Source organism: Cupressus sempervirens, chromosome 1 (genome assembly GCF_028749045.1).
Source record: "Cupressus sempervirens isolate cs-2001-9-10 chromosome 1, ASM2874904v1, whole genome shotgun sequence".
Taxonomy (NCBI): Eukaryota; Viridiplantae; Streptophyta; class Pinopsida; order Cupressales; family Cupressaceae; genus Cupressus; species Cupressus sempervirens.
In genome coordinates, this window is record NC_143118.1 from 19,648,720 (window position 1) to 19,780,000 (window position 131,281).

General features: G+C 34.8%; 1 protein-coding gene across 2 annotated transcripts; it reads right to left on the reverse strand.

The window, feature by feature from the left end:
- Positions 1–36,740: 36,740 nt before the first annotated feature.
- On the reverse strand, positions 36,741–101,100 carry LOC149575949 (uncharacterized). 2 transcript variants are annotated; one of them, XM_089816077.1, is made up of 14 exons: positions 100,933–101,100; positions 99,938–100,027; positions 74,744–75,158; positions 69,524–69,770; positions 50,914–51,026; positions 49,419–49,498; positions 48,784–48,925; positions 48,485–48,565; positions 46,052–46,156; positions 42,713–42,895; positions 42,113–42,205; positions 37,556–37,695; positions 37,384–37,450; positions 36,741–37,224 (listed from the first exon to the last, which is right to left on the reverse strand). In XM_089816077.1, the coding sequence occupies exons 3-14, from the start codon at positions 75,134–75,136 to the stop codon at positions 37,105–37,107; spliced, it is 1,764 nt and encodes a 587-aa protein (XP_089672203.1). In that variant the 5' UTR covers positions 75,137–75,158; positions 99,938–100,027; positions 100,933–101,100; the 3' UTR covers positions 36,741–37,104. The 2 variants fall into 2 exon arrangements, with proteins under 2 accessions (XP_089672203.1, XP_089672202.1); XM_089816076.1 differs by lacking the exon at positions 99,938–100,027.
- Between the last annotated feature and the right edge of the window lie 30,181 nt (positions 101,101–131,281).

A 131,281-nucleotide genomic window follows, 5' to 3' on the forward strand; every position in this document is an offset into this window, starting at 1 on the left:
GAAAGTTTTACTGATATTTCTATCACAATTTGATGTTCAAGATAGGGGGAAAGTGCCTGCAACAACAAAGGCACCTACCCCTTCTGATGATGATATCACAAAGGTGCCTAATTTATCATATATTATGAAGAAAAAACTAAAAAAAAAATCAATTTATAAATTATGAGCATTATTGAAGATCCAAATCCAATGGAGGTGTTAAAGAGTCAACAGGAATTGATGGCCATAGCACGTCATTTTGAAGTAAGTAGTAATGAAACTTTAATTATAAAAAAAGTTCAATAAAGGTTGATTTTATGTTGTGAACTAAAATATGTATGTGTTCTTGTTACAAGATTTTTTTTAACTCAAGTGCTTGGTTCAAGACATCGCGGTGAGGTCGGTACTAACGGAGCTCCACCTGCCTCAGGTAAAATAATCCTTAAGTTGTCAAGTTACAAGGAATTTTTTCTTTGATCAAACATTCAAAAACTTCTTAAATTAACTCTTACTTTTATTAAATCAAAATGTCTTTGCTAACAATGTATTGTTCACTAGGTCATCAAGAGCAAGAGACTCCTAGGAGGTCGACAGAGGTCCATCAGAGATTGATGACTACAATGTCGGCAACAAAGGCCATGCAAACATCGACGCCTTCACGATCTATGCTTGGTAAATCCTTGTTTTTCTATATCTGGTTTTGTGTTAATCATGATTTGATAATTTGTACTTTAATCATTGCATCTAGTATCGGATACATTATTGATGTCTGTGATGCTAGATATAGATTATAGTACATGTATTGGTGATAATTAACCATCATTTTTTGGATCTACCTGTGTTTCTAGCACGGGAGCTATGCAGACATCATTGTTGATTGATGACAATGAATTGATGCCTTTGAAATGTCCTAAGCTACCAAGTACTTTTAAATTATTATTTTTTATATTGTAATATGCATTTACCTATTCATAAAAATTTTTGGATTGGTGATCCCATGACACTTTTTGTAGGAAATAATTGCTTTTATAAGATGCTTAATGACCATGCACTAAAGATATTCGAGTCCACCATACATATAATATACACAAATTTTCTTTTAGTATATTCAAGGTACACAACTTTAGTTATTTTTCTATCTAACAATTTTGTGTTTTTCTTAAAAGGTGGAACTTGCAACAAAAAAATTAAAAGATCAGTTCATTAAAGATTTAGAGCATGAGTTTGGTAATATTTTTAAGGAGAAGAAAATTTTGGAAAAAGCTACAAAACATATGAACACTATGAGGCACTCCTATAGAAGGAGTCTCATCCACAATCCAAAGTACGAGCATCCTCCCTTTATTTCAATGAGGGATTGGAATGACTTCATTTTGGATGCAAAGGAAAAAATGGATGTTAAAAGAGGAGTTACACCTGCAAATGAGAGAAGAAGGTATGAAATAGTATTAACTACTAGTAAAATGTAATAATGCACTGATTAGGCATCTTTATATCTATATCATCTAACATATTTCAAAATTTTCATAGCTTGCAGGATACTTCAAAGGCAACAAAGGCCAGGTTGCAAAAGATCGGGCAACACAAACTTGGCTCTAGTGGATATTTGAAAGTTAAAGCATGAATTGTAAGTAGGAGTAAATAAATTACTAAAAAAAATTATTTATAGAATGGAAATAATTTTTTTAATCAAAAAATGCAAGGCTCTAAATCTAATTTAGAGGCCACGAGAGAACACCAAAAAATTACCTTCAAGGAAGACTATCAAGTCGTGGCTAAATAACTATGCCAAGCTTCCACTAGCCCAACCCAAGAGCCCCCTGCATCATGTGAATAGGTAAATATGCAAAAAATAAAAAATATTGGAAATTGAATACTTAAGCAACAATATATTTGATAATAATGTGTGCATGACTTTGCAATGCAGCCTCCTAATTGTAACACAAATCCTACACTGCATGATGAAGCCCCTAATGGTGTTCATTTTCTATTTAAAAATAATTACGTAATTATTAATACAATTTAACATCTTTAATTGAACTTGGTGTAACCTTTTTTGTGTATTTTTAGAGGATACAGAATCTCATGTTGAACGAGTGTTAGAGGATGTTTAGACTAATCACCATGTGGCACATTCAGGTAAAGGAAATCTATGTTTTGTTTATTTAAATAAATTTTTTGATTGATAGTTCTTTTACTTAATTAAATACATGTAATTTACTAATATAAATGGTTTGAATTTAACTCATGATGGAGTTGTTTTTGCAGCAGACTCCTCTTTGGCGTAATGGCCACCTGTTCCTGATCAGATGAGGAGGAGACATGTTGGCATTAGAATCAGTAGAGGAGGGGAATGACGAGGACATTGTTATTCCTCTTACGAGATTCTTTGAAAAAAGAACATTAAGAAGCCCAAAAGGAAATGATGTTAAATGAATTTTATGTGTTAATGAATTATTCATGAATGTTGTGTGTTAATGAATGTTATCATGTGAGTATAATGATTGAATGTTATATTTCAGAAATGGTTGAATGAATGAATGTTATTAGATGTTAATGGGGAATTTAGAGTGATGTTGGGGGGCAAGGGGGGGGTGTGGGAGGTGCCAAATGAGCTTCCACCTTCACGTGGTTGACCTTGTTAAGTAGAGAATATTAAACTATTCTCAAAATCAAGTGAAGCTCAAACTAAACTAAATAGAAATTAAATTTCTAAGGTCAACTATCCATGGAAAATATCTAGCACCAAAATTTGTAACACATAAGAAATGGCTTACTTGTCAAAAATGGGCTAGGTGATAGTTACTCTAACAAAAAGAATAGCTAGTCACAACATTTTTTGGAATATGGTTGATGTCTACTTTGGGTATCTCAAGACTTTCTCTATCCTCCCCCAAGTGCTAAATGTAGTATTCTAATAATTGAAGGCCATGAGTTTGAAGAATATGAGGTACAATTCTATTTATGATGCATAGTTTTAATCTCTTCTATTAAATCTATGGTAGTAAATTATGCTTATTCATCTGCTTCAAGATAGTCTTGGCATGACAATTATCTGTTTTGAAGTAATTTTTATGAATAACAATGATTTTTAATTCTTTTTGTTTCTCCATTCTTGTAGATTGTTATTGAAGTCTCACTGTAGTTGGTCCTTATTCTTTCCCTCAAAAAGTAACATTTATAGATTACAAATAATAATGGTTTTTTTTTTTTTCTCTATACATCTATATCTCAACATTCCTAAAACATGAGATCCTTGTAACATGCAAGTTAGTAGGGGTAGTGCCTTGTATATCTAGTTTGAACTAGTTACATATCCAAATGTTGCATCTTACTGATTCTCCTACGGCTTAAATAATTAAATCTAGATCTAAAAGAATGTTCCTTTTGATGATATGAAGATTTTTTTTTTAGATAAGTTTTGAAAGTGTCATTTCAATTTTTATACAGGATCCCCTAGTATTTGGAAAAAAAGACTTATTTCACTACTAACTAGTCTAAGTAAGCCATCTCTTTAATCTTTAATTTTTTATATTCCTAATTAAATTAAAGATATGTATTCAAATTTATATTTTTCTCAATTATCTAATTTATAACTATGATTAATATGCTTCACATTAAGGAAATGGTACAAGAATTTAAGTGATAGTTTCATCCAAGATTAGGCAACAAATTGATTTTAGGTTTCAAACAAAGATCCAAACCACCATTGTTTCATTAGCACAAAACAGTAAGTTATCTCTTCTATGTTTGGATTGCAGTTTTTTACAATGGTTTTTTTTTGTAATTAGTAGCATTTTTTTTCAAACAAATGATACATGTTCTGTCAAATCTGTCAAAAACCATCATTCTCTTATTACTTAGGTTTTCTTAGATAAAACTTCAAGGTAACTAGCAAATCTAGTATGATGTAACTCACAAAATATAGTGCACAAAAATATAACTCACATAATATGCACTCCTCATAATAAATGGTAAGTGTGAATGCACATTATCAATAATAATTGGAAGCTTCAGGAAGGAATGAGAATTTTCTAATGTTGGTTGGATATTTCCTCGTAACTATCATTACTAAGCCATGGAGTTATAGAAATGAGGTATTATTAGTGTCTAGAGGAGGTTCCACTTGGCATAGAAGCAATATTATTTCTTTAAAAGCATAAGGAGATCACCATCCTCTATTGGAAATTCTAGGAACTGAAGATCATAGAAAACCCAAAAAGTGCCTTGAGCTACTAATTCAAATGTGCTTGTTTTTTATATAACCATTTCTAATTATATTGTTATGGATCCATTTTCATGGGACCCTTTAATCATTAATTTTTTGTATACTTTGAATAGTATAAAAAACTAAATGTATAGATATCTGGACTATCACTCCATGACAATGACTTCTAATTCAATAGTTATTTAAGCTGTCGAGAGTGACTTATTAATGGTAATATCTTCACCTTATTGGTTCTCGTTGGAATTCTTAAGTTGTTTATTGATTTTGATTCTCTAAATATCAAGTGTCATTGTTGAACACTGGACCAACAATTTCCTTTAGTGGGCATTGTTTCTTACTTTATCGATGTAAGAATGATTGAATGGAGATTGGGATAGATGCAAGGAATATAGTTATGTATTCTCATCATTATTTTTTATACCAGCATTTTGAATTTTCTAGTTGATAAGCTACTACTTGGCAAGGGACCCCTTATCATGATGTGAAATTTGTAGTACCTAAGCCTAGACATGCCATGTTCTCTACAAGGTTCTTTTGTTCCTAGATATTCCTAAAAATCATTACAAGGAAACTAATAGAAAAATTTTAATTTTTAAATAATGAAGGCTTCTATAATAACTTAGAAGAAGGAAGCCCTAACCACTTCTTGTCAATATAGAAGTTAGAAAGAAGTGCCAAGAAATCTATTTAACTCTAGCACATCTGACTATAATATCAATAATAGTGATGAATTCAGATCTATGGCAAAAAATCATCAACAAGAGTCTCACAAAATTAATCCCTAGATTATTCTTATTACTAGAAAACCTATGACATTTGATAGTGGTACAACATGATTCCATTGGGAAATGGCTCAAAACTTCAAAATACAAAGTTACTCTAGGTAAAGAAAAGTGATTAGCTCCTGGGACAAAAAAAACAAAGGCGTTCATTGCCAATAATGAGTATACAAATAATCTCTAGAGCATAAGCTATGAACTAGGAAAAATGGTAGAGAAAAGGTTGAAATACATAAATTCAAATCATCATTCTCTTTAGCCCCTAGAAAATAAAATACATAATATTAATTACAAAGTATGTAATAGAAAAAAACAAAAGGGGAAAAGCATTTTCTCAACCCCAAAATAGAGTAGCACCCATTATGAAGTAGAAGGATGAATGTTTAATTAAATTCAGTAATAGATTCAAGAAACTCTTGAAACTTCATAGGAAAGAGGGAGGAATATTTCACATAAATGAACCCAGTTGACTAAAATAGATCACAATGCCCAAAAATGGGTAGGCTTTCACAGCCCACCCAAAATACCATGGAATCTTCCAACAACTACAATATATCAATTAATGGCATGTCTTATTAATCAGAATAAGTAGAATACTTATTGGAAGCAAAACTTTCCGACTAGTTGTGATTATATATATATATATATATATATATATATATATATATATGGATAGCTTATTCCTCCACAAAATATTAAATATTAGCTACTTTTGTTCATTCATTGCAAATATTAGAGCCACAAATCAAGAGAGCTTGAGTGAGTCCAACAATGCTCTTGGTTTGAATGTGTTGGTGCTCATGAGATTAATGAAGTCAGAGAAGTTTGTTTGCTTGTAAAGTGGGGGGTGATGTTCATGCAATGGAAATGATTACAGGTAGAAGCAGGTGCAAAAGTAGAGTTGCCATTTTGGTTGGCTCGGGATCTATGCCTCAGACATGTAGTTGCTATCAACATCCCAACCTTCTTCAACCAAAGGTGTTGTGTCCTTTCAATAATTGTGATTCAAAAATTATATTCATAAAATTCACACTGCTATTTTGCAAATGCATTATTGTTAACTTGAACTTCTAGATTCAAACTAGGTAGTTGATTTTCTTGTTGTTTTTTACTTTATCATCAATTTTTTTATAATTAATGTTCCGCATTAATGATTTTAGGTTCTACAAAATTATTTCCTTATAATACACTTGGAGATATAGGGTGTGTCTAAAATGAACATTACCAAAACCTTTTGGTAATCTGTAAAACCTATTAAGTTAGACCAAATTCAAATTTGCGAAAATCTAATTTTGTTGTTTTCCTTTAGGCACTAAAAATCGGTTTTACTTATTTCAAGGTTTGCATCTTAATTTACTTTTTTTAGAATATATACGAGTATAAATTGTGAATATTTATACCTCACAAATTTTGGGATTTTCCTAATGATTTTCTAAAGGACTTTGAAATCTTAAGATTAGGTCTATAATATTTAAGATGCTAGAAAATTCTATTTAGTTATCTCCAACCCATGCCATTAGCTGAGAGATAATGCTAACGAGCAAACTATAAATACTGACACATGATGGCAACCTCTTTATAACAGACAATTTATGATATGATTGATCATTGTACCAATAATAAAAATTATTTACAATGGTCAATTATGCACAAAGAATAAGAATAGTTATATTGTTAGTTATATTGTTTCTAAGATAAGAATAGTGCAGATGAAATATAGTTTCTACTTTTCAATATTGTTTGTTGTAATAGGGACTCTCATTATATCAATAACAAACAATTAATACGTACCCTTTTGGGCCAGCATGATAAGATTGACTGAATTGAGGATAGGATATTATGTCACGCAAATGGGTATCCAAGTGTCACAACAGCCATTTTTTGGTTTGGGGAAAGCAGTTTCATCAATGAGCTATGGAGCAGAGCCAATGTTCATCAAGCTTCTCTAGACTCATATAATATCTTGCTTGATAGAATTGCTCAACACAACAATCCACGAATGGCAACACTCAAGAAATATACATGATAGAGATTCTATGGGTAATATCATTAAGAAATTAACTTGCAATCACCCATGCAAGTCTAGATTCTAGACTCAATGTATCTAAGCTAAGAAATCACGTGCACACTTATACATTTTATTTTTTTAAAATAGAACTAGACATCGCAATTTTGACACAAAGGAGCATAGAATTCCAATGAGGATGCTATATATGTGATGTGAGTTTTGACTAGTATTTGTCATAATTTTGACGCAAAGGAGCATAGCATTTCGACGAGGATGTTATACATGTGACATGAGTTTCGACCAGTATTCGTCATAATTTTGATGCACAAACACATAGCATTTCAAAAGTGATGTTATACGTGTGACACACTTGTCGACTAGTTTTCATCACAATTTCAACAACCATTGGTAGCATAGGTCGAAAGTATAGTACACAATGCTTGCGGGTTGAGGTAGATATCCCAACAATACTTCCATTGATATATCTACCATAGTAACATCACAATTTTGACACACATTTAGTGTGTCATAAAATTGAGAAAAAAAATTGACAACGGTGTTCGTCATTTTGTCCACATAGTGGTGTCAAAATTTTGATGAATCCTCATTGAAAATTAGGTCTAAATTTATAAGCATAGATTGAAAGAACTGATATATAAAGATTTAAAGTCAACAACATACTTGACAAGAGAATAAGAGTTTCAAAGGACATTTTCTCCAAGACATTGAAATCCATAGAATACCACATTGCAACCATTATTAGACTTCCAAATTATTAATTTAATATTGTGACATAGTATTGTGATCTACGAAATCATACATATAATTATATCTTGTTACTTATGTTGTTGAATTATGCCTGAGGAGAGTTATCAATTTAAAAGTGGGATCTAAGTTTTGAATAATAATATTTATGTTATTGTCCATTTTGTAGAAATTCATCTTATATTACTGTACCACATCATATATTCCCTTAATGGAGGAATGACATTGGAAATTTTTAGAGGGTACATCCTTATACTTTACTAAAAAATAGGAACTTAGAGATATCCTTTCAAAAAGGAAAATATGTTTAAAAAATAGAAAATATAAACTAATATGGGGAGGGAATAATACAAGGGGTCTATCATTCATTCAATTAAAGTGATTTCACTTACAAAATTAGCTTTGTCCTTGGGAAAAATGTCTAATAATGAGGAAGAATTGAGTGCTTTGATTGAAGGACTAAAACTTGAAATAGAGTTAGGAATAAGAATTTAGAAATAGAAAGAGACTCTTAGATCATTATTAATACATTAAGGGTGAGATATCTTTTAAACTATAAGTTAAATTCTAAATTAGAATTGGTTGTAAATATTTTAGTCAAAAAAATAGAATGGTACTAAATGTTTACACATATTTAGAGAAGGTAATAAGTTAGCTAACTCCTTAGAAAAATTGTACCCATTCCCAAGATATATTGTTCAATAATTGCATAAAATAATTAAACTATGAAAGTTTTGTCTACTTTTTAACAAATCAATTTATATTAGAGGCACATTTAAACATTGGTATGTGTCACAACATGATTGGTACTTAGTGATTGTAGGAAAATCATAATATTCTATTATGACTTTTAGTGGTTTAATTCTATAAAATACTCGAAGCGTGTTGTAAGGACAAAAGGACTTATTTATTTTAATGTTCATTTTCAAAAATAGATGCTTTCATTAGAACGAAAAAAGGGAAATGTGAGATGGCATTTTTGACAGAAATTAGGGAAAGAATGTTCAAGAAAATGATGTACGGTAGACATAGTTTGATAGTTTGGGTCATACTAAGGATTATTGGAAAGGAAATCTCACAACTGGAGGATAGGCCAAAAATAAATATAGAGGTCATTTGTGTTTGCATTGACCATCCTCCATATTAATAATGAAAATTAAATTGCTCAAGATTTGTCTATGGCAAGAAAATTGTTTATGATTTGTAGATTTCTATTAATGAGGCAAAATTAAGTGCTTTAATTGAAGGACTAAAACTTGAAATGGAGGTAGGCATCAAAAATTTAGAAACAGAAGGAGACTCTCATATCATTATTAATGCATTAAGGCTGAAGACTCTTTTAAACTAGAAACTATAATCTAAATTAGAATTGACTTTACTTTTAGTCAAAAAGATAATGGTACTAAATTTTTACACATATTTAGAGAAGGTAATAAGTTAGTTGCCTCCACCAATCAAAAAAGAAAAGTTTTTTGCCTCCTTAGGAAATATTGGGGAAAATTGTACCCATACCCAAGACATGTAGAGTATTATCATGTCCAATTGAGATATTTAGTCTATGATTCATGGTGAAGGATATTTAGGAAAAAGTTGGGATGTGAACCAAGAACATGTTGTCATGTGAGTGTTTCCTGTGAGTGTTGATATTTAATTGTTGCTTAGCAAAGTTAGGCATTAGAGTATGTGGAGAAAAGTGGCTCTGAGGGTTGAGTGACCATAGAAGGTCTTTTGAATGCATGAAGTAGGAGAAATTAAGGGAACCCTAATTGTGTTCATGTTGTGGGAAGTTGATTAGTATTTTGAGAAATCCTATTTGATGTGAGAGGACTTTGGATTATCCCACTCAACTTTGCACCATTATAGACAAAATTCAAAAAACTTTAATGTTCAATAAGTACTTAAAGTAGTCCACTTCAATCCTAAACAAATAACTTAAGTATTTATAAGGGAGGGTCATTTATATAAAGAAACTTTAGTCATTTACTACCAGAGAAAATATGGAAGTTTATTTCCTCAAATTCTCAACAAATACTATGTTTTTCTTCTAAATTCGTTCGATGTAACCAACTTCATATTATAGATATTAAGTAACATTTCTTCATGATTTTCATTAAGAATAAAGTACAATGCAAAGATCTTTGAATGCAGCTACTGTGCTAATAGTTATAAAATTGTTAATAATATACTGTTACAAATTGGCTCCCCTTATGATGAAATAGTTCTAATTAAAAAATTGGATTGAGGTCCTAAAATAGTTTTTGTCACTTGTAATGCTCGCTCCTTCTATTATAACATTTGAGCACAATCTTGTAATTATCTTTGAATATGATTCCTTAAGAAAAGGAGGCATGGCATATATGAAATAATATTCTCCATGGTTTGAGCCAATTACATTTCATAATAAGATTCCAATTTTGGAAATTACTTTAACATACATTGAAGCCACATGGAAAGATTCATGACTTTTTGCACTCTAGAAATTGTTCAGTGAAGTTATCCTGACAACTATGGGACATTCGATGTGCATGGAGAATTGGTGTTGTAGGGAGGGACATGGCTTATGAAATCATCAAGATGACACATAGAAATTCTAGAAATATTTTGGGAAAAAGGGGTTGGGGCCGACTAGAAATAGTAAGATTGGAAGGAGTTGAAGCCTATAAAAATTGTAACCTTGGTGGCAAACTTATCTATGGTAGATGACATCTACAACTTTGGCGACTCATGGGGGAATTTTGCCTTTGAAGGTTGAACCCAAACTTATGGTTCCATAGACCACCAAACTTTTTGTATAAATACAAAGAGAAATGGTGTACGATTTGCATTAGATGCCAAAAGGATGGCTTGATCTCCTAACTTTTACAATATATTGGTTTTCTACAAAGTGTGTGCTTTTCCTCTTTATGACCTCCTAATTTCTTATATAAAAAATTATTTTAATCATTATATTCTCACTATTATTTGGTCAAAGCTTATCAAAGTGTGATCTATCACTATTAGCATAAGTTTCATCGGTATTTCGATCAAGGACCAGAAAATATCTTTACCATCGAGTATCACATTTTGATTTTAGGATTGAATATATAATTTGTCTCTTATTGTGCTCTTGTCAACTAAGTCTTTGTAGTGATCTTTTTCACTTGATAAGGAAGAAAAGGAAAAAGAAAAAAAAAATTAGGGTTTTATGCATGTGTTCTATTTTAGCATTGGGTAATCTTGCAACTTATAACCTACTTTTGCATTCACTTACTTTCTACCATTACTAAAAAAAGAAAGCAATGATGACATTAGGCATGGGGTCAATAAATTACCAAAGAAATTGGCAACACACTTGTAGCTCGATCCCTCCTCCCACTCGCAAGTGATTCAGTCATAGTGAAAAATGAGTTTCACTTTTCTGTTTATTTTTGTTTATAATCCATGTTGGTCAAAATTTCAACAACAAAAATACTAAAAATGTCAAACTTTTGACCAAATCAAAATCTTAGCAAAAAAAAGTGAAAATCAAATGGAAAAATGACATAACGTCAAAAATTAACACCAAATCTACTAGTGTTGGTTGATACACCAACATTATTTTATTTGTAGTATGACTGCAAAAATACTTATTGAAAAAAAATAGTCAAGGTTAAAAAACCTACTTCCTAATTTGAAGTGGAGCTATTTTTAGAAAATACATTTTTTGGATTCAGTAACTTATGGAAAAAAATGTTGAACTTTGTATATTATTCTTGAGCTAGGGAATAGATTTTGGTGTGGTTAAACTCTTTGGGTTTTCAACCTTAGGGACTCTAAGTATTCCTTGAATGAGTGTTGTGTGATCATTACATTAATTGGTTTTAAACTTTAAATGGATGCATTTTTCTTATGGGTTTAAAATTCATTTGATTAAAATAAGCAACAAAAGAAGGGTGATATCCTTCAACAAGGTTTAGAATAGACCATTAACAACACACTACTCGAATAGCTAGTAACTCACATCATGGGTGGTTAGACAACTCACCCACAATGTGGGGAGGAGAATAAGAGATTAATGGATTATTTTCCTATTCCATCGGACCACCATCTAGAAGATATGATCACTACAAAACTGCCCACAAGGGGGAGAAAGTGGTGAAAACCACTTTGAGAGTATATTAGCACTAGAGGTTGAGTGTTGACAAGGTTGTGCATTGTCAACTACAAGTAAAGTAGACTAGGAGCAACAAACCGGCCTCTACAAATAGAGGGTTTCACACCAAAAGCAAGGGATGAATAGGATCTAAGGAGGCATAATCTATAGTAGGAGCATCATCTTAAATAGAGTCATCAATAGCAATAGCATCATTATGGAGGGATTCATCAATAACTTGTGAAGAGCCATCAGCAGAAGAATCAAAAGCTCAGACAATCAGATGATCATCCTTTGCATCCTTCCCCTAAGTGGAAACACCTTTGTAATGTGAGAGGGAAAAAAATTGTGAGGCAACTAGATGAGAAGCTTTGATGACATCTAAAGGGGAGGTCCTCATAATCTAGAGGCTTAATCCATGGTCTATCCCCAACCATGAATTTCACAATGTTGTTCTTTGGGTTTTAAAATAATAAGTGATGATTGCTTGATTTGATTAATGGGTCTATTTTTTTAAATTAATTAAATAAAAATCTTAGAAAAATCCATTAATAGAGGCTTGATGTATTTTATGAATTTTGATGAAAAATAACTCTTTAATTTGAAATTGTTGAAAAGGTTACTATTTTGTAGGTAGATCTGGGTGATTGGAGAATGCAAAAGTGTGTATATAAGTGATTGCTAGGGGCTTATCACACTTACAAAGTATTTTATACTCAAAATCTTTAATAGAAAATGTGTAGTGGAGTATTTCTACTTGTTCATCTTGAATGCTATACTACCAAGGTATACTACTTCCTACTTGTGGGGAAGAAAATTTGCCACCCTCAAGGATTGATGAAATTTCTCAAGGACCAAATCGATTATTGTGCTACCTCGCTAAAGTAGTGCTTTGGTCAACTAGGGAAGTCTTTTTACTGACCAATATTTAACTTAAGTATACTCTTTTATGTGGATACCTATCATCTATAGATTTATTGGGCATTCCATCCCAAATAAACCAAAAGATTTTTTTGAATGCAAAAGAACTTTTCCTTAATTAAAAATTGGTATTCACATGACCAAAGGAAGGAAAAAATGGAATTGAAACATACTTTTTACCTTTTACTAAATAAATTATTGTAAATGGGTCTTTACTAACCAGTTACACCAATTAAGTTATCATTTTCCTTAGTCTAGAATTTTCTCTTTTAACTATAGGTATATTTTTTGTGGCAATATGGGCCAATGAAGGATGGGGATCTTATTGGAGTTGGGATCTGAAAGAATTGTGGGTATTAATAATTTGGATTCTATTTGTAATTTATGTAACCCTAGAGTATGAGCTAATACAAAAAAAAAAAAAAAAAATCATTGCTAAAGTAAAAAGACCAAGAGTCTAGTCTAATTGGTGACTATGCAAGCTCACTATGTTGGACACCAGTGTGAGTCCAAGACTAGAGCACAAATTTAAGAGGCTAGTGTGCCATGTATTGTCCTATACATTCAAGATACAAATAATCAACTAGAAAGGAATGAGACTACTATATATGCTAGCATATCTAAAAAATATAATAACAATAAATAATATAATGAAAATAACATAAGAAAAGAAGTATGCTAAACGAAGAAAGAAACATCCCAAGCTTGCTACACCATATCCTCCTTCAAACCTTCACACAAATAAGAAATGTGTTTGTTTGTTTTAGAGGCTTGTTGAATGTTGGTGTTTCCACCTCCATCGATGACCAAAATAGATAGATGTGATAAAACAATAAACGATAAATGATAATCAATAGAGAAAGAAAAAGCTCAGTAAACTATGATATGATACTCAAATAAGAGGGGATAAGCATGGAATAATATCCCTTTGAATTCAAGAAGTCCTCCAAGAACAAGCTTTCTTTTGAAGAGGTCGCAAAACAACAATGCAACAAGACCAACATGGTTGTCAAGAATGTGTACCTACAATTACAACACACTTCAACAAGGCATTGTATCAATAGATTAGTACATCAAAATATCTCAAATGAAAGAATAAACCATAAACAAAATATCTTATTTCTCTCTAACCAGAAAGAGTATGATTAAATCATCAATTGCCCTTAGAATTAAGTACTTAATCAGTGACAATACTTGCCTAATATGAGTAATTAAATGCAATTCAATAGAAATAAGTGAAAAGCTTGTGTTAATTCAGCAAATTGAAAGCAATGATGAGCTAATTACTAGTAATTTAAATGAATGCACAATTAAAATCTACAATGAACTAAAAATTCATTATAATGACAATGCAAATCTAAGAATGAGGGCCTTATTGGAAATATAACAATGCATTTAAATGAGAGATGGTAATTTGAGCTTCAAATCCATCTTACTTATAGAAATGGATTCCAAATGGATGGCTAAGATTCAAATTTGAGGGAGGGTTAGGATTCAATGTGGAGTGATCCATGTGAGGTGGTTTCATTGGTCCATGTAACCACTTCTTGTCCATTTTTTCCCTTTAAGATGATATGTCTTTTAGTGGGATTTATCAATTTCATTTTATTAATTAACTTATCCAAGAGTATTTAATCTCTTGATTTAATTAAATAGACTAGGTCATTTAATGCTTGATTTAGGAATTAATTGATTTGATTGAATAATTTGATGAATTATGTCATTAATGGAGTCAACATAATTTAAATTAATATTTGATGATTTATTCCAATAATAGAGTTGACATAATTAGGAGTGTATATCCTAATTTAGAAAAAAATAGGGCTTCGAGTCTATTGACCCATTTTAGGGTGATTACATTTTTCCTCTTTGAATCGATGTGTGAGTGGTGCATTAATTCAAAGAAATGATGATGTTGACTCAAAGAATAGTTTGATATGAAGTGATGAAACAATTCCTAACTCATAGATTGAGAATTCAGAATTGGATCAAATGAAATTCAATTGATTGAAAGGTTTTAAGCCATTGATTCTGAACTTGGTGGAATGAGAATCGATCATATTGACTCTGAACTTGATGGAACAAAGATCAATAAGAGCTTTAAAAGGATACCCTATTTAAGTCATAGTGTTAAACCTGAATATAAGAGATCATTATTTGCTTACAAATAACCATTTTAAATTATAGTGTTAGAGTTTATCAAAGTCGAAAGATATCAGAAGAATTGATGCTTGACTGAGAGAATAATCAGTTTTGATATGATGTGATGAAACTAACTAGTTGTGATATTGATTTGATATGACATACATAACTAACTTGATATGATGTGATGAAGTCAATTACCTAATAATCTCAACTCAATCAAAGAGAACTATTATGCCCCTAGGCTTGATAGATTTTATTTTGATTGAAAATCTATCAATTTAGGTATGATCATGCCCCCTTAGGAGAAAAGTTGAAATGATCCTAAATGAAATTTTGATTTTAAGAATTTTTGATATATTTGATAGATAAAGATGTGATTATGATTGATTGAATGATGGAAAGAATCGTCGAGAAGTTGTTTGGAACCATTAAAGAATGTTTTGAGTCTTTAGAATTTGTTTTGAGTTGATAAATTGTTGATTAAATATTGTTTGACAAGTTTGACCACTTGAAAAGTGGATGTTGAAAAATTTTGACTGATCTTAACAATGGTTGACCAATATTTCTTTTAGTTGACTAGATTCAGGTCATTAGATATATCCTTATGTAAGTTTTGGTAAGTTTATGTAGCTATTTGATACCATTTTGGCCAAGTTTGACCAAATTTGACTAACTTTGACCATATTTTGACAAAATATTATGTTTCCTCTTACCTATGGTAACCTTTTCCAAAGATTATGAATCATTCTGAGAGTATTTTGAGTTAAAGTTGCATTTCTAGTCCTTTATTTGCCCCTACTCAACTCCTATTTGACTTTGGTTAACTTTTGCAATTAGGGTTTGACTTTTCTTTAAAAATTCCAATCTATGATAATGTATTTTTTTTTTCATTTTTTTTTTGGTCCTAATATGTCATTCCATGGCTATCAAATCACCTCTTGTAGCCTAGAAAGTCACTACTATTGGCTAGAAACTTACCTTTGGTAGTAAAGAGTTGCTTCTGGGGGAAAAGTCACCTTTGGGCCCATATCTAGGTCATTTTGCTAGAAGGTCACCTTTGGGACCCCTAGAAGGTCAATCTTGGCTAGAGAGTCAGCTTTGGGACCCTTAGAAGGTCATTTTTGGGGCTAGAGGACACAAAAGACTTATTTTGTCTATTTTGGAATTTGTTCGGTGTCCAGTTTGTTAAGTGCCTTGGGATCTTTAATGTGAATATAATTTAAGGTCAATATACTTAGTTAGAACTTCTTATTGAGTTTCATTTTTATTTTCAAAGACACTTAGGATTTTATCCTTTCAAGGTGTTGAGTGTGGGATCATGAGCAATTAGTCCACCTCTTTCTTCCTGTCCTGATGAGTGAGGGAGTCAGTCCTGATGTATTCTTTGTTCATCTGATTACGTATTTGATTGATCTCTGATACTCTTTGATGTATCTTTAATATACTTGTATATTTTTATATCATGCATATTTTTTCTTGGGTCCGCGAATATTCTATTGATCTCTAATATACTTGTGCATGCACTAATGTATCTCTTATGATGCTTCAATATATATGACATGTCTCGAGCCTTTATCATGTATCTTGGTCATATGTGATGGTTTTGATTAGTAAATTGATTTATTACACCAGCTTCATGATACTTTTGATTTTACTAATATGCAAATGTATACACATGGATGTTTCTATTTGATTATGCTCATGTATGAATATTTTTGTATTCTCACATGCTTATATATGTATGGATGCAACACTAGATATGCACACTTATCATTTTTCTCCTTAGTGTTTATCTTATGTATGGAATGTAATGTAATGATATGAATTAAAAATATTATTGTATGAGAATGATTATGAGATTAATGACACCTTTGTATGCAAGTGATATTAGTTGAGTTAGTATTCAACCATTATGTGTAGTTTAATGTAAAATTTGATTAAGTGATCAAACTTAGATTTTTCAATGTATAATAATCACATTCTTGTTAACAAACCATTGATAAGAAGAAAGAATTGAATCTCAAATAACCCATGTGAGTATATGAATGTAGCCTAGACTTGTCACTGATTATTCAAAGCACTACATTCTTTGATCATTGGGCAGAATTTTATAACAAACATCATAGGTTACTACAAGATTCACTAATAGATTTAACAATCATGAGATACGAATACTATCTTAATCAGATGTAATGTCAAAAGTGAATCTAAGCATCAAGACATGTATGTCAAGATGACTTGTTAGTTACCTCCTCTTGATTTGACAATCTTCTTCTGTTTGTGTGTAAAATATGATTAATAACTTGCAATGAGCCTTGTTTTTGTTCATATTCTTGGGTACATGATCTCGTGTACATATTTACAAGGAATTTGATTAGTATTATCTAACAAACATGCAAGGATAATGAACCAACCTCACCAAAGTTTCCATATAAAACAAGCCGAGGTACACAGGGTTGTCTAACACATGATGGAGGCGCTTATAGTGGATACCTAGATTATACAGATTCTAGAGATCATTGGACCAATCACGACATACAAAAAACAAAGAAAATGCCATCCCCCTTTCCTAGAAACTCTAGTCCTTTAGACATCCTTAAGTCACTCAAGGTTTATGATAAGGAAAAAATCTTCAATGATGCCAAAAAAAGATGTAAAATTCAAGCACATTTCTCTAGTCATTGAGACATCATAGAGACAAGCACATAGATGTAAATAAATCCTTTTGTCAAATTTTTGGGTCATGACTTTAGTATTATTTTAAGATTTGTTTATTTGTATGTGAGTGTTTGTTTGAAAGCAGTGTTGAGAAATGCTTTTGTTTTGGGTTCAATTGTCAATGTAATCTAATTGTAGTGTTGAGAAATACTATGAATTAAAGTGTTGCAAAATACTAGTTTTGATGTCTATTATAGGAGTGTGTGTTGAGAAACACCTTTGTGTGTTTGTGGTAATATTTGTGAGATGTTATGCATGTAAGAGTGTTAAGAAACACTTGTCCTATGTTAGTAGAAAACTTCCCAAGACCAACACCTAGGCATGACAAATCATGGTGGATCAACCATAACTAACAGTTAAACTTGACATCTAGACTAGCTCGGAGAGAGTTTAACAGTGAGATACTTCATCCTAGGTTTCAAATTTAGTAGTGTTTCAATTTTTACCTAGGTTGGCAAAGACAATGAGCTAGGCTAACAATTTAGATTGACATGTGAGAATTGATTGTCTCACTATAGGGTAAAATTGATGTCAATTAGAGCCAACCTCAAAAGGATGGCCAAGGAACTTGTTTCTAGCAAGACATTATTTTCCAAATAATGAGATGCAAGTTGATACAAGATCTCACACAGCTGATAGATTTGGGGCTAGGCCTAAGATCTCCATTTTTTTAAGATTTTATATTTTTTAATTTGTTTTGATTTTTTGATATTTAGATGTTATATATATATATATATATATATATATAAAAGATATTTCAATATTTTTTAATTTCTTTACGAACATTTTTCAATATTTAGGTTTTTTAGAGATAAACTAGTTCTCAAGAAAGATCACATTGTTTTACCCCCAGTGTCTAGAAAGGTAAAGGAAGAGATGGATGATCAAGTCGATATCCCATATGGATAAGTAATCATGCATTAAGCAGGTGAATGTGATCCTCAAGGACCAACTCTTCAAGATTTCCCATGCTAGGAAAAGGGATAATAGCCATATGAAACATGTTCCAGATAAGAAATGGTGGTCAATGAGATAGATATCATACAGGGAAATGACATGATGTCATGAAACGATGAGGTCCCAAAAAATGGACATCTCACAAGGCTTCTTAGAACCATGTTTTATTTCTTTCCTTCCTTTATTTTTTATTTTTCAATGTGATCAAGACCAAGAGGTTAATGGATAGTGATAGTGATATGATAGAATAAGTAGGATGAAGCTTACTATGGAAGCTACGAGTGAATGCTTTGGGATAAGCAAGATCATGATAGGGTAGTTGCTAGATAAGGTGGCCAATGCTCACAAATAGCTCAAATTTGTCAAGATGAAAGTTAAAAGAGCACATAGATTGATGATGAAATAATTATGCATCATGTTTGTTTGCCAAGTTTTCATAATGATACTTGTCTAAGGTGCCACACAAAGTGGTTTTCACCATAGGATGAATTCATTTCTCTTTACTTTTGCTACCAAGGCACCTATTTACCAGTTTTCACCAAGGCACTTTTCCTCTCTTTCATTTTTTTGGAAGGACTTCAAGCATTTTTCTCTTTTGATAATGCTCCTCTTGAAATGATATGTTATGATGGGCCATTAACACTAAAAATTATGCTCAAAGATGTTAATAGGATGATGGAAATGAGATGAGAGACAGAAATAGAGGACTATGGAGGATAAGTTTTTATGCATTGGATGCAATAAATGGGATGGACGAACAAAAGGTAGAAGGATAATAGGTAAGCATAGGATAGTGAATAGGGTAATGAAAGGATTGCTCAAGGACAAATGGAAAAGTAAGAAAGATCAACATTGGCATACAGCTTGAAGGGTGGTGAAATGATGGAGGAAATATGAATGGAATAGCTTGAGGCTTTGATGTATGAGGTGATGGAAGATTTTTGGAAGAATGTGAAATAGAAGCCTTTGAAAGCTTGGATGCCAAATTTGATTTGTCTTGAATACTCAAGTCCTTTAGTAGAGATGTGGGAATCCATATCGATTTGATTTTTGTTTTCTTTTGGATGCTTTAAGAAGCATTTATTCAATGATGGATTTAAAAACCCATATTTTCTTTGATTTCATTCTTTGCTTAGTGGAAATTTGTAATCTCTAGAATTTTTCTTCTACTTGTATTCACATGTCTATTAGATAGGACATAGTGATCTTCATTTGTAAATAAATTCTTGTATTCCTTCTTTTCATGTTGTACATCCAAATTGTTTCCAAAAGACTTCAGATTTGCGGATGAATAAGGTTGATATGGTGGGTTTAAATAGATGGGTGAATGAAAATTGATCAAGGATGAATCTCTTTGTTTATCTTGAGGTATATAAGGTCCCAATATAGACAGAAGGTTTGAAGGGTTTACCTTTGATTTATAAGGACCAAGGATGGATTTGGAAGATGTAAATGGATAATTCATAGGGATGTCAACATTTTTTGAGTGAGCAACATGACGAAGGCTCTCATCTTTAGGATACATTTTTACGTTTATAAGCTCATGAACCATTTTGATATGAGAAACTTTAATAGGAGTAGTTGGAACTTGGAGGTGTTTATTCTTATTCCAAGGATTAGGAATAATGGAGGATTTTTGAGCTGAATATGGAGCAGTATCACAATGGGTGAGAGGATACTTTGATCTTGACAAGGATCTTTGGATAGAATAGGAAGAGTACCTTTCTCTTGATTTCCAATAAGCTCACCAAAAATCCAGTATAAGTGGTATCTTGATATTGCTTGGAATATGGAAAAGATGTAGGATATGAAGGAATATATTATTCTTGAGATGGAGAGGTGACATCCTGGAAGATATGAAAGGGGGTGAAGGGATCTTGATCTTGATCATTATTCATACTTGTTTCTTTATCTTTTAAATAGTCCTCTTGATATGGAGCCATTTCTAAGGACAACAGAGTATCTTGTATTTGCATGATAGGCATGGTAGCACATGAAGCTTCAGGATCTTTGATTTTGGAAGCATTGAAAAGCTTTGGAGTCAAATGTAGATTATCTTGGTTTTTTTTAGAGTTAGCCCTTAATAGTACACATAGTCAATATGATAAGAGTTAGGTTCTTTTTTCAATGAAGTCATGTTGGATATCTTTGAATCTCTAGGAGATGCATGATTGTTGGAAGAAGTGGGAGCTTCAAGAGAATCACTACTAGACATAGGTTCATTAATTTGATCTTTCTTGAGAGTAGTATCTTCATTAGATGGATGATTAGTAATTTCATATTTTAATTGATTTATAATAATAAGATCTTGGATATTATATTTTTTAAGTTCTATGTGATCTAAAGTTTTATGGCCATTGTTTTGATGATATCTACAATAGTATTTCAAGTATGTCATCCCACATGAGGTTATGTTGAGGCAATGTGATAAGATTGTCCTCAAGAATGTTTTCCAAAATTGTTTCATAAGTTTGTTCCAAAGGAGTAAAGACTCTCTCTAAGCATTGATTAATCCTTTGATGTTCTTCTAGATATGGAAGATTTTTAAGTGAATATGACATATTCATTTCTTCATTTTCTTGATCAAAGATAGCCTGATCATAATTTTGTGGAATATCATCTTCATCAAAGATTGGATTTTCATGCCTTGGTGTTCTCATATTTGAAGGAGGTGGAACTATGGTTGAATCATTACCAAATATAAAAGGACATATAGATCCTAAGGAGTGCTTGTCAATGAGGTTTCCTTTTCTTTCTTCATTTCTCGAATCTTAGATTCCAAATCTTGATATTGCTCTATTAGGTTAAAGATAGATTGATCGTCTATGTTTTGATTGTCTCGATGTTTATCCACAAGTTGGAAGTAGTTATAGGTCTCATTATTTGAATGTTTTGGGTTGTACTTGGTACACTTTGTGTGATAGGATTTCTTGATCCAAATAGAAAATGTCTTTCTGAAGTTTCACATTTTTTTAGAGGACACAAGCCTTGGTCCTTCTTCCTCAAAAGAATTATTTGTCTTGAAGATTTATCTTTTTTACCTTGTGAGTGACATTAAGGAGTTGTGTTTGCAAATAGATTAAGTCAATTTTGTAGTGTATCATAGTTTCAATTAGGGTTTTTTTGATGTCCAAGTGTATTTTTCTAAAAAATGATTGATAGGTGTGACACAAAGTACGTTTATGTGACACAAAAAGTTGACATGTTTCAATGTCAAGAGGATTGGTTACCTTCTTTATGAGCTGAGAACCAAAGTGTTTAGGTTGAAGATGAGACTTCACACAACTTGACAATTTTGGACAACTTAAAATAGGGTATACTTGATGCTTGACTTGATAAGACTTTCAACTTTGGATAAGTATTTAAGTGGAAGACAAGACTTCACACAACTTGACAAGTTTGGACAACTTGAAATAGGATATGCTTGGTGTTTGACTTAATAAGAGTTAGAAATTTAGATATTATGACCAAATGGACAAACATAACTCTCCAAAAAAGTTCTTAGATATGAAACTAGAATTTGGAAATGATTTGACTCAAACCAGAAGTGACTTGGAACACCTAGAAGTGACTTTGTGATATTTTGGACTAATTTGTCACTTTAGGACACTCAGGGTTTCAATTTTTGCAAGTTTGAAAGTTTGAAGATGTTAAAGGAAGTTGTTTTTAGGTCTTGCATATTTAAGGTATATTGAAAACAATCCAACCAAGGACAAAGTGTAATGCCCACCGGTATGGTGCTTTTCGGTTTGGGTTGTCAAACTCTTTTAGACCTAATTAGTGCATGTGTTGATTCAAGAGATATTTGATTTACAGTTACATGGTATTATTTCATGACGTGGATTACATATATATTAGAGGTGATTACTTAGTTGATTTTATTTCACATATTGATTAATGATTATGGTTACTTGTGCATTAATGATGTTTCAATTATTCTTAGTTAGTGAATGTGATTGCTTTTATAATGATGTCAGATGATATGTCTTTAATGATGATTATTTTATATTCATAGTGATGCATTGTTATATCTGAGCAGTTGATGATTTGACTTGTGATTTAATATGGTACCTACCTCATACTTGCATGTGTATGGTGTGCGTGTTTGTTTTATTTTTCTGTCTAATGTGGTTAAGGGAGGGAGTCATAATCACCTACTAGTTAGGATCTACACAATGTACCATTCTCTTCCATTTCATGTTTAGCTTATATATATATATGCTCATAATTTATGCAAGTTGTAGGTATCAGGCATCAACTTCTATGAATTGCTAGGATGAACATGCCCTATTGTAAAAACGCAATGGTAAGAATGGGAAGATAATGATCAAGTCCAATCCAACCATGGCTTAAATATTTGACCTACAAGGAGGACTCGTAACTGACTGCCTACCCTTTTTAAACCTGTGAGTCTTTCTATGTGTATGAGGTTTTAATTTTCACTTGGGTGGATTATCCTTATGTATTTCATGTGGTTTGACTTTGTGATTTGATTGGAAAACTTTTTATTTATGATCTTTGGATTAATAATTGATATTTGAATTATTAAATATTATTTAATTAAAAAGAAATATATATATATATTAAATAAGACGATATTTTATTTATTGGAATTATTGGAATATTTTGGCTAAATTAAAAGATTTAATTTAAAGTCCTAATTTATTAAATTAAATTTAAAGAATTAAAGAATTTAAATATTAAATATCAAAATATTATTTTATTATGAATATTTAATTAATATTGATTTAATTAGTTGTTGTAGCAAACATTGACGCTCGGCTCTGAATTCCTCTCCCAGAAGCATATATGGAATTTGAGGTCAACAGTCAGGAACTGGAAAGGATCCCAAGACGCCCTTGCATGGTTATTAGGGATAATATCAAGTTTTACAATGAATGGTCGTGTATGGAGACAAGCATAAATTTTTTGATGAGATGGAGGGGAATCATCGAAGATCAAGGAAGGGACTGGTTGATTGGTTAGTTGAGGGCATACAATGCCTATATCCAACCAAATGTGGATTTCAACAACATGGAGGAAGTGGAATTCTGTCTTCCAAACTATGACAAAACCAGTAGGAACAGATCAACATTTGAGTTTCCCCCTAGTTCAACAGTTGGCTCTTTGCATGAAGCATCAGAAATTATAATGGTACTCAAAAAGTAAGTAATCCAGTGGTTAATATGAATACTATCATATATCAAATTTTGGCTTGAATCACCCAATTTTAAAGCAAGGTGCTTCTGTAGATAAGTCGTAACTATTAGAACTTCAAGCGAATATGGCTAATACTCTGTTATCATATGTATCCCTCTTTTAAAATAGGATATAGTGGTTATTGTACAGACTAGCATATATTAATAGAATATATATTAAAAATTTACACAATTGCATGTGGAGTTGGAATTTGCTTTGCGTGTATCTATTTCAATAACAGGACAAATTTCAATACATTAAAATACTAAGTTTTGATGTGTCAATTTAGATAGTACTCCACGTAATTGAATTTTTGAAATCTGTAAATACCCAGATATTATAGATGGATTTCGGTTTGCCTTTCCCTGGATTCTAGTTTAATTCAATTGGTGAAACAATCTTCATCTAACCATGTAAGGAAATTAATCTTTAAAAGATTAAAGAACTTGGTTCACATATGTAATGTTATCTTTATTTCAAAATCTCTAACACTATAACATTAACTAAACAATTATAAAAATTTATTCAAGATAGACCTTTTAATTATTAAAAATCTAATTAAGGGAAGTACAAACTGAGCTTATTAATGACTTTCCAATCTCAGCCTGTAATTTATCCTAAATAAAAGGACCAGGTGGCTACTTATTATAATGGGTTTTTCTTTAAGATACATTTAACCCTTAACATTTGTTGATATTGATGATTGTAGACAGATGGTGATAATCCTCCCTCCAATCTAATTCCTCCTTGGAAGACATTTGTAAAAATTTGGAAATTTTGATGTAAGCACTCGGTTATGCCCCTTTAAAATTCTGTATTATATAGGACTAAGGTCTCGGGCAAGACAGGAGGTTTTCTTTCCCCGTTCTTTCCTACCTGTGCCCGTCAGAATGGGGAAACACTTGTATTTTATTCAATTATAAATAAAATGTATCAAGGCTTAGGCCGTTTACTGAGCAAAAAATATATATATTGATTTAATTAGAGTTTCATTTAAAGAATGCACTTTAATTACCTTTATTGATTAAAATAATAAATAATTACTTTTAACATGCATGCATAATAATAAAGTGGAAAAATAAAATGTTAATGTTTTGTAGCGTTAGCCAAGATAAACCTTTGAATAATTATATATGAGATATAAGTTATTCATTATATATGTATATAAGTTATTATTTTAATTATCATATTAACGAATATACACTTGTTCCTTGAAGGGACATGTCTCTTCATAATCTTATTCCCAATATAAATGCAAGAGATTGTTGCATTTGAAACATACATAAATTACAAGTAGTGTTATTTCATGTGCAATCCTCTAACTTTAACATGATATTATAGCAGGTTGATTCCTACATGTTAAGAAGACCACAATATTATCAGTCATAACAAGAACATTGTCAATATCTATTACTATACATTCTAGACATTTGATGAAATTCCATACTTCTACCACAAGGGACGATGGAAGTTTTTTATTATTATTTTTGTGCATCATATTTTCCAATATCTATAACGTATTATGGAATGCGATCACATATTCAAAGATTACTGAAGTGAGTAAATATGGAGCTAAGTATTATATGAAAAGAAGGAAATTGGCTGCTACTTTTGAGAATTTGGCAAAAGATGTTATTTTATAGACAATAAAGTATTTCAAGAATGCAGGACTAGAAAATAATTTTGAAGTAGGAATCAAATTATATGATATAGATGTCTGATCAACTACCTACCATCTAGTGATGCAACAACATGGATTTATTACAAGGCAATGAACATCACATTTATATCAATGATAGAACTCAAAAACAGGGATAACTTTAAGAAACCCCCCATGAAAAAATGTATAAAATTATGGCGAATCAAATATTAGTTCAAGAGAAAATAATTAATTTCTATTGGCGAATTTTTTTTTTTGAGTAGAAAAAAAATTAATTTTATTGGCAACTTTTTTTCAACTTTGAAAATTCTATAATATCCTAGCAAATCTTTCGTTAATGACAAAAATCATCGATAGAAGCACACATGCCTTGAAACCATGCTTTTATTATTATTACTATATGTATCCTAATTGAGCTTCAAAATTGAAGGTTAAATTTATCCCACTTATACCAGTATAGTTTCTATCCAAATTATTGAATGGTGGTATGGAGGCAACAACCCTATTGTTTATAATCTTTGGAGGATCCTAAATCAATGGCCTAAATCCTATTTCAAGCCAAACTTAAAAAAGAATACCTAGTTTTAAAGAAAGTCCCAAAAGTAAAGACACATGTTCCAAATCAAATTTGTTTTGGGCCAAAGTGAGAAAGGATAAAGAAGTTTCATGGAAATTTTTTGGAATAGAGACGCATGTGGAATCTACATACTTAACCTACAACCTAACTTAAATTTTTACCAAATATTGGCTAATATGACATTGATTAAGATAAGAACTGGAATTTGTAGGCGAATATATATAATTTACCGCATGGAAAAAAAATATTGCACTAGCAAAGTCATCACTAAAATACAAATACTTATGTATTATTATTGGCGATTATACTAGGCGTGGGATCCAATTTTTGTAAAGTGCAGACGACATGGCCTCCCCAAAAGTGCAAAAAAAAAGCCAAATTTGGGGTATATTATAAGTGAGATTAACCAATTGGTGAATATTAGCCACTAAAGTTATTCGTGCTCAAAAAATTAATATCAAACTCTCTTGCCTGAGTGAATAAATAATATCCAGAATCTTGTGATGTTTATTGGAGTATATATTTATAAGTTTTTATTCAAAACAATGACTTTGGTATCTTTAAAAAAATGAGAAAAATGAAAGAAAAATTTAATGAATGTCATCTCAACAATTGTCAAGTATCCAGAACATATTTGTATGTGTTTTAAATCTCCAGCAGTGACACGACACACAACATGCTCCTAGTTACTGTCAAAGGTGCACATAGAGCTATTGAATACCATAGTCATATAAGAAAAAATACTTAAACATGAGGCCTTGGGGTGATATGGTCACTCAATAAAATTTTGATCGAACCCCTGAACATCAATCTATATTGGATGAAGATATAGCAGCAAAGCCTCTCAACTGATCTCTTCCTCTATGTATACAATATTTAAGGCCTTATAAAATTCCAGAAAAAGGAAGCTTTTGTGACACACTTAATTAATTGTGACATTGAAATTGTTCTAGAGAAGTACATGTTGGTGATGTAAATGCAATCTTAGACCTGAATGAGAAATTATGAGGCCTAGGAGCACAATCGCAAGTAGATTTCTTCAAGAACCTTGTGGCACAATTTGAGAACATAAATTTTGATTGAGTCATCCGAGATATAACATGAAAGAATTGGGCTTGTACAAAATTATGTTGGGCAATGTTGACCTGATGGGGCTTGTCCATCTCAACATTGTGGATCGCATCCCTCAGTCGCGCAGGACACTAAACATCTGACAACCTCCATTTCAATGGACAAAAGAGCTTTTCTCAAGTGTTGGAGATATTCTTATAATTGTTTTTTTGCTTTATAGATTTTTCTATTTGTGGTTCTAAGATGACACCAAAAATATTGGGTCTTATTGTTGCTGAGTAAGATAAGTGACTTCCAACTATAAGAGTTGAATTGTTTAAAGTTGCTCAATTATCGGTATTGTGTTTGCCTAGGATTGGTTTTAAGTTTGATTATCAGTATGTGGGATGTTCATTATCTTCATTGCAAATTGGGCGTGGAAGCCTGACTAGATGACCACATGGTTGGGAGGTAGTGTCTTATTACCATTCAGGGTCCCCTCGGATTGCCAGTTGTTGGATGCTCCTGGCTATAATTGTATCATTCTTATTCCTATCTCAGAGACTTCTATACAATTGATGTATATATATGTTATCATGTATCTTACATTTTGATGTACTTGCATCAATTCTCGCATACCCTGTGACATGTGCAGTGAATTTTATTCATTAGATGTATTGTATCGGTTGTAAATATGGGTTTTCTTATGAGACAATATATTTGTTTTTTATTAAGGAAAACAGGTTTTGAAGGGAGCCTAAAACCCTTTACAAATCATAAAATTTTCAATGAAGCCCAAACCAAACAAAATAACAACCCAAAGGTGAAACAAGTCACCAACCAAGACAAAGTGACTAGGGTGGCATTGCAGATAACACAGTACTCATCAACCACACAAATAGGTTTTGAATGGGCACCTAAAACCTCATGGTAAAAAGAGGAATAAACAATAAGTCTCGTACCATATCAAACTACAAAGAACAAAAGGCCAAAAGAGCCAGGAAAACCAAAAAAGGGATAGCCGCAACTCAAGCTTTCCTTTTCGGTCCCATCTTTTGAGAATGTAATGCCATATCAAAAAGAGTGGAGGGCTTGACCTTTTTACCTTTTATTGTGGTCCATCCATCCTCCACCTTACCAACACCCTTCTACCATGCAAATTCAACAACACCACAACTAGCCCCCAAAACCCCTGCAGTAGAGGAACGGATCACAGCAAAAGAAGGGACAACAACATCCAGAGATAGGGCGGCAATATCCAGAGATGGAGCCAGAGGAGGGGCAGTAGTTGAAAAGCCAAAGATAGGATCTAAAAGAGGGTGAACAGAAGAGGTCACCACTGTAGAACCAATTGTACCATTAGAAACAGCAATCGAGTCAGCCACCAAAGTGTCTTGAGAAGAGTCACCATTCCCAGGAGAGGGGGCTTTCTGAACCATGTAGTGATCATCCGAAACCCCCTTCCACCAAGAGGGAGACTTCTTCGGTCTAGATTTTTCAGAGGAGCAATGGGTAGCAAGGTGGTCGGTCTTGTGGCATTTCTTGCATCAGAAGGGGATGCCCTCATAATCAAGAAGCTGAATCCAAGAACCAAGCAGAGAGTTCAACTTAATCATTTCAAGGAGTCCCTTGGAGACGTCGATCTCAACCAGGATGCTAGCATACATTGTCCTAAACACATTGGAAGATGCAATATCAACCACCAAGAAGTCCCTGAGGGCATCCCCCACTGCCTCCAGGACAGTATCCACCCAAAGGTGAAGGGGGAGATTGTACTTAAGATTTAAACTAACTAACATAACTTCTTAAACGTGACTCAACGTGAAGGAACCCTTGAGGAATGAAATATGTGTGTATAATTGATGTGTATGTACATATTGCTTCTGCATTATTATTGTGATATTGTTTAAACTTTTTTTTTAAAGTTTAGTAGACATTGTAGCATGTTAGGTTTATTTCTCTTAGGTTCTCGAATGGGGTGTTACACAAAGCAACTTAGAAGGATGGGGGTAATAGTTGACAAGTTTGGACATCAAAAGACAATGCATGTCCCTAGAAATAAAATGGTATAGAAGACAACCATTGCCCACATCTTATGTGCATATGTGCACCTCACACAATTATCACCCCCTAGAGGGCGCTCGTGTTTTGGTGTTTCCAAGGACTCAATAATATACATTTAATATACATTCAAAGGTTATCCTACAATAGAGGCCAGTGTCATATACCACCTTCAAGTGTCCAAGTGTATACCTATGGTGAGTATCTTCAGCAGAGATTCTTCCCCCTCCTTACACAAAGATTATGTGCCCTTTGGGAGGTGAACTGGTTGAAACTATCTAAAGGTGTCTAGTAGGCTTATGTTCGCATTAGCCCTTAGTGTTATCGCAAGTAAGATTAAGGTTTTCAACCACACCAACACCTACAAGTGTACACCATTGGCAAGCAAGGTTGGAAGCAGCACTACTTAGTACAACAAATAGGGCATCCTCAAGATATGTGATATCAAGAATTAAGAGGATGGAATTAACATGGCTTTGGAGTCTTTGGACTCTACAAAGCTTCTTTATTATAGTGAGTTGGAATCACTAACGAAAGGTGTGTGGTCACTAGGGTCGTTCCTAGGGAGATCTGTCCCTCGTTCGACATGCCCTAAAGGTGACAACGAACTGACTAGTTCGGATCCAAGAGTCTAAATTTCTAATTCTCCTAAAAGGAGAAGAGCATAATCATCTACTTCTTCACTTCCCCAAAATACATTAAGCATATTCACCACCGAGGTAGCTCCTCTCCTAACCACTCCAAAAGCTTTTAGGTTTTTTATTTTCTCTCAAGAAGAAAAGAGCATACTCCCCTCACTAATAGATAGATGAAGTGATTGTCTACCTTTCCTTGCTCCCAAAAGAGTCTCTCAAAAATAGATGTAGATTTCTAATTTACTCATGGTCATCATCTCCATGTAGTAAACAGCATACTCCCCTATCACATTTCAAGACTCAAGAAGAATTTAATTAGACAGGTGCCTAAGAAATCAACTAATGAAAACACAATGTTTCAACTTCTCCAAGGAAACCTACATGAAAAGCATTAGTACTCTCAAAGTTTCATCTCAAAAACCTTTGACATGTGTGTCTTCTACAAACGTCCTACAAGAACTAGTTAGGCTATTATCATCACACATGCAAAACACTTAGTAGGGGTTAACCAAATCAAATCAGCTCAAAGAACAGATCACAAAACAAAGCACTAATTAGGGTTAGCTCAAAATAAGTCAAACACGCATCAAAACCACAAGTGCGAGTTAGGATTAGTCAAATAAGCCTCTAAATTATCATTTCACAAAAGCATAAGATCAGGTAAATCAATTGCACTTCAAATTCATGAAACTTGAAAAAGCCCACCAAAAGTGACTTTATCTCACCCAGGGGCGACTTTATCTCAACCAAAAGGGACTTCATCTCACTCTGCTTCCCAAAAATGGCTTTCTAGTCCTAGAAATGACTTTCTGCAACTAGGGGCGACCTTTTGCAATCAACAGTGACCTTTTGCAACCAGGAGCAATCTTTAGCAACCAAGAGCAACTCTGTAGGGTATTTTACATCAAAATGAAGAATAGAAGTCATGATAAGAAGAGGAAATGGTATTTATCAATAGGGTTAGTACATCAAAATATCTCAAATAAAAGCCTAAAATCCTAAAGAAGTCATCCTATTGCTCTCTAATTAGGAAGAGTACTATTAAATCCTCAATCGCCCTCAGAATTGAGTTCCTAATCAATGACAATACATGACTAATATGAGAGATTCAACACAATTCAATAGAAATGAGTGCAAATCCCATGTTAATTCATCAAAATGAAAGCATTGATGAGCTAATTACTACTAAGTGAAATGAATGCACACTTGAAATCTAGAATGAACTAACAATTCACTATAATGACAATTCAAATCTAAGGAGGGTCTTATTGGCAGCATAACAATGCATTTAAATGAGAGAGGGTCAATTGAGCTTCAAATCCATCTTATTTATAAAAATGGAGTCCAAATGGGTGGCTAAGATTTAAAGTTGAGGGAGGGTTAGGATTCAAAGTGGAGTGACTGATGTGAGATTATCCATGTGATGTACTCTCATTGATCGATGTAACCTCTTCTTGTCCATTAGTCCCCTTTAAGATGACATGTCTTTTAGTGGGATTCATTAATTCCTTTTTATTAATTAACTTAGCCAAGTGTATTTAACCTCTTGGTTTTATTAAATAGACTAGGTCATTTAATCCTTGATTTAGAAATTAATTGATTTGATTGATCATTTGATTAAAGAATTTGATGAATTATGTCAGTCATGGAGTCAACATAATTGAAATTGATATTGGATGAATTATGCCAATAACAGGGTTGACATAATTAGAAGTGTATATCTTGATTAGGAGCAAATAGGGCTTTGAGTCTATTAGCCCATTTTAGGGTGATTACACAACCATTTGTGAAAGCTATCCGAAATGATTAAGAGAACCCAAGAGAATGATTCAAATTTTTAGGAAGTGCCCAAGAGCTTAGAGACTATCCATCAAAGGGAAGATAAAGCCAAAACATTAGTTTAAACATGGCTAACAGATTCTCAAGGTTGGTGGGGAACCTAAGGAGGTGTTACACGACCAGAATTAGCAAGTGTAGCATCTCAACTGACACCTATAGGTTTGCAAATTTGCAAGATGAGTACGTGTCACACAAACATCTCCACAAATTGCACGCATCCTCAGCCTAACAAGTCCCATGGTCAAGAATATGAACAAGGCAAGTGAGGTGATATGGAAGCTTATATGGGATTTCAATTTTTGGCCAAAGTGAAAGCATTATGTGATGAAGAATAACATGAGGTATAATTATCGACATTATATGTTTACCCCACTTTAGCGAGCATATCAGTAGTAAAAATGTGAGATAAAGTAAAGATAAGATAAGATAATTTATTAATGTCCAACAAAAGACCACAAGCGAGTCTAAGGGATTGAGGGTACAAACAGGAGCCAGAAGGCAACAAGACCACCAAACGGTGTCCGAGCACAACAAAACAACAAAAACGGAAACAAAAAGAGCCAGAAGAAAAGAAAGGGAAAAAAAAACAAGGGTGGTTATGAAATCGCAAAAATTAACAGTTCGTAGCTGTGGAAAAGTAGCTCATAACATAAGGATAACTAGTTGTGTGCAAAGAAATCTAAGTCCGATGCTGGAGAGAGGAGGTATATAATTGTTGGTGGTGCAAATGGTCTTTGCGTGGTCTCCTCGATCTGGTGAGTATTTGTGGACGGGCACCGAGGCCACTGGGTGCAAAAACTTACATTAGATGCAAAGCAAAGACTTTCATCCCCATGAAGTTGTGCTTAGGGAAAAGATGTGAGCCTTTGCAAGCTCACATCATAACATGTTAGTTGTAGTTAAACATGCTAAATGAAAAGATGATGGTAATCAAATTTAGACTGTGAGATATTAATGACTGAGTGTTACACTCGTATCCATAGCAAATTATATTATGCTACGTGGCCATACAATAGGGAGATTTTTTATTGCACCAATGTGAATAACAAAAGCTACAATCATATGATAGAGAGACTTAAGATCACATTGGTAAGAGTAGCAAAGGCTAGTAGTCCTATATAGGGTGAGAGATTTTGATAGTGCTAGTTCAGGTAGCAATGCTAGATGCTTGTACGATGGGGGAAAAGATTTGATTAGTCGATTAATCCCCACAAATGTCGACACAATACATAGTAGATTGTCCTCCGCGGAGGTAGATATAATAGATTTTTAAAAATAGAAAACACAAATTATATAGATATGATAGCCCACCTTAATGGAACATGTTATGTACAAGGGAGCAAAATGCATTCTAAGGAGACAAGATATCACAGCATGATTTTTAAACATAGAAAATGCAAATGATACAATTATGCTAGCCCACCTCGGAATGGAACATGTACACGAGGGAGCACAATGCATTCTAAGGAGACAAGATATCATGGCATGTTAACTTAGGTAGATGTTTCCATGGAATGTCACCCCAAAACAAGTGACGTGATATCCACAACATCAAAACAAAGAAAAGGTAGGTCTATTAGTATTTGTCATCAAAACTAGTAGTAGTGAAAAGATGTACAATATATGACTACATATGAGTATCTCATCACAATTTGAAGTTCTTGGATCTAGAGAAGAACATGTGAAGACAAAAATCATATAAAAATTGGGTCAACATACAAGAAGGCTCAAAAGCCCCCAACAATGCATCATTCTAGGATGTTTAAAGTTAATGTACAACAAATAGATGTATATGACATAAAACCCTTTGTTTACAAATACCAAAGGAGTAGCTTGGGTTATTCAGACAGAAACAACACTAAAAGACAACCACTGGGACACATAATGCACACTCTAATATAAGGCCAATCTTAAACGTCAACACACTACGGAAAATATTAAGCTTGGAAAAAGTAAGACATCTTTGACTATTTAACATTTTTAGCCTAGGAATGAAGCCTTAGTGAGTTATGTTTAAGTCATTTGCTAATATTCAACTGAAGGAGCAAAAATGCCTCACAAATACTCCACCAAGAGGCCCTTGTCCTCCAATCTTGATCGTATGATTGAGGTCAAGAGTGAAAAGGAGTGATGGCTAATAAAAACTAAGTGCCTTACCAACAATTAGAGCCAAGGATGAAGATGCTTCAATGTTCTCATCTAGAAGCTCCAACGAGGCAAGTGTTGGGAATGTCAAAATATCCTCAAGTGATCAAATGCATGCACCTTGAGAGATGCAAGTGATTCAACTTGAGGCAAGATAGGTGTCATATCATTGACCTCTATGAACGAGCAATGAAAAATTTAAGAGGAGACAAAGACTAAACTAAGCACAAAAATAGACAATGGATCCAACAAGGTAGACTTCACATGACAAAACTCAAGGATGGGTCCCTACTCAAACTTTCTCTTGAAGGAGATATCCTTCATTCTACCAAATAGATGGCATGAGCTAGGGAAATAAAATTGCACTAGACAACATCTCTACATGTAGCATTTTGATGGGTTTAGGGATACTAGGGTGTATGATGATGAGCGGGGTTCCCAAGATAGAGAGATGAAAACCTAAACAAGCACAGCATGAGGTCCAATAGTCACCTTGGAAGCAACAACAAAATTGGAGATGTGACTAGCTAGGTGACACATTGATGTAGAAAGAGTGGATGCAAGAGCAAACTACACATACACAGAGACTAATGACTCAATCCCTTCCTTCGCCCAACCTTATGCACCAAGACCCTAGCATGTTGACAACACTTACGTGCACAGGCAAGTTGGTTTTAAAAAAAGTGCGGACCAATATGAGAAGCCTAAGGAGGCTCGATAACGTCCTACTCAATCAAGCACTCGTTGATGTTGTAGCCAATAGAGAAGAGGGCCCCATTGATGAAGTAGATATTATCAAATGAGCAATGATAGACTCAATCATCAGTGCCGTTCCTCATCTATCCCTACAAGCAATTCGACGAACAAGGGGGCCCCCCATTTCTATTATTTTAGGGCGTCAAGTAGGGCACTCCGATAGGAATTATAGTTCATCATTCACCCTGCACCCCTCTGCATCCTTATTACTTGCCTATACATAGAATAGCGTCATCATTCCGGTGTATTTGGTTTTCTAAGTGAGCCAACTGCCCTACTTTTCTCCACCCCTACCTCCAAGAAATAGGTGACTGAATTCGTGTTTTGATCACTATACCTATAACTGTGAGAAATGCCATCAACTAATACGTATATAAAGCTATCTATCATCATAGGTGCAGGTCATTGGGTTAATAATAGTTGGGCCATAGCAATAGGTAAATAACTTGCTCTTAAAATGAATGGAGAGGATGCAGGTTCTTTGAAGCAAGTTCTTAGTTGCTTACAAAACAAAAGCGCACTCCCCAGTACGGCCCAAATGAAAGATAGGAGATCTCAATAAGGCTCAACTGCCCAAGCACAGATATTAAATGCATCTTTGAAGGCTACAAGGCAAGCACCAAAGGAGATAGATGAGTCATCAATGACCTCTTACCCTTGGCATAAACACCATGGCCAGGAATGTTTGCAAGAATAAACAACTCGAAATAAGGATGAGCCTTAGACTTTTGTAGCATCAATGCGTTTCCCTTGTCCATGCTAAGCACAATCTCAAAAACAGAAGACACCATTGGAGTTTTTGTAGGGCACAAAAGCTTCTTTTGAGAAAAATGCTTGACTTGAGCCACAAAGGAAGAGCAAACAAAAAGTGAAGCATGTTGTACAATAGGGATGGGTTGTGATGCAAGGACAAAATAATAGGGGCTACAAATTTATAAGAAAGTTCCCCAATCTTATATTTGTTCTAAGCCTAGAATATTACATCCTATTGGGGAAGACCGATCCCTACCAAAGTAGGCCAAAAATGATCTAACAAGAAGCCCCCACGAGATACCGAAGGTCAATATTCAGTATCCCCAATAATGTGCTTGGTACCCTCGTGCGAGAACTTGAGGCACTTATGAACCACTAAGAGAACTGCCCTCATAGAGACTGACCAAGTGACACCTAACTTTATCAAAAGTGGTCTGACTCGAGGGATATTGATAAAAGTGGAGAAGACCACCTTAGATCCCACAAGGACCATCAAGGTGGTAAGACCCCAAAGGGGGAGGGATAGCTCATTATGAGTTCTAACGGTCGCCTAACACTAGTCATATCTCACATGAGGTTGGCTATTGACGAAGAGTACCCCCTCTATGATAAGACCCACTTTCCCTGTAAGTCCAAACATCATGGCACATTTCCATTCATTTGTTTTGGTAATGTACAAGAGAATACTCTCTAAAATAGGGACATCCATCAGGCTAAATTATATCTCCATGTTATCCTAGGTTAGGTGGCGAGATGGGAGTGATGGTTAACATATTCACAAATGGATCATGGTAGTTTGTAGTTCAACCTGAAACATTGAGGAAATAAATTTAATGTCAAATAATAGAAGCTAGAATAAGTTAGACAATTTCTAAAGAAATGATGTTATTTGGTATATTGCCATTATTGTTGACAATTAAGCATAAATAAACTATTGTAAATTCAAATTAACTAATGAAAAAGTATGTAATGAGAATTGGAAGTAGATTCAGCAAGGTGCAAAGAAATGATGTTCTTTGGTATATTGCCATTGAGATAATGATCAAGAAACTTTGACCTAGAGTATAGATTATCTTGAGTAAATCTTCTGTTGTCTTTAATTATTGATTTATTTACTTTAATTTGGCTGCAATTTATGAAAGTTTGCTAAGGAATTTACAATCTTTCATGTTTTTCACTGGGATCTGTTGTTGTTGAGCTATCTGATATATGTAATCTGCATTGTACTTAAGTCATCACTACACCATGTGAAGAATACTCGTTGCTAATGCTCTAAACATGTAGATATTTGAAAACTAGGACTATAATAGATTAGCAGACTAACCTCAATAAAATGGATCACCTTCAACTTCAAAGCATTAAATTGGCAATCAATGTCAACAAGCAATATATTGGATTATATTAATCCATTTACTCGTCAATGTAAATTCAAGCCAAGACACTGAACCAACAAATTGGATGAGGGCGATTTAAAATTTTATTTATCTATCATTGCAAGCTTTGCTTCCTGTAGAGCATGCCACCACAGGTTTCCACTCAATATCCATGAGAAATGCCTCTGAATTTAGAATGCCAATACGATGAATGCAATAACAGCTAAAGATCAAATTGCACATGAATCAACCAGAAACAGGGCAAGTCTCAGCAAACATTAGATGGAAAAATATAAAATACAAATTTGCAAAAATATCAAGCCTGTTTGCTCTCTGTCGATAGATGATCAAAGCTTCGCTAAATTTGCATTGAATAACATCATAGATCAATATCAACCAATTCTAGTGAACAGTCAAAATTGAAATCAACTTCAGAAAACATCCATCAAGATGACATTGTGACCTCATTACAGGCCTGTAGTGCTTGGCCAGCGAAGTATCTTACATCGACATCAGGGTCTTCAGTCAGTTCAACTAAACAAGGACGAACAGTCTGCTCTACGACCTGTAAAACAAAATTATACCAAAATTCTTTCAATTCCTACAAGTTTAAGCACGACCACAGTAGCAAATCCAGGAGTATTGCAGTGCTTACAACTTTAAGCAAAATGAAGTTATAATTCCACACGTAACCATGTGAATAACAAATAAACTTTATACTTACAGACTGATCAAGAATCGGAATGATGGCCTGTAAGACCTTTGCTGCATTAAATTTCATATTTGGAACCCTGTGAAAATAATCGATTCTCAGAACCTAAGAATCCTTTGCTTTATATAGAAACTCCAAGTGCAAAAAAAATCTTTTGAATTCACAAATCCACAAGAAAACTTACCTATCCTTGGCTACATTGACAATTACAGGTAACATTCTTTGGCTTGTAATTTCGGGACCCATGACAGGGGCTAGAAGTGAAATAGTATGCAAAATTGTCATGCGATACAAGTAATGTGGGTTATTGATCATCTGCAGGACCTATTTTACAAACAATAGGGATATTATCAAACTCAGAGAGAAAAAATTATAAGAAACAAAGACTACATCACCGGACATCATATAGTTTGACCTTAAAGTCTGACAAATCACAATCTCAGATCATATTTTATCCTTAGACACTTCCATCTTAACCAACTTAACTCCAGTAAAATGCACCATATTGCCCCTATGCATTCTACCATTTATTTCTAGATATTACCACTGTCATTTCAACCTTTATTGTAGATTACAGACAATGTTTAATCATTCACCTCATAATGTGATTATTATAATTTTAATCTGGTTAAATTGTAAAAGAACAAGCTGTACATACTTTTATTCTATGTAAAACAAATAGATTACAAGGATTAGGTTATAACAATCTATCAATTGTTGGACATCAAAATAATGTATCCTTCTATTGGTTGTAAGTTTGCCAGACGATGAAATACTACTACTAAAATGTGTCTTTTCACTTTGACTCAAGTTTTAGTTTCACGGTCCAATAACAGACAACTGAATTGTTCCATATGTTACAATACCCGCGTACAATGTAACATTTGAGACAACTTCTGAAGCACTTTGGCTCGTGTGAATGCTCATAAGTCATCAGTGGCAGTAGACATCACCATCTCCATATTGCAATGTAATTTTTATTCAAGATACATACAGAAGCAAACAACCTACGAAACCTTTGACCAATCCTAAATAATATTAATATCCTACTAAAATCCCCTTGAGAAAAATTAAGCACCTCCTTTTGCTTTTGTGTTATTTTTTTGTTGTTGTTCACACCTGAGTCGAACAAATTATTTGTGAGACAAATTGTACCTCATGATTGGTGAATAGTACTAATATCCTACTAAAATCCCCTTAATGAAAAATTAAACACCTGCTTTTGTGCTATTTTTTTGATGTTCACATTTTGATGTTCACACCTATGTCAAACAAATTATTTGTGCAACAAACTGTACCTCGCGACTCAAGAAGACACACACCTAAAATACTAAAGCCTGAGGAAATAATTAAACTAGAAGTGTCTTGGACCTGTTGACCAGAGGGAACATTTGGCTTGGCTCCAGTAGACCAAGGAAGATTTCCTGAGAGATCTTACACAACAGTAAGAGAGAAGTGAAATGCTTGTCATGTGACATAGCTATACCATGGGCATAAGGATACCCCAAATGGTGTCACAGTCTCACTAAATACCCCTTATAGTTTTCCATCATTTAGACTATAGATTTCTTAAACAACAGATTTACATCATGTTTTAATAACTCTAAAGATGCAAGACCAAATTTATATCCCTGAATGTAAAACATTTATGACATCTCACTTATGTATAACCTACAAAGACCCACAAAATGTCCAACTCTTTGAAGATGGAGAGCAATTATAGGCCCTTGAGATGTGTTAGAAGTGTCAATGGTTTTATACAAACTAGTATGTCTAAATTCCAACTACAGAGAATAGAGAATGCATTCAGAATTTCAGAATACTGAAATGTGACCCCATAAGAATGATAAAATATCTGCTCTCAGATATACCATATCAACAGCAGCATATGTCTCCAATAAGTCGCTTCACACAATACTTTCCAACAACCTTTCACATCTCTGAGTTGATCACCAAGAATAGACTGTAGGCTACATTGTACACAAATTTAGCTGAGAGATGACCTTGAGAGTAAAATCTTGAATTTCTAGAAAATAATCCTTTCCTATATCTTCTACACAACTGGAACCTATTCCAATCTGCATTGTCACACTAAGCAATTAGTCCACCATAGACCGTATAGCCCACTTAATCAAACTTCGTGCATTTTAGGGCATTCCTTCAACTGGATCCTCATCAGAAAAGGAGGAAAAAGATCTTGTGCAGATCTATATGCATCATGCCCGCTAAGAGTTAACTCCATCAATATCTCATGCAAATTAAATGACTAAACAGTAGAGAATATTCCAGCAAGCCAGTTTCCATAAACAAGAGGGATGTCACTTGCTTTTCAGTTTTCATCAATTCACTCAACTAATATTCACTGTGTCACTACAAACAAAGCAACCACTGTGAACTTTTTCAACAGCTTGGACGATTATGCTTTGACCATGCTCATAGTATAACAAAATTCTTCTTAATTTCCCACTCACTTTCTCATCTTTCAAACTTGTATTTGAATCTTTGGATAGGACTAAAACTCTAGTTTGAATAGACATCATAGCAGGGTATGACTTGGTCCAATTTCAGATCTAAGCCTTACTACATTCAAATCACTTAATTCAACTCTCAATTAACGTTGAAACTATAAAAAAAATCAGCAAACTCCATAGTACTACTCTATGGCTTTCAACCAAGAATTTGCCTTATTATCTAACCAGTTTGAATTTCAATCTCACCTGATGGCAGAATTGAACTTTTCTTCAAAGATCAATTATTGCAGCATATTTGTAGATGGGCAAAGCGTGGACTGTTCTTTGTTCTACAATTTACACCCTACTTTGCTCTAGATATGCAAGGTTTTCTGTGCACACTCAATGCAATTTTTTCGACATAAATACAAATGCAAACTACTAAACTTCTATGCTGAATACAGATATATTCAAGAAATATTATCCAAAACTAGTAAAAAAGCTAAAATATGCTACTCCAAGACATCAACAAGTGATATCAGTGCACCAGAATCATCTACAACTATGATACACAGGAACACATCCCCAAAGTTTTTATCTGTCCCTCTACTGAAGACATCCTGGGGAGGGAGATGGCTTGGGAACATTTACTCAGATCTGTAACCTTTAAGAAAACTACAATGCAACATCAGTACCAGGGTACGGCAGGACGGCGGGACGAGTGGCCTCATTTTCAGGATGGCAGGGAGACGGCCAGGGGATGGTGGCAAGGGGAGGACAGGGCAGGGAGGGTGTTGTGTAGTATACATATAGAACTTGAAATGCTAGTTATGAAATGATGTTTCAGCAGAACATACTAAATTAAAATACTTGAATATACCAAAATTGCAACATGAACTAGAACCATTGAACATTCAACATGGTAACATATTACATACCTAACAGTAACATTCAAAAATCAAAATTCTTAGTTGCCGGATTTGTCCTAGACAGACCGGATCCAGATTCGGGCTTGAATCCTTGAGGATCCAGGCAGGATCCTTGATTCTGCCTGTCACGTTTTTGCGTTTTGACCAAAACTTGGTCATATCATGTCTAGTTAAACAATTCGTAAGGCTCAACCAACCTTTGGTTCTTGTTCACTCTTTCTCACACTAGAGTCACACAATCGTAAACTTGACTACCACTTTTTGGTTTTACACTTCACCATGGAGGTGCCCACGCTTCATAAATGAGGCACAATGTTTTGGTTTGCAGAAGAGAGTGCATTCCACTAAACAACCATTTTTTTCAATTAAAGCACATTTTTGACCTTCCAGGGGAAGAGCACATACTTCACCAGTAAACTGGCACTTTTTCATGGAACGTGCAGTTTTTGGCATTCTACTAAGAGAACATATGCCTCAGCACTAAGGTGCCACTTTTCCACAACTAAGATAATTTTCAACATACTTTTGCATCCACACTCCACTATCTGTCTCATTTGACGCTTTGGAAGGAATCCATCACTGGCTATAAATTGGAACTGATTAAAACTCAAAAAGACATCAACGAACATGGGAAGCTAGAATTCCTTAATGACTCAACTGCACAAGAAAACATAGGTGTTTGACAAAATATGAATATATACAAAAACAATCGCATAGATGCAACAAAATCCATTGCAGAGAATAGCTGAATGTAACTATATCATTAGCTGCTATAAACACTAGATCTTTAAATCACATGTAATGCATCCCAAAACTGTTTCTTCAGGGGTCTCTCTAATTTATCACTTTAAATCTTCATTATTTACCTGACTATGATTTATAACTTCAAGAATCTCTTGGGTAGACTCCTACATGAGGTGTCTTGTCCTGCTGGCTATATATATTTAAATGGAGAACCATGCTGCTGTCAATTGGAACTATATTTATACACTCAACCTACGACTACAACCAACCATTTGTCTCCTTAAAAGTTTAAAGCCATAGTTGTAGTACATTCAGATGAATAGAACATATGTGGAAACAAAGATCCATAGGGTCTTAGTAGCACCTTTCAGAAAAAATAGATGGAACAAGCCAACATCACACATATGGCCCATAATAATGAAAGCTCGCTTTTTAAAAAACAGACTATAATTAGCCATGGTCATTTAGACCAATATGTTTCAACACTTCGTAATTTGATCTAGATAAGTAATTCACGTGGAAATCTAGTTCTATTACATTTTAGAAATCTTGAATGGACAAAATACCTGAAGATTAGTCTAAAATATATATTAAAAAAACCTGTATATACAACAATACCTGTGGAACAATATGTTGCATAGCCCATTCATGACCAAATTCTTCAGTAAGTCGTTTCAAATTGTTTGCAGCTGCATCACGAATTGAGAAGACCTGAAAGATGGTTTTAATGTATGTAATCATTTATCATGAAGGCAAGATGGGAATTAAATAGCATTATAAAAAATATTCAAACTATCATGCAGGCGTCTGCAAACTAAATAGCATTATAACAGATATTCAAAAATATTCCAGACAAAAGAATGTTTATTATAAGTTCCATTTGTAGACATAACAAGCATTTAATATAGCAAGTTTAGTAGCACGCATATTCTGTTCCTTGAATATTGGCAGCTTTAAGTTCACTTTTGCTTGTATGTAGAGATAAAATGATGCTATGAAATCAAAGCTAATAAAAGATCTTAAGCTAAGCTGATATCATTGAATTATAGTATGGCACGTTATACAGCAATGCTGTTTACTCTGTTTTTCGTAAATGATATCTTTCAATATTTTCTAATCTTTGTAGATGTGTCTTTGGTTATTCCATTAACATTATTTCATGAAAAATGATGTCAACTAAACTTAATTCTCAAAGGACTTAGAGCTTCAGTACAAAACCTGGTCTTCCAGCCACTTCATGCAGAGTGAACCCAATTTGTCATTAAAGAAGCCAATTCCCAGCTGACTAGCCAGCAAAGGAATATATTCTATTATTGCAAGTCGAACTCTCCAGTGCCTGTCTTCTGCAAGCTCAACAATAGCTGGCAAAAGGGACTGGGATAAAAGATCAATGCCAATGACCTGCAATGCTCAAGAGAAATAACTAAAAATTACTCCTCTGTGCTAAAAAAAATTAAAACTAAAAATGTATATTTCTGATTCTGAAAAAAAAGATATTATTTATTTAATAAGCAAGAATGAATTAAAAGTCACTAAGAACCCATTTTGAGGGTTTAAAGCATCAACTTTTAGCACTTGTATAATAGCTAAATAAGGATCAGACGAAAATACACCTTCATGCACGTAGAAGCAAAAGTTAAAAACTATTTTAAAGTTTATTACAAGAAACCAGATGCAGATCTAGACTAATGATTCTCACAAGGCCACAATACTGATCCAGTAGACTTAATAAAAGAGAACATCAGAGAGAAGCAGGTTCTTAGCGAGTGAAATTCATGGTAAATTCAAGAGTTAATTGTCCAAGCATCATTGTAGAGTTGTATAAAAGATGGGAAGGAAGAAGACAAGATGGGGTATGATGATCAAGATGCCATCACTGGCAATTTTAAACATAAACCTACATATCAGAAGGAATGTCTATGGTATATGCAAAATATCTCTGCCAACTCACTGTTTAGTATTACCTAATGCAAACAGAAAATACACAAATAACAGGAAATTTGTCGTATGCTATTAGAATGATCACTAAACCATGGTAATAGCCACAATTATACCATTCACTTCACTGAACCAAAGCCAGAATCATGACTACCAGTTACAGCTGTGCACAAAATTATTCATAGCAGAGTAGGTTACAGCAAGCCTGATGCAATTGGACACCCATATTCCAGCAGGAACAAAGCTAACAACCCAATTAATTTGAATGACCATGAAAAACATCCTATGAAAGAAAAAGAAAAATGATTGAAAAAAACGACCCAAACTGAATCACAGAAGACACTGACTAAAGTTTAGTTTTGGATTGTACAACCTTCAGGATGATCAAGAAAAATCTCTAAATGTAAGACTACAGACTTTGGCAAGTGAATGAAACTTTTTTATCATCAGCTGCTTTCAGTTTTTTTCCTGTGGAAAGAAGATTGGTTGAAATTTCAAGGAGTTCTTTAGGGAAACAAATAGATAATGCTACTGTTCTGCTCATTGAAGACAATGTGTGACACTGAGACACATCACCTAAAGCCTTTTGCCGGCCCACAATGTTAAAGTTTTTACACAGAACAAACAAAGAGTGTATAAACAGTGAAAATATCCAGGCTCATGGTGGCAAATGATCTTTTTCAAAATCAAAAGTAAGGAGCTATGGATAGAGATGATATGGATCAAAACTTAGCTATTTGACTCTTTTGTTCTTGTCATTGGTACTCCTGTATAGCAGTGATTTGATGTATGGTATCCAAAGTAAAAACTCAGCCCTAATAGTTTCATTCATTCTTTTGAGTCCTCTGTTGAAAGATGGAGAAATAATTATATAAATTTGGTTGGTTGAATAATTGTTAAGGCAATGTATGCTTTCCTTGTTGATGTCAACATGTGGCACTCAGTTGCCAGAACACGTTATTTTATCTACTTACCGTACAAACAAAAGGTATGCAAATGCACTGTTTCAAATGAAGCAAAAAATGTTATTTGAATCTTGTCTTCTTGCCTTTGGATCCCCATTTGGTAATGTACATATGAATCGTATCTCAAGCCAAAAATCATCCTACAGCTTCACTCTTCTATAATGTCCTCTCTTGGAAAGATATAAAATTGAGCAAGAAACGGACATTTTAAGAGTCACTTTTTAATTCAACTCGGCGCCATTTTGTATGATAGTGGTGTTCAAAAAGACCACCCTAAAAAATCAATATGTATCAAAACAATTATTTAGTCATTTGATTTTTCAATTCTTTACATGCAGACATCCTAGTCTTCAGCAAAATGACTCTTTGAGTTAAGTTGTAGCTACTTGTAGATTTCATTTTTTCTGAGTGCACACGGGGAAGAGAGCGGAAGTGATGGTCTGAGGTCCCTTAAACATTGTTACTCAGCAACACAAAAGCACATTAGTGAACAGCGAATCCTACATAAATCAAGGTAGTCATTAGTAAATTTTAGGGAAGTGCAGACATATGAGGTACAAAGTAGTTGAAAAAATAATTATGACAGTTGCTGGTAACTGGCTTTTGTTTGCATAAATTTAAGATGATTTAAACTGCATCTTAATGATATGCAATGAACATTTATATTGTATGTTAACAATTTACCAAAACCAAATTACACACTCACTGCTAATCCAACATTAATTCTGCCTCTAGAAAAGAATTATAAAGCAGTTGAAGTAATTTTTTACTGTGGGAAATATAGAAATGGGGCAAACCCACTCTAGAACCAAAATTATCAAGCTTGCTTGCATGCACGAAAATGTAAGACATGTACCCATGATGAACATCTTTCTCAATTTGAAATCCTAATGTTCTCTTTTCTATAGATATGAGGCACTGCATCCATGAGCTGTAATGCATCACTTTCCCATCTATTTGCATCATGTTCATTCAACCTGTTCAAGACCTGTTGCCCAATAGCCTGGCAGAAAAGTCTTCATGAACCTTCCATGTTGTGATGTGGAGCCTAAACAGACTCGGAGGCTTATTCGGCGCGATTTCTCCCAAGATTATTTCTACGGGGGTTTCAGGTGCGCTCCCTGTCGTAGTACAAGGTGGGGTCGAGGGGCAATGTCCCTGTGGGGGGTTTTGGGGGTAGCACCCTTGAAGCCAAAAATGACCTTATATTGTAAAGGGCGTTGACTGCTATTTTTCTATTGGATGACATATTCTAGCCCTAATTTTGTAAGCAGCAAAAGCTTGTATAAAATGGCTTAGAATTAGGGATTTCATAATGTATGGTGATATTGTAGCTTTTTGCAGCGGTATTGAGCTATAAGGGATTGCAGATTGTAATCACTGGATAGTAATAATATTGGACTTGTTGGTGGACGTAGCCTTAAGGATTGGGTGAACCACATTCAATCTTGGTGTCTTGTGTTCTCTTCTATGCGATCTATTATTTTCTGATATTGGTTATATTTGCATGTAACTATTATTTCTGTCCATGGTTAATCCTAATATTCCAAACCTATGTAGTCACTACCTACTAAACTTTGCAAATAAGAAAAGTTCAAAAGTGTTATAGATATTTAGAATTCTAAACACATAAGCAAAGAATAACTTTAAGGACCTGATTCACTTGATCAAGCTTGCTTATTATGTTGAGTCGAACATCAGGGAATTCATCCTTCAAAAGAGCAAGGAAAATTGGAAGAAGTTGTTCAAGAGTTGCTTCCTGCATCAAAATCACAAGAGAAGATTACATGATGAATTATTCGCCATTAATCCAGACAAATAATTAAAAACCATAACTTATTTAATGCCCTTTCACATAATCAACAATAATGAATAGTCATTTGCATTATCAAGTCTTTTTCAAACCTGAACAAAAAAAAAATTGGGTATAGAAACAGAAATAAATGCGTGTGAAAACTTTTGAAATTTTAAAATAAAAAATGACACTCAAAATTATAATAATAAAAATATTTAAATAACTAATTATTTGCAAAAATGGAATTACTCACAAGTCATTCGATTATTGTCAAATGTCCATACACAGTGAAGATAACAAAAAGACAGTATTTATTAGCTTATTGTATTCATATTGATCTTAATCAAAACCATCAGAGTCTAACATTTGGTTCAATTTCATCTGAACCGCAATGAGTGGTGATGTCACTTCCACTAGCCAGGCACTGTTGAGTTGCCTCGTCCAATGATATTTTTAGGCATGTTGTACAACAAAAGTCAACACTCTAAAGAGTTCGATCCCAATCCCTCATGACCCCTTATTGTAATCAAGTTTCCTGACACAAACCTTCATGACACCTGCCACTCACAATTTCATTATGTAAGGGCTTTTGTTTGTTCATAAAAATGTTGCAAAAAATTTAACTCTTGTCTATGTTTTTTTTTGGGAAACCCTTAGATTCTACTTGGGTTCTCCTAGGTTCCATCCCAGGCACCCTGGGTTCCCATGGAAGAACCACAGGGGACCTGAGTTGTCCAAGATTGACCCTGGGCGAACCCACTGAGGAACCTGAACTGCACAAGAACCCGAACTGCACCCACACAGATACCCACAGGTTGAGGAAGCTAGAACTTGGTTTGTAGGGGCAGACCCTTCTTTCTTATCTAAACACTCATTAGGGTACAAATAAAAATTAAAAAACACCATCTGTAATAAAAACGATATTAAATCTAAAAAAACATATTCAAAGTATAACATACAGAAAATTTTATATGCGCTGGCATTATCCCTAAACTAAAATTTCCAATTAACCATTTCTTCATTTAAGTGGAAAAACAAACTGAAAACATTATAGGTGTATGTAAAAGCATTTCAAAACCACCTTTAGAAAAACTAATGAAATGGCATGGCATATATGAAACGTCATAATTACTCAAGTTCAAAGTGTTCCAATTCAGACTTGGCAAACTGGTTTTTGACTCAGAATCAGACTTGGTGCCAAAACCTCACAAAGACTTGGTTGTTATATCTCGGCAAATCAAAGGAATCCCTGAGAGTAGTGAATTTTAAGAATAAATCTATTATAGTGCTTATCAAAATAACACCAATTATCAAAGTAGTATTACTAAGTCAGAATCCAAATGCACACTGGTAATCATATTCACAGACACTAAAAAATTTATAATTAGAGCTACTAGCTTTACTCAATATATAGATTGACATTGAGAAACAAAAGTTTATATAGAATAAATTTGCTCAGAAATATGCCACTTTTCCATCCAGTGCAACAACAAAAAGAAAAATTATTTTCTTTCTTAAAACTAGAAAAGGGATTTCATTGTGATAGCCACTAGCAGGGTCCATGTTGAAATTACTGAGCAGAGTTCAGGAGTAAAGACACCACCCCAAAGGCCGATTTAAAGGCTTTGAGTCTTGGACACAAGGACCTTAACTTCAAAACTAAACCATCAATATATGCCTTTAATAAGTATTTTTGAAATCATGTCCTATGTTAAGGGATTGCATGGACAATTATTAGGTTAAGGAGTTTCAAGGCCTACAAGTAAACAGACATAATTATATCTACATATTTACAATTACCATATTTATCCATAAGCTTAATTGGGAGATCTTTAAAATTCTCTGGGTAGCGTATCCATTTCCATTCAACTCTGATCGAAACAATTTGATAAATAAATGGGCAACTGGAAATAAGATTAAAATGGGTGAGTGTTTAAAAGTGCTAGTGCTTTTTTAAGGTACTGGAAAATGTGTTTTTTCAGATGTCTTTTTAACTGACTGCCAAGCCTGCACATTTATTGATTCCAGGCTCAGAAACTCAGTAGTCAGCACAACTAATGTGATTTTTATTTTATTTTAAATTCTAAGGTTATTGTTTAAAGTTTTAAACTGACTGTCTGTCCTGCAACTTGCTGAGACCAGTCTCAGGATTCACATATTGATGCCTGTGAGTCTAATCCAAATTCTCTAAGGTCACCACAAACTCAAACTTCTGAGTCAGGGTATGTCCCCAGGCAGATCTCAGAACTGTGCTCAAGGATTAATCATGAGATTTTAGAATCTAGCGACTACCTTTCCCAATACAGGTGCCATTCCCATGATTACAGAAGCCAGTGCAGATCGGACATGTTGAGAAGAATCGGCTGCCAGGTCCTGCAATTTAAAGAGGTAAATTCAAGGTCACTAGAATGTGAATCCAATTAATTGCTATAAGCTACAGATTTATATGTTGAGAAAACTCTTCATTCATAATAATAGAATATAGACATTCAAAGGTGAAAATTGTAGAGTGTGCTAGTTCTAGATATATATATTTCGCCTAACCAAAAGTTATTTGGAATATCAAATGGTTCCATAAGTGAAAAAAATACCTTCACACAGGGAAGGATGTGCTGAATAGCATGCTGAGGATCTAAAATTCTACAAAACTTTGTCACCTTTCCTGCAGCCGCAATACGCACTTCTGCTTCATTGTCACGCAACAACCGTACATATGCAGGCACAAGATCCATCCTTACACAATTTCCAACATTACCATATTATTTTTTAAATCTCAATTGCCTGATTAAAATTGAGCAAACTCACTCATCAAAATTGAGAAGTGCTTATATTTAAAAAAATGAATTTAAGTGCACAGAGCCTCCAGCCAACTGCACAACTTTATGATTATGCTAATAAACACTAGTGGACTTGATTGTAGTAAATAAATTCAACACAGAAAACCATGACTTGGAGCAAATTAGGTCAAAAATATACACATGATTTGTGCGTGCAACTTGTTGGTAAATCCCTTTATGAAATATTTAACTTATGATTATGCTAGAATATGCATGTGCACTAGTTTGTACTAAGTAAATCCTTCTTGCCCATTAATTCAAAACAGAAAATACTCCTGACCAACAGCACATTATGCCCAACTCATGTATACAATTTGCTAGTAAATCTTAGCTGGTTGTGCAGTTACGTGTACAAATAAAGCCTATATCAGCATTGAAAAGAGAAGCACCTGGTACTCTCAGAACCAATAGCCTCACAAAGCTCATATAATTGATTTGCAACCATGTAACGAACTCGCCAGGACTTGTCCTGTTTGCAGCACAACTTTATTAGTCAGAGTTGGATAGCAATACCTGTGTGAAAGGCACTAAGAATATTTAGAAGTAAACAGCACTGCACAATCAATTAAATTCAAAAATAAAAACAAATAAAAAAGACAATTTGTAGCCAATACGCCATGGTTTGTCAGCAATGAATTGGACAAAAAACAAACTAAAGCATCTCCCCTGACAATGAGTGAGGTAGTTCACTCATCAATCTGTAAACAACACAGTAATAAATAAAGGTAAAAAAGTCGAGCGAACTGTTTTTCATAAATGCTAATTGCACACAATTATTTTGCACTTGCTTTGGACAACATGTCAAGTTTGAGTTGTCTCCCTGTTTTCCATAACATATATTTAGTAAGAACTTTATAATAATAAGATAAAAAACGCACCATTTTTCTCAGCCCTGTATTTTTCTATTGTTAATGAGCACTACCATGCACATAAAGCACACACAGACTTCAAAAACTATCATTTGAAACTGTTTAAGAAAACAAATTTATTTTCCCATGAAGTCTTAAAAGACAAATTTAGTGCATAGCACCCGAATGCTCTGATGGTTATAGGAAGAAGCCCAAGGTTTGAGCAAGGAACCTCTCACAGGATGCTAACATAAAATTGTTAATACTAAATTCACATGCTCACAGATCCTTGAAACCTAGATAACTTCATTAAACATTTATTTGCATTTATCACATAAGCATATAACAATGGTTTTTCTTGTTCCTAGATGATTTCAAACTCACTTATAACCTATCCCTTCGCATTGCTCCAAAAAACCTCCAGAAAAGTTTTCCACTTCAGAAAACCAAAATAATGAAAAATATACTGCAAACATCCTATGTTCTGCCTGAATGTAGTTTGATAAGTAGAAGTAACTCATAAAACATGGGTCAATGAATTTGACTCAAAAAACCACAGAGTTGAACCCTGATAGTAATATCAAATTTGACTTTCTGTGGAAAATATCTCCTACTTATCAGTTCATGAGCTTAAGGGGCTCTGTAATGAATGGTTCATAAGGTACAGCACTTGTTGAAGGTTTTGCAAATGTGGTTGCAAGCAGAGTGGATTTAACCATGGAGAAAACTCTGTAGTTAAGTGCGCTTAAGCTGGAGTAGTACTAGGATGGGTAACCTCCCAAGAAGTCCCAGTGCTTCTCCTCTATGAGCATAACTTAGATGCAATGAGGCTAAGTGTTCCATTCATTCATGAAACATCACTCAATGAGTTTGACTAAAAAACTACACAGTTCAATCCTGATAGAAATATCACAAGAATGTAGTTTCTTTAGACTTCTGAATTTCAAATTCACATTAACAAGAAAAAAGTATGCTTGTACATTTTCATATTACATGCGTAAAACGAATCAACAAATGATGAGATTTATTTCATTGCCTGAGAGAAAGAGAGAATGATAGGGAGAATATGCTCTGCGCAATCCTGAGGTTCCAATAGCTTTCCAAGTGCTGCACATCCCTCCACCGCTAATAGCCTTACAGAATCCTGATCTGCAAAGACAAAACAGATGTCCACATTCTAAGGTAACCGTCTCAAGACTGGAACTGCATCTAATAAACAAGAACAAATAATCATAAATTGAACAATAATCACACGGATAGTTAAAGCTTCCTGATACTTTCAGGATCTTCGATAGCATTATGCTAAAAACACTGATCAAGGAACATCAGCCAATATTCCTATCTCAGCATTGTCAGATGCCTTTTCTTTTGTAACTAATGTAAAAGCCAAGAAAATGCATGAAAATGAGTAGTGTAGATATCTTAAATACATCCATTCTAAATATGAGGAGAAATATCAACATATATAATTATATACAACATATAATTATTTATAATTTTTACATTTGAATATTAAAAAATTAAATATAATTATTAAGTATTCTATTATATTAAAATTTTATTTTTATATTTAAATTAAAAATTATTAAATATAATTATTAAGTATTATATTATATTAAAAAATTATAATTAATATTTACAAATAATATATTAATATTAATCCCCAGTTCATCTGGCTCTCAAAGTAAAAGTCAAAGTCAGATATCAGGAAAAATGTAAAATGGTCACCCCCTCAACCTAATTGTCTACAATTCAATTTCAACTAAGCATTTAGGAAATCCAAGGTGTCAAATGCTGGATGTGTTTAGAAACACTTCAATGGAAGCGATTCAAGCCGCTTCTAAAAATTGATTATTGGTACAAATAATGAAGCCAAGACACGGGCTTTGTTTCCCAATCTACATGCCAAAATCAAATACCGCATCTTAATATCTCAACCAGTTTAGATTTGATATTATTATAAATTTATAAGCACTGTAAGAAACAGGAATGAAGAGCACACGATTATACTGAGAGGAAGGGTGAATCAGTATAATAACAAATTTGCCAATTTAAAACTGTAAAGTTTTTACAAATTCTTTGGACTGAATATAGATTAAATTCTGCCTTCTCTATCTTCTTATAACTTGCTGTGAGTAACTTCAGATTATTGTCTTTAACTGGATTAGAAATGTAAATCAGAACTCTGTCTTTTACTTCTGCAATTCGAATGAAGGCAATAATGACTAAGGAGCAGACTTGTGTTGATCTTGTGTGCTCTTAAGACTTCATCCTTACCCTCTATAAGTATAGGAGTCAAGGAACATGTCCTTAGAATGGAAATATCTCTTCCAAAATTATTTGCCTAATCCTCTAGAAGTCAGCCACTTTCTAAGAATGATTAACTTTAATCACAAACATACACAATTAAGTTAAGTTTAGTCTTAAACAAACATCCTAAGGATAGGCGCTGATCTTATAAAGGATACAAAGCAAACAAGTTAGTCCTATATTTATCATGCCATCTCAAATCAGTATGCTTTAACAAGTTATAGAATTAACACTCCCTCTTAACTTGATAATCATACTGAGAGATATCATATCTAGCAACATCAATAAAGATGAACAAGCAAAATTTGATACTCTATATCTATCTAAATCTCCTTAGTATGTGATATTATAGAACACATGATACAATGTCATATTACTAAAGCCTATAGTATGACAAATCACTGACACTAGTGATAACAGTATTGCAAAGAATACAATGTACAGGATGAATATGGAGAGTATTTTAATTTCTTTATTTATCCAAGTTGTGACTCATAGATATTGGTATTTCTATATCACAACATGATCCTAAGTCTAAGACCTACCAGAATACAGGATAAACCTGGAGAATAATAACATTCTTCCTTTATCCAAACTGTGACTCATTAACATAGCAATGTCAATATCACAATATGATCTTGAACTCATCTAGATCATACAGTAGAACTCTACTGTTTAGCACATTATCTAAGAGATCGTCATCTCTCATAATGTCTTATATACAAGTGTTCATTATCTTAGAGATCGTCACCTCTTAAATAATGAATACAGTGGAGCCCATAACAATCAATAGCCTGACAAATAAAATTATTTTATTAATAATTTAAAGAAAACAAATGGATTACAATTCAACCATACCAAGTCTTTTCCTGAAGTGGTCTATCTTTACTCTAGTAGAGGCTTGGTGAATATGTCTACTGTCTGATCTGCAGTGCAAATGTATTCTAATTTTATAAAATTCCTGCCTACCATATCTCTTACATAATGGTAAGGAATTTCAATATGTTTGGCCCTGTCATGAAACACTGGATTCACCGAAAGCATGATGGAACTCTAATTATCACAATGAATAATCGTAGGATTCATGGCTTGCCCAAATAATCCCACAAGTAACTTCCTTAGCCAAACTGCTTCTCGAGAGGCCATTGTTGCTGCAATGTATTCGGCTTCTATGGAGCTTTGAGCTACTGAAGACTGCTTTCTACATATCCAAGATATCATTGTTGATCCTAAACTAAAACAGCATCTTGAAGTACTTTTCCTACCTTTAACACTTCCACCCCAATCTGAGTCAATGAATCCATGTAAATCTAAGCCAACCTTCTCGTATTTGAGTTCAAAATTAAGAGTGCCTTGTAAGTATCTCATAATGTGTTTAACTACAACTAGGTGAATCTCTTTGGCTCACACATAAACTGGCTTAAGGCATTAATAGCATAGCAAATATCAAGCCTTGTATTTGCTAAGTACATAAGGGACCCAATCATCTGTCTGTAGAGAGTAGAATCTATGGAAGGTGATTCTACAACTACTTCTTTAAGTTTATGTAGATTAGTCTCTATTGGAGAAGACATAGATTTGCAATTCCACATTCCAAATCTCTTCAAAATGTCTGATGTATACTTCCCTTGATTAAGTATGATACTGTCAAAATTCTGTCGTACTTCCAACCCTAGGAAGTAATGAAGGAGTCCCAAGTCTTTCATCTCGAGTTCTCTAATTAGATCTTTCTTGCACTGATCTATAAGATGATCATCACCTGTTATTAATAAATCATCAACATACAATATCAGAATTACCATATCATCTTTATCTCTTTTATAATATAAATTTGGATCGGCTTCATTCCTGAAGAATCCTAAGCAAATGAGATACTTATCAATTCTTTCATACCAAGCCCTTGGAGCCTGTTTAAGCCCATCAAGAGCTTTCTTGAGCCGACAAACAAAAATGTTAGGATCATGGGTTTCAAATCCTTCAGGTTGCTCCAAATATACTTCTTCTGTAATCTTTCCATTTAAGAATGTTGTTTTTACATCCATCTAATGTACTTTCCATCCCTTCAATGCGGCAATTGCTAAGACTGCTCTTACGGAGGTATATCTGGCAACAGGAGCAAAAATTTCTTCATAATCAATCCCTTCCTTCTAAGAAAATCCTTTGGCTACAAATCTAGCTTTATACTTCTTAATACTACCGTCAGCAACATGCTTTATTTTAAATATCCACTTGGAAGAAACAACAGATTTTTCTTTAGGTCTTGGAACAATTTCCCAAACATCATTCGTCATATTGGATTGGTATTCTTCTATCATAGCTTCTTTCCAAACTGTATGTTTAATAGCATCATAAGGATTGGTTGGTTCTGTTTTGGATAAATCACTCATGTTTGTTGTATAATTAGAGAATCTTTTAGGTCTTTTGCTTTCCTTGACTGTTCCGGAAGGTGCAACAAAGTCTTGAGCTGCCTCAACTGTTTTAATGGCCCAAAGTGGTCTTCTCTTTGAATTTTGAGTTTCTTCTAATTCTTTGCATTTTAAGAAGTAAATCCATGTTTTCCTAAAGAAGTCATCTATGAACAAAATATAATACCAGAATCCTCCAAGAGAAGGAACAGACATAGATCCACATATATCTGAATGAATTAATTCCAAAACATTGTTTGTTTTTCTATGCTATCATGAAATGGACTTCTGGTGTTCTTACCCAGAGCGCACCCTTTGCATATGCTTGAGTGGTCTTTATTTAGTTTAAGTAATCCAGTAACCAACTTCTCCATAGTTGATAAGTTTTTGAAATTTAGATGCCCTAATCTTCTGTGCCATATTTCATTTGTCTACGGCTTCATGAATTAATGCTTGAATAGGTCGAATAGATTCTGTATTCAATTTATACAAATATCTTTTTCTCTGACCAATCAACTTCGCTTTCTTGATTGAGGAGTTATTTGCCCAAGTTAATACTTTGTCGTCCATGAATGCAAGATTATGCCCATCATCTTCAAGCGCTATAATTGAGATTAAATTTCTTTTAATCCCTGGTACGTAGAGTACACCTTTGAGAAGAAGAGAATTTCCTGATTTTAGTTTCAAAGTGCAATTTCCAATTCCTTCAACAGAATGTGTAGAATTAGCACCAATGGTAACTTCACCATTAACCTTTTCTAATAAAGAGTCTAGTGTTTCTTTGTATCCTGTTATATGTCTAGAAGATCCACTATCAATTAACCATGCTTTACTTGAAATTTCATTTGATAGTGAACGAGTACAATACACGATTCTCAAGATCATAGGTATCTTCTTCCCTAGTAACATTTGTACAGTTTGCTGCTTGTTTAGAATTTTTAGAACAATTAGATCTGTAGTGTCCAAATTTTTCACATTTGAAACACTTAATTTTGGATAGATCTTTCTTGGGTTTTCCATTCTTTTGATTTCCTCTTTTCTTCTTGAAATGTTTCTTCTTGCCCTTATAAGAGTTTGTATTAAGAACATGAAGTTCTTCATCTTCTGTTTTTAGTTCCCCCCTTTCTTTAGTTTTCTGGATTCTTCTTGAAGACAATCGCCCTTAAGTCTGTTGAAGTCAGAAAGCTTATCTCTGGCACTTATTCCTCGTGCAAAAGTTTCTCATGAATCTAGTAATCCATCTATTGCCATTAGTGTTAGTTCTGTGTCACTAATAGTGGTTCCTATACTTGATAGTTCATCTCTAATGCCTGTAACCCTTAAGAAGTAAGAATTCATTGATTCTCCTTTCTTTATTTGAATGTGATTTAATTGCATTTTTAGTGTGAGAACCCTAGTTGAATTATTGACCTCATATGCATTTAGTAATGCATTCATCATATCAAATGATGTCTGATGTTTTGTAAGCATGGGTATGACATCATTTTTTACTCTATCCAATATGTTTTGAATTGCTTTCCTATTTCCTTTGCTCCAGATGGATTTATGAGGTTCAACTAGCAGTTGTTTGGATGCTTTATCAACAAATTGTTTTACATCATTCTCTTCAAGAATCATCATGATTCTGAATTTCTAAGCATCAAAGTGTTCTTTCCCATCAAACCTGTCCTCGAATCTGTTTGTGTATGCCATTGAAGATAGGAGATAGTTGCTAGATATATATAAAGTTTGATTACTGAATTTTGCAGAGCCTAGGTTCAACTACCAGAGCTTTGATACCATGTAAAGTTTCTGCAAATTCTTTGGACTGAATATAGATTAAATTCTGCCTTCTCTATTTTCTTATAACTTGTTGTGAGTAACTTCAGATTATTGCCTTTAACTGAATTAGAAATGTAATTCAAAATTTTGTCTTTTACTTCTGCAATTCATATGAAGGCAGTAATGACTAAGGAGCAGACTTGTATTGATCTTGTGTGCTCTTAGACTTCACCCTTACCCTCTATAAGTATAGGAGTCAAGGGACATGTCCTTAGAAAGGACATGTCTCTTCCAAAAGTATTTGACTAATCCTCTTGAAGTTGGTGACTTTCTAAGAATGATTAACTTTAATCACAAACATACACAATTAAGTTTAGTTTAGTCTTAAACAAACATCCTAAGGATAGGCGCCAATCTTATAAAGGAAACAATGCAAACAACTTAGTCCTATATTTATCATGCCATCTCAAATCGAATTGATCTATTCTCGGATCAGTATGCTTTAACAAGTTACAGAATTAACAAAAACTTCCTCCAAACAATTAACTTCAAATGCTGAAATAAACAATTATGCATATGAACACATCAACACAATTTTAACGTGGAAACCAATGCGGGAGAAAACCATGGCAAATAAATGCTTTCTTATATAAACTGTTCTTTTACAATGCTTTGTAGGCTATGACCAACTAGAGGCTATAACCCCTATAACTCTCATTCTCGCAGGCACCGACCTACTGGAAGCACCAACCCACTGCACACAAACTGCTTTTCCGCCTTGTTAATGTTGCTTCCTCAACTAATGATGGATAATTAAATCACTGCTTTTTATACTTCTCTTTATGCCTTTGCCTCAAGTCTGCATATATGTTTCTTTATGTCTGCATATTCATTTCATTAATAAATCTTGTTATCTGCCCCATTTTGAATGGGATTATTTGTACATACAAAATGCTCATCTCATCTCATACATCCACTATATATATATTTCAACGCTTTTTATTCCAACTTACTCTTACTTTTCACACATTCTTTATTCTAACTTTCATATATATCCTTTCCTTTTCTTTATTGCAGACTCTGTCTTATCTATTACTTCATCGCTTCTCAGACCTTTACCTTCTCCATGGCTATGATAAATTTATATGCTACTTAGGCAGCCTTTTGGATGGGATGTGACTTTTCAGCCAGTCGTGTCTCTTTATAACAATTTTTTTCAAAAGTATGTAATCACTGATAAACAAATATTGTTTTGATAGTTTTATTGTATTACTAAAATATTTTAGTGGACATAATCTTAATTGTAGACTTCAATATTTTGATCACTGCTTTTATAAGTATTTATTTCCTCTGCTGCATATACCATTTTTACTGAAGTGTCTTCAGGTTTTATGGAAACCTGTGCATAATCGAATGTGTAAAGATAGCGCCACAATATGTGAAAGTGTCCACAGCAATGTATCATTCTACATCCTGACACTTCGTGGTTTATTTCTGACATATGATTTCCTAGTCATTGCACCTTTAGTAAACATTTAAATGCCTCACACCAAATGTTGATAATCTTTTGAATTGGAACTTTTATGTTTGCCGACATACTAGCTGCTATTGCAGAGGTATATCTGCATAGAAATATATATCCTCAAACTCTTGTCTTTTCCTTGAAATTTTAATGATCGCTGACTACTATTTTCAACGGTGATATGGAATTCTTCAATCGCGCATTTCATATCTGACACAATATGGAGCTTTTATCTGGCCTTCTATCTTCAACACCGCTATACTTTGTTGCAGTTCATAATGTATAACTGGCTTGTACTGTTTGAATATTCTAATTACCTTCCATACTCAAATTTCTATTCTTGCGGTGATGTTATACATATTCTCATTTATTTATTTATTATTTTTATTTTCATATGATTTATGATTCGCTGCTTTGTATTAATAATGGTATCATGGCATTCTTATCGTTGTCTCTCATAGGTTAGATAAAATAACACTCCTGGCTGCTCCTCTTAATGTTTTATGTCAATATCATTGAACTTTGTTCCTCCACGGCATACCATCGATGATAATGTTTGCTTGCGCTTCCATTTCAACTATGCTCTGTACACGTTAAGTGCTGGGCATAAACTATACTTCAACTGTTGATCGCTTGACCTCACAAACTTTATATCTCTGCACTAATATATATATCAGGCTTCTATGCATCATTTTCAAACTAATAATTTGGCAGCGAATATAGATTTGGTATACCGTCATCTTGTACACACTCAACTGTAGACGCACCTCCTGCTTTCATTGGAAACACTCCATCCTTATCGGAGATACGTGTCAAGTCTTCTCCATCAGATGTTGTCCTCCTTCAATAAAACTCTGAACTTGCACATTGATGGAATGATTTTATTTGTCTTGTTATATATACAAAGGAGATGTCATATAGATTGCCGCTAGAATTAGACTAGCACCGTTTCCAATTGTTTTCTTAATTTGTTCTGACTGGGTTACTCATGATATACTCTGATTTATTTATTCATTTTGATTTGAATGTTATCGCTTCTCATTTGGCTTCATCAACAATCACCTTGTCTACATTCGGTATTATTACCCTGTTTCAATGCTGCTGCTTACTATATATGAATATCAGAATATTATTTCTGCCTTGAATATTATAATATTATTACTGCCCTTGTCATAATATGTTGATTGTATATCTCTCTGCCATGCTGATCAAACTATTTTATGTGGTCTCTATGACTTCAGTATTAAACTCCGTATTATGCTTTTCTTTGTCCCTTTGACATTGATGATGACTAGTTTAACAATCTTGTTCTTACCCGTGAAGTCCTTTGACATCAGTGACAATAATTCCATCAAGGGGATCCAATGGCTGCAGAGTGGAAAACATTTTACAATGAAGTTTTCTTATTTTGAACTCTCTAAATTCATTTTCCATCAATCATTGTTTATGTAAAGCATATGAGTTGGAGGATTACGTAGCCAACTATGCTATGAACTGTAACAATAAAAATAATCATTGATGATAATCTCTCAAGATGGGATCGCTTATCATTTGGAATAATTTAAAAAGGTGTTGGTGTGGAGCATTCTTTGCATGGTAGATGGCATAATGTATGGAAATGCGCTTTAAAAGGTGTGAGAGGAGGATTGCTTAACTTTATTGACTTCTACTGGAGTCCTCAAGCAAATGGAGCCATATTTCATTTATTTTCTAAGAAACACGAGATGGCTTTTCTGTAATGTCCCCCCATTAGTTGCCAGCATCGAAATTTCAGGGATTAGCCTAATATTGGAGCCTCGTAGGCTAATGAGGATGGTTAGAGGGTCTTCTGATGATTGATTCATATCCAACTCTCAGCGATTTATGCATTTGGCCTTCATTCGATGTCATTTGGACTCCATTTGCCATACTTACTATGTATAGTAAGGGGTAATAGAAATGGACCCTTTCTATTTTTTAGAAAGTGTATTTGGTCACATGGGGAATTATAAGGAGAGATTCTTATTTCAAACGGCATGGCAATCAGACAAGTATTTCAAGAGATATTAAAGTTCAAGTGACTTAAGTGATTTATTTAAATATTTTAAAATTATAAAGTTATAAAGTTACGTAAGTGACTAAAAGACAAATTTGGCTTTTAATCCCACATTGCCTAGTTGTTTGTGTCTTCCCTCATATCGAGGTTATAAAAGCATAGAGCTACATTGGGATGGACACAAAGAATATATGTTACTAAACAAATCCTAAAAGGTTGCTTATTGTAACTGGATACTTCCTAAGGACGAAACCCCTTAAGAAAATTTAGTGAGACTGGATGCAAACCAATAACTCACCTTAAGCTTTCAGACTGGAGTTAACAACAGCAGATACAAATCAGTAAAGAAGGTTTTTCTGAAGATTGATGACAGTAAGGTACGAACAGTTGAAGTTGATAATTCCTAAAGCCAAGCATTGGTATATGACAAGTTCAGAAGTTGGGCAGGTAGATTAGACGTCCATAATCTATCAGCATAGCAGAGGTATCTTTCTTAACATCTTTGTGACAGTATGTAAGTGGAATCTGTGCTTAGAGATGATCTATTTGTAGAGATGTAAGCATACAGTTGGCTGAGAGGAATTTCCTAAGTCGGGTCACCTCCAGCAATGCGTATTACAGTCAACATGTACACATCATAATCCGCAAGGAGCATAAGGGACGGCAGTGTGAGCAGCTGGAATATTGGTTATGGCATCTACATCTGCACTTACAAAGAGGTCACGGGTTATGGACATTCCACTAAAGCTGATACCAGTAAATCACGATGAGTGTTGGAGCATTTGGGAGTTGACAGTTCCAGAACTATAGCCATTGGAGGCATGCCGTGGACCACAGCACAGACTTCCAGCTGTCTACAACTAACCAGGTTTCAGTTATCATTCTTTGTGTTTACAAACTTGAGTAGGGGTGTGTACACTACTTCCAGTTTAATAAAAATTCTTGAGTCCATACCTGTAGTCTTCTTGCATATCTGAAATAAAGATAATCTGTTATTAATTGAAATGTGAATGCACATTCAATACAACTTAGTCTTTTCTTTGAGATCACTGTTGTTGTAATTGATTTGGAAAAGATGCATTGATATGTGGGGAATAGTTATTTACCTAAATGTGATGCAATAATCGCAACAGTAGTATCAGCAGGTTCATTATTCAGTTTGCAGACCAACTATTTGATTAAATTCCGAGGGTCAGAAATTGATTTCTTTAGTCAGATTAAGGGCCAGAATATTACAGTGGTATCAGAGCTTAATATTTACCGTACTGGGTAAAGAAATCAATGCGTACAGACAATAGATGAGAACAGCAGAACTTCCTTTATTCGCATATGCCAAAACATTACATTATGCTTATGATGATTACAATACTTCCCGAAGGGGGTATATATACTCACTGAAGGGCCTTTCGGAAGGTTCCCTAAGGAACCCGTCAAGCACAAGTCGGCTACATAACAAATAATTCATACTAACCCACCCGTCGGCTCATTTACATTATTTACCAACTACACTTAATACCAAGATTACATTCCAACTGTTTGACAAAATATCTCAAGTCAAGATTTAATTCATTTTGATCATATTAAGACCAGATCATTACATTTTCTCATCCTATAATTGAGCAGCACTTGAAAATGGTCTTCAATTTAGATTACATAGCACTTGGAAATGGTCTTCAATTCAATTAAGATGGTTATTGCGACATGACTACCTGTAAGCTACAGTGCACTGCACTTTTTCAAGGTCAAGGACTACAGGTGCAGTCTTGAGGCAGATTTTGAATTTTACTTTGGCTCATCTAACCAGCCTCCTTCCTATGATGGGTGGTGATATTCATGCATTGGTATAGCCTCCTTATTAGGCTAGAAACCTATTTTCTAGCTGTCAGAATAAGTTGAAGAATGCAGTGGCAAAAAACAAATGGTGCGTAAAGCTCCTCTTTGTTTAGATCTCTGAAATTGTTGATATATTAGTAATTGCTTACGCAAAAATACTTAATATATTTGACAGTTAAATGTCAAAATAGTTTTACAATAAAATACATAATATATTTGACAATTAAATATAATGAGAGTGGACCCGACTTCACAGTAATGGATCAAACATATTTATATTACTAGTGCATTTAAATTATATCTATTGTATTATATTCTATTTTAATTATTAATTTTACATTATACTATAATCAGCGTCACCGGGAGACCTGTCTCCAGATTCCTGGGACACGTCTTGGGTTCTGGTACTTGTCTCCTGTCTCGGAAATGTCTCTGGTGACTTATAGGTGCTTAAGGTTCGGGAAATGACACCTCCATCAATCTCCTGTTGAAAAATCAATGTCTCCCACGTTGAAAAAAGTCAAAAACGAAATTAAAAAATTAAAGATCAAAACATAACAACATATATGATAGATTTCTAATTTTTGTTTTTTTGTTTGCGTATCAGCATTTGCCATTGAACTGTCAATATTTTTAGACTTCAACATGTAACATTGTAATGACAATCTAATATGAAACATTGAAATATGTAGTGTGAGTTTTGAACTCTGACACAATGTTATATAACATTTGTGCATTTAAACTTATAATGTTATTTGACATTTGTGTATTTAAACTTATGTTATTTGCTGTGCTTTCTTTCAAAGTTTTGTGTCATGTTATTTTTTAGAAATTATTAAATTTAAATTACAAAATAAAACTCGACGTCCCCAAGTACCCCCATTTCCTTTTTTTGAAAATTTGATGTACTGGTACCGGTACCAGTCTCCAAGTACCCATGTCTCCTAGTAAAGTTGCTATAATTAAGAGATTATTTAAATACTCTAAAGTTACAAAGATAATGAATTATATTATTTTGACATGTAAGTGGTAAACAAATTTAAATTAACAGGATTTTGTGAAAATGTGCACTCTATTACAATTCACTCTTTGCTGCCACTTAGTTGCAACTCTCAGCGCAATTACATCATGCATGTACAACCAGAGATAATAGACTATGTTATGCCAGGCTCAGAATTCCACATTACAATCAACCCTTTATAAAAGGTCTTCTTCCTCCAACCACCTAGCTACCTTATAAAATAATCTAAGTTCAGCTATTTAACACACATACAAACCTATAACTTTCAAAATAATAAGGAACCTCACAGCAATTGAAAGTAAAAATAACCACAACTATTAACTAATTTATACCAAAATGGGGATTTATCTTTTAGACAGCAAAAAGTATAGTTGGTTAACTAATAACTAATTTATAGATTGCTTGTACATAATGAAGATGCAACTGATGAGTTATTGATTTATCAATTATAATCACAAGTTGTGTTCCTTGTAAGATGGCTAGAATGCTACCAAAACTTACTAGTCCACTTGTTACCAAGAAAGATTCTGGGTGACATATATATGATCTGATACAGCTTGACTTTTGAGATATGTTGGTGGTGAAACACACGTATATGGACAAGTTTCCCAGGTAAAATTGGGATGGCTGCACAACATAAATTGTCTAAAACTTAGATTCCTATCTTTTGGGAGTGGTCCCAAGTTACAACAGTTTCTGTGATAACAACAGAATAAAGAACATTTATAAATGATTTTATGAAGATGACAGATCTTCGACATGTACTTTCAACTTTAAACAAAAGTAAATTTGACCCTATGCAAGAACATATATAGGGCAGTTTCAAAGATGATTGATAGAATAGAGTATAAGAATGGACTACACTCTACAAAATGCTTTTAGAAGGCTTCTAGAAGTTACACTAAAGAGGCTCCAGAAAAGCTACAAATGAAGGTGCATTTAAAGACAAAACAAGAACAGATTAGCATTCTGGATGAACAATAAAAGGGTGGCCAACCAAAAGTGGAAAACACAAGTTCTATCAGAAAAGATGAGAAAGAGTCCATGAGGCCACCAAGCTGACTAGAGATTGTCAATAGGTGATCCAAATATCTGACAGAAAGGTTTCATTACAACAGCATATAGAGTTGAGGATGCAGTAACTCTAGAATGGACAAACTTGATCTACTCTGAATCATTAGAAAAGGAGTATTACTTGCCAGCAACCATAAAGGCACCGATAAAATTACTGATGTACCCTGTAGAAAGCCCCCAGCTAAGAGATCCTCGTTAAATGACCCAAAGAGAGCACAAAGTGTGAGAGCACAAATGTAATAAGTGCCACAGGCATTTCAAACAAAAAAAGCCAGGGTGGATTTGACAAAGAAGAATGGTCAATAGGATGGCAATGCCCTCGAGCAGAGCATGAAAAAAGTATTTTGGATGGCTGAAGCCAGGGAAGACAAAAGCAAGGTACACAAATTCATGAGGAAATTCAGGGGAGGCAAGCAAAGAGCAGCAGATTCCCAAAATTTTTAGGTTGTACTATAGATGACTAGGAAAATATCAGACTCAAATTAAAAACCTTTGAAAGGCTAAGACCAGCAGTCTGAGAGGCAAACTAGTACTGAACCAGCACAAAAGATGTTCATTCTTGGATCTTAATTCCAGCCAATCTAATTAATAGTTTTTTCATTAAAAGGATGAGGAATGTGGAGATAGAGGAAGTAGTGTATCATATATGATTATATCACACTTGAAAGTGGAGAGGCGGGAAAATAAGAAGAAAACCTGCAAAAGGGAGCTGACACAAAGCAAAAAGGGTAAGAACCAATTGTTTTCAATAGGGCAGAAGTGTTGCTCCAACAGGTCAGCAAGCTAGAGAAGATCATCATAACAGCATGTAACAAAACTATAAAGAAGCTGCACAAAATAGTGACAAACCCATAAAAAGTCTTCTGAGGGAGAGATCTAAATATGGGAGAGTTCGTCAGCTTCTGCAATTTCACACTGGGACTGTAGAAGACTTTGGTGATTTCCTCTCCAACAAACTCTAGATGCAATTCTACAAAGAGAAGGAAGCTGAAAGTAAAGAAACAGTATATATAAAACCATGGCTGAGAAAGGGCAAGTGCATCCTATGGCCTGCTTTAATTAAGTACTTTGTAATGTTTTGTCTGAATAAGATGATCTTCTTCCTGATTGAATGCTTGTGTTGATTTTACAGGTAATCTCCAGTGGCAACTTTCCTTTCCATCTCTTTGTATTTCAATTTTCCCTTATTTTCCTCTCCAAGAAACTCTAGATAAAATTCTACAAAGAGAAAGAAGCTAAAAGTAAAGAAACGGTACAGATAAAAGTTCCATAGATGGAACACTCAGCGAGTTTCAAACACTTGCCTAGTTTTTAAGCTCGGCGAGTAAACCCCGGTTTAACTCGTAGGATGAAAAACTCAGCACATGGGCAAAAAATTGCCGATTACTTGGTGAGTTTTAATTAAAAACTTGCGGTTCAAGTAACCTGCGTGCTGTAACGGTTTAATAGGGCAAAAAACTCATTTTTTTTGCATTGTCTGTTGCATTTGTGTTCTCTAGAGCCTTGAGGTGTGGAGAGAAGAAGGTTTGGAGGCATTCTTAGCTGATTGCAAGTGATTCAAGGCGGATTTGAGTAGATTTTAGAGGATTCTAACCAGTTTTAGAAGACAAATCTCTTTCCGGGTATGTTCTTTTTATCATAGTTTGAACACTTTTTATAGTTTTAACAAATGTTCTATTGTTTTTGTTGTTGTTTGTAAATGATTTCAAATCATTTCAAAGCATTTTAACTCTATGTTTGAATCATTTGAAAGCCATTCAGCTCTATGTTTCACAAAATTTTTTGAAGAATATGTAAGATTTTCTAAAAACAAACCTTAGTTGTTCTAACTTTGTTTATTCATTTTTCTATAAATTTATGTGTAGGGCAGCGGTCAAGCATTTAAAAAAATGACAAATCCGCAAGAAGAGTGGCCTCAAACACCATGCCCATCTGAATATATAGGCACTCGGCCTTAAAAATGCAAGAGCTAAGGCATGGCAGTATGCCTATGAAGCTCCAAATGATGTTGGGAAGGTTATATGCATTCCATGTAAGAGACTTATTTCTGGAGGCATAAACTGCTTCAAAGACCACCTTGCATGCATAAAGAAACATGATTCAAATCCTTGTCTCAAGGTAACTGAAGAAAAAAAAAAGATTCATCAATGCCCTACTTGTAGCTGCTAAAGAGAAAAAATTGAATAGGGAGAGAGCGAAATTAACTATTGAGGGAAACCATAGCTGAATCTCAAAGAGCTCCTTTTGATATACAAGAAGAAGAAGAAGCACTTGAGAACATACCAGGATCTCTTCGTGGCCCACAGATCCGCAAACAAAATGCCTTGTTTGCCAGTTCCACTTCTTCTACATTTCCTAATTCTTCATCACCATCCACATCAGGGATAGGGAGTTATTTTGCGCCCAGGAACACAGTTGGATCACAAGCATCATTAGAGAGCATTGGATGGTTCAAGGAGGTGCATGAGCAAACTAATACTGCAACAACTGATTTTTGGTTTTTCAACAATATCTCAATGTATGTCGCTGATAGTCCCTATTGGTTGAATTTGGTGAATGCAATTTCAATATCGAACAAAAGGTACAAGCCACCTACTCGCAAGGATTTGAATGGAAGGTTAGTATTTTACTATTTAGTAACTATAAATAATTGTGATTCACTTCAGTTCATTGTTATATTTTAAATCTTAATTGTTATTTCCTATTTTTTACTAACACTTTATTACACCTAAATTTTATAGGTTGCTTGACCATGCGGTTGGTAGGGCAAGAGTATTGATAGAAGACCAAAAGAAAGAGTGGAAGAAATATGGTTGCACCATTTTATCTGATGGGTGGAAAGATGGAAGAAGTAGAACTATTATTAATTTTTTGGTTGCTTGCAAAGATGATGTGGTGTTTTGGAAATCTATTGATGCCTCCAACAAAGTGAAAAATGCACACACATTGGCTTTAATGTTGGAGAATGTTGTCATGGAGGTGGGAGTAGAGAATGTGGTGCAAATCATCACAGATAATGCAGCAGCATATGTGGCAGCAAGTAAATTTAATTTTTTATGTTCAATATGAATCATGAATGTAATGCTATGATATTATTCAATTTAGATTTTTTACTAATCTTTTAGGTAGAATCCTCCAAGAGAGACATCCCACACTTTTTTTATCACCTTGTGCAGCACATGTCCTTGACCTTCTTTTGGAGGACATAAGAAAACTTGATTAGGTGAGTCCAATTGTGGAAGATGCTAGGCAAGTCACCAAATATATCTATAATCACCCATGGGTTCTCAGTTTGATGAGAAAGACCACAAAAGGCAAAGATTTGGTGAGACCTGCTATAACAAGGTTTGCAACGGTGTTCTTGACGTTGCAAAGTATTCTCGCCCACATATTGGCTCTGAACAGATGTTTGTGTGTGCTGATTGGGTTGCTTCATCTTACTCAAAGAAGCCCGAAGGAGAAGCTACGGGACGGATAGTCTTTGATGATAGTTTTTTTTGCAAAGGCGAAGGAGATTGTGGAGGTATGTTCAAGAATCAAAACATTATATTTTTAGTTGATTCAAGTTTCATTATTAATTCGTAACTTACTATGCTATTAACTAATTTGTATTTTTCAAATTTTAAATATAGTTGTCTATGCCCCTGGTTAGGGTCTTGTGCATATGTGATGGGCAACAATCCCCAATGGGAGGTCTTTATGAGGCCATGGATAAGGCCAAAGAGGCTGTTAGAAATTACTATCATGCAGACAAACTCAGATTTAACCCCATTCGGGAAATAATTGATAGGAGGTGGAACAATATGCTCCATCAACCCATTCATGCAGCAGGCTACTTCCTCAACCCCAAATCCAGATACTATGATTGTCCTTAAAGTTGAGATTTTACTAAGACTTTATTTTACTTTACTTTTTAAGGTGGTGTAGTAAGACTTGATATCATTTTCTATTTGTTTTAGGGCTAATGATTCCTACTCAGATCCTAACGGAGAGGTCATGGAAGGTGTCTCTAAATGCATTGAGAGAATGATATGCAATGAACCGGAGAGAGGCCTTGTTGTGACCGAACAACAAGTCTATGTGGAATCAAGGGGTAATTTGTTTTCTTCTATGCTAGCAAAGAGAGCAAGATCTACTCAAGCACTAGGTAAAGCGTCAAAACTTTAAAACTTTTGCAAATTGATAAGTTGTGTTTCTGACTATCTTTTTTCATTGCTTTATAAATTTTTATATTTTGTTTTGCAAATGCTTGGTGGGCAAGTTAGGGTGGCAATTACCCCAATTTAAAGAATTCTACTCTCAAAGTCCTATGCCAACCTTGTAACTCATCCCATTGTGAGTGCAATTGGAGCTTATTGAGTCCATTCACACAAAGAAAAGAAAAAAATGACTCAAAAATGGCTTAATGACCTTGTTTATCTGCACTATAATCTTAAGTTGCGCATAAAAAGGGCACAAAGTTCAGCACTACTTGGTCCACTTGATCTGGAAGAGATAGATCCTTATTCTGATTGGACAGCACAGGAGCCAAGTCCATTGTTTTCACCAGATGAGATCGCTGATTTGGAGAGGCAGGCCATGGAGGGGGATGCTGGAACTGATTTTCATTTCACAATGGATGACATTGAGGACGAGGATAATGATGATTCAAGCTCAGAGGACGAGGCATTACCAATGCCACATATAGGAAGAGATACATCCTCTTCCAAGACACTGGGCCAATCAGTAGGGATGTCGAGTGAGGAGGCACAACCACGTAGTTCACAATCACATAGCGCACACCCTATCCCAGTGCGGGGCACTTCTTCAAGGACTAGACCCCCTCGCTTTCCTACTAGTGCAGCTGGAAAGAGGAAGATGCAATTGTATTGATGTATTTAGACTTTTAGTATTTACTTTTGGTTTGACAATTTGAAACTATTTACTATTTTGCTTCCTGCCATAAGAATTCCGCATGAGAATGCAATTTTGTACCCACTATGCATTTATATATATATCTAAACTCTACTTGTTTCTTTTGTGTTCTCTTTAACTTATTAGATGCATCTTCTCATTAAATTTTGCAAAATAAATGTATTTTTTATTAAATTTCAGCGATTTATTTAGGTTCCCAAGTTTTTAAAAAAAATCGCCGAGTTTTTTCCCGATTAAACTTTTGGAGGCTTGGCGAGTTTTTGGCTTTGGCGAGTTTTCCAACTATGAATAAAACCATGGCTGAGTGAGGGCAAGTGCAGCCTTTGGCCTGCTTTAATAAGCACTCTGTAATGTTTTGTCTGAATAAGATGGTATTCTTCCTGATCGAATGGTTCTGTTGATTTTACAAGTGATCTCCAGTGGCAACTTTCCTTTCCACATCTTTGTATTTCAATTTCCCTTATTTTATAGATAAATAAACTCCTATTCACAACAAATGAAACAACTGAAATAGTTCACACATAACAATGTGCAGCCATTATTTTTATTGACTTCTGAAATTTTGGGACACAATCATCAAAACGTGTCCCTCATATTAAGTTCTGCAATAAGGATTTGCTTTCAGCTTCGGAGCTCTCTTTGAGTATATAAATGTGATTCTAAGAAAAGTAAAAAGCTCCACGAATACTCAGAAAGGTAAAGAATTGACTGAAGCCACTAAATAAAGACAAATGCTGCATCATAACCTAAGTTATAGGAAAGATCATATACCATCATGAGTAAGGTCATTGAAAAATGACATGATATCTATCTTTAAATATTGTGATTCAACTTTTGCAGCAAATTTTCCCAAGTTCGATGCAGCAGATCGCCTGACCATTGGCATATCATCCTGGCAAATTTGACCATATATTGACCGTAATTCTGCCTTCAACAGTTCTGATGCACTTGGGTATGCAATATGAAAAAGCCCACAAGCAGAAACACGTGCTGTGAACCATTCACCAGCAGCAAGCCTCTACACACAGGAAAAACAGAATTCAGCAGTCAACAAGCGAATAGCATATGACATCAAGAATTTGTTCGATGAATAATGTCCCATTTTTACACTATCAGAAAATAAGAAATCTTGAACAAAGTTAGCAAAACTAGAAAAATTATAACATATAATGCAAAATTAACTCAGTAATAAAAAGTCATTAAAAAATAAGGGTAAATAAAAAATTGAAACAGTATGATAATCTAGCCAATCTTTTTAATAAAGAAGTACTGCAACCAACTCCAAGGATCTGACACAATCCCTGTGACCCCAAGCATCCTGGCATCACACAAAGAAAGTAGATGCAAAGTGTACTTTGGTACCTTATATCTACCAAAGTAAAAGTCTTGTGAGCCACCAAATAGAGATATGCATATCAAGATACTCCCAGACTCAGAAGACCCATTGGGAGACGTGCCTCATCGATTGAATTAGGTCCATTGCATGCCAAGCTTGTGAAAACATTGTCAGATTAGCAGGACAGTCATCACCCAATTTACCAAAACTAAGACAGATTGTTCCTCACTAGCTAATCCTTCTGCCCATGTGACCAGTAGTTGCAACCTTGACCTAGTGACACATAGTAATTAAGTAGTACACCATTGTGATGTACAATACTAAGCTGAAAGTGTTATGATGAGGTCATGCATATGTATAAGTATTATAATGTTGTACCTCTGAGTTGGAGCAGTCAACGATTGAAAACCCAGAGGAGTCAATTGTTGCAGCTGTAAAGCAACAATTACCAATCAAGAACTCCCTAAAAGCCTAGTAATTCACCTCATATATTGATGCATAACACCACATAAATGAAGGTTCATGGGAAAGGTCTTAATGATACGCAAGAGGGAAATGAATGATGTACTTTGTGCACCCTCCTTGTCATCAAATCTCCTTTCTATTTATCAAATTGCTCATTGCGGACAAGGTAAACCAGTTGAGTTCACACCTGATTATGCATACATTAGGGACAGAGACTAGAAAGATCATTGCTACAAGGGCGGTTGATCATTCATCCTATTTGTATTCATTTTCTGAGTTCTCATTTTGCTCCTGATGATGATATGTTTCTTTGACTAACACACGCTCTTTCATCAAGGGTAAAACATGTTTGTGAGAAGAAATTTGGTCACTTGAATCTTAGCAAACTAGAGACCAATGTTTAGCTTCCTATAACTCCACCTCCTACTTCTTCGGTTTACAGTGCTTCTCTTCACCTGGTTGATTATAGTGTTTCAGATCTTGCTTCATTGGATGTGCATCTGACAGTGATTTCAGACTTGTTTGCAGAGTCTCATACTGCAGATTTGGGAGACAAACTTGAGGGGTTCCAGTCCTCTTAGATGATGATTCCAGCACAACTATCATACCATCTTCATTGTTTTTGGAGATCAACATCCACGAGTTTCTTCCTCTTGATTTGTCATGTTTCATGATTGAGTTTAATCACAATTATGTTGTGGTTTATTCAAGATTGGAGACTCCTATAGAGTTCTTTGAGACACGTGTTTGGAGACTTATTGCTTTCAGTTGCACATAAAGTGGCTTCTTCATCAACCTGTGTACTTGTTTTTGTTAGCATGAATGCTGATGATATTCCTATAGGGGAGTATCCTAGAATTGTTGGAGCATTGGAGAGATTGTTAGCATGACTATGTGTTGCATTCATGACTATGTTTGTCATTGATGTCAATATATTGAGAAGATTGGCAGAGTAGCAGACAGAGACAGAGACCGTATGATTCAAGTATTGAAGATGAGATCAAGCGAAGTTGAGGACATGCTCTACAAAGTGTCCTAATAATGTGGCTAAGAGCGCATACAAAAAGTCAAAGATTGGTAGCAGTTATTCGAGATTTACAGAAGACAGTTTACAAACAGAGTTCCTAATAAGTGGTTTCTAGTAATCAGGTCATATCTCCTAACAGAGATAGAATCTGGTTGAGCGCAATCAAACAGAGGTAGAAGACATCTTGATGATTACTTCAGTGAGCGCGCAAAGTTTGAGGACACGCGTGTGAAAGATTTGTAAACATTGTGAGCCGACAATATTATGTAATTATGAAAAGATGTAATGTAGCGTGTATTGTTTTATCTTAACGAGGTCCTATTGTAATCATAATTGGGAAAGCCTCAAGGCCGACTCAAAGAATTATTTTGAGGACTTGGTATAAAGGAATGTTATTTTCCTTGTGATGAAATATGGAACGAAGTATAAGATCCTTTTGAAATAGAAAGCAAATTGTAAGTGCCAGTTACATACAAGTATGAGATAGAAGGAATTATTGTGATGCGAGTTTGCAAATCTAGTATTGAGATTTGAGAAGTATTTAGTGCAGCAGGGCACAGTGATTATATTTGGCAGAGAGTGCTAGTGGACAGTTGATCAATTTCTATTATTTTGAAAGGAATAATACAGAGGCCAATTGGACAATGAGTTCGATGGTCTAGCCCCTGAAGCAGTTTGAACAATGGGGTCCTTCAACCTTCCACAACTCCTAATAGGGTTGGAATCTCCTCACAAAGGATTCAAAGTCTCCTAACAAGGACTAATATATACTAAATGTATTTTGTTGACTCCTAACAGAGTCCATCCTCTTACAAAGAACTTATATATTAGTACATCATATTTTGGGTATCATCCCCACACTAGTTTTCCCTCTAATCAAGGGTTTCCTAGTTAACATATCTGGTGTTGTTGTGTATGGTTATCTTCATATGGTTGTTGTTTATGTTGATCATGTTTGGGAATTAATAAAGTTAATAAAAGTTGTATTGATCAGACAACTGATTCAACACCCCCCCCCCCCCCCCAAGTATCTTGGTGGGCTTTACTTTCTAACAGTTTATTCCTGAGGGAAGATATGTTGCTTACATGCATTGGATCGTTTTTTTATTCAAAAATACTTCATTGGTATTGGAGCTTCTTTATTATGGGGGCATCTTTAGTCTCTCTCTTTCCCTTCTGTAGGGGGCTCATTGTTTGTAGTTTCTCGATAGATGTAGTCCTTGGGGTATCATTGAGTCCTCCATACATCATCCTTTCTTGTTAGTTTCTTTTCTCTCTTTTGGAGAGGATTGTTGTCCCACAAGGTTTTCTCCTTTTCTCTTTTTGTGAAAGATTGCATTTGCATTGTACATATGTTCCAAAAATGGTTTTGTTACTTTGTAGCCTCTTATGTCTATATTCAACCATTATTCATTCTTGCCTTGTTGAAGCAAGCTATTCTTGCCATTCTCTCCTGTGAAAGTTATTTTGGTCTTGAAAGCTTCTTTTCTACTCCTAAACCTCATTTTTGGTTGGAAAAAGCCTTAGTGTTCTGATAGATGTTTTTTCTTGATAAACTGGTCAAGGAATTCTTACTAACTCTGTGGCCTATGACACACAACCAGGGGCTTGGCTCCTGAACACACATAATGTGCACTTTTGCTGCATTAATGCAAGAGAAGCATGTCCAGCAATTCTAGGAAATAATTGAATCTGGGCCTTTAGAGTGCTAAGCTCTAACTTTACCACTCAGTCAGGTGTACTAGATTGACAGTATTTGTAGTGTTGGCATTAGAGTGCTTAAGTTTTGGAAGACATTTTTAAAGGTATATGTGATATAAAATAAGGAAAGACCAATCCATGCGGTGTAATGGTGTTGGGGTTGCACTGTTAATGGTTCAACCAAGGTTTAAATCCCTGCTTGGCCCAAAAATAGTGTTAATGCTGGTTGGGCCCACCTTGGTTGTCATGCGTGGCGATGGATAGGTGCACATGTATGGCGAACTAATGGAGATTCTCATGTCCAGGCTGATCACCGATGGAGATGGAGATAACGATGATCAACTCTCAAGATCGTCGCTGGGCTAGAAGTGTTTGCGTACCTTGTGTCGGACCCACGTCAAGTGTGTTAATTGTGCTCCTCAGGCTTGGCATCCCTATTGGGCTTCTATGCTCAACGGTCTTGGGTGTTGGATTCGGGGATGAGGTCACCCAGATTTGTGGCCTCGCTGTTTCGTAGCTCCAGTCAAAAGTGAAATATTACCGACCAAAAAAAAATTAAGACCAATCCATGTTTATTGTGTGATGGACCAAATGGATTGAAAATTTAGTCCAGGTTTTAACCTTTGCAGATGTAATTGCATTAAGCTTGAATATGAGTGTGTGAATTGTTAACTAAGATCTCCCCATCAAGTTCTTTATTTAGAAAGTTGTTGACGTAAAAGAGTACAGTGTAAAACATGAAATCTGGTTTGTCTACAGGCACAACCTTCAGCCAGGCATGGCTGGACAGATATTTTGAATGAATAGGATGATAATTTCTCCCATAAAAGGCAAAAACTTTTAACTGAAATTTAGTTTCTGTGATGTATGAAAGTAAATACTATATAACACACAAAATTGTCACTTTTTTTAAAAAGTGTGACACAATAGGAACCTACAATGCCAATGGGAAAGCAATAAAGGCAAGATGCAAAGACCAAGTTGAATTAATAAAATTATAAAACAAAAACATTTGAGTTACTAAATTGCATATCCAGGATAAAAGTAAATTTATAGTTTGTACCATAGTTTGCAGACTCGTACTCAGAGAGTACTCAGCAAGCCTAAAATTTTCAACTCAGCATATACTCGACAAAATCTAATCAGAAACTCCACAACTTAGAAAGTGTTAAAAACTAAAATCTCTTAAAGAAACATTTTTTGTTTGTAGAATTCAATTTAAAAAATGTATTAAATTAGAAATTGACATCTCAATAGAGAAAATGCATTGTTTTATAGCACTAACATCATGTGAAAAACGTAGCTTAACCAGCATTTTACCTGCATTGACATTTTTACCTACATTTTTTTACATCTATAAAAACACGAGTTAAACTTGAGAGTACTCGCTAAGCAAAAAATATTGAGAGTACTCGAAGAGCTTGTAAACTATGGTTTGTACAACTGCATGTAAATATTTTACCTTCACAAGTGGAATAAACCAATCGATCAAATCACCCTCCTTCATCTGATTACCAATTCGGCATAGTGATTCAACAGCTCTATCTCTCACACATGTTTCCTCTACTGTACAAAGACTTTCCAAAGGAGGCAGCAAAACATGAGCATGGTCGACTCCACCAACATATGGTATAAAAACTCCCAATTCTTCAGCCATTATAAGCAAAACCTCATCGTCGTCGTCATTGTTTTCACTCAAAAATGGTATTAATTCCTTCCTTGTCCTCTCTTCACCAAGAGCACGAGCAATTGTTGAAAGCCTTCGTGTGGAGTTCAATCGTAACTGAATGTCTTCATTTTTAAGTTCATCTATAAGAATAGCAATTGGATACAATGGCTCGTCGATTGTAGCCATGCTTTTGTACAAGATTTAGAAACTGCATGGTAAGAACTGAGTCAGAACACAATTACAAACATTATAAACACCACTTAAAACACAAAGAATAATTGGAGGATTTCAAATTAGGTATCATGAGACTGTAAAGAAAAGTCTGCAAAATGCAAAACATTCAGAGAATAATATTATATTTTGAGATATGTGAAGGATCAAACTAAATTATGTCATGGAATATCAAAAGGATCCAAATAATAAAAGTTATTATATAGCTAAATTTCTCAATGTTCACGGCAGAATTCAATATTTATATTTTCCTTATTGTCAGCCTTCAGGCATAAAGAAAAATATTGCCCATGCTAAACGCAGTTCAATAGACTACTAATTATCTATCACCCAAGATACAACTACTTGTTTCAGGAAAGTGAAGTTGTTGTCAGAGACCTTGACAGAAATTTAAGTTCACCTTTAATGACAACAAAACTCCAGCATCATAAGATCATTTGAAAAATTGGATTTAGAGTTTTTCAGACCAGAGCATTAAAAAGAGAGCTAAGGAATACAAACTACAACAATTATAGTAATATAGCTTCAAAAAGAATGAATGTAGAAATGGTGCATATCAGTCGCATAGGAAGCAAGAAAAATGGCATGTGCTTGAATGTCTTCCTTTCATAATTCTGAAGCTCCAAACTCCATGTATCAATAATTTAATAGAAAATAACATGCCACAAGGTATCATATCATTGAAGTTAAATGGAAAAGAAGGTGGTGGTTTCCCTCTACAATCTATATAGCCTTTATTACAACAAAGAAAAAATGGAAAAGATGAATTTCTGTTGTTTGCGTAGAAATAGAACTTCCCAGAAGCAATGAAACACTATATTGGCTTTCTAAGGTTTTAACATTTCATTCTGTTGATATAAAGAGAATAAATACTTGAAAAGGTAAGATATGCCTGCAGATAATCATAATCTCTCACCATCCACAAATAAAGGGACAAGTCGTAAGAGGGCCAATGTCAAATGGGATACCCTTCTTTAGGTTCCTTCAATCCTAATTATGATGGTGCCTATGGATGTAATTCAAGCTTGGCTGGAGCTGGAGGTATTACTCAGGATGTGAGGGTTCACGTGTACAAGCTCACTCTTTCCCCTTGGCTATATACACAAACAATAGAGCAGATGCAGTTGCTTTAGCACAAGGTCTCAAATCAACCTCTTAGATCTTGTGCAGGAAGATGACTCTCAAGTGGTGACTGAATCTCTGTATAGGTGTCAGTTTTCTAACTGGCATCTCATCTGATCCTTAAAAAAGCTTTCCACATCATCAACCTTTTACTCTATCATATAGCCTCATTACATACATGAAGCTGGTTATGCTCCACATTTGTTAGCCAGAACAGAAAGAAATTGTAATGCTACTCTACATTATTCCTAGGTCTTCAAATGATGTATCATGATATTTTATATTTAATATTACCTCAATCACAATGCATTAGAGGCTGAACAGTGATCTTGAATATGAGCTGAACAATTATTTTATTGTTGATAAATCAGAGTAATGAGACCTGCCGCAAGTTGGGTGAGTTGTGCGAGTCAGCAAGTTGAGTTACCTCAGCCAGGTCAAAATGACCCATGACCTTGACTCAGTGGGTCAACTGGGCTGACTCGCCTGACTTGGGTGACTTGGCTGGGTAACTCGGCTGACTTTTAATTTTTGTTTTCAAAATTTTCTTAATACATCTAAAATTTACATTTCTACTTATGTAATCGATGTATGTTATGTATGTGATCAAATTACCTTTTATTTCATGATGTTATTGTGTCTTTAAGCTTTATTCAATAATGGGTGCATGGATTTTATTTAAATCCTAAAAAATCTCTAAATTTCAAGGGTTCTGTCACTTTGCCAACTCACAGGCGAGTCCGAGCCAGGTCACGAGTCAAGTTACGGGCCAGGTCCGAGTCGAGTTACCCTTCCCAAGTCCGGGCTGAGTCCAAGTATATATACTTTGCATCATATCTTCACGCAAATATGGATTGGTTTCACTCTTCAATTTGTAGTCTATTTCCTGACCTTGCATTTGTATCAAAGCACAAAGGCATATTTTCATTTGAAGCAAATAAATCCATAGGAAACTCATTAGCTTCCTTTTTCAAATCCTTCATGCAAAATGGACCAAAAGTTTCCCAAGGTTTTCCCTACAGTAGACCTCATAGTAATGAGAATCACGGCGATTCACGCAATTCAATTCAAGCCAAACGATTTTTTGTGAATCGGTGAATCAAATCAGTGATAATGGTTTATGAAAAAAGTTATTCACTAAATTTCAAAAGTTTTAAATTTGTCAATTCGTGGCCGATTCGATTCCGATTCATGGCCAATTCGTGATTCGATTCGGCCTTGCCGATTCCAGTCCAATTCCGATTCTCGTTACTTTGGACCTCGCTAAATAGAGGTCCATTTGGCAGAACCCTGGACCATCCCAAAGGCTATACAACCAAAAATCCAGAACAGGTGCCGGCTGGACCTGGATCTGGGGATTTTCCTTAATGAACTGGTAACAGAGACTTGGGAGTGGGCTCTTTTGATTTCCTTGTCTCTTCATCCCCTTTATGGAAGGCATGAACTGAGGCGTCTCTGGAAAAGAAGAGGGTCACTGTTGATTCCCATAATTTGGAGGAGATGCAGAAACAGATTGGAGTCTTCTAGGGTAAGGTTGGAGTCTTACAGGGTAAGGTTGGAGTCTTACAGGGTAAGGTGGTTGACACAGTCCACAAAGCATAGACTGCTAAAGATAAGTTTTGGTTAAGGAATATGTGCAAAGCTTTGTTATACATTGCTCTTACTGTGTGTTTTTATGTAATTTATTCTTCTCTGGTACTTTTAGAGCTTGTATGTTTGCCTTCAATCTGTTACCTGGCCACCATCTGGCTATGTTTGCTTCATCTACTAAGGGAACTTGGTTAGCCATTAAAATCACACTTGGATTAGCGAACACATCTTTGTATTTTCAGTTCATCAACAATGGTCAAGGCCCCAACCATCACTTATGCATCCAAAATCAAAACATTGATCTGTAGCCATTTTGGTATTAAACAGTATATATCATGTCCCTTCACAAGAGACACTCTATTTAATCGATTAACTACAGTGACCGTCTGAATTTTGCATATTCATATTAATGTGCTCTGAACACATATGGTGCTCAAGAACATTCCATTTGGTATCGAAGTTAACAATGGGGCTCAAATCTAAACCAGCTGAGTTAGAACATTAAGACTTTGAGTAAAGCTCCATTCAAACACAGCTGTTACAATCTGAGGACCCCACCAACAAAGCCAATAATTCATATCTATGGTTCATTCCAGTGTATACATGTTTGAAAACTTTTCAAGACATTTCTCTTCTTCTGTTCTTTTAGTTAGTGATAAATTTTTCACGGGGCATGTGTGAGGAAAGAAATATTGAAGTGTGTACCACTGCTTGCAACAAAATTTAGACATATAGATGAATCCTTAAATCCAAAGAATGACAAGATGAAATGTAATGAATTCCTGACGTGAAAAAGAACAAATCTATGTCAAAAGTGATTGAAAGCAGATATTCTCCATCATTAGAATAAATTTTATTTGTGATTTTCTGATCAATTTGTTTATATTTGACTATGTATTATTTATTCGTCAACTTAAGGGTGGTTGTTAGGAGTCACTTGTTAATACTTGTTGACAGTTCTGTTCTTCTTGGCAACCATTGGGTACTTTAAATATGCTTCATGTCATCAAGGAAGGTAGTCTAATCCTTGGCTGATCATCCCTTGTCTACTTCGCATGTTCTTCTTGGTAACCATTGGGTACTTTAAATATGCTTCTTGTCATCAAAGAAGGTAGTCTAATCCTTGGCTGATCATCCCTTGCCTCCTTCGCATAAGAAGTTCATATAAATAAGGTTATACACTTGTTACTAATTCTGGTATATACCGCGTTTTGTATTCATTTAAGCAGCTGCTAGTCATATCAAATATAGGATTAACTTTAAGAAGTTAGGTCCAATTTAAGGATCAATGTCTTTAGACCCCTACAAAGGCAAGAAGAGACCACAACATAATTGGATTCAAGAGAGCATATGATAATCAGAACGAAGAAAAAGATTTTGTGAAAAAAAACCGTTGGTACAATTAGATGGTCCAACTCGGAGTAGAACTTAGCTGAAGGAAGCCAAATCAATAGCCAAAGGACAGCTGAAACAGAACTTGGAGTTGTAGTCAAGCACAAATACACAAAAACATCCAATTGTCTATGACTAAACAAATGCATACATATGAAGAGTGGATGGAGGCTGCAAAGCTACTCTCCCTTCTTGAAGAAGCATGTGCTGATTGCAGATAAAATTACCTAGCAGGGCATAAATATATTTGTTAAGAGTGAAACAGAGTATAAGTACTTTTTGCCAAAAAAAAAGGAGGGAAGCATACAAGCAATGTTCAAGGCACCAAAAAAATTAAAAATTGTTGATTGAAAATAGCCAGCCCTAAGCCCAAGAAACCCAAATTGAGGATTGAAGCAAAAAGACAATAACTAAAAGATGTCACTGGCTATGTTTGAACTACCAAGGTCCCCAAAAAGGTCAAGGGTTTGGATGCATCCAAGAGTGCTCAAGGAGGCAAAGGAACAGCCCAACCTAATGACAAGAATGCATCTCCTGGCAGCTATTAAGATCAAAGAGGTAATACTAATAAATTCAATTAACAGTAGTGTGGCAGGTCGGAGTCAATAGAATATGAATCCAAAGGTTAGACTATTACACAAAATCTACTGTGCATGTATGGGACCACTTCACTGCTGCAGTAGTCAAGACGAAATAGAACTACACTGTCAATGGTACTGACTCAAAAAGTTAAAAACACAATGACGCTAGATGTCCAAAGATACACATCAATTTAATGGATGTAAAGAAACATAATGAAATATCAACCATTGCTCAATGCCCACACAAAGAAGGTCGTGTACCCAGACTTATATAGTAAAAAGGAAAAGCTTTGCAAAGCAAAAGCAAAGGTGGAGCATGCTATGGATAAAGAACTTCACCAATCAAACACAAAAGCATCTCAGGTAATAAATCTGTTGAAATTAGATAAATTATTGCAAGGCAAGTGCTTCAAACTACCATACAGACCAATGTAGTCGATTTATGGAAAAGAATCCTTAAACTTAATAATGCTATAACTAATAGTGTACCTGAGAGAAATGAAATGATACATGTTACCACCCATTTAGAATCTAGAAATGATAAAGAAACCAAAACTAAACCTCCATTGTTGTCAGACCAAATGCTCGATCCCATGTTATTGACAGTTAACAAGGCAAGGAATTAGCAGTGATGAAATGGAAATACTTGGAAGATATCTCACTAACCCAATTATTGATGGTGAGTCTAATGTGACTGTAGTCCTACAAGATACTTGCCATAGTACCCCTACTTTCCAATTGGCTGTAGTGGATCAATAGGGAAAATAAATGCTTGGATTCTTTATGGGGCAGAAGGTTGTTATTTGCACTCGAGTATTTCAACATATCTTCATTATCATCTCACTACGAAAGAGAGTGTAAGATGCAGTGCTGGGTCCAGGTTGGTTGGCAGCAGCCAAAGTCCACAACTGGGAAAAGAATATAACCTACATTGAATACAAAGATTGCAAATATATAATTGATTTCAAGAATAAGCTAACTTACCGATTCAGATGCGGGAAACAGATGTGGGATTTTTTTGGGGGGCAATGCGGATGCGTATGGATGTGTGTCTATATATATATATATATAAACCGCTGACTTGCAAACAAATGAGAAATCTGGGTTATGCCAATGCCCAAAAATGGCTGATTACTAAACCAATGAAGGAAAGTTACAGAAGTATTTATAGTTTGGCCAGCAACAATACCATAGACAAATTAATTCACAATCTGCCTGGATGTATTAGCACAGTATGCCATACTAGAAGATCTTCAATCCCATATTTTCCCTCTTAAGACACCAACATCATCAAGTAGAAAGCACAGAAATCCTTGCCTGGGCTCTGGGTGCCAGTGGGTGGCATCCAAAGGGCTTCTGGACGCACCAAGCATCAGCATGCACCAGCTTCTGCATCCAGGGTTGCCGAGGAAGATTCGGTAACTTAGAGAATAAGGTAGCAAACAAGGAAGCAACTTCCTCATTAATCTTTAATTTAAATAAGTGTGTACCAGGAACTAAGTTGCCAGTCCCGGTTCGGATTTGAATTTGGATCTGAGATTCGTTCAAAACCATTTTTGGGTGGGTTCGGGTTCACTTTGGGTTCATCCATTCAAAGCATATGTTTGCTTTTTTAATTTTTTCATTTTGTGTGTGTGTGCATGTGCGTGCACGTGCACGTGAGCACGTGTGTGCGCACGCGCATGTGTTTATATTAGACCACTATGCTAGCAGTAAAGCAACATAGCAAAATGCACCACCATATATATTAATTCTTCTTTTGCTTTAATTTCATTCTCCAAGTTCATAGATTTGCCCTGTAATATTTAATGTAAGGATTGAATTTGCTATTAGTGCTCTTTCCAATCTCCAATGATAGACCTTCCTATTCCTGATGACTGAATATAAGAACTCCTAAAAAATTTGAAATTACGAGCGCTCTCATCTGTTTGGTACCCATATTGGCAAGTTCATTGAACCCAAACACAACCTTTCGCTTTGCACAAGATGCCTGTCTTTAGTATATTGAAAGCATACTTTAGGTACCTATCTACAATTACAAAACGAGAATCATGCAATTTCCTATCCATATGTGCAAGTCTGAAACAGCAGCATCTTTCCTAAACCAACAATCAAGCCTTAGAAACCTTACCAAATATAGAGAACACAACCCACAAATAATATAAAACTTAATAGACCAAAAAAGAACTTTCACAAAATCAAAAAAGGCCTAAAATCGATCAAATTCTTCTTGCATTCTGCTGCTCAGCTAAAAATTCACTCCAAATTCATCTAAATCATCTCTCGGTCCTTCACTACAAACCCACAATCGAAATTCCAAACCCTAGATCAATTTTGGCTAAACCAAATCCAGACCTGAATTTGAGCCAGACCGGACTAGGGCCCTGAGCTTCCAGGGAAGAATTTGGTTATGTAAACAAAGAAGCATGTAAAAGGTTCTGTGGAACTGAATGACCAAAGAATATTGGAATTGTAGTTATATTTGAACAATGAAACAAACTCCCTATGTGGCCTATTTTATAATCAGACCACAATTTTGCTGAAACTACAAAGATTATGGAAGAGGAACTAACAATGGGAGATAACAAGAAGCAAATCAGGAAACCTAAGCAAAAATATGTCAAAAGTTGAATAATTCACGTGTCAAATGAAGTACATGGTTCAAAATTGACAATCTATTCCCAATGCCAAAAACTATCAATAACACAAACCACAAGCCCAACAAAACTCTCCAAAATAAAATCAATCGGTCACGGTATGAGCAAAAATGTAGAATTACAGAAAGTTCTAAATTAAATTTCCTCATTTCATGTTGTGCTAACAAGTGCTATAACTTATAAAGGAAAATTATGAGAACACAAATTTGTGAAGCTAAGAAGAGAAATTAAAGTTGGATGAATAAAAATGGAAATGAAAATAAAGGATGTGCAGCCCTATACAAAAAAATAGAAAAAAATATGAAAACGTATTTTGATACATTGGGTCCCCAAAGAGCAAATTAAAAAATAAATCATGAAGTTCTTTATCAGATTATATATATATAGGTTTTACCATACAACAGCCCATTCACTGAACCACCACCATATTACCTATTTCACACGTTTTTCCCACTGTAGGACCCCACAATGTTGCTTCACCTTCGATAGGACATGTATTGCCAACAATACAAGCTCCAACAGATTCTTCCTATGCCCAAATATTTTGTACTACATCCACATGTGCCCAATATTCTGTATCCCCTAATTATACAACCCTCTTCAGCTTAGAAGCCGAAGTGGGCATCCTGGGCCTGGAGGTGGAAGTAGATGCCTGTGGAGGCAGATTCTGAGGTGGATGCCTGTGGAACCCACCGGAAGCGCCCCCCAGGCATCTGGATGCAAGTGGAAGCCTCTTGGAAGGCACTTCTGGGTGGTTTCCACAGGCATCCAGGTGGCTTCCACAGGCACATGCTTCTATTATTTGGTTAAAACTTAAGATTTATATCCAGTTTAGGCTTGTAGAGAAGAAAGGATTCAGAATTGCTAAATCTGAAGGTTGACAACTACTGGTTACTCCACGTATGGAAGCAATTTGCAGAGCATTGTCTTGTGTTATAGGCAGAAAATGTGTCCGAGAGTTTGTGTGGCACCACATTTGAATCCAGAAATCAATTTCTACCGTGTTTGTTAATTTTTCCATTCCTGGTATCTTCCATTACAAATGTTAATGAGATAATAGATAAGACTAAAGATGTGATCCTAACTAATGTTGTTTCCAAATCAGGAGATCTGTGGTTTTGACAGAGGATTTTGGCAATATCTGTGAATCTGTAAACCTAGAACAATCCATTTATTCAATATTCAAGGTTAATGAAAATGCATTTTGTTGCATATATATTATATATATGCATCCAAAAGCATCTGCATCCCCCCAAGAAAAATGTGTGCATCCACACACCCACTTCTCACATCTACACCGGATCCACACTCGAATCAGTAACTTGGCTCAACTGTACACTTGTCATAAACAAAGTCCAATAGTAACACTTAATTTGGTTTACATTTGACCATTGATAGCACTATACAATCAACCTAAGTTGTTGATTCAGGTTTGGATTCAGGTTCAAGTGTTGGATTCACAGGATTCGGTCAAAAATAGTTTTGGGGTTTGGGGTCGTTTTGGATTCGTCAATACAAAAATGTGTGTGTAGATAAGTATAATATATATAATTTATTAATAATTATTTAAAAATAAATATAGTATATTTATATTTGTAATTTATTTATTAAATATTAATGTGTTAATATAAAATATGAAATATATAAATAATACAATTAAACAGATGGCGTCTTGCTTACTCTCCTGAGGAGCAAGCATAAATGATATGGCACAAGGATAGGGTGCGTAGGAATCCAATCTAGTGGCAAGTATGAATCAGAAAAAGATGTGCTATTTCAATGAACACACTCACCATCCATTGACATGATTGAGAAGACTAAATTCCAAGCCTAACACAAAATATGGACAGAGCAACAAACAAATTTGTGAAGGATTTCCACAAACCAAACAAAATTTGTCAAGATTTTTGACAAGGTCCCCTAAGTTTGTCTAGGACAAGTCAACAATTTGAATGCGAAATCTCAAGCACACCCACAACCTACCCACCTCAAACTTGGACCTAGTATGAACCAAGACAGGCCCAGGGCTCGGGGGGAAGGACCTTGTAATGTTGCAATCAACCCAATGATTTTTCATCTATTGTACAGTATTAATATCCAAGTGTAGTTCCACCCTACCATATAGCAAAGGCAACACCTCCTCATAATACAACCACTACTAAATCTTCAAGCTTCTAGTTGCAAGCCCCTGCTAGAAGATAAGAATATACAGTCTACACAAAAACTCCTAATTATATGAGCTCTCCTCACATTTGTGATGTAAATCTTGATCATTCTCCAATAATATGGTTTGGTATTCCTCACCATTTTCCTTTTGTTGAAATACATCTTCCATCTCCAACTTGCACGTCTCTTGTGAAATTGCCAAAAATAAGGAGCCATTCCAACACACTAGTCAGTTTGGAGAAGGCAAATCTATGGCATATGGAAGAGCTAGTCAAGGTTTTAATGATAAGGATATCTCTTAAATGCAAAAGTCTCATGAGTTTAGTAAGCAACTCGCTGATCTCTTCGGAGTCAAGGAGGCATTCAAAGTTGTCTCTTGTTTATATGGTCCTCCTTGTTAGTTCATTAAATTATATGGCCATAGACAAGTAGACTCTCCATACAGTGTGCTGCCTTCTAGATTTATAAAATGGTTGGCGTTTGATCATCTTTTATAGTTTTTAAGAGGAGACTAACCTAGTACCACATGTAGCTGCATTAAGGGCTGGCTTGCTTATATATATGGTTCAAAAGCCAGATGTTAAAAAATTCAAAATGGGATGCAATAGAATGCCATACAATCTTTCTCTTCTAAATTTGGCAAATAAAGCATGATTCGTATACTTTGGTGAGTTCGCATCCTATTCTACAATTGCTTATTCCTATATAACACTTCTAAGAGACTATATGCTAAACAAGATACAAAATACAAAATACAAAAGAATAACAATGTATACATACAAAATGACACCAAATATACCTTTAAAAAACCTTTTTCAATAAAAACCTATGTTACTAGAATCATGCATATTGATCTGTATTCAAGGTCGAGTGCCAACTGAGTCTAGGTTTGGTTTGAGTTCGCCCAAGGTTCTGCAGCTTGGCTGAACCTAGGCACCCAATATCATGGGTGTCATTGTGTCAATAAAAGGGCCTTGCAATGAAAATAAACAATTTAAAACTTTCAATAAAAACCCTAATTCTTCCCCACATTTCTTTATTTTGATCATTTCACCTCATTTCTCACAAAAAACTTGCATTTTCACCATTATTTTCTCCTAGTTGGTTTTGAGATCACTGCATTTTTATTTGAAAATGAAAGATATAAAGAAGTAAGACGCACTCCATAGGCTAAGAAATCAAGAAGAGCTGACATCAAAGGATATTATATTTGGTTAGCAAGCTTTGGTTTGATGTTCTGATCCAAGTTTTAGGCGCGAAGGTTGTACTCATTTCATTTTCCTGTTTTGAGTCGACTGGGTTATGGTTTTGAGTTTAAGATCTCATATAAAAGATCGATTTTTTATTGTGAAGAGTGCGTATACGTGAATATAATGCAAATAGAAGGATCAAAGGTTATCAATAATGTGCTACAAGTCAGTTCAGTATGGAACAGTAAATCCATTTTTGTTATGTAAATTGTTGTAATCCTTGATGTATTTTGGTTTATGTAATTGAGCAGTGTGCTCTAGGTTGTAGGCCTGAATGTTGATGCATTCCCTATATTGTGCTTATACCTTTAACAGGGTACTTATTATTGCACTAGCAAGATATTTGCGGGTGTCATCCCCATTGGCGTTTTCCCTTTAACCGAGTTATCCTCGATAACAAATCTTATGATGTTGATGTTGTTTGCTTTGTTCAGTTGCTTTTGGATTTAAGTTGTGGTTTTGGTTTAAGGAATTAAAGAATACTATTGTACTAGTTCACCCCCCCTCTCGGTGCTCCCTAATCTTAACACCCCAACCTCATCTCCATACAAGGGGAATGAACTCTGGACCCTGGTATGGATGCTACATGAGGCAAGCATAACTGACATGTTAATGTATTAGTATTAATATATTACATGTTATGATTACAGAATTGATGATATGATGATTATTGTATATGAACTGGTATTCTATTACATTAATGGTTCCTGTTGAATAAATGATTATTTGATACTTGTAGTTAATAACTAACTTGGATGATCTATTAGTATACGTGAAATATTATGTTGATTAATCAGATGCCTTAGTAATGATAGTATATGCAATGTGTTTCCCAATAGATGCCATGATATTTCAGAAGGATGGCTACTTGTTAGATTACTATCATTGTCTAATATTAAATATGCATGTATGCTTCGGCTATTGTACTAATGTGTACAAGTATAGGGCATCAACTTTCCCTAAATTGGCAGGGATGAGCATGCCCAAAAAATACCCACACATACACATATATATTAACCCCAAGGGTGGTTAATACAAAGTTCATCATAAGGCCAACCTATTCCCCTAGCTACAATTGTCATTGCCTGGTTGGATGACAATTACCACACTGTTTATTTTGGCCAACCAATTGTCGGGTGGTAACAATTGACGACCCTGTTTAGTATGTTGAGATATGTTATATGGTTGGTTTAATGATGTGTGGAATATTTTCGGGTCATCAAATGAATTTATTTAAGCTTGGGTTCACTTGAGATGTTATGGTACATCAATGTTGTCTTAAACAGAGGAGATGAAAGCTCCTTATATAGATTTACAAAGAGAATGTTATGTTTCTATTATGAAACAATTGTGGACTAAAAAGGTTTGTAGAAACTAACTGACAAACTAAAGACTAAGTAAGATGACCATTAAAGAAATATACAATATTTTAAAACCCTCCCGTAATGGTCATCATTTAACTACCCTGCAAAAGAATATGCATGTCTTGTGGTCATAAATTCTTCAAGACATTATGTTGCTGCTAAGACCCTCCCTAGATCTGTTGAATGTTAATGACCAAGAGTAGCCAAAATCCATCCATAAAAAATAGAAAAGACTACCCCTTCTTTAGAATGCTCTGCAACTAGAGACAAGAGTCTGCAACTAACTTTGCCATTCACATGAATCCGCTACTAACCCTCTGAGAATCTACAAAACTTCTAACCAATAATCATCACAAAACATAGAACCTTATGTTGGATAACAGAGGTGTCCCTCCCTGTAGCTAGAGATGTGCACTGAGAATGGCTGTCACGATTTTGACAAAAAAATCAGAAACCCTCCAAACTTTTGCAGAAGAGCACAATGCCCCAAAATGGACTGCAAAATCATGAATTTGAAGGAATAAATCATCAAACCCAATATTACAAATTGTCATTTTTATCCCAAAAAAATAGTGAAAACCCACAAAGGACTCCCACACAACTTTGCAGATTAAGATTACAAATACGATTTTTGAGAAAAAAATAGAAAAACCAAACAAATAGCTGGCACAAAAGCCGAGACATGGATCAGCATGCAAAACATAGTTTAAGGGAAAAAGGAAAAACGATAAAACCTTTCTAGAAACCAGAGAGCCCTCCCTAGTAGGAACAAAACCTTAACTTTTTAGGAAAAATTATAATCCCAAACTCAAATTCAAGGGCCAAAATTATTAAAACCTACTAGTAATTTTGTTTGAAAGGTTAAAATTAATGAAAACCTATCAAAAAACTATGAAAACCCATTAGAAATTTTTTGGGGGAAGATATGATGGAACCCCACCAAAAACAATTCAATAGAAAAAATTACTAAAACCCCATCAAAAAATTTCAAGGGAAAAAATGATGCAAACCCATAAAAAATTGAAGGCAAAAATTTATATAAACATGAGACTTCACATGGTAAAACAGCACATCCAAGCAACATTCAATTCACAAATAACACATGCAAGTACATGCAACCTTGAAAATCAAAGGCTTTTGCTCAAACGAGGAAATTGTGCAATCAAAACCGTCAACCAAGCTTGCAATTTTCAACAAAAATCTTCAAAGATGAACCATAAAATTTTCATAAAATACCTCAAACAATTTTTATTTTAAAAACTCAAAAAACTAATTTCTGGAAAAAAAAAATCCAAACAGAAGAGGCTCTAATTTTTCTTAAAAAATTGACCAAATTTTATGAAATCCCATCACCCGCTTTAATGCCCTATTATGGTAAATCGATGTTATATTAAATAGAGCAGTTGAAAGCTCCTTATCTAGATTTACAAAGACGATGTTTCTATTATGAAACAGTCATAAACTAAAGACAAAAATCGAAACTACCTAATAAACTAAAGACTAATTAAGATGACCAATAAAGACACATTATTCTAATATGAGAAAGTCATCAACTAATGTTGAAAATTATGATTGTTGTTGCCAAATAATGAATTCTGGGAATATTTCATTACAATTGGTAATTTTAATCTGTTGATTATGTAATTTTAATTTTAGAGTTTATTATGGTTTTAATTTAATTTTTAATATTTTAATGTATTTTATGTTTCTAAAATGAGTCTTTTAGTTATTAAAAAGTTCAGTGAGGTATTTATCAATTTATTATTTCATGATTTTGGGTAAATGGAGGTGTGATCTTTGAATTCCATCATAAATCTTTGATAGTGAATTTAATTTATTAGCTTGGAATTAATTAGAAATCCACACCTTGATAGATTTAACCAGTGTAACCCGGGTGCGCGCACCCGGGTCAAAACCCCGGCGCACCCAGTGCGCGTAAGCACCCGGTGCGGGTGCGTCACGCACCCGAGTACCCCCGCCGGGAGTTTTTCTGTTGCCGCACCCCCGCCGCACCGGTCAAGCACCCGGGGGGGACGCAGTGCTTGGGTGCTTCCAGGGTGCTTGGTTACGCAGGTGCTTCCTGGATGCTCGCGAGGTGCTTCCTGAGTGCTTCTCGAGTGCTTGTAGGGTGCTTCCTGGGTGCTCGCGGGGTGCTTCCTGGGTGCTTCCCGAGTGCTTGCAAGGTGCTTCATGGGTACTCACTTTGATATGGCTATGATACATTATTATTATTTCATTGTTTCTTGCTATTCGGCTCATTGTCATCATGAGCATCTTTATGATATATGATATTCATAGAATCATATTTGAAGAATGAATTTTGAATCTTGCATCTTGAACTAAGTTGATTTGTTAAATGGTCATTAGTAATGGTTATGAAGTTTCAAGTTTCAAGTTTGAACTTATGGTTTGTGAATCACATTTCAATTTTCTCTTTTCATTGTATTCAACTATATTTGGTATGTTAATGTTATATAATATATTGAAGTATCATTTCATAATTAGCATTTTCAGTCATATATATTATATATATACTATGCAACCCCCTCCCTCCACTCCCCCTCCTCCCCTACCCCCCCACCCCCCCTCCACTCCCCCACCGCCACACCCCTGCCGTCCCCCCAAATTGAGGTTTTTTTTTTTCCCGCACCCGAAACTCGTCCCGACATCCCCCCGCACTGGGGTAACACTGGATTTAACCCTCTTGTAAACAAATTTGAGTTAAATGGATAAAGTTTTGATACTTTCAAGGAAAATTTTGAGAAACAAAGGTTTTGTTGTCTTCAAATGCTTCCGGAATTTGTTTATGGGGTTATTATATGGTTTATGTAAATGTGTTCTTGGGGTCCAAATCCTTAATGGATCAATGGGTTTCCCCAGATTTGAGACATCTGGAGTTTGAAATTTTAGTGATTTTTGCCTTGATGGATGTAAGCATTTCCATTTTGACCAAATCGCCATGTAGAATGGCTTGATGTAAAATGAGTATGGGATTTATAGTTGGTTACTCTTATTGTTAGAATTTCCCGTGATTTTGGAATGAATTTATTAATATTTCAATGGAATGAATGGGTGTGTTGTTGGTGGTTACCATCATCACGTGGAGGTGTGTGACCGGATCCAAGCAATCCTGCAACCATGTATAAATGAGATGTTGTATTGGGAGTCTTGGTAATGTTAATTGGATTTCCTTACTAGATGAGATTTTATAATTCTTTATATGTGATTGGCATATGTCTCTCCAATTTGTGTTCACTTGGCTCCTTCCATGGTTGTAATTGTGTTAATCTGAGAAGTGATTTTGGTGTGACAAGTAAAGGTTTGGTTTAAGATTGTGTACAATGGTGTAGATGATTGGGAATGTGGATTGAGTTTATAGATCCCAAACCAATGGGCACTTGACTATGATTGAGCTTTTGCATACTCGGTTAGGTTCTTATGTATTACATGTGGTTTTTCTAACATAAGAGCATGGCTATTGTAATTTTGGCTTATGTGATGGTTATGATTGTTTGTGGGCACCAATTTGCCATTTTGATTTTGGTATAAGATCTCCTCGCTTATTGGTTACCATTTGTATTCACTCCCTCTTTGGTATTCCCATGGTTTTCCTTACATGGATAGGAATCTATATATGGTTGCCGAAGGTTATGCTAGCAACATGTCATGTTTTCTTTTGGATGAGAATCGTGACATTGTAACTAAGGGATGTGTCGATAATGTTATGCATGTTTTGTAGTGAGATCTCCTTGTACGCCATCTATGTGTGCTTAAATGGATGTTTAGCCGTTAGTTGGAGTAGCTCTCTGTAAAAATTTGGCTTAAGGCAGAATTCACCCAAGACCAAGGAACTCAAACACAAGCACAACAATAGACCAAAGCGAGAGTATGATCAGAATGACGATATATTCATTCAATATGCCATATAAAAGTACACTAGGAGTGCATGTATATAAAGACCTCTGGAGAGCTTCTACAATGCATAGAAGTCAGCAACATGATAAGTCATACAACCAAGCACATGTCCACCAAATATGAGTTATCCTCCATTAAGCACAGAAGTAAGTGCGATGATGTGAGGATAAGCCTACAATGGTGTATCACGCACATCGGTGGTGTAGACAACATGTGCTAAAAAGGGAGTGCGGATAACTGTGTTGTCTACATGACAACTCAGTGAATGATGTAAACTCCAGTGTTGTAGACACCATGTGCTGAAATAGAGTTGTGTACTTCTATGTTGTCAACATGACAGCTCATGAGAGTACACAAACTCCTAAGTGTCTCACCTAAATAAATAATAAAATAATGCATTCACCTAAATAAACTTAAGTGTAAATAGTAAATACTTATTTACACCAACACCCCCCCTTAAGTACAACTTAGGGGAATGCCCTTAAGCTTACGAAATCTAGGATGAAATGCATAATGGGTCCCGGCTACGAGGCCATGTTAGGTACCCATGTACATAATGAAATGCAATCTCTCATAAAGTGGAGAAAGAGGGAAAACCTCATGGGAAAAACCTTCCCCCAAAAAGAGAGATAAACACATACGATGTATGGATGGATGGAGTAATCAAGACCCCCCCATTACGACATACATCCAGTATATACAATAGAGAATGATGAGATGAGGAAGAGAAACAGGATAGGCTCCCCCCCACAAAGAAGAATGCCTGCCAGTGACTGCTTCAATGAAGAAGTTGATCCAAGACTGCAGAATGGTGTTCCTCCCTTTAGGAAGAAACATGGCCAAGGGTACAAATGAGACGCCTCCGCTGTGCGTGGAAAGAATCCCATAAATAAGTGATGTCTTTGAAACCTGCTCAACTAGCTGAAGAACCTGTCTCAAAGCACTGTTTGTCTCCTTAGCTGATGAAGAACTGCTGATCATTAGTATCCACAATCACTTCAACCTGCAACAATTGATCATGTAGAGAATGAACAAGAGGGTCGGATGGAGCCCTCGTGACAACAGAAGAAGGTGCTACTGCATCAAGAAGAAGAGGCAGATCATCAATACTATCCCCCAAATCTATCACTGAAGCTGGACCTAGAAGACTGGATGTAACCTGTTGTGCTGGACCTATCGCTGTGGCTATATATGCATGTGGACTGAACTAATGTAGTGACCTCTCACTACAACTATCGATAGAACCCCACATGTTTGAATCTGTTGAAGCACTATCACTAGTGTCACTATCAATTTCCACACAATATGATGTGCAGAGAGGATTAGAGGACAAGCTTGGTGAACTTTCCTCAAAGTGTACATCCTTCTCCACAAAAATATGATGTGTCTTTGGATCCAATAGTTTGTATGCCTTCACACTGTCTTCATAATCAATCAAAGTACAAGGCTGAGGTGACTATGCCTTACATCCCTTGGAAGATGTGTTTGCCCATGCAGGACAACCGAAGACTCTGAAGTGTGTCACAATAGGTTTTCTGCCGCACCATGCCTCAAAAGGAGTCTTGCCATCTAAGGCTGGATGAGGAGATTGATTAAGAATGTGAGTGGCACTGCTAATTGCTTCGACTTCAAGTGATGGACCTAGAGACTTGACTTGTATCATGCAACTTGCCATAGACTTAAGAGTTGGGATCCTCAATGTTGCAACATCTATCTTACGTAGACTGAATGCTGGTGGATTCTGAAGATCAATTCCCTCAAGTCTGCAAAAGTCTGTAAACCTTCTATTCACATGTCTGCTTTCATTGTCCATTCTTAGAGCTTTGATGGCTTTCCTCAATTTCTTTTCAACGTGAGTCTTGAAGGCTAGAAACTTGTCCAACACTTCATTCTGATTATGAAGAAAGTAGACCCAAGTGTATCTTGAAAAGTCATCAACGAAAGTCAGTATGTAGCAACCTTGGCTGACTACAAAAGGACCTGCTAATACCATGTGAACCATCTATAGAACACCTAGTGCTCTTGAAGACTTCCCTTTCTGTAACTTCCCCTCGGGATGCATATCCACTTAATCTATTAAACATTCACCGTGGGAAAAGTTGATTTGGGGTAGACCTTTAACCCCTTTGTTTGTGCAAAGTTGTTGAAGATAGCAGAAGGAAAGATGTCCAAACCGCTGATGCCATAATTGCATTGTTGAATTTGATTGAGATAACAAGGCCTTTGAAGGAGACTTGGGCACAAAATGAGAGAAAGAGTACAACCTTTTGTTATGATTCACTCTCCCCACTGCAACCAATGAGTCGTCTTTAAGACTGTGCACCTGTACTGAGTCTGGAAGGAACTCGACTCTATGTCCATCTCCAAGGTGAGTGATTTGGTAGATTTATATGAGATTTGAACGTAGGTTTGGAACATAGAGAACATCTTGAAACTCTCCATTCTCCATTTCCACATTTCCTTTTCCTTCAACTTCCATTTTGGTATCATCTCCCACGAAGATGTGTGGTACCTTTGACTGCTTCATTGAAGAAAAATCCTCCTTTGAAGAACCCATGTGATACGAGGCACCTGAGTCAAGGATCCATTCCGTTGAAGAATTTGAATTTACCATGAGTGCTTGCCCTTTGCCCTTTGAATATAAAGAAGACCCTTTATCTTTGTAAGCATTAGGCAATGGAACATTATGTTTCTTCATGATATAGGTCAACTCATCAATCTTCTTAAGATAACACTCATGTTCTTCATGACCCATTTTCTTGCAATAGGCACACTTTTTCTTCTCCTTATTGTTGTTCCCCTTCTTGTTTGAATTTGAAGACTTGCCTTGTTGATTCGATTGTGGTGTTGTCTTTTATGCATCCTGTGATTTGTTCTTCCACTTCTTTTTCTTACACTTTCCTTTATTTGAAGATTGTCCAGCTGAATTTTGAGAACCCTCATTGCTGGCCACCACTGCTTTAGGCTTTGGTGATTTGAGAATCCCCATTGATTTCAACTTCTTTTCTTCTATATCCAACAGATCAGCATATTCATCAAAAGAGACTTTCTTATAGGCAGACCCTAATGTAGTCTTTGAGGTGTTAAATGAAGAAACAAATGTGGAATACTCTGATGGCAACTTGTTATGTATGAGATAGATCAATCTGTCATCTTTAATAGAACTCCCACAATCAGTAAGCTTTGTCCTTAGTTCATTCACCTTGATGATGAAATCATGTATGCAATCAAATGACTTAGGATCTAAGAAGACAAGCTCATCTTCAATTTTGAAAACATCCTCTTCAGACACTTTACCACATAGGCTTTCGAGGGTATCCCAAGCTTCCTTGGATGTAGAACACTTCTTAATTTGATACGTGATCTTATCATCAACCCCCAAACATATATCACCTAGGGCTTTCCTATCCATTACCACACAAGCTGAAATATCACTTGTTGATACTTTACCACCTGCTAGTTTAGGAAGAATACCATCTACATATTGTGAAACTCCATTGTGCATTAAATGATACCACATTTTTATGGACCATGTAGCATAGTTATGTGGAGTTAATTTTGGAAATTTAAAATTTCCCATAATGCAGAAAATGAAAGAAAATTGCAAAAAAGAGAGAATACAACACCAAGAACATCCCCCCTTCTCACCAAATCAAGAATCCCCCTCAAAATAGATGCTTTTGGCACTTTATCAGTAGTGCGATTACAATGGCCACTTGCCAATTTTGGCCTTCGTGGACTTTTAATTTTGCTTGTTACAACCTCTTAATGAATTACAAATCTGGAACTTTTCAATGTGCTACAATTCTAAAGCAATACAAAGCAAAGAAAGGCCCTATTTCTGAAAGTGACACTTTCGTCCAAATAACCCTACAATCTGATTGCAGATCTGAAAAGTACACGAAAAATAACGCACTTTCAAAAAAAAAGAACCTGTTTACGAGTCCAGATGTGCTCATACAGAGTGTTTGAAGTTGCAAAATGCAGGATTATGCAGATACAGTTGCCAAAAAACGCAATTTCTGACCAATCTGTCCACCAAAACCAGGAAAAAGTTGCACCACTAAAAAGTTTAGGAAATTCTACCCAATTTCAAAAAAAATTGCATCTGATTTGGAGTCTGGATGACTGAGATTTGGCCTCCCAAAGTCGGACTACAAAATCAAAAATCAATCTAGAGAGGGGTTGCATCGGCAAAAGACGGGGTTAAATTTGACGGTCATACAACTGTCGCCGCAGTTCAAATTGGCCCTGGAATGACGATCAAACAACCGTCAAATTTAGGCTCTTAGATTGGATGACATCAACGAAGCCGGTAATGACGTCAGCATGACGAATGATGACGTCAGCAACCTGCGTGATAGTATGGACTGTACAAAAAATCCAATGTGGCAAAGTACAGTGCAGCTAACGTGGACTGCTTATGTGGCGTACAAAGTTTGCTGAGTGTGCAGGGTACAGTGGATGACATGTCGCTAACTGGATGACAGCTGAGCGCTAATTAGATTGGTGAGTCAATGCCACATGGGCTGACGTGTCTGGTCTGCATCACTATGTGACGTGGCGAGGTCTGCTATCTAACCCAGTCGAAATTCGCCGCGTGGCGAGGTCTACGAATTCTGTTTGTTGTAGCAGTTGGAACGCATGGCTAGTGTTTATTTCGCCGCATGGCGTGTGCACATTGGACACCGAAAAACTACGCAACTTGCCGAGAATTTGCTGCCGACGGCGGGAAAGTTTTTTCATTACTAAAAACCTTCGTTTGCAATGGTAGGAACAGGTTTCAGGCATTGGTTTTTAAATTGCAGTTGCCGTGCTTTGGCAAGTTAGTCCCACATTCGTGGGGGAACAACAATATATGTTGTTGAAAAAGAATGCACCGCCATGAGTAAAATAAAAACGGGAGCCTGCCGGATTGTGGCGTAGTTGCTCGGCTGGATTTCCTTTGCCGTCGTGGAAAGTACAGTGTGGCCAGAATTATTTAGATGCCCGCAAAATAATAATGTTCCCGCCAATTAGAATATTACCCTGCGATTAAATACAAATATTCCCTTCGAAATTGTAACGCCGAGATGTGACTGCCCAATTCTGCAAAAAATGCAAAAAAAATTCTCCCACTAGGAAAAAAATCCGAAAATACACAATTCGGAAATAAATTGCAGAGATTAAATAAAATGCAAATCTGAAAAACAAATAGTCAGAGCTATTACACGACCATACCCGGTTTGCAAATCGGTGCCTTTGAGTGCCGGTTTGCAAAAAAAATTTGCCTCACGATCAACTTTAGCCTAGCATAAGCAAATTTACAGTCGATCTTCACCGAATCAACGGTCCAGACGCAATAGTGAGGTTAGATCTAACTCTAGACGCTCCCAATTTCTGTAGATACTCTGGATTTGGGTCAAGGTGCTGAAACATGAACGGTCTCGAACGGTTGTGTAGAGAATCTCCCCGAGCTCTGATACCATGTAAGAATTTGGCTTAGGCCAAAATTCACCCAAGACCAAGGAACTCAAACACAAGCACAACAGTAGACTAAAGAGAGAGTATGATTAGAATGACGATATATTCATTCAATATGCCATATAAAAGTACACTAGGAGTGCCTGTATATAAAGGCCTCTGGAGAGCTTCTACAATGCATAGAAGTCAGCAACATGATAAGTCATACAACTAGGCACATGTCCACCAGATATGGGTTATCCTCCATTAAGCACGGAAGTAAGTGCGATGATGTGAGAATAAGCCTACAATGGTGTATCACGCAAATCAGTGGTGTAGACAACATGTGCTAAAAAGGGAGTGTGGATAACTGTGTTGTCTACATGACAACTCAATGAATGATGCAAACTCCAGTGTTGTAGACACCATGTGCTGAAATAGAGTTGCGTACTTCTGTATTATCAACATGACAACTCATGAGAGTACACAAACTCCTAAGTGTGTCACCTAAATAAATAATAAAATAATGCAATATAATAAAATAATACATTAACCTATGTAAACTTAAGTGTAAATAGTAACTACTTATTTACACCAACACTCTCCAATGGGGGGGGCACAAAGAGGCCACCAAGGTAACCATAGGGGAGTGTTAATCAAGTGATAACATAAAGTATAATACAATAATGGGGTAAAACAACTAACTGAGAAAGAGTAAACCTAACTGTGTAGGCCTAGTGAATGACAAGCCATGTTTGGGTAGGCCTCGACAGTGACTAGCCATAATGGACACAGGTGTGTCAACTGCTAAGATACCTCCTACAAGTTTGTGGATACGAGTGTGTCAACCACAGACATGGTGGAGAAGTGACAAGGTATACCAACACGTCAAGCTCCATGTCTCCATGAGAGGATAGCTTGGCAACAAGAGTCGTGATAGTAAGTCAATGGGTCATTTCGTTCCCCGTCGAGCTATGCAATGATGCACTCATTATTGGACTATGCACCCATTTTGGATACTCAGTAAGTTTACATTTATTAGATGTTGAGGTTGTTACTTATATGGCGGTCATGGTTTCAGCTAGCTTGTAGCCCTTTCGGACATGTGTGACTGCTCCTTGTATTTAGTGTAATCTTGCTTCTCATGATTTTAAAGTATGTGCGCCTTGGGTAGTCTATGATATGGCCTCATTGTGTTGGACAATTTGTGTTCATGGTGATCGTGATCTCTGGATTCCATGTGGCCAAGCATGTTGTGATTATGGCTTCGTGTTGCTTACCTGATATATTTGGTTGCTTGGCATGTGTGATATGAATCATATGTTTGGTTCCTTAGTGTGGCCAACCACAGTTGGGGAATATGCAAACTTGATCATGACACTGTGACACTCTTTGTACACGTATTCATGTACTTATGATATGAGACTAGTGATATGTTGCTCATGAGGCGATAGATGTATTTCTTGTAATGGAATAGAGATTTTAACATGATTGCTTGTTGTCAATCTATCTTCATTGTACTTGCTCATTCTCATCTTTGGTGTATATTGTTCACATTGAGATTTCATGTTGTATGATCCTTTCTCCTTGATTCATGTTGTTTTCCCTAGTGGACTTCTTACTTGAGAAGAACTCAAGTTTATATTCATGGAATTGGATTTTATGTTCTATCATGATTGGATTTTATTCATGATGATAATCTTGGTTGTTAATGTGTGCTTAAGTTGCTAACTCGGTGAATCAGTGCATGTGTGTTAGTGTACCCCTCAAAATGGTGATTATAGGTGAGGTTGTGATGGTATTCGTGATGGATCTAGATGTGTATTGGAATAATCTCATTCTTATGACCATAGTAGGCATGTATGTAATCCTCTATTAAGCTTTTCATATCTTCGAGGAAGTTATTAGACATTCAATTGACCTTATCTAGGTGTTCGGACCCCATAACCCATTTTCCTTTGGTTTTGGCCTAAAACCTAGCATGGTGCATATGTAGCTTATTATTGCACATCCATCACTTTTTGTTGCGCATCCATTCTATTCCTACATACCTTGCTCCTGTGTATTCTTGTAGTTTCTTCACTAGATCCATGGTAGCAATCACCTACGCATTCATGGCCTGTTTCTAAGCATCCATCCTCCACAGAGTTACACATTTATGGCCAAATATTGTTCCTCAAGTGTTGTTCATGTATGGGTTAGTGATTTGGATACCCATTTCTCTTTTTGTCCTTTTCATGCAATTGCAATCAAATTCCAACCTCGTTTGGTGTACCAATTGATCGAATCTTTGGAACTAGACCCTATACTATCATAGTCTTGACCGGCCAATGAGTGCCTTGGTCATCAATGGGATTCTAGTGAATGCTTTACATGTCAAGAGCCTTGGAACGTTATTATCTAAGCGCTCTCGTGGGTCCTTGTTGAGTGGTCAAAACATGGCGGCCATAAGACAATTGCGAACACTAGACTATTCACCTTGATTGCTCGATGGTAGTTCATATCTCTTATATGTTGATGTTAAGTGTATGTGAATGGATCATGGTTGTATTATCAAGATTGTAAATGCATTTATGTCAGCATTTATGTGTTGTTATAAACAAGAAAAAAAATGTTGTGACCAATTTGCATCTTGTTTATGAAGGGTTCTCTAGCAAGGCGTCACAGATCTATCACAATGAGTATAAAGCACATCTACACTACTACCTATGTGTTTTCTTACATAGGTCAAGCTTGCACAAAAAATCTAAGTGGTGTTACATAACACATGGACCTATTAAGCTAAATGCTCACTAAATCATGACTCCCCATCTTAAAGACATTTCCCCACCATGTCTCCTACATCAAATGCATTTCTTACATCTTCTACAGTTGTCTCCAAGAATGCCCATCCTAACATGGTGTGCACATCTTTAGATGCACCACAACTAAAGAACAATATTTCAATATTATCGTACAAGGTGTTCAATGCACGTTCCCTGACACCAAACACCTTGATCACATGGACAAGATTAAATTTTGAACAATAATACCAGGTCAAACTCACTAAACTGTTTTACAATACAAACTAGCTAACACTAGAGTCTTTTCCCTCCTTGTCCTAAAGACATTCCTGGGCAGTCTACTTTGAAATCACCAGTCCTTAACAGAATTTGACTCTGCCAAAAGAATAAATTTAACTGTTGACATAAACCTCAGTATAGCATAAATACCACATGAGACAACAATTATAAATGATTTCACACCAAAGTAATTTCTTATTATTTTAATGCCTTACTTGCTTGTCTGCCTGTCTTAGCTGTTGGGTGTCTTACATTCTGTCTATTTATCACCTCCTTTATTCCCCCATCCCCAATAGCGAATGTACCTTAGCAAGACAGAAAGACGTAAATCATATCAATAATAATTAAAACATCAAATTCGGTACACGCATCTTGAGAGGGTACAAATCCGGATACGATACAAAAGTAGGTTAAAAAAGCTAATGTCTCCGAGGAAAACATCTTTAACAATGAAAAACTCAAAGAGGCTGCTCAAACCCCAACTACCATCTGTAAAAAGCTCAAAGCCGGCTGTTAGCGGACTACTAAGTAAAGTGTAGTTCTCAATCCTCGGAGACATTAATAAACAAACTAATGGTAAATTCAAAATTGTGACACAATGATAAGGGAGGACACTGGAACCAGAGCATAACATATGTTTAAATCTCTTAGCATGATAAGGCAACCCATAACTCCAGCGGACATATTATAAGGTTCAGTATAACAATCATAAAGTACATTCCAGCGTGATCCATGACTGCAAGCCTTTGATGGTGCAACCGAGAAAACATTTTTATTCGTATACAAAATTTAGAACGCGTAGGTAAAACATATTTTTACGTGATCCATGGTTACAAATACTAAGAATGTGGTCTGCGAATACCCTACACGTAGTAAGAATCCGGTCGTAACCTTGCGAAAGGTTTAGAAGCAAAAATAATAGTTGATGAATGATCAGTCATACTGAATTTCCACAACCTAATCTGTTCAAGTTATGCTCAGCTCTAATCCTCGAAAAGGCAAGGGGAAAAGACAAAGTTTACAAAATTCAAAGACGGCAATTAATTCGCAGTTACCCAAACCCTGGACGAGTTCAGGCTAAAATGATCAATATTCATCTATAAAAAAAAAACCAAAGTTTGGTGGAGATACCACAACCAATTACAATTTAATCCAATGCTAAAACAAGAGCTTAATAACTAAAAGCTAACCAATTTATATAACAACTCACCCAAATCCCTGCAAGCGCTTCAGATCCGATCTGTAATTTGCTCAAAATAATCCAAGTAAAACTAATTGCACCGATATCAAATAAAAGCGATCCAGAAATGGGCTGCAATGTAAGTGCGTCTCCCTCTGTAATATGCCCGGCGTACAAACCATCGCCGGGGATGAGTACAATGAATTCCCAGAAACCTTTTTTATTATATCTTAATATGTTGTATGCCCTGGATTGAGGCTGTATTCCTTGTGCCTTGATAATGGGGTATTTGGTGTTCTAATATAATTTTAGAACAATTATAATGTTTCAAAATATTCATTGGATAATAAAAATTTAAGCAAATATGTCAATATATAGATGTATTTCTGATTTTAGTTTTTTTTTATATAGTCAAATTAATTTAAATGTCAAACATGGTTCAATTTTATCAAAATGTTAGGCAAGAGCCTACAACACAACGCCAATTTATGAACAATAATTATACATAAAAATAATTAATTACAATAAATAACAATAATTAATCTAAGCTTCAGTTGTTTATTGATCAAAAAAAAATTATCAAAATGTTAAAATCTGATTTCTTAAATGATTAAACAACAATCATTTGGAATTTCAAAGAAGTTATTAGTGTGTATATGTGTAATTGAAATGAATGTCATCAAAAAATTCGCACTTTAAAATAAAGTATTTTCATGTTCAATTATTAAAGTTATCGAAAAGATAAATTCTCTCCTCTCATTTTTGTGTTCCCCTCTTTCATCTAGATGATATGTAGTCATTAAATAAACTATGAAAATCATTTCATTTCAAGGAGTTATGTGTCTCTATGTAAGTCTCTTGTTGATGATTATAAGTGTGGTTAAATTCATCAATGTATAAATGTAGAGGTCTACATATTGTGTGAGAACTTCTCATTCAATTTATAACCTAGGCGAGTGTGATGATAAAAAAATTTTATAAATATAGGTTTTAGGTCTACGATGATTAGGTTGTACTTTAAAACATGTTGATTATATTTCACATAGAGGTTGAAAAGTGGTGTTCTTTGGCTCTAACCTCATCATTATCAATGTGTTAAAATCAATTGAAATCGTTGAAGTCACCATATCCTAGCATGATTCAAGCATGTAAGTGCATAAGTAATTTTGATCTCCTCCATGCTTGCACATTTAAATACCAAAATAAGTTTAAAATTTTTAATTGAAATATTCATTAATTATTTTATGCTAATTGTTATGAATCAACTAAAGTGTGAAATGTTGTTAAAATGGTATACTTAAAAACCATTACTAGTTCAAATAATCATATAGCACTCATTTAGGAGGATATCTAGAATTATATTTGTAAGTGGATAAAAAAGTTACATCAATGTTACATCATTATCCTATGAGAATGTTGCATTTTTTATCATTATTTTCAACCTCGATGGACTCTTATTGAACTAGCTCTTCCACGTGTGTAATTAGGAAGAACTTAACCCTCATAATTTAATAGATTCTTCAAAGGTATTTCTCAACATTGTATGTCCCTTATCAAATTTAGCTTGCATACATAAAGGCAAACAAGTTTGTAAAACTTTAACATATTGGGTTTACGAATTAAAATGTCAGTTGTGCACATAAGTTAAGCTCCATGCAAAGTTTTCTTTGTTGTTTTTTAGATTGGTAAAGGACCTAAGCCAGAAACTTTTTATTAAATAGTTTGAATTTGTACAAGATTATTCAGTTAAGGAGCTTAATACTGCTTACGAAATTCAAAAAATACATCCCTTATTTACATAATTATGTAATTTGAAACCATGTCCTTAATTTAGTTCTCATCTTTCTCATTTTGATATACGCTTTTGAGAATTTTGTGCAATTATAGCTTCCCTTTTAATCTACTCCTCATCTTTGCTCTAGTTGACTATGTTAACTTAGCTTGCAAAAAATATTGCTTGGCCAAGATCATTGATTGATTATTCAACTAAAAACCATTGATATATCATTTAAATGCAATTGAATTATCTTATTTTAAAGAGAGTATCTTATCAAAATATCAAGAGCATATAAGAGTTTTGCTTTGAAGAAAATTGCAATCATTGTTCTTTTCCTTACTAACACCAACCTATTTAAACCTGAATATTATCATGGTGTATCTAATTTGACGCAAAGATTATTATCATGCCTATAGAAGTGAACTAATAAAATTTATATATTAAGTTAATCATCTAACAAGTTTTTTTTCTTTTGACTTTTGATAAATGGATTTCACATCTATAATATAGAATCTTCATTGAAAAAAGTGTTAAGTACTCTTATATTAATTAATTTAAATTTCATAAATTGTTTAGCATATATTTTAGTTGCCCTATAGAAGCTTCACTTCTATATCTAGGTGTAAAATTGGAAATTACATACTTCTCTAATTCACATTACATGGCACTTCACTTTAGGCTTGATTATTTTTTAAAATTTATTCTTAAAAATGATGGTATCAAGACCCACACACACACACATTAACAAAATATCATTGTTGGCATTATCATTTCAACTTTCTTAGACCAAAGTGTTATATGCAATGTTTTGTGTGACATGCTAGGGTCTTATAAAAATTCAGTTTCAAATGACTAATGAAAGGTTACAATATTCTTAAAATTTTGACAATGTGAGGATTTTATTTTCATTCATAATCTACAAAGATTTTTGGGACATTTTTGTTTTATAAATCGAATGTTTTTTCCTTGAAAACGATGAAGAAATCATTATCACTCATGCACAACTCTCTCTTGATTCTAGAGCTCTTAAAGCTCTTGACAATTTTATCACACCACATCCTCATTTTGGCTATTACATTTCATTATTTTCATGGTGAAACTATAAAGTGCAATCTTATTGTAGCTTCGATATCCTTCTAAGGATTCACGACAACTTCTAGGTAGACTTCTCTCAAATTATTTGTTCTTTCTCACTATGGGTAATTTCTCAAAGTTAGCATTTTGAATATCATTGATATTGTTGTATTATTGTTAACCTACTTCCTTTGTATATCATTGCTCTAGATAAATCCTTTTTATCATTTTCGTTTTAACATCCTTTTTACCCAAAATAATCTAGTTATTAGTGGAGGTGAAAATATCAAAACATTATCATTATCTTTTCTTGTATTCAAGTTATTTGGGTTTGAGAAAGTGACAAACTAGTGACATACATCTTTTTATCTTATTTATCCATTTCACTTTTAATCATTTTAATGCATATTTTATTTTTGCACAACTCCACCAATACAAATAAATGCTTAACATGTGTTCAAAGCACCTAGAAAATTTATGTTGTTATGATTATTGTAATTATTATTGCTACTGGTAGTGTTGGCAAAGTTATTATCTACCACTTTGTTAAAGGAGAAACCTCAAATATCTTCAAAGTCTATAATTTGATGTACTCTACTAGTGTCATTCAATGACCTTGTCAAGAAGCAATCCTTGTTTACATTGATGATTTCTACTTTAAACTTGCGTTCATTAAAAGTGATTTCCTCTTTGTTGAAAGGCGATGTGTAGGTCTCGAGTTCAAGTGTCACCAACTTCCCTTGCATTTTCATTAGAAGAATTCCATCACTATTGACCTTCATGCAACCAATGTGATCCATATTTACAGTTCAACATCCTTATAAAAGAAACTTATGGACAATAACATTCATTGAACAAGGCACATCCATGAACAACTCCCCTTGCAATAATAACATTGTCTCTTAACATATATATCAACATGCTTAATTATGAATGTAGTGTTTACCCCATTTTGCTTTCAATTATATTGTTGAACACTTTTCAGCTAGTTTTTATGTTATTTTATTTGATACAGTGGTACTTGGTTACCTGGTTGGTTGATACTATCTTCATTATTTGATTAAATACTAGATGAGCTACTTCATACTTGAGATATTTCATATGTTATTGCGATTCATGGTTATTCATGTGATGATGTTTAAATGTTTTGATATCACGATTACAAATAGATTCATGATGATGTTTATATGGATTATGGATACTCACCCCATACTTGCATGTGTATGGTGTACATGTTTGTTTTTATTTTTTATTGGTGTATCTAATGTGGTTGAGGGAGGGAGTTGTAGTCACCTACAAGTCAGGATCTACACGATGTACCACTCCTTGCCATTTCCTATTTAGTTTGTGCGTGTGTGTGTGTGTGTGTGTGTGTTTGGATTTTATGCAGGTTGCAGGTACTAGGCATTGACTTCCCTGAATTGTCAGGATGAGCTTGCCCTATTGCAATATCTCAATGGTAAAAGAGGGGAGATAGTTTTGAAGTCCAAATCCCAACCCTAAGCCTATTTTATCATGTGGTAAAGGACAAGTATCTATTCACTCTACCATTTTGAATTTGTCAAGGCGACATCAATTCAAGCAGTTAAGCCTTGAGTTTAATTTTTGTGCTTTGCCTAGTTGTCAAGGTTCTTTTGAGTATGTGGTCTACTTTGTGGTTTCAAGTGTAACTAGATGACCAAGAGAATTAATTAATTAAATAATATAATGGATTATTTTTGGGAGGAAAAATATTATTATATCATATTTAATTAATTGAGAATTAATTAAATAAGGAGTTAGAATTAAAAGACTTCATTAAGAGTCTAACTTCAGAACTAATAGCAATTAGAAAAATTCTAAAGCTAAACTTGGCATAATTATAATTATTTAATTTGATATTATTATAAATTTAGAATTTGTTTTTAAATAATGACAATTATATATTTTTTGGAGTTACAATAATGATATTATTCTTTGAAAGCATCTTGCTAAATTTAAACAAGTGGAAATTATAAAATAAATATTTATATTAAAATGCACTAAGTGTGCATGAACGATTTAATTAAAATAAAATAATAAGATAATAAATAAAGTGAGAGGGCATTTGGAAACTAGAAACCGTAACTAGGGTTGGAGGCCTTTAATAAGGAATTTTAGTTCATTTCTTCGCACACAAGTTTGGAGGAGCGATTGAGAATTCACAGGTGGGAACTTTTTTGTGGGCATTTGAAGGCAGGAATTTTGTGAGCACAAGGAATCACTAGATTGTTAACATTAGATTAAGGTAGGGTCTTGAAGAAATCCATTTTAGCAAATCTCTCAAAAACTTATGTCTTCTTCGCGCCTGCGAGAATGGAAATTTATCGTAGAAGATCTGTGAAAAATTACATTGATATCATTACCGTAAATTTAGTAGAAGAATTGAAAATTCTTATTGAAAATTTTGATTGTTCTTGGCTTGAAAACATCTGCGAAATAAGAGATTGAAACCCCGATTAGAAAAGTTGAATTTAGAAAACAATTTCAATAGCTACAGTTTTGGAAACAAAAAATAATAATAATCGGATCCTGATTTACACATGAAAATTGATTGACTGAAATTGGTCTCCCTATTAGATCTTTAAATAAAAACTTTTTTAAAAAAATATTACAAATATGAATTACCACAATAAATTTTACTGTGGTAATCATATTTATTTACTAGCAAAATTGTACTGGCTTTTTGCATTTGGAAAATGACAAATTAATTTTATTTATATAAAAAATGAAAATAATCAATAAATTTTGGAGGGGTGAGGGCCACAATCCCCCCCCCTTCTATCTAACTAGCAAAGGTTACCAAGGCAAGCCATTGCATGCGGGCTCATGGAGTCGTTGCAACGACATCCGTTATTTATGGGTTTCAAAAACAAACAAACAAAAATGTTTAAAAGTACTTTTAGAATATATTTTTTGTTCAAAAAAATAGATTTATTATTAAATATTTTGATATAAAAAGAGATATGTCTATTATTACTTTTAATGTTATTTTAAAACTATTTTATTTAATATTATTAAATGTAATTTAGGTTCATTTAAGAATTGATTTGATTTTAAATATAATTAAAATTAGTTTATTTTAAAATTGAATTTTAATTTATTTTAAAATTAAATTAATAGTTAAATATTTTTTGCTTTGGTTTTATAATATTATAAGGCACAAATTATATATTATATAAAAATATTGAACGTTTTCTTCAAAGGTTATATTTTCCTATTATCAAATGTAAATATTATTGAAAATTTTGAGTGAAGGATAGAATGTCATTTTTGTGTTCAAATGATTGCATAGTGTATTTGGAAAACGTGGATTTGTAAACTATGAAAACGAGACTCATTTTATAACCAAACTAAACTTAGAAACTTTGGCAAACGAAAACTCCAACTATTACTCTAATTGAACTTTAGGGAAACTATAACAGAAAATTACATGGTTGAATAACTACACGTGTTTTAAATGGTCTTTCTGTTGGAGTGATTTAGAATGACTGAGAAGGGGGGTGAATCAGTTATCCTCATGTCCAGATGTACCAATTTAACTTTTAATCACTTCAAATATTTCAGATCTAAACGTTTAGTAGCTCGGTCTCTATAGAAAAAACTCAACAACATAAACTTGTAGTCCACTGTCCTAATAGTAACAAACTTGGAAAATGTAAAACATTAACAATAAAACATCTCAAATAACATCCATACAAGTATGACACTAGGATTTAACATGGAAACCCAATTTGGGAAAAACCACCATTAACATGTCACCAAATTTTCACTCTTCTAAAGTGAGCTATGTTAGGAGTCAACCTTGTTAAAGGTTACAAAACACATTGTTAAATGTGACCTTGTTAAAGGATTAAATCAACCTGTTAGAAGTGGCCTTGTTAGAGGGCTTTAGAACATTCCATTAGAATGTCACCTTGATTAAAGGATTTACAAAATGATTGTTAGGTCAACCTGGATTAAAGGATTTCAAACTAATACAATGGTTAAACAGTAATAGTAGATTGATTTGACGAATACAACTCACTTTGCAAATATAGATCACAAATTCAGTCCAACAACTGACTCATTGACTGGCCTCCATTAAAATCTCCATCACTGATTCTCTTTGCAATCCTTCAAGCAATCACTCTTCACCTCAACACTTCATTCTTCAACCTTTTGTTCAAGTTCGTCATTCAACTGAATCAACAACTACTCCAACCTTACTAGGGTAGCCCTTGTACCTCCTTAAATAGGTAGTTCTGATCTTTTGTCGCTTAAACATCATGGTAGATCTTAGGGTTTGGTCAAATTCATCGAATCCTACCATCATTTTATCTCCTCCTTTCTCTTCTAGAAACTTCTCAAAACTTCTCCTTGCATCCATGCATAGAAACACTCAAACATGGTTTGTTATGTATTAAATGCTCCAAATCATCCATCCTTATCTTCAACACATTTTACATATTCCAAGAATTCAATTATGTCAATTGGAAATCAAGATTTCCTCGTAATGTATCAAATGTTGTCACTTGGCCAACATTAGGTTTTGACACTCGGTCATCACTAAGTAACTCGGTCGATACTAATTGGTCTATCCAGTATACTTTCTAATATTTGGTCGATATTGATGCTCAATTGATTTTACTCGCCTTGTACTTTCACTCAGTCAACTCTAGCATCATTTAGCATAAACTTCTCGTCCCTTAATCTTCTATTCTTCTTCTCGGTCAAGCCTACGCATTTGGTCTTTCTTCAATCACTTCTTCTAGGCTTCAATACAATTGTCTTCTCCACCTGGGTTATGATTCAACAATCACATTACCTTGTCAAGGTTTAACTAATCAAGTGCCCATTGTAGTTATTTATAACTCAACCCTTCCTCTAGGTCATTTTGTTATCTCTTCTTCTCAAATCCTCTTCAATAATCATCTTGATATGACACTCTACTTAGATAGCAATTGTCTTATCTATAAGGTTTGACAGCATAACAATTATTCCAATTATAGTTTCCAACACTTTCATGATGTTGTGTTTTATCTGATAATGGATTGGTTGGGGAACTTTTTAGTTAACCAAATTGGAATGTTACTAGAGGTGGGTAGTTGAGCTTTAATTTTCAGTGATTTATGTCAGGTCTGATTATTTTGATGTGATTTATGTGATGAGATCCAATTCTTTACGTAAGCTCATGTATTGTGATTCTTTTGATGTAACCTTTGAGGTCTGATTTATGATCTATTTGTGATTTCAATTGCTTATATAAAACTATTGAGATTAAGGTAATTTTATGAGATGTACTTTTATGAGCTTAGGGTAGGCAATCTATGTGTATGTTAGGAAGTAGCTTACAATGGGGGTCGGAGCCCTAAAGAGGTTTCATAGGTAACTCATCGTAAGTTGTATTAACAAGTGATAACATTCTCATCAATGGGGTTAAAATGAATTAACAAGAGTCTAATTTGATATCTTTCCCATTCCTCGAGTGCTAGTACAAGCTAGGATGGAAGTAGAGAGGTTGCTTGGTTGCAACCTTGCTTCATCGGTATGCCTTGTCTATAAGAAAGGATATTTGTGCCACATAGAGGTAGTAGGGGGTTGGGGCCCTAAGAGATTGCTAGGGTAACCTTAGAGTTTATTCATGTGATGAAAATTATCCAGATGCATATTAGGTTTTCTACATGTCTTCTTGCTTCTAGGATTAGATGTTACATTATGTACTTAGTACTTTTGAGATATAATGCTTTCAAAATCTTGAGACTTGTATTATTGTTGTGATTTTTAGATTTTTATCCATTTGGGACTTGATATTATCTCCTCAACATGGTGGAAGTCAAGCCATTGGGTTCCACAAGGTCAGGTGGCAGTGATACTTTGTCATTGAGATCCAACAACTGGACCCTGATGCTAGATGTACCTTTGTTGCAGATGTTCTATTCTTCTTACCTGATGATAATGTTGTATGTTCATACTCTAATATTTTTTACTTGAGTCATTAAGATCCTATGGGATGATGTATCCTATCATGACGTACATTCTTTTAGCATTTCATACCCTATGACATGTGTAATGGATGAGTATGCACTTTCTGTACTTGTATATTATTTTGTGAGATTTTGGCACATGTGGTTATTCCTATGATGTGGACTTATTTAACTACTTAATTTAAACTTAATAAAAATTAATGTGTGTGATTCAACATTATGGAACCCTTGAGAGATGTATCTATTATTTATTTTCTTATGTATGTATGTGATGTGTAATTGAGTTATTTCTTCTACAATATTATCTCTTAGATGTTTTAATCCTTCAAAAAAATGTTTACCAAACTTAGCATCTTTATAGGTTAATTTCTCTCAGTTTCCCTAGTGGGGTGTTAAATCTAGTATCAGAGCCTAAGTTTCTACATTTGAAACTCTAGGCATATTGTGCGTCTACTAGATGATAAGTAGACAACTCACAACCAAACCTAGAACAAACAATGTTAACAATTACAACTTGAAATAACAAATCTATCAAAATAAAACATAGGAAAATGGAAAAATTACGATAAAATTACAAACTTTGTATTAAAAAAAAATGTTCATGTGATTTTTCTTTATGATGCCATGCATTTGTTTGATTTTAATATGCCATTGTTTTTGCTTGAATGTTTTAAGAGGATGATGACTGAGACTAGATCAACTATGAGGGATCATAGCTTAGGCTGAGGTAGAGTTCGAGGAAGGGGAAAGCATAACAAACCTCATGTGACTTTTCACGAGAGTCCTATTTAGGAAGAGAATAGGGAAGAGAGTAATGGAGAGCATCATGTTGACTTAGAGGAGGCCAACACTAGATAGATCTTGAAGATTATCTTATAGCACCTACCCTCTTAGAAGGTTATTGATAAGGAGGAATCACATCACTTGTGAATGATGAGAGATATAGATCCAAAATTCCTCAAAGAGATCATTATGATGATAAGTAAGGGTCTATCAAGGCCACCCAAATGAAGGAGCTAATGTGGGCTAAGATTAAACCTTTCACAAGAGAAGGTGTTGGTTACAATATAGAGAATTCATTGACTACTTTGGACATATGATTTGTGATGCAATACTTTGAATTTAATCTCAAAGAAAGGTATGTCGTTACCCACTTGGATATCTTTGCGGCCAACTAGTGGAAAATAGAGAAAAAGAAACTCAAAGTGGACATGAAGACTATTACATGGGAGTTGTTCCTTGAAAACTTTTGTGATCACTTTTTACCAGAGTATTGGTACCAATAGAGGGAAGATAAGTTTCACAATTTTAGATAGTATACCATGACCATGGTGGAGTATGAACACAAGTTCTTTGATCTCATGTCATATGCAGTGATTAGTGATAGTTCACCACTGATGTATACCACTTTATTCATGGACTAAACAACCGTATCATTAGGGGTGTGAAGGTCTTCCAACATAAGACCCTTAAGTATGTAGTTCAACATGTTATACTTGTGGATCATAATATCACTTTGGGACATGGAAATTTTGTAGGGGCACTTGCTACTGGACATGTGTTGTTAGGGTCTAGGGGCACACAAAACAAGGGAGTAGGTAGTAACAAAAAGCCTCCTTTCTCTAAGGGCAATCAAGGGCATAAACAACAACATCAACAAAAGGGATATTTTTAGTTAGCTTAGAGCGATGACAGTGGTTCCAACTCTTCAAACTTCCATAACCCTCAATGCAATAAGTGCAATCAATTCAATTAACTTGCATAGAGTAACCATTCTTTTGCTAGTAAGGGCAACCATCAATAGTCTAGTGCACCTCCAACCAGTAGAGGTTTAGGCAAAGGTATATGATTATTCTCATGTGGACAATTTGGGCACATTGCATCCAATTGCCCACAAAGAGATTCACAATACTCTTGACAAAGACCAATAGCTTTTGAACTTACAATGGGTTATGTGGGGAGATCTCATAGAGTCCTTGCAGTAGTAGACCATCATCAAGTAGTTCATTAGGGTACCATGGCTAAGACTATAGGTGCTATCATAAGTACACCTCTTTCTATTCTATTTGATTTTGGTGCTAGAGACTCTTTCATATCACCTTCTATAATGGCCAAGTGCAAGCTTGAGGTGATTAAGCAAGACATGGGTTGGCAAGTGAAACTATCTTCAAGAGCCAAGGAGTCACAAATTATTTAGTGCATCAATGTGGGTTAGACCTAGGAGGGTTCACTAATACAGTTGACCTTTGAGTCACTCCCCTTGGATCTTATGATGTTGTGTTGAGTATGGATTGGTGAGGGTTGCACATAGCTAGCATTGTTTGTAGGAGAAATTTAATTAAGTGCGAGGATGATGAGGGTAAGGACATGGAGATCGTAGACATCTAGACACCCATATCCTTCTACATGATTTCCCAATGCAGCTTAGGTGGAGCATTTGAAAGGGCTATCAGGTGTTTGCCATTACTATGAGAAAACTAGGAGAGGAAGAGGAACTTATGGGCAAGACTCTAAATCACCCCATATTGAAAGATTTTATTGATGTATTTCCTAGTGAGATTCTAGGCATGCTACCAAAGCTAGACATTAATTTTCATATTGATTTGATTTCAAGAGAAGAGCCTATATTTAAAGCCCCGTATGAGATGACTACTTAGGAGTTGAATAACTTGTGACTATAGCTAGAGGAAATCTTAGCTAAAGGTTGCATTAGACCAAGTGTTTCTCCATGGGGAGTTCCTTTGCTCTTTGTGAAGAAGAAGGATGCATCATTATGATCTTATATTGACTCTAGACAGTTGAACAAGGTAATGATTAAGAATAGACACCCCCTGCCAAGGATCAATGATTTATTTGACCAGATTAAGGAAGCCAAGGTGCTCTCTAAGACTAATATTGAGTCAGGGTACCATCAACCATGGTATCATGAAGTAGAAACCCATAAGACAACTTTTTGCACTTGGTATGGTCACTATGAGTTTATAGTCGTTCTATTTGGTTTGATGAATTCTCCATTAGTATTCATGTACCTAATGAATGGAGTATTTTGTGCTTACCTTGACTGATTTGTACTCATGTTCTTGGATGATATATTGATTTATTCTAGATTTCAAGAGGAACGTGAGGAGCATCTTTAGTTAGTCCTACAGTGCCTTAGAGATAATCAATTGTATGCCAATACAAAAAAAAGTGTAAGTTCTTCCAATCTAAGGTACAATATTTGGGGCATGCTATTTCAGTGGATCCCATGAAGATCTAGGCTATAGTGGATTGGCTTGCACCCACCAATGTTTTTGAGATTCATAGCTTCATGGGTTTGGCTAGATACTACCGCAAATTCATCTAGAACTTCTCCAGAGTTGCTTGCCCTATCACTTCCCTCCAAATAAAGGGAAAGAAGTTTGTTTGGACAAAGAAATGCAAATAGGCCTTCTAGAAGCTCAAAGAGTTTTTGACTAGTGCACCCATTCCAATAGTACCTAATCTAATAGGTGATTTCATGGTGTGAATGCTTCCCTACAGGGGATTGGGGGAGTCCTCATGCAAGAAGGATGTGTGATTGTGTATAAGTCTCACAAGCTCAATGATCATGAGCTAAACTATCATACTCATGATCTTGAGTTAGTCACAGTTATTCATGCCTTAGTGAGATGAAAAAACTTCTTGTTGGGGCATCATTTTGACCTTCACATCGATCATCACATTTTATAATATATCTTAACGCAACCCAATCTGAATGCTAGGAAGAGATATAGGATGGAGTTTTTGTGCGAGTATTACTTTGAGGTGAAATACATTCTAGGAAAGGAGAACATAGTAAATGATGCTTTGATTCACAAGAGACACGAGATATCAATGTGGACAATTAGTGTTGATTTGAGGAGTCATATACTTTAGCCGCTTCCTATAGATACATGTTATCAAGAAGTGAGTGCAGAGAGTAACTCAGGTAGACCTTTGGAGGGCAAATTGCAGGCTACATGTTGGAGTCAAATGGCCTTTTGTGTAAATCAGGGGGAATTTATGTACCACAACTAGATTATCTTTGTACATTGATCTTACTTGAGGCCCATTGTGCACCTTACTTGGCACACTCGGGTGTCAAGAAGATGTATGTAGACTTGTGTGGTTATATTATTGGTCTGGCAGGAAGCATGACATTACTAATTTTGTGGCTAGGTGTCTTTGAGTGCCAAAGAGTTAAGGAAGAAGACCACCATCTTGCAAGGCTTCTTCGACCTAATCTCATTCCTTCATGGAGGTGGGATATTATTTCTATGTACTTTATAATGGGATTACCAATGACTCCCCCTCAACCTAATGCTATCATGGTCACCATTGATCGGTTGACTAAGGTGGCACACTTCTCACCAATGAAGTCATCTACACAACTGCTTTAGTAGCCAGAGACTTTATTCGTCACATTGTGAGATTGCATGGTATTCCCTGAAAGATCATTTTAAATAGAGATCCTATATTCACATTCACATTTTGGGCTTCATTGGATCATGATCTTGGAGTACAATTGAACTTCGTCTCAACATATCACCCCAAGATAGATGATCAGACAAAGAGAGTGAGTTAGGTTCTATAGGATATGTTGAGGATGTATTTCATGGATTGACAGACTCTTTGGGAGGATTCTCTATACCTAGTTGAGTTTGTATATAATAACAGATATCATAGTTTGATTGGGATAACACCTTTTCAGGGATTATATGGTCATCCTTGTCATACACCTTTGATTTGAGATGGTCTAGAGGACTACATTTTGTTTGGTCCTAAGATGCTTCAAGATATGGAGCAACAATTAGTGTGCATCTGCAAGCACGTGTCTACAACATAGGATAAACAAAAGAAGTATGTAAATGCTCATAGGATAGATAAGCAATTTGCAGTGGAGGACAAGGTATTCTTGAGAGTGCATCCACAGAATAATCCAATTAGCTATGGAAAGGGTTCAAAGCCAGCACCTCAGTTCATGGGTCCATTTGAGATTCTTGAGAGGATAGGTCCAGTTGTGTATCATCTTACATTATCACCCATCTTGGCTCATATTCATGATGTTTTCCATGTTTCTATTCTTAGATAATATAATTATGATGTGGTACACATTCTTAATTGGAATGTGTTACAAGTTGAGGATGAGCACGTGGCTTTGTAGACCATGTGCATTATGCAATAGTGGGAATTGACCCTCAGGGGTCAAGCCATAGAGTGGGCAAGGGTGCAATGAGACCCTATTGACGAGTCATCAATACTTGAGAGAATGCAACTAGATTACATGATTTATATCCCTACTTGTTAGTTATTTTGCCGAACACATTTAGGCTAGTTTTCATGTTATGCTATTTTATCTAGTGGTACTTGGTTAATTGGTTGGTTGATACTATCTTCATGATTTGATTATATATTGGATGAGATACATCTTACTTGAGATATTTCATGTGTTATTGTGATTCATGGTTATTTATGTGGTGATGTTTAAATTATTAAATATAATAAGTAAAATTAGATTCATAATGATGTTTATATGGACTATGAATACTCACCCCATACTTGTATGTGTATGGTGTACATGTACATTTCAATTTTTGATTGACATATTTGATGTGGTTGAGGGAGGGAGTCATAGTTGTGTGCATAAAATGTGTCACACTTCTATAAACCATTATACTCAAGAATGCCCATGAAAGAAGGCACCTCAAGAGGCAAATTATAACCCTCTATCTATGACATGGAAAGGCTATGAGATGGTGTCTCTCAAATGAACCAAGCTATGCAATGCTTGCAAGGTGCACCATAGAACAAGATATTCAAAGAGTAGAGGAAAGAATGCCAATATCCAAGAACCTAGAATGAAATGCAATGTACATGCAAGCTATTCCAAATGAAATGTAATCTAACAAAGAGAGTTACAAAACCTCCAACTTAAGCTATGTGATCTAAGCTAGAGCACAACATAAATCTAAGAAAAGAACACCATAATGCAAGTAGAATGAGAGCTAAGCTAAAATGCAAGAATGCAAGAATGCTCCAAGTCTCCAAAGCTCCAAAAGAACCTAAAACTCCTGCAACATAATGTTAGCATGAGAGACGAAGATTGAGATAATGAGGAGAGAGCCCTTCTTTTTAAAGAAAAATGGACAATTGAGATCAAAGTCCAAGAGAGACATAATCAAGAGAGGAGAATTCATCTTGAGTGATCCATGTGCACAAGCATCTCCACCAATCATAATCAATAGTTAAATTTTGAGAGGGTTTGAAATGTGTGGAGGAGAATTAAAGTTATTTTAAAATTAAAAGATTCCTCCTCACATAGAAAATTGTGCATTCATTTGTAGACAAAAAGTCTTTTCCTTTTATTTTTAAAATAGGAATAATGCTTTATGTGTGCACACTTAGGATAAGTGGGAAGTGGGGATTTCAATTTAATTAAAAGGGAGCACGTTCTTTTAATTAAAAAAGAGACTTGGGATAAAGTGGTCAAACTATAGGCTATAATCAGGTAAATAGATTTTTGAGAATTTGATCAAAGATAAGCAATGGATAAATTAAGCAAAAATGCTAGAAAGGGGGCTCATAGTCTAGATGACCATTTTTGGTTGATTACAGTAGTCACTTGCAAGTTGGAATCAACAAAATGTACCACTCCCCACCATTGCATTTTTAGTTTGTGTGTGTGTGTGTGTGTGTGTGTGTGTGTGTGTGTGTACATATACATCTATATACATGTATATACATACATATACATATACATATATATACATGTATATAGATCTATATATATACATATATACATCTATATACATTATATATATATATACATATACATATATATACATGTATATAGATCTATATATGTATATATACATCTATATATATACATGTATATATATGTATATGTATATATGTATAAATATGCATATCTACATAGTCGAATTTTATGCAGGTTGTAGGTACCAAACATCAACTTCCCTAAATTGCCAGGATGAGCATGCCCTATCACAGTATCTCAATGGTGAAAGAGGGGAGATAGTTTTCAATTCCAAATCTCAACTTTGAGCCTATTTTGACATGTGGTAAAGGACAAGTATCTATTCGTTTTTCCCTTCCAAATTCATCAAGGTGACGTGAATTCGAGAGCTTAAGTCTTAAGTTTGATTTTTATGCTTTGCTTGGTTGTTGAGGTTCTTTTGTGTATGTGGTCTACTTTGTGGTTTCAAGTGTAACTAGATGACGAAGAGAATTAAATTAAAAAACAATTTAATGAAAAATTTAAGGGAGGAAAAACACATTTTTATTATATTTAATAAATTGAGAATTAAAAGAATCTTTTCTTGGTCTTCAAGAGTTATTTTAATTTGGTTGTATCCCAAGAACCTATCCATTAGAGAATGTATTTTATAACCCATTGTCATATCCACTATCATGTCAACGTTTGGAAGTGGAAAATCATCCTTAGGGAATGATTTATTGAGATCTCAAATGTTTGTGCATATACAATTGGATTTGTCATGTTTTGAAATAGGTTCAATATTTGAAATCCACTTGAGATAGTCAGGGGCTCTTATGAATCCAACATTAAGAAGTTTTTCTAATTCTAGCTTAACTTGGAGAACTACATGTGGGTGCATTTTGCTCAATTTCTCTCTCGCAAGTTTTAAGTCAGGAGCTATGAATAGATGATGCATGATAAGATTAGTGTCAAGCCCTGACATGTTTGACTATGTCCAAGAAAAAAATGTTTTTCTTTTTGTTTGAATAATCCTGTAAACTATTGATTCCCTTCTACTTATAGGAATTGAGCAAGATGTATCATTTGAGGTATTTCTTTTGTTCCAAGATTTATTAGTTGTGTAAGCTCTACCAATACTGAAGATCTTTCCTATAAACAACTAGGAAGACTACCAAGTACCTCATCCTTGGGTGCCTTGGAGAGGTTTTAACCCTTGGATACGTCCTTTATTTTTAGGCTCTAACACTACCACATAGTGGTTTCATCATCAAAGCACCCGTTATTTTTCATTTTTATTTTTATTCTTTGACCAAGGTCCTTGATATCTAATTCAATCTTATTTGTAGCTGGTTAACTAGTAGAAAAAACTACAGGTTCAATAACACTAAGAGAGCAAGTGATCTCATAGTAATTTTGGAAGGTAAGCAATTCTGGTTGATGTCTTTGTTGCAACCAATCAATAAAGTTGGGGTGGAAAAGTGAGAGTGACATGGAAGATTCCAAGTTATTAATGCGATAAGAGACATCATTGGTGATAAGCAACTCAAAATCTATAAGGCCCCCTTTAAAGGTACCTTAAAGGGCTAGTTCCCTAGCATGGCAGTGTAATCTACAAGTGCAATTTGTGGATTTGACTTACTAGGTCCTATGAGTGAGTCATCTACTACCTCAGGATAATTATCATGAGTATGCACAAGATCTACCCCCATTCCATATATTCAATTGAAAATGATTCCCACTCATAATCATGTGAATATGTGCTAAGGTTCCTCTCAAGAAATCATGTAACATTTCTTCAAATTTTGTCTCTATTGGGATCTTCAACATATGGACCATTATGTTGGTGGGTGTAGAAGCTTAATCATCATGTTATAGTAGGGATTCCTCCTCATTCCAAAGTACATCAGTAGAAGGGATAAAGTTTTCATCATCTTGAGAAACAACAGTGATATGTATAGTTTCTTCTTCAGATTCATTAGTACTATTTGGTTCTTGATAAAAATAGGTTTTTTTATCAGCATTAGAAAAACCCAAACTAGTTTTATCCCTAGATTTACCTCCATTTGTATGACTCCAAGGTTTTGCCAAAATGTGTTTTTTGTTACTCAAAGGACCATGTTATGGATATTCATCTTAGCTAGGAACTCAAATCCCTTCCTATTTTTTTGTGGAGAAATCTCAGTAGCAAGTGTGACCTCTTTAGGAACACAAAGACATAGGAACACAAAGACATAGGAAGAGTGGCAATAAAATCCAAGCGATACTTTCCCATCCCAACATTCAGTATTTTCAATTAGCTTTCGAATTCAACAACTATATTCCTATTCTCTTCATTAGCTCTTCTATGTGGTAGCGAAGATTCGGTGAGAGTATTGACAAACATTGAATTATCTCCAAGAATAAAGACCTATATACCATTATAAGGGAATTTTATGCATTGATGGTGAGTTGAAGGAACTGTTTGCATGTTGTGAATCCATGGTCTCCCTAGAAAAATGTTACAAGCAAGAGGGATATCCTAGGGTCAATAGTGAATTCTAAAAGACCCAATTGCTTGACTAAGTTTTATGTAGAAATGTTTAACCCTGTGTCTCCATCTAACAACACATGTTTGGCATGGGTTCTATATATTTGGACTTCGATATGAAATGTGGGTGACTTAAGGATTTTCCATCTTCCTCTAAGAAAGTGAGATAATGAGGAATAGTGATGTGATTGGCCATAGTTTGGCATTGATCACTGTTGATATCCATAGGAACATTGGCTATGTGTAAATATTTCTCCCAGATTTGCTTGTGCATAGGTGACAATTTTAGCAACTCAATTATAGAAATTTGAGTAGGAGTTCTTTATAATTGATCCACAAGATTGTAACTTGATTTGGAATAAGTGGATGCTTTTTGGATGAGTTCCCTACTTTCTTGGATATTAACTTCTTAGAGGAATTATGACATTTGGTTGGCTTCATGTGAAAGCATTTAGTTTTTCAATATGTGAAGGTGAATTAACACCTCTAAGAATGATCAAAGGTTTTTGTTCATGTGTACTTCTATACTCATTATTTTAGGATCTCAGGGATGAAGAGGAAGAACCAATTCCTCTTAAGATAATCTTGAGTGGCTCATCAACTTCGGAATCATAATCATATTTTTTCTAACTATGTGTATGTTTTCATCAATAAGTTAGAGCATGTGTATCACATTACATTATCCATGTATGTGTAGTTGACTTTGGCATCTCCATTCTTATTTTTAGATGTTTTACTATTCTCATGTTTTGGTGGAGGCTTCTTAAAAATTATGCGATCCTTGTTTGTCATGAATCCATCCACTCTAACCTTTTGATTATCAATTAGGTCTTGAATGATGTACTTCAATCTCATGATGTTTTCAGTTTTGTGATGTTTGTTTCTATGGTAGTCATACTACTGATTACCATTCCACTACTTAGGTTTTCCCTTAGGTTCATAGGATTTAGAGTTGTCTAGTAATGTGATTATCTTGCTTGCAACTAAGGTATTAATCACTAAATCATATGTTTCTCCCAAAGGTTTGAAGCTACACTTAGTTTTTGATACCGATGAGGGTTTTCCTTGAGAGTTGGATTTGCTTGAGTCACTAGCCTTGGAAGCATCTTGTTGCTTTGTTGTTTGGATAGCACTAGTCAAATTGAAAATAGGTTCCTTAGATTTAGGTGCATCAACAATGCCATGATTGACCACATGATTATTCTTGCTCCAATGTTTGTTCTTGTCTCTTCTATTAGAAGTGTTGTTATTTTCATTGTTGGACTTATCTTTTTTCAATGTAATCTCACCCTTTTTGACCAAAACATCTTCAATGTAGAAATAACTTTCTATCATAGCGTCAAATATGGTGAAGAGTTATGTCCTAAGGTCATAATGTAATTCGGGTATAAGATTGGTGACAAAGATATCAATCTTCTCATTTTTAGGAAGTTGTCATGGGTAGTGTGAGTGTAACTTCCTCCATTTTTGTAAGAATGTGACAAAGGGTTCCCCTTATTTTTGTTCGGTGTTGCACAAGTCAAGCATAGTAATTGAATGTTTAATATTGTAAGAGAAATGTTGGATAAACCTTTGTGTAATCCCATCAAGGGAATTAAGTGGAGATCTAATCTTTGTAAATCATTCCATAGCCTGACCACAAAGAATCCTAGGGAAGAGCCTCGTGAGATACGTATGATCATGCATAAATTCCATTCTAAAGGAATATAATTGTCTACTGTGATCATGAGGGTTACCATTTCCATTATATTTTTCATATTTTGAATTTCAACATCACTTGGAAAAGGAAACATAAACAAGATCTTGTCAAAAGGTAAAGCACATATGAACTCAAGTGAAAATGATGTATTAGGCCTACTTCCTTTGTTCCATTTTCAAGTATGACAATTCATTACTCATTTCTTCCACTTGTCTTTCAATTTTCTCCAAAGGTGTGGATTCCTCTTTTTGAATCAAGTTGTCAACATCAAAGTTGTGTAGTATTTTCGCTCCTTGAGAAGCTAGATGCCTAAAGTATTGATCCCTATTTTTCTCTGAGTCTTGTTCAGGAGCATTTGTAAATGTCTATCTCATTGAAATTGTAAGATCTCATCTTCAACAATTTTAGTATTCAAGTCATTGCCATGTTGGGAGTTATGCGAGGCATGCCTAAAATATGAAGACTTAAGAGGTGAATCATATATAGCATCATGAGGTGATCATCAAGGTGTGTTTCGAGGTGAACCGTTTCCAAAGTTTTGATTATTGAATTGTTGAGCTAAGTGCTTTGTTTCTTCTTCCATGTAAGCTCATCTTCCTAAATCAATTTGAGGAATTGGATACCTAGTTGACACCAACATGAAAGAGAGTTTAGAAAGCTAATAGGATAACTTGAGATAACATGATGTCCAAACTACATGAGAAAAATGTCCACTTATCCAAAAAGAAATAAAAAGAGTAAAAGATATTAAAGATAACATGTCATAGAGTGCCCAAGATATGGGTAGATTCCCTTGTATGATACTTGTGAACAAGTAAAGAGATAAAGACAAATAAAATAAAGAGATGATAAGAAAAATATTGGACAAGTGATCGGTTCCACCAATCAAGTGCATAACCAAGAAATCTAAGTGATCTTTTCAACTAAGAACAAACTCTAACCCACTAGTCTTAGCCCAGGAGATCAAAAAATTCAAGTGTAAGTTTCCTTGACCAACTAAGACAATTTCCAAGCTAACATATTCAAAAACAAAAGTTAGGTGATATACCACAATAAACTTGGTGACAAAAAGATAATCAAGCAACAGCCAAACGGTACTCTAGAAAGAGTCCATATGATAAAAATCCAAAAGGTGGACAAAGTTTCACAAAACTGATAGGCAATAGTCTAAAAGGTTATATGATATTTCCTAGAAATGTAGGCAACACTTTACAATGACACAAGATATATCACAAAATTAAATGCAACTAAGAAGTTTGGAAATGCAAAAGACCACGTATTTGACCCAAAAAGCCCTAGTTTTTCCTATTGTATTGAATGTGTTGGAAAATTTTATCATTTTGATAACATTCAAGCTCAATTGAAACAACTAGTTATTGTTAAAAAAGTGAGTATTGATAAGAAAACTATGACACATGGAGTAGTCTTCAAGAAATCAAATAAGGGACAAAGAAACCTTACATGATACAAACACCTGTGAAGTCTCAAAAGATAAGCCCTAAAACTTTCATCATGTGTCTGTTGAATAGAATTCTATGGTTCTAGCACAAATCAAAGAAGCATTAAAAAAAAATCTACATAAAGAACACGACTTTACTCAATACCTTTGCCCAAAACATGATGCCCCTCACCTCACACAAAGTGATTTCTCACAATAGATATTGGCTTTTTCATGAGTACTATTAACACATCCAAAGGGACAAATGGTGAGTCAAGTCTTCAAGTGACCCAGGTAATCCACTTGGATTAATCCTACACAAAGATATTGAGCAATTGAAATAAGGTGGCCTCTAATCCTAGTTTCTTAGTACAGGCTTTGTTCAAAATACCCCTTCTATCTAATACAAAACTAGGGCCTTGTAGCCACAAGAGTAGTAAAATATGTTAGTATTTCAAACAAGATTAAGACCTCAAGGACCCCAAACACATCAAGCATACCTACCTAGAAATTCCCCCATGGTCACAAACCCATTAACGTCCTCACTAGATGAATAAAGATATTATGTCCCTCCAAGGCTTTGGTATTTTCCAAGAGCTTTGTGATTATAGTGGGTTGGAGTAGTCGGGTACACTTTTTGCCACTTGGGTTATTCCCGTGAAATTTTTCCCTCAATGGAAGGCCCCTTAAAGGCAACATATCTCACTAGAAGATGAGCACAAAAGGGATAACACAAGGAGGTCAAGATTTTAGATTTTTCATCAAAGAGGCAAATAAAATATTCTCCTTATCCAAATGTTTCTCCTAGAAACACCAAACAAGGGTTAATTAAGGCCCCTAAAGAGTGACCTCTCCACTCACTTTATTGATCCACATCAATGGTTCAAGGTTTCTAATTGACTTAGAAAGACAAGAGCATACTTCCTTATTAATGATATGAACCCTCACTCATGAGTTGTTAAGAACCTAGGAAATAAAATGAAAGATAAAGCACAAACACAAAGTTTATTTATATCTCCAAGACAACCTACAAAACCACTTGCTAGTAGTTTTGATAGTGGAATTTTTTTGGCAAGCAAATGCTACAAAACCACAAGTTAGGGCACAAAATATGCAATCAAAACTTGCAAAACCACTTGATTAGATGTCATCAAAACCCATAAAAATTGAAATGCAATTTAGATCAAGACACATTAAGTTACTAAAATCATAATATGCAAAAAAGAAAGTTTGTATGACAAACTACAGTTCACTAAAGTATCATACAATATTCCTCCATAAGTTAGGTGATACTTTAGGCCTAGGCAATGAAAGAATTGAACTAGTACAATCCTTCAACAAATTATAGATGATAATTCACCGTACAAACACATGATAATGTAGAAACAAAGAGAAATATTATACCCAACACAGAGAAACATCATATGATATTTCAACTTGGAAAACTATGAATAACATACCTACATCAATGAAATCCAAAAATGATGTAAAAAAAGCTAGAAAAATAGTTCTTGTCCCACAGTGGTTGCCAAAAATGTGTGCTCAAAAGTATAGGCACTTCTATAAAACCTTTTATCCAAGATATCCAAGGGAAATGGAGTCTTGGACGGTGGCTTATAGCTTCCTATCCATGATGTGTAATAATCTAAATAGAATGATGGTGGCTCTTAAATGAACCAAAATATTAAGACCCTTGCAAGGTGCACCATAAAATGGAAGATTCGAGGAGTAGAAGAAACAATGCTAGTTGTTGGAAATATAGATGGAGTAATTGAAAGGCGGGGTGAATCAGTTACCACAAAAATAAATCTACAGATCCCTTAGATGTCTTAAAAAACTAGTTACTGCTGTCATTGGGCAACCACATAGAAAAATGCTGTAACTCAGTAGATGTAAGTTAACTTATTACTGTTCTTTAAGTATTCACAAAGATTTAACATGCATGCATAAAAGAAATAACATCTACATAAGAGACACCAGATTTAATGTGGAAACCCAATATGGGAAAAACCACCAAGTAACTAGCTACTAATTTTCACTCTTTTGAAGTGAGCCCTGTTAGGAGCCAACCCTATTAAAGGTTACAAAAACACACTATGAGGTGTGACCTTGTTAAAGGATTTAATCACCTTGCTAGGAGTGGCCTTGCTAGAGGACTTAAGAATAATTTAGTAGAACTATCCACCTTGTTGGAGGATTTACAAAAATGGTGGTTAAACCAAATCTATTAAGAGATTTAGGAATCACTGCTACAATGATGAAAAAGTAACAATGAAGTGACCTGAATGAGATGCAACTGAACTTTGTTGTTACATATCTTTGTTCTACTTCACTAGATCCTCTCAGATTGAATACACCTTTCTTGCTCCTCAAGGATATCTGATCCTTCTTCAAAATCTGCTCACACTTTCCTCTTCACACAATTAACTCACTTGCATGCTCGCTCATTCATTCATCCATACATTTGAATTCACAACTTGACCTTTTATTTATACCTTACAAATTATCCAGTCTACTCATTTACAAGTTACAATTACCAATAATCATTACATCAGTTGGCTACATTCATTACATGAAACAATTAAACTTTATTTACTAAAACAATGAAATCCTTCATTGGCTGACCCTGCTCGGTAAGCACTGCTTCAGGAAAAGATTTCTAGTGTTAACCAATTGAAGCTCGATAAACACTACAAATTTTGCAAAATCTTTTGGAGATCGAGTGAACTCGGTAAAAATTGACTTTCCTTTATTGACCTTGTGAGCTCGATAGAAACTAACTTCTGTCACATAAACCTTTGACACTTGAGTGAGCTTGGTAGAAACTATTTCCACAGAGTATATTCAGGAATGCTTAGTAGACTCTATAATTCACTTTGCGAACCAAATGAACTCGATAGACCCTGTCTGATAACTGGTATGACATTTCTGTAACATCAAAGACAACACACAATTGAACAATTGTATCCAACAATCTCCCTCTTTGGCATTGATGGCAACAAAACATGTCATAGTGGATGAAATTTGAGAACAAGTCTTTTTTTTGAAAAAATATTTCTCCCTCTTAGATTTTAAGCCACAAACTTCTCAAATATAGTAATCTCCCTCTATGAAGGAATTACATAGCTTCTTTTCAAATAGAAAACTCTTCACAAACAAATTCAAAATTTAGAAAGATATGACATTATACTCTCCCTCTTTGACAACACATGCCAAAGACAACACAAGCCAAATGAGTAACAATGTACCTTACATACTGATTCATATGCAATGTTCCCTTGATTATGTTGCATCAACTAATAGATCTTCAACTTGGTTCCTATTGATGCATCACTAAAACTTCATTTTAGTGAGCCTCAGATAGGGGAATGACCCCTAGCTTACCTCTTAGATACAAGAATGCATCCTTAGGAAATGGCTTGGTGAATATGTCAACAATTTGTTCTTTTGTATGGACATATTCCAATCTGATCTCCTTATCTTGCACCAATTCTCTGACAAAGTGATATTTTATTGCAATGTGCTTTGTTTTTTAATGCATTACTGGATTCTTAGATATGTTGATTGCACTTGTATTTTCACAAAATAGAACAACTAGTTCTTTGATTTCCACCTTCATGCCTTCCAATAATTGTTTGAACTAAACAATATTAGAATAGTTTACTGCTACTGCAACATACTCTACTTCTGCTGTAGATTGAGATGTGCAATTTTGCTTTTTGCTTGTCCAAGAAACCAACCTCTTTCCAAGAAAGAATGCTCCTCCACTTGTACTCTTTTTGTCATCAATGTTTCCTACCTAATCAACATCAGTAAACACTTTCAAATGTAGATTACCTCCAAATTTATACCATAATCCATAATCTTCAGTACCTTTCAAGTATCTCATGATCCTTTTGATTGCCATCATGTGATTTTCTCTTGGTTTTGTTGAAAATCTTGAAACTATACCAACTACAAGAGTAATATCTAGCCTTGTATGAACTACATACTGCAACTTTCCAATCATTGATCTATATAATGTCTGATCTACCTCTTTTGATTCATCATCCTTGGTAAGCTTTAGTCCAGTGCACATAGAAGTTCCAACTGGTTTACAATCTTCCATCCCAAACTTTTTGAGTATCTCCTTGATGTATTTAGATTGAGTGATGTAGATACCATTCTTACTCTGCTAAATTTGAAGACCAACAAAGAATTTAATCTCACCAAACATTGACATCTCAAATTCCTTGTTCATTTGCTTTGAAATTCTTTGCATAGATCATCATTTCCTATAAATAAAGTTTCATCCACAAATATTTCTGCCAAAACAATCTTGTTATTTGGTCCTTCCTTGATATACAAGCTACTGTTATCATTAGTTCTCTGAAAACCAATCTGAATAAGATAGTTATGCAATCTTTCATACCATGCTCTAGGGGCTTGTTTTAGACCATACAATGCTTTGTGTAATTTGCAGACCATGTCCTTCTTGTCCGGATCAACAAAACCTTTAGGTTGCTCAATGTAGACTTCTTCATCAAGAATACCATTGAGAAATGCAGATTTGACATCCATTTGATATACCTTAAATCCTTTGTATGCAACATATGCAAGTAAGGTCCTAACACCTTCCAATCTTGCAACAGGAGCAAAAGTCTCTCCATAGTCTATTCCTTCTTCTTGAGAGTAGCCTTTACATACCAGTCTAGCTTTGTTCCTTGACACCTCACCATCTTCATTCAACTTATTTATGAATACCCACTTAGTTCCAATCACATTTTTATCTTTAGGCATAGGTACAAGAGTCCATGTTTTGTTCTTCTCTATTTTCTCTATCTCTTCATTCATAGCCTCAATCCAACTTTCATTTTCTAATGCATCTTTGACATTTTCTAGGTTCAAAATCAACAAGTAACAAGTACCTTTTAGCTTACTTATTGTCATAGTACCTTCAAATTTATCTCCAATGATCTTATCTGGTGCATGATGTCTCCTGACATACTTGGCTAATACAGGTTCCTTGCCTTTTGATTGAGTTCCACTGTCTTCATTTTGAGTTTCAACTTCTGGCTCTGGTTGCTCTGTTTGCTACTTGAGTCCTTCAGACTTGGTAGGTATTGGCTCTGTAGCATCTGAATGTGACTTAGGTTCCTGTAGCTCGGTTTGAACTTCTTGCAACTCGGTGACTAAAGACTCGAGAGTAGAAGTTTCCTGATTGACAGATTTATCTGCCACTATATCAGGTTCAATAAAAATAAATCTCCTATAATCTTCTGGTTCCTTTTTCTTTCTTCTTTAATCCTTTCTGCAAACTCATCAACTTTCACATGTGCACTTTCTATGACTTTGTGAGTGGACAAATTCAAACATCTATATGATTTGCTCTTGCAAGAATATCCCAAAAACATTCCTTCATCACCCTTCACATCAAATTTACCTTTTCTAGATTTTTTCAGAATATAACACTTACTTCCAAATACTTTTAGGTAACTTACATTAGGTTTATAGCCATGCCATAACTCATAGGGGGTTTTGAATGAGTCCTTCTTCAGCTGTACTCGATTCAAGGTATGAAATGCAATGTTGTTAACTTCCTTCTAGTATTTGATAGCAATATTCTTTTCAATCATTAGAGTTCTTGCACAGTCCATGATAGATCTGTTCCTCCTTTCAGCTATTACATTATGCTCGAGAGTTCTAGGGGCTGATACCCGTCTTTTGATTCCCCTTTCAATGTAAAAGTTATTGAACTCATGGGAGATGAATTCACCAACTCTATCTGACCTCAAGCATTTTAGTCTTTTCCCTGTTTCCTTCTCTACTCTGACCAAATACCATTTGAACTTCTCAAATGCTTCTGATTTCTCTCTCAGATACATGACAATCATCATTCTAGAGTAATCATCAACAAAAAGAATGAAAAACTTTTCTCCAATATAGCTTTCAATTCCAATAGGTTCACACAAAACAATATGCACAATTTCAAAAACTTTTTCAAACTGATAGTTCTTACTTTTAAAGCTAGTCTTTCCCATCTTACCAATCTGACAATTCTTGCATAGACCAACCTTAGGTTTCTTTATACTAGGAATACCTCTTACTTTCTTGAATTTGCTTATTTTCACCAGATTATCAAAGTTCACATGACATAACCTTATGTGCTATAAACAACTTTCTTCAACTTGAGCAATAAAGCATGAACATTCACCAAGTTCAAGATAGAACAAGTTACCTTTTGTTTGTATGTCTAATCCAATCAGCTTTCCTTTGTCATCCAGCAATCTTGCTTTTCCATGCATGAATTCCACTTTGAATCCATTATTGATTAGTTGTGCCACACTCAACAAATTGGGTTTTAGTCCTTCAACCCAATAGGCATTATCACATATAAGCTCTTTGGTTAGTGAGATTCTTCCTCTACCTTTTATGCAACAAGGTTCATTATTACCAAATCTCACACTACCACCATCATAGTCTTCAAAATGTTCAAACTTAGTTTTGTCACCAGTCATATGATGAGAGCAACCACTATCTATGATCCATGTATCATATTTTCTCACATGAGAGATAAGTTCCATTTTATCTTCCTCATCATTATCAGATTCATCTTTCATAGCAATGTAAATAATTTCATCTTCACCATCATCAGAGTCATTAGAATCCTTAGCCATGAAACATGTTTTCTTACCTTTGTCCTTGAATGATTTGAAATCTTTCTTGCCATTGCACTTGTGACCTTTCTTCTCATCCTTATTTTGCTTGTTTGGGCACCTAGCAACAATATGTCCAATTTCCTCACATGAAAAACAGATTAGAGGAACCTTACCTTTGTATTTGCCTTTACCTCTAGAATATTTTCTTGCTAGTAGAGCTTCAACCACCTCAAGATCATTGTCAGAACTCTATTTTGATTCTTCTTCACTTTTTGACTGAGAATCTTTTATCTTCTTGCCCTTTTCTTTGAGTGAAATCTTGGCTTCAAATGTTGATTCAATGTTCTTGGAAGCTAGAACATAGTTGTCATAGTTATCTAGCTCAAATGCAGTCAATCTTCCTACTATGGCCTCTAAATTTATCTTATGATTTTCTTCACATCTTCTTTCTTGAATTGCAAAAATTCTAATTGCATACATGGGAAGTAATGCTCTAAGAACTTTACTTACAACTGTTTGCTCCTCAATGTCTCCTCCAGAAGCCTTGATTACACTGATGACTACTTTGACTCTTTCAAGATATTTGGCAATGTTTTCATCCTCTCTCATCCTCATCTAATCAAATTGTCCTCTTAGACTTTTTTCTTTGGCTCTTCTCACATTGTCATCTCCTCCATAGATATCTTTCATCTTGTTCCACATTTCAAAGGCAGTTTTGCAGTCCTTGACATCATCAAATTCTTCACAGCTTAGGGCAAATGCAATGTCTATCATCATGGTGTTATGAGTCTTCTTCTCAGCAATGTCATTAACACATAGTTTTCCAGAAGGAGTTACATATGCTTCATCAAGATATTTCAATCCTATATCTCCAATGAAACCCAGATGGAGTCTCATGAGACCTTGCCATGCTGAAAAGTTATCCCTGTTAAGCCTTGAAATTTCCCTCTTGTAAGACATCCTGATATTTAGCTTAGATCCTTGAAATCTTTCCTACAAGCACCAAATGCTCTGATACCAATTATTGAAAATATAGATGGAGTAACTGAGAGGGGGGTGAATCGGTTACCACAAAAACAAATCCATAGATCCCTTAGATGTCTTAAAAAACTAGTTACTGCTGTCACTCGGTAGCCACACAAAAAAATGTTGTAACTCGGTAGATGTATGTTAACTTATTACTGATCTTTAAGCATTCACAAAGATTTAACATGAATGCATAAAAGAAATAACATCTACACAAGAGACACTATATTTAATGTGGAAACCCAATATGGGAAAAACCACCAAGTAACTAGCTACTAATTTTCACTCTTCTAAAGTGAGCCCTGTTAGGAGCCAACCCTGTTAAAGGTTACAAAAACACACTGTGAGGTGTGACCTTGTTAAAGGATTTAGTCACCCTACTAGGAGTGGCCTTGCTAGAGGAATTAAGAATAAATTAGTAGAATTGTCCACGTTGTTAGAGGATTTACAAAAATGGTTGTTAAACCAACTCTGTTAAGAGATTTAGGAATCACTGCTACAATGATGAAAAAGTAACAATGAAGTGACCTGAATGAGATGCAACTAAACTTTGTTGTTACAGATCTCTATTCTGCTTCACTAGATCCTCTCTAATCAAATACACCTTTGCTACTCTTGAAGGATATATGATCCTTCTTCAAATTTTTCTCACACTTTCCTCTTCACACAATTAACTCACTTGCATGCTCGCTCATTCATTCATCTATACATTTGAATTCACAACTTGACCTTTTATTTATACCTTACAAATTATCCAGTCTACTCACTTACAAGTTACAATTACCAATAATCATTACATCAGTCAGCTACATTCATTACATGAAACAATTAAACTTCATTTCCCAAAACAATGAAATCCTTCATTGGCCGACCCTACTCGGTAAACACTGCTTCAGAAATGATTTCCAATGTTAACCAACCGAAGCTTGGTAAACACTGCAAATTTTGCAAAATCCTTTGGAGATCGAGTGAACTCAATAAACACTGACTTTCCTTTGCTGACCTTGTGAGCTCAGTAGAAACTAACTTTTGTCACATAAACCTTTGACGCTCGAGTGAGCTCAGTAGAAACTGTTTCCACAGAGTATATTCAGGAGCGCTTGATAGACTCTGTAATTTGCTTTGCTAACCAACTAAGCTCAGTAGAATCTATCTAATATTTGATATGACATTTTTGTAACATAAAAAATAACACACAATTGAACAATTGTATCCAACACTAGTATCCAAGAATTTTGAGTGATTATGCAATGTAAACTAGCTTGAATGGAAGTGCAAGATTAAACTACTACGATAATGCAAGAACAAAGAAAATAAACTAAATTAACAAGACCAAGATTACTATCCTCCTAATTAAATTATGTGAGTTAAGCTAATGTAGTAAAAGGAAATATTAATCTAGTATGCAAATATGAGAGTGCAAATTTGTTAGAAATTTGTTCAGCACTCCCCTCGGGATTTGTGACAAGGGCTTAAT

Excerpts from the sequence above, each read along its gene's own strand:
- LOC149575949 (XM_089816076.1), bottom strand. The coding sequence starts at position 75,136 with ATGGCTACAATCGACGAGCCATTGTATCCAATTGCTATTCTTATAGAT. Across the intron at positions 69,771-74,743 it reads GGTTTATTCCACTTGTGAAG|AGGCTTGCTGCTGGTGAATG; the intron begins GTAAAATATTTA and ends TCCTGTGTGTAG. Across the intron at positions 37,696-42,112 it reads TGCAACATATTGTTCCACAG|GTCCTGCAGATGATCAATAA; the intron begins GTATTGTTGTAT and ends TTTGTAAAATAG.